The 124,176-nt window shown below is 37.3% G+C and overlaps 4 protein-coding genes and 1 long non-coding RNA gene across 16 annotated transcripts in view; 2 read left to right on the forward strand and 3 right to left on the reverse strand.

Moving 5' to 3' along the window:
• Positions 1-892: 892 nt before the first annotated feature.
• On the reverse strand, positions 893-7,898 carry LOC123516274 (reactive oxygen species modulator 1-like). The gene is made up of 3 exons (XM_045275532.1): positions 7,761-7,898; positions 2,823-2,983; positions 893-1,852 (listed from the first exon to the last, which is right to left on the reverse strand). The coding sequence occupies exons 2-3, from the start codon at positions 2,960-2,962 to the stop codon at positions 1,744-1,746; spliced, it is 249 nt and encodes an 82-aa protein (XP_045131467.1). The 5' UTR covers positions 2,963-2,983; positions 7,761-7,898; the 3' UTR covers positions 893-1,743.
• A 12,277-nt stretch (positions 7,899-20,175) lies between these two features.
• Positions 20,176-43,002, forward strand: LOC123516275. 10 transcript variants are annotated; one of them, XR_006678145.1, is made up of 17 exons: positions 20,176-20,297; positions 28,983-29,171; positions 29,883-30,026; positions 30,309-30,351; positions 31,900-32,089; positions 32,351-32,518; positions 32,762-32,844; positions 33,103-33,145; positions 33,454-33,529; positions 33,900-33,977; positions 34,350-34,427; positions 37,589-37,641; positions 38,825-38,877; positions 40,143-40,195; positions 41,827-41,951; positions 42,270-42,317; positions 42,989-43,002. It is a non-coding gene; the product is annotated as an uncharacterized LOC123516275 (long non-coding RNA). The 10 variants fall into 10 exon arrangements; XR_006678141.1 differs by lacking the exon at positions 33,454-33,529; XR_006678139.1 differs by lacking the exon at positions 32,762-32,844.
• Positions 43,003-58,208: 15,206 nt separating this feature from the next.
• Positions 58,209-108,052, reverse strand: LOC123516276. Of its 2 annotated transcripts, XM_045275534.1 has the most exons (6): positions 107,859-108,052; positions 94,439-94,497; positions 87,644-87,827; positions 85,002-87,117; positions 69,933-69,967; positions 58,209-63,138 (listed from the first exon to the last, which is right to left on the reverse strand). In XM_045275534.1, the coding sequence occupies exons 3-6, from the start codon at positions 87,786-87,788 to the stop codon at positions 58,355-58,357; spliced, it is 7,080 nt and encodes a 2,359-aa protein (XP_045131469.1). In that variant the 5' UTR covers positions 87,789-87,827; positions 94,439-94,497; positions 107,859-108,052; the 3' UTR covers positions 58,209-58,354. The 2 variants fall into 2 exon arrangements, with proteins under 2 accessions (XP_045131469.1, XP_045131468.1); XM_045275533.1 differs by lacking the exon at positions 94,439-94,497.
• A 2,650-nt stretch (positions 108,053-110,702) lies between these two features.
• LOC123516278 (splicing factor YJU2-like) lies at positions 110,703-112,813 on the forward strand. Its single transcript, XM_045275535.1, has one exon. It carries the CDS (start codon positions 110,868-110,870, stop codon positions 111,870-111,872), a length of 1,005 nt encoding a protein of 334 aa, XP_045131470.1. The 5' UTR covers positions 110,703-110,867; the 3' UTR covers positions 111,873-112,813.
• Positions 112,814-122,815: 10,002 nt separating this feature from the next.
• Positions 122,816-124,176, reverse strand: part of LOC123516279 (tyrosine-protein phosphatase non-receptor type 2-like) — a 206,291-nt gene continuing 204,930 nt past the window's right edge. For both annotated transcript variants that reach the window (XM_045275538.1, XM_045275537.1), the window contains one exon: positions 122,816-124,071. In XM_045275538.1, coding sequence (XP_045131473.1) covers positions 124,020-124,071 — 52 coding nt within the window. In that variant the 3' untranslated portion in view covers positions 122,816-124,019. The remainder of the gene's footprint in view (positions 124,072-124,176) is intronic.

Here is a 124,176-nt window from a genome sequence, read left to right on the forward strand (position 1 = left end):
TAGCCATTTTTTGTAGTCTCTCCAACTACCTTATGTGTTTCTTTTTATGAGGGGTCCACACTACTTACATTACAAGGGCACTGGCCAAGGGCAAACAAACTGCTAAAAGGAGGGTCCAGTTCCAATCTGGGTCTTATTATAATACTTATCAATTTCTTCATAATTTCTTTGTCCATGTAGTGAAATGCTAATCCAATATTCCTCAACAAATTATATGTTTCTCTAAAAATTCTACCAATATGGCTTACCGGTTGATTGTTTTCTTCTATCGTCACTCCTAAGTCTTTTTCCTGTGTGTGTGTGTGTGTGTGTGTGTGTCTATGTGTGTGTGTGTGTGTGTGTGTGTGTGTGTGTGTGTGTGTGTGTGTGTGTGTGTGATCCACTGTTTGATATACTGCAGTCTCTGACGAGACAGCCAGACGTTACCCTACGGAACGAGCTCAGAGCTCATTATTTCCGATCTTCGGATAGGCCTGAGACCAGGCACACACCACACACCAGGACAACAAGGTCACAACTTCTCGATTTACATCCCGTACCTACTCACTGCTAGGTGAACAGGGGCTACACGTGAAAGGAGACACACCCAAATATCTCCACCCGGCCGGGGAATCAAACCCCGGTCCTCTGGCTTGTGAAGCCAGCGCTCTAACCACTGAGCTACTGGGCGTGTGTGTGTATGTGTGTAAATAATACACTGCTACTTGAAATAAACATCCTGTGTCTGTGTGTGTGTGTGTGTGTGTGTGTGTGTGTGTGTGTGTGTGTGTGTGTGTGTGTGTGTGTGTGTGTGTGTGTGTGTGTGTGTGTGTGTGTGTGTGTGTGTGTGTGTGTGTGTGTGTGTGTGTGTGTGTGTAAATAATACACTGCTACTTGAAATAAACATCACATACACATATATATACATTTTAATCAATTCAAAAATTACATCTTATACCGCTTAGCTCCTAGTTAGAGCTAATTGTGAATTATGAACATAAAATGTAAACCCTGAAAGATGATCAATGCACTGTTAACATGCACTGTAAACTGTAAATACACAAAGTCAATTCATTACATTAATGTAATTTTGGAAAAGTATAAAGAAAGTCATTCTTAAGATAATGTACAAGTTTCATCCATCAAATATTAAAAATCTCATATAACAATATTTTCAGAGGAGTCACTGTAACATCTTTCATTTTCACTTCTCTCCATTTACCCTATCAATAAGCTCTTTTTCCATGAAAAACAAATACTGCTGAAGAAAACAATCAATCTAAATTATACACTGCCTTAGATGAATGTCAATACAGCAATTCACACATGACATTTCAGGCCATGACTTCCAATACCCTATCATAATACTACACCCTGCAATGAAAAAAAAGTTTAGTTGGTGTCCTGATTTGATAAATGTAAACATCAGTTCAAGAAGATTGTACTTCCATTTATGAAGACTGCATTTTCTGTATTGAAAGGCATAAATTCTATATTCTGAAATCTTAACATAGTACATATCTTGCCCATTAAGTTTTTCGATTATCATCACATAACACTACCAATGTCATCCCGTAATAAACTATCTACTTCATTGCACCAATTTTATTAGTAACTCCTCTAAATCACTATAAATAAACTCAGTTTACCTAATATACATGCTGAGTCATAACCTGTATACTCCAATCAGCCTTCAGCAGTATTCCACAGTCATCACAAATTAGAAAAGAAACACAAATCTAAAGTCAGTCACGTTTTGTGCCCTCAGCATCTGATGCCAGCACCAATGGACATGAAGGTGCCAAACGTGCCACCAGACTGAAGCATTACCTTGCCCACATTGTTCAAGAGTTCACGGCCACGCAGCCCATACCTGTGAATGGATGGTGTTGTTTGGAGAAGCTGATATATAGTAGAGAAATTACAAATTCTTTGCAGTATAATGGAATGAATGGTGATCACTCATTCTAGCAAGTACTTTGGAGAAGAAAGCATGGAGGAAAAAAAAAAAAAGTAAATAAAAAAAATAATAAATAAATAAATAAAATAAATAAATAAATAAATAAACACAATTTTGCACTACACTAGTAATCATAAAGAAACCTTAAGTTTCGGTGTGAAAAGTAGAACAGGCATCTCAAAATTAGCTTGTTTTCTCTGAGAGAAAACATCATAATTTTTCTGGGAACCAGTAGTTCTAATGAGCAGTAGTGACAGCTAACATTTACAAACTGTGTGATAGAAATACTATTTGTAAACCTGTAAATTTTCTTGTATGAGTTAGAAAATAATAAGTTAAAAAGTAATTTACGTGCTTTAAATACCTAATAAAACATCAATATAGAAGTCTGTAGGATTTTTATGTAAGAACAATGAAAATATATAAAATATTGCCAGATTATAGAATATACATAAAGGAACTTCTATCTCTTCTTGAGAAAAGTGATATGGATACTAACAATCAGCTGAAGTAATCGAAATGACAGCTGATATGCTCAATTGACTGAAACCAATTTTCTACCACCATCTAATAACATTTCTCTCAGTCAACTATAGTATATGCACAATCCTCTGAACTATGAATTGTTAATAATTTAACTTGTCACAATTTTTTTTTTTGCAGCTTTAGGTATATAATGTGAACAAAAACAATATAAAATTATTACATTACTTCATATGTGCAAAGTATGACATGACAATCATCTCCATAGTTATGCACAATATAGTCAAAAAGGGGACAGAAGAAAGAGAGAAAAAGAAAACAAATTCTCAAATAGAATAATCAAGTCCTGTAAAGTAACATTTTGGGATTATATAAATTTTATTTCTGAGAGTATACATACCTAAGAGCAGTGAACCCACCAAAGAGTGCTCCAGTTGCCATACCCACCGAGAAGCCCATCATAAAACCAAGCTTGACCCTGTCCCAGCAGCTTGGTCCTTGACCTTGCTGATAGATGCTTCCTGCTGGCATTGCTGGCATGGTGATGATCAGTGGTTACTCCTGCCAAGAACAAAAATAATAAATATCCAAAGTTTGAATATCTACTAAGGATCCTTCATAATTCAAACTATGTAATTTACAGCAATCTTTATATTACTCTTCTGATTATTCCCTTAACCCATTCATATCCATGATTATATCAATATCTATAAGTGTATACATAACTCAACTCCTAATTTCTGTATATTTAGGTTTATCAGCAGTACATGTACTAAAATTTCACACTCTGCATAGCATATTTCCATAAGGAATTATATTAATAGGAGTGATTCTGTTCTATGAGTTTATGCATAAACATTTATCCATAAGGAATTATATTAATAGGAGTGATTCTGTTCTATGAGTTTATGCATAAACATTTATGGAGTTCATTTAGTGCAGGTACCACTATATTTGAGAACCTATTCCTTTTATATCTCTTTCTTAAAACTAATCTTTTAAAGTTTGAAATTGGTTTTTATTCTTTAATGAATACTGTTACTAAGAAAAATGCTTATATCATCCTTGATATATCCCCAATATCACTTAAAGACTATCAGATCCCACTCCAAAAACCCTGATATCCCACAGATTCCCCATGATCATAAGGAATGAGAGGTAGGCATAATATCAAAAGAGTTCTAACTTGAAAACTATGCATCTTTGATAGGAATGTAGAACAACAACAATTAATTCATGACATGTCTCACCTGGGGAGAGAGAGAGAGAGAGAGAGAGAGAGAGAGAGAGAGAGAGAGAGAGAGAGAGAGAGAGAGAGAGAGAGAGAGAGAGAGAGAAAAAAATCATTGGTTGGGTGAAATGGTCAAATTGCACTTTCACCTACCCATGGAATCTGTGATGTGGTTTATGCTTTTCTGGTGAAAAATGTAGTGAAAGGATTGATGGCATATGTCATTTCCATCCCAAATTAACAATTTTCGAGTTGTGACTCTTTTTGAACTCCAATTTATGCCTACTTCTTTTTCACAATGATCTTGGACGACCTGTGGAAAATCTGGGTTTTTTGGGTGGGAGAGCATTAAGGTGGTAGAGAAAAAAATAGCTTTCTTCATACAGTAAGCCCAATTGTTTTGAAACTTTAATATTTTGTTTGAGGGGATAAAAATAGGTTATTCTGTCAATTTCATCAAGTTTTGGTGAATGTTTGTGGAGAAAAAACAGTGCGTTGTTTTTGTTTGTTTTAATTTCACCGACTTTATGACTCAGTTCAATACTGTGACAAAACACCATAGAAACTTTGTACATATACGCACCTATTCAGGGCGCAATTTTTCTTTTTTTTTTTTTTTTTTTTTTTGTCTGAAAAAAAAAAAATCAAACATATCTGAAAAAAATAATTGTCTATGGGTCTGTATATCGTTTTCAATTAACATTATCAAAAATCTGGGCCCACAAAATATTGCATTTGAGTTGTTCTTTAAAATGATACCAAACAAAAGGGGATCAAAGACTACATCGATTTAGAGAAACCTACTTTTGAGATATCTGCTACTAAAGATGCTACTAAAGAATTTTTTTTCAATTTGGTCATTGTTTTCATATTTGTATTAATCTCATTGACATGATATTTTTACACATGATTGTGTATACTATGGTGACTGCCTGGAGCATGATAGGATGATAATGCATCAGATTCCCACTTCTCTAGAAAATATTGTTCACTCGTAAGTCAGGGCGTCACGAGGCGCCACCAGCAGTGTCACGTCAATCTGCTACATTACGAGTGGTGTAGACATCTTCTGAGTTGTGCTTGGTGTGTTGAGGTGACTGAGAGACATTGTGAAGATATTGTCACTAGTCTGGGTTCAAATTCTAACCTCCATGTCAAAATAATCTCTTGGAATAGTGTAGTCAACATTTACTTTAGATTGTATAATGATAATAGGCTGGTTATAATGGTAAACTAATCTTGAAACAAATGCTTAGACATCTGACAGGATGTGTGAGGCAGCCAGTGTGACTCAGGCGATGATGCAAGAGTGTGGGGCATTTAAAAATGGCTTCCTGGGAGAAATGACATTTGATCTGTGCAAATGAACATCACAGAACGATAATTTAGGGTGTTATGGAACGAATTAACGAATAATCACAAAAAGGGTATTTTTTCACTGGTAAAAAGCCTATGCTCCCCATAAAGCAAGCAATGTGCATTGCAAAAGAAGTCAGAAATTAATAAAATCACATAAAAACTCTGAAAATACTTTGATGGCCGCGACGAGCATTGCTTTGTTTATGTTGAGCAGCATTGCCAACACTACACTTCTGGCTGTATCTGTTACACCACAGCCCCCAAGCAATACTAAACAAACCGAAACTTAAAACCTTCTAGCCTGTGGATCTGCATCCCCCTCAGACACCCCTAAGGGTTATTAACTAAGCCCAACATAATAATCTAGCCTATTACACTGGGTTTGGTGCATTGTCCTAATGAAATTGTCCCACAGATCTCCTCATTTCTCAGCTACCTATTTGCAACTCTCACTCAGCTGACATGGTGTGGGAATGAAAATATGATAGCCAAAACTAATCTAACCATAACTTTAATCTAATCTAACCTAACCACACTATTGATCAGAGGGGTTCTGAGGAAGATGTATCAGCAGTGCATATCACCTCAACTAGGTTAGCAAGGCTAGAAGGTTTTAAGGTTAGGTTTGTTTAGTCTTAATTTCCCTTGGGGGGCTGTAGTGTAACAGATACAGCCGGAAGTGTAGCATTGGCAACGCTGCTCAACATAGAGAAAGTAAAGCTCACTGCCGCGGCCATCAAAGTATTTTCAGATTCTATTTTTTTTCTTATATTGTTGATTTCCGATCTCTTTTCCAATACACATGACTCAATTCAATGTTTCCCACAGGTCCCCCAAGATCATTGGGGATGAGAAGTAGGCATACGTTGGAGTTAAAAATAGTCGTAACTCGAAAAAAAAAGAGATATATATGGTATATCATTTTGTTTTTTACGCAGGGGTTCCTTGAGACGTCATGTATTTTAAGGGTTACGCAAGGGTAAAAAGGTTGAGAAATGCTGCCTTATTCATTACCATAGTTCTCTCTCTCTCTCTCTCTCTCTCCTTATTCGTTATCATGCTGTCTCTCTCTCCTTATTCATTTTCATATCTATCTCTCTCTCTCCTTATTCGTTTTCATCTCTCTCTCTCTCTCCTTATTCGTTACCATGCTCTCTCTCTCAGACCAATAGCGTGGCTTCATATATATTTGACATCAAATCAGCTGGGTGGAGGAGCTGTGAAGTGGGAGCCGGGAATCAAGGCGAGCGCGGGACGGTTTCTCAGGGACAGTGCTAATATACCAACAATTATTGCACTACATTTCGGTATTATTGCAGTTTCAGCCAATACACCACACGTAACTATACACATTCTCATGGTCTACATCACACTTCTACGAGCATTTCTAACCCCATTTTACCCTATTGGAAATTAGTAATAACTTCAGCACAAGCCTTCAAATGTGCGGTGTTCGGCGAATTTTCTCTAAGTCCAGCAAGCTGCGGCGAGCCACGGAGCTCCATCACACTCGGAAATGAGCAGTACACTGACTTGCATTTGTTTCTACCTAGGGTTTGTGGGTAACTGCTAAATAGGATTCTTATTGTGTCTATAGTTCTTTTGTCCAATGACGTGCCACCACCTCTTAACACCACGAGATGCGCCAATGGGAATTTGCTATATGTATTTGTAGGTGGGGCACAGCTGGGTAGACAGGTGCACAGAGACATCTGTGTGCACAGTTCAGCCATGGCCACCAGTGACACTAGTTGTAAAGGTTGCAAATTTTATTACTGGGAAATCATCGCTCCTGCGATGCAAGTCAGTGTACAATCGAGAAGAGGACCAGCCAAGACCTTCATCCTTTCGTTAAGGTATTGTGAGGAGGGGTATTGGTAAAGGTAGGGCATATTGTGTGAAGCTATAAGAGAACCGGTGTGGGGGGAGGGAAGCTGCCCCAAAGCAAGGATACGGTAGGTTAGGTTTATGTTAGGGTTAGGTTAGTGTTGCAGGGGGTCCAGGGGGGAGCAGTCCCCCTGTCTAGGTTAGGTTACGTTAGGGTTAAGTTAGTGTTGTAGGGGGCGGTCCGGGGGGCACAGCCCCCCGGCTAGGTTAGGTTAGATTACGTTACGTTAGGTTTTTGTCCTTAGATTTTTGGGATCGCCATATCTCGCCTCTTTTGGCTCCCCCCCCCAAAACTCCCGATTCCCCACTGTCCTCCAAGCTTGTTGGAGGGGAGGATGGGGGAGGGGAGAGGTTATTATGTTAGGTTAAGATAATTTCAGTGAAAAGTACTCATGAATTTTGTGATTTTCCCCTTTTTTTATCTTTAAAAAAGGTATTTTTTCCTTAGATTTTTTTCGGACACCCAAATTGCCTCATTTTTGCTTTCCCCAACCAAAAACCCCGCTTTCCCAGGAGGTCCCCAAGCTTGTTTGACTTCGGGAAAAAGAAATTTAAGATAGAGTGTATTGGCTCAAACTACAAATTTACCTACATTTCTCACAAGAAAACATAAGCCACACAGATTCTATGGTTAGGTGAAACTGCAAACTATCCGTTGTTTCTAACAAAATCATGGCAACTAATATTCGAGGTCACACTCCAAACTTGTGCCTGACGACAGTCGGATGACGACGATGTCCGTACTTTGCACAAGGCAAGATCCGCACATTCCTAAGCACGAACCCTCTTCACCAATCAATGTGCTAACACTCCATTGGAAACAGCCGACAAGCTGCTACGAAAGAATGACCTATAACAAACCTGTTGGAGAGAGAGGAGCAAAACAATGCGACGCGTTGCACAAGACCACAGCCGACGATATAAAGTTGTAAACACCAACACGGCGATACGCTTTGCAACGGCGCTGTGCTCCTGCTGGGTCGTGGAACACATGTTGGTCTAAAGGAAAAAAAAAAAAAGAAAAAAGAAAAAAAAAGGAAAAAAAGAATACTTGACTTTAACATTGTCTTTTTTTTTTATATTTTTTTATAGAAGGTAGTAACAAATTTAAAAATAAGTGTAATGACATTTGACAATTTGTGAATATTCAACTTGCATATATATACATATATATATATATATATATATATATATATATATATATATATATATATATATATATATATATATATATATATATATATATATATATATATATATATATATATATATATATATATATATATATATATATATATATATATATATATGGTATTACTGCAAAGTTTCACCACGATCAGCTACGTGTTCTTTACCCACCTCAAGAGATAGAGCTCCTGATTACGAGTAATTTGAACCCCATATATACTAGGTGCAACCTTCTTGATTGGCGACACAGATTTTTTTTTAAATTCAAGCGCGTTTTGGTGTTTAGCCGTGACTAACCTCCCGCATCAAACCCTGCCGCACACTGATGCTGTCATGCGCTCGCGGCGGGCCGGCCGGTCTGTCCTCTTCTTCTGCTACTGCTGCTGCTCGGTCCTCTTCTTCCTCTGCTGCTGCTGCTGCTGCACCTGTGTGGGAGAGACAAGTAATGGATTAGTGCATCGATAAATACTGCATAGTTACACAGATACACAGAACATAGATACACAGTACATACATACACACACAGATGCACTTACCTGCTGTTCCTGCTGCTGCTGCTGTTGCCGGTCGGTCCTCTACTGTTGCTGCTGCTGCTGCCGGTCGGTCCTCTACTGCTGCTGCTGCTGCTGCCGGTCGGTCCTCTACTGCTGCTGCTGCTGCTGCTGGTCGGTCCTCTACTGCTGCTGCTGCTGCCGGTCGGTCCTCTTCTTCCTCGGCTGCTGCTGCTGCTGCTACTGCTGCTGCACCTGTGTGAGAGAGACAAGTAATTAGTGCATCGATACATACTACATAGTTACACAGATACACAGAACATAGATACATAGAACACAGAACATACATACATAGAACACAGAACATAGATACATAGAACACAGAATATACATACACAGATACACAGAACACAGAACATAGATACATAGAACACAGAACATAGATACATAGAACACAGAACATACATACAAAGATACACAGATGTCATGCAACTTACCTGGTGTTCCTGCTGTCGGTGCTGCTGCTGCTGCTGCTGTACCTGTGTGGGAGAGACTGCTGTTGTGCTGGTGCCTGGTTGGTCCTCTTCTTTCTTCTGTGGGAGAGACAAGCTGCTGCTGCTGCTACTGCTGCTGCATCTGTGTGGGAGAGACAAGTAATGGATTAGTGCATCGGTACATACTGCATAGTTACACAGATACATAGAACACAGATACATAGAACACAGAACATACATACACACACAGATGCCATGCACTTACCTGCTGTTCCTGCTGCTGCTGCTGCTGCTGGTGCCGGTCGGTCCTCTTCTTCCTCTGTTGCTGCTGCTGCTGCACATGTGTGGGAGAGACAAGTAATGGACATAGATACATAGTACATAGTTACATAGCACACAGATACAGTACATAGATACATAGATGTCATTATTGCTTGCTCCTTCTTCCTCTGCTGCTGCTGGTGGTGGTGGGGCGGTGCTCCTCCTCTTCTTCTTTTTCCTCTGCTGCTGCTGGTGGCGCGGTGTTCCTCTACCTCTTCTTCCTCTCCTGCTCCTCCTGACCCTGACAACTACAAGGGCCACCTTACTGACTAACTAACCTAACCTATCCTATCCTATCCTATCCTATGCTTGAGTCAGTCAGTTTGGTGACGCTTGAAGTTGTAGTGCTCTGCTCCTCTTGCTGCTGGTGCCGGTCGGTCCTCTTCTTCCGCTGCTGTTGCTGTTGGATCCTCTTCTTCTCCCTCCTCCATCTTCTGGTCACTACGTAGACTGCCAGATACTGTCTCTCTCTTATTACCTATCGTAACCTAACCTATCTAGCCTATTGTTAACTTAAATACTTGAGAGAGTCAGTAATAAGGCAGTCGTTGTAGTTCCCAGCCTGGGGAGGAAGGGGGAAGGGGAGGGGAGGGCAGATTAGCTCTCCCCTGTGCATTCCATCATGATGATCATTCAGATTTTTTTTGCAAGTTCCGAGCGGGTTTCGAACCCACGCTTCTCTCACGGCAATTCCAAATGTCATCATTTGGCATAGAGCGTTTTATACCACCAAAACTCAGAAAAGCAGGGAAAACAAAACGATTGTAAATGTTGTATATTTATGTTTTACATTGTTACGCATTGTTAAAGCTACAAAATTGATGAAGATAAACTAGAAATAGAACATTTGAATAAAGTAACAAAAACGTCTTGTTTTATTGGTTTTTACCTTTTTACGCACGGAAATTAAGAAATGCAGGCAGGGATAATATGTGAAAAAAATGGGTTATTTTGATGTTTTCAAGCGTTTAATGATCTAAAATTCAGAAACACAAGCAAAACAAGTATTTACATAATATTTGTTAAAACGTCTCATTTTTTGTGTTTTAAGGTGTTTTCTGAAAAAAAAAAAATAAAGAACTATAGTGATTGAAAATTTTGTATATTCGTCATTTTATCTCGTTATGTTTTAAAACGATAAAATTAATGACGATAAGCCAATACAGAAAACTAAATAAATGTAACAAAAATGTGTTAGTTTATTAGTTTTCAGCTTTAAAAAAAAAATAAATAAATGCACAAACCGTATAAACAAAATATTTGTTGAAGGAAATGATAAACGCAAAACATGGGCTATTTTTTTTTTTTTTTTTTTTTTTAGCTTTTTATGAACGAAAACTGAAATGCAGGCAAAATAAGTATATCAACTATATTTGTTAAAAGGTCTTATTTATGTGTTTTGAAGTTTTTTTTTTCTAGAAATATCTATATCGATCAAAATTTTTGTATATTCAAATCATTTTGCGTTGTTATGATAAAATTGATGAAAATAAGCCAATATAGAGAAACAAAATAAAGGTAACAAAAACGTGTTATTTTAGTTGTTTTCAGGTTTTCATACACCAAAACACAGAAATACACGCAAAACACGTAAGCGTACTATTTGTTTAAGGAACTGAAATATGTAAAAAGATGGGTTATTTTGATGGTTTACTGTATTTTAGACACCAGGACTCAGAAAAAAAAAACCAGGCAAAACAAGTATATACAAAATATTTGTTAAAATATCTTTTTCATGCTTTTTAACGTGTTTTATGAAAAAAAACATTTGATTAAAAACTGTTATTATAACAAAAAATTGTTATCATAATGGTTTTTCATCATTTTTATTTTTTTTGGGCACCAAATCTAAGAAATGCAGGCAAAAGTAGTATAAAGATTATGCTTGTTAAAGGAAATGATATCTGCAAAAAAATGGTTATTTTGTTGTTTACTAGCATTTATGAACAAAAAAAATCAGAAATATAGGCAAAATAAAGACATAAGCAATATTTGTTAAAATGTCTTATTTATGTGTTTTTAATTAAGGTGTTTTCTGAAAAAGAAAAAAAATACTTCTATTGAATATTTTGTATATTCAAATCATATTATATTTTTATGCTTCTTAACGATAGAATAAAAGAATATAAAGCATTAAAGAAAAACAAATTAAAAGCAACAAAAACGTGTTATTTTAGTAGTTTTTAGTTAGTTTGTTTGTTTGTTTTTTCATCAAAACATAGAAATGCAGGCCAAAACTCGTATATAAACACAATTTTTTTTAGGAACTGAAATATGTGAAAAAATTTGTTATTTTTTGGTGTTTTCCAGTATTTTATGCACCAGAGCTCAAAAATGAAGGGAAAACAAGTATATACACAATATTTACTAAAACGTCTTATTTATATGTTTTTAAGGTGTTTAAAAAAAAAAAAGTTTTGTATATTGAAGTCATTTTATAATGTACTTCAAAACGATAATATTGATGAAAATAAGTCAATACGTATATAGAAAAGAAATAAAAGTAAGAAAAAGGTTTTATTTTAGTAGTTATCAGGATTTTATGCACCCCGACACAAAAATGTAGGGAAAACGCGTATATGCACACAATTTGTTTAAGGAACTGAAATATATATATATATATATATATATATATATATATATATATATATATATATATATATATATATATATATATATAAAGATGTGCTATTTTGGTGTTTTAGAGCATTTTAGACACCAAAATTCAGAACAGCATTAGAATTATTATATACACAGTTTTTGTTAAAACACCTTTTTCATGTGTCTTTAAGGTGAAAAATACTAGCTCGATTGAAAATTTTGCATTTTGATTGTACTTTACATTGCTATGCTTTAAAAAGTATAAAATTGGTGAAAATAAACGAAAATAGACAAAACAAAATAAAAGTAACAAAAGTGTCTTGTTTTAGTGGTTTTCAGCTTTTCACGCACCAAAACTAAGAAATGCAGGCAAAACGCGTATATACAGAATATTTTTTAAAGGAAGTGTTTGTGAAAAAAAAATGTGTTACTTTGTTTTCAAGCATTTTTTAACTAAAACTAAAAAATGCAGGGAAAAACAAGTATAAACACTCTTTTTAAACGTCTTTTTTATGTGTTTTGAAGGTGTTTTATGAAAATAAAGAAACTATATTGATTGAAAATTTTGTATATTTAATTAATTTTATAATGTTATGCTTCAAAACGGAAAAGTTGATGAAAATAAGCCAATATAGAGAAACGAAAGAAAAGTAAGAAAAATGTGTTATTTTAGAAGTTTGCAGCATTTGTTGCATCAAAACAAAGAAATGCACTCAAAACGTGTATGCACACATTATTTGTTTAAGGAACTGAAATATTAAAGAAAGGGTTATTTTGCTGGTTTACAGCATTTTAGGCACCGAACTCAGAAAAGGGGGCAACACAAGTATGTACACAATATTTGTTAAAACATCCTATAGTCTAACAATTTTATGAAGATCGTTTAGGCGTTGGCTTTTTCGGGGATTTCCCTGCCTGCGGCGTTGTCACACTTGTACCAATACGCATCTCAAGTCAGGTACTTGATACTTATTAACTGAATGGTGTTGTAGTACATATACATTGTGATGCTCCAAAGAGGCAAGTTAGAGTAATTTGTGTTTATTCTTTAATATATTTTGCATTTATATTTGCAAACACAACAAAACTCGACAACGTTTCCTCCGAGCGTTGTCACATCCCTCTGGGTGACCGAGTGAGGTCACAGGTCAAAGTGACCGTGTTAATCCATGGGTCACTTCCTCTCCCTCTACCACCCAGGATGAGAGAGAGAGAGAGAGAGAGAGAGAGAGAGAGAGAGAGAGAGAGAGAGAGAGAGGCAGCTTGACTGACTGACAGGCAGATTCTTTTCTCAAATTTTAGTAATTTACTAATTTTTCTATCTCTGATAGAAATATATTTGCATGAAATGTAAATTCTGTGTGAGAGAGAGAGAGAGAGAGAGAGAGAGAGAGAGAGAGAGAGAGAGAGAGAGAGAGAGAGAGAGTAGTGTGTGAGAAGGAAGGTTCTCATTGACATAAGCTCTAATCCCTTAATTTACCCAGCACAAGGTTTGGCAGCGCCGCAGGCCGGGAAATCCCCGAAAATGCCAACGCCTAAACGATCTTCATAAAATGGTCAGACTATATATATATATATATATATATATATATATATATATATATATATATATATATATATATATATATATATATATATATATATTTTTTTTTTTTTTTTTTTTTTACATTTAAAGGGTAACAATGTAAAACAACATTAATATACAAAATTTTCAATCGAGAGAATTTTCTTTCCGTAAAATACTTTAATACACACACACACACACACACACACACACACACACACATATATATATATATATATATATATATATATATATATATATATATATATATATATATATATATATATATATATATATATACATACTTCAAAACGAAAAAGTCGATGAAAATAAGCCAATATATAGATACGAAATAGAAGTAAGAAAAACGTTATTCTAGTGGTTTTTAGCTTTTCGTTTACCAAAAGTCAGAAATGCAGACAAACCCCTTATATACACAATATTTGTATAAAATTTTGTATATGGAAGTAATTTACATTGATATGCTTGAAAACGATAAAACTGATGATAAATAAGCCAATATAGAAAAACGAAATAAAATTAACAGAAACGTGTTGTTTTAGTGGTTTTCAGCTTTGTATGCACCAAAACTTAGAAATGCAAGCAAACCAAGAATAATATGCAAAATATTAGTTTATAGAAGCGAAATATGCAAAAAATCAGGTATTTCCTTTGGTGTTTTATGCAAGGAAATTCAGAAAGCAGGCAAAACTAGTGTATACGTAATTTTTTTTTCTTTTTTTACGTGTTTTAAGATGTTTTATGAAAAAAAGGACTATATGGGTTGATTTTTTTTTATATTGAATTCATTTAACATTGTTATGCTTTAAAACGATAAAATTGATGAAAATAAGGAATTAAAGATAAACGATATAAAAGTAAATAGAAACGTGTTATTTAGTGGTTTTCAGCAATTTATGCATTAAAGCTCAGAAATGCAGGCAAATGCTTATATGCACACTATTTCTTTGTTTGTATGTAAGTAAGAAATGGTGAAGAAATGCAGGGAAAACAAGTATATACACATTGTTTGCTAGAAAGTCTTATTGATGTCTTTTCAAGGTGTTTTATGAAAAATAAAATCTCTATTTTTTATTTCTTATATTACAGTCATTTTACATTGTTATGTTTAAACTGATAAAATTGAATGAAATGAGGCAAGATTGTTAAGCGAAATAAAAGTAAAAAAAAATATGTGTTACTATAGTGGTTTTCCGTATATTTATTGACAAAAACTGAGATACGTAGCAAAAACGCATAAGTACAAAATATTCGTTTAAGGAATTGAAATATGCAAAAAAAAAAAAAAAAAAAAAGGGTTATTTTCGTTGTTTCCAGTCCTTTATGCACCCAAATTATGAAATGCAGGGAAAAGAATTATATACACAATATTTGTTAAAATTTCATATATGTTTTTAAGGTGCTTAATGGAAAAACATACACACAATATTTGTTGAAACGTCTTTTTATGTGCTTATAAGGTGTTTTATGAAAAAAAAACTATCTCGATAGAAAATTTTGTATATCAAAGTCATTTACATTGTTGTGTTTGAAAACGATAAAATTTATTAAAACAAGCCAATATACGGAAACAAAATAAAATTACCAAAACGTGTCATTTTAGTGATAAAATAATTGCGTCGTTTTTGGTGTTTTAAAGCAATTTATGCATAATAATCTATTCTTTTACATATTTCACTTTCATAAACAAATAGTGTGCACATAAGCATTTACCTACACCACTGAGCTTTGATTCTTAAAAACAGAAAACCACTAAAATAACATGTTTTGTTATATATCGTTTCTCTAAATTAACTTATTTTCATCAAATCTAAAGTTTTCATTCATAACAATGAACATGACTTCAATATAAAAAGATCTTATCGAAAGAATTTAGTTATAAATCATCATATAAACATAAAAGAGAGAGAGAGAGAGAGAGAGAGAGAGAGAGAGAGAGAGAGAGAGAGAGAGAGAGAGGGAGAGAGAGAAAAGACGTTTCAACATATTGTGTATTTTTTTTTTTTTCATTAAACACCTTAAAAACAAACGAAAAGACATTTTAACACATAATATGCATGTACTTGTTAAGCCTGCATTTAAGAAGAAACCGGTACAAGATGCAAAGCAAGGAGCTTTGAAGCTAGCTGAAGAAAGACATCAGCGAAACGGCAGCTGACAAGAACGGCTAAAACTGCTTCGCCATGAGAAACAATTAATAACATCTTATTATGCAAAACATCAATTTCTCATGGACCTTAAAATAAAACATGAAATCGCATGGCATGAAAAAGAAATGTCCTCTTTATTTCTAACTACTTCTTATCAATATATATATATATATATATATATATATATATATATATATATATATATATATATATATATATATATATATATATATATATATATATATATATACAGTGGTACTTCGACATATGATTACCCTAACATACATTTTTTTTTTTTTTTTATATACGATGAAAATTTTTATATAATTTACACCTTGAAATACTACGATATTTTAAAGATACGATTAGCCATCAGCACGTGGCGCAGTGATCGCTCAGGTACCCGCTTCCACCTGAACATTCAGCCCGCATTGTGTATCACTATTCATCCTTTGTGCATGTATGTGTCAGTGTGTATTTTTTATTTAGTTTAGTGAACTCATGGGTTCCAAAAGTAAAAGTTTGGCAAGAAACACACAAAATAACCTGTATTTACATACTGATTTCACTTAGAAATTCAATAAACGAGTGAGTACAAATGGTTTTCTGCCCACAATCAACTCTTTCTCTTTGCAATGCAAAAAATCAGATGTCTCTAGATGTCATGGTTACCAAAATATCACAGGTTGAATGAGGTAGTATCATCAGTCTTGCGATCAGGTTCAGCCAATGTCCACCTAATATTCAGGTCCACCTACGCACATTTTGGGGTGGAGCTATGAGCCCCTCAGGATGCTGGTTGGTGGAGCCGAGTCACTCCGCATGACGTAGAGGGAGGCCCTTCCTAGCTCCTTACCCTTACTCCCTCGAGTTTTCTTTGGTCCAATGCGTTCTCTAAATGGCTTTTAGGAGCTACTAATATATCGTATGTGTAGGCCTTAAAAGTACTGTGAATAATTTATACTTATCACAAAATAAACTGGTACCTATAAAATGAGGTCCTCTCATATATCTACATCCCTTAGGTAGAATAAACGAACAGGATCAATTATGTGTTGGTTGGTAGCCATTATAGGTACAGGTGAAACCCTTGAAAAAAAATCAATTTTTCATACTCCTTGAAATGTTACGTTCCATATTCCCGGAGATTGGTGTGGCTTCCATGTCTTGTCTTTACTAATCAGATATGCGCGCACACACACACACACACACAAAACTGGGGTCAGGGAATATGTTCCGAAATATAGACCTAAAGAAGAAGGAAAGAAAGATTGGTTTAATGCAAGATGTGCTAGGGCAAAGGAGAAACGAGATGGAGCATGGAAAAGGTGGAGAAGAAACAGAAATCCAGAAAATAAGGAAAACTTCAAAACAGCAAGAAATGAATATGCTAAGGTGAGAAAGGAAGAAGAAAAGAACTATGAAAAGGACATTGTCGAAAAATGTAAGGAACAACCAAAATTGTTCTACAGATTCATAAATGGAAAAAATAAGACAAAAAGAAACAATAGAAAGGTTAAAAGGAGAAAACGGAATGGTGGAAGACCCAAAAGTATGGCAGAACTGTTAAATAGTAAATTTCATGAGGTCTTTACTAAGGAATCCAAATTTGAAAGACCACAGGGTAATAGAGACTGTCTATATGAAAGAGATTAAAGTAACCAAGCTTGAAATAAAAAGTTGATGACGGAATTGGATGAGGAAAAGGCAATGGGACCGGATGAAGTCTCAGGCAGAATACTGAAAGAATGTAGGGAAGAACTAGCAAGTCCAATATACAACATCATAAAATGCTCAATAGAAAATGGAACAGTGCCAGTGGAGTGGAAAAGAGCTGAGGTGGTTCCCATATATAAGAGCGGAAGGAAGGAAGAACCTTTAAATTACAGGCCGGTATCACTAACTAGTGTAATATGCAAGATGTGTGAAAAAGTAATAAAGAAGCAATGGATCGAGTTTCTTGAAGACAACAAAATATTATCAAATAGCCAATTTGGTTTTAGAAAAGGTCGGTCATGTGTGACAAATTTATTGAGTTTCTACTCTAGAATAGTTGATAAAGTACAAGAGAGAGAGGATGGGTTGACTGTATTTATTTAGATCTAAAAAGGCTTTTGATAAAGTGCCACATGAAAGATTACTATGGAAGTTAGAGGAGAAGGGTGGCTTAAAAGGAAGCACATTGAGATGGATGAAGAATTACTTAAGGGGAGAGAAATAAGGACGATAGTTAAAGATATGAAGTCCAAGTGGAGAACAGTAGACAGCGGAGTGCCACAGGGGTCAGTATTGGCACCAATACTTTTCTCGTATATATAAATGACATGCCAGAGGAGTGAACAGCTACATAAATCTGTTTGCGGACGATGCGAAACTGTGCAGAGTCATTAAACAAAAGAGGATTGTGAAATACTACAGGAAGACTTAAACAAGATCTGGAAATGGAGCAAAAATGGGAGATGGAATTCAATGTGGACAAAAGCCATGTCATGGAAATGGGAAAAAGTGAAAGACGACCAGTGGGAATCTATAAGATGGGAGATGGAGTAGAACTAGAAAAAGTAAAAAGGAAAAGGACTTGGGAGTGACAATGGAAGAAAATAATCAACCGGTTAGCCATATTGATAGAATTTTCAGAGAGACGTATAATTTGCTAAGGAATATTGGAGTAGCATTTCACTATATGGACAAGGAAATGATGAAGAAATTGATAAGTACTAAAATAAGACCTAGATTGGAATATGCAGGAGTTGTGTGGACTCCCATAAAAGAAACACATAAGAAAATTAGAGACTACAAAAATGGCTACAAGAATGGTTCCAGAATTTAAAGGGATGGCATATGAGGAGAGACTAAAGGCAATGGATCTACCAACCTTGGAGCAGAGAAGAGAGAGGGATCTGATACAAGTTTATAAATTGATTAACGGAATGGATGAAGTGGATAATGAGAAACTGATCCTGAGAGAAGAATATGACTTTAGAAGCACAAGATCGCATAGTAAGAAACTAAGGAAGGGACGATGTCTGAGAGATGTTAAAAAATTCAGTTTCCCGCAAAGATGTGTTGAGACTTGGAACAGTTTGAGTGAGGAAGTGGTATCAGCAAAGAGTGTACATAGTTTTAAAGAAAAATTGGGTAAGTGTAGATATGGAGACGGGACCACACGAGCATAAAGCCCAGGCCCTGTAAAACTACAACTAGGTAAATACAACTACGTAAATACACACACACACACACACACACACACACGGCCCGGTAGCTCAGTGGTTAGAGCGCTGGCTTCACAAGCCAGAGGACCGGGGTTCGATTCCCCGGCCGGTTGGAGATATTTGGGTGTGTCTCCTTTCACGTGTAGCTGTTCACCTAGCAGTGAGCAGGTACGGGATGTAAATCGAGGAGTTGTGACCTTGTTGTCCCGGTGTGTGGTGTGTGCCTGGTCTCAGACCTATCCCAAGATCGGAAATAATGAGCTCTGAGCTCGTTCCGTAGGGTAACGTCTGGCTGCCTCGTCAGAGATTGCAGCAGATCAAACAGTGAATTACACACACACTCTCTCTCTCTCTCTCAATGACATTTTTTTTATCCCCTCACAGTCATTTTAATCTTTTTCATTGTTTTTCCCTTGACCTCTTTCTCATAACGTTATTGATTATGATGAAAATATATCTGCATTGTTTCCAACATTATTTAGTGCTATTTTAAGTGCGTTGATTAATTGATTTAATGGTAGTAATTAATGGTTCCAAACATCCGAGACCAAAATTAATGTTGGCACTTAAGGTCTGCTGCTGCATACAGGCATATTGTTATTTGTAATTCTTTAAAATTTTTGATATTCTTATTTTATTGGCAATTCCTTGTGATTTCCTTAAATTTACTATTTCCTTAAACGCATCCTTGTCAAAACCAAAATTTCCTGATATCAGGACAATTTCCTTGAATGTGGAAACACTGAATGTAAGTAGCCATCCTCCAACTACTGCCGTTACCACAACTGAAGGTGTGGGAGGCATAACCCCGCAGCTCAGGCAGCCATGTCTCTTCCTCCTGCAAGGCAATTAATTATGTCAGGCTTATGGAGGACATGGGAATGTAAGTCAGTGAAGCGGGCAAGTAGACCATTGACATTCCATGTTAAGGTGAGGAAAGTAAAGAAATAGAGGAAACGAAGAAATGAAAAATATATCAAGATTTATAAATCATCATTAAACTTAGAAAATACTCTGCAAACCAATTATATGACCAGGAATATTATAAGGATAAACCATTTTATATTAAAGATCACTCGTCGCTCTTATTTAATTTCTAGCTGTAATTAAGCCAAATAGTTCATTACCAGCTATTTAAAAATGCTCAGTAGTACACCATACACCAAATACAGTAAGAAAATATAGGAAAAACCTGCTAAACTCTATGAAAATAAATAGATAAAATACGAACTTGGCAAGGAAATCAAAACCTTGGAGCGTCCTGGTCTTTCGCTCGTCGATCATGAGGGGCGCAGGTTGTGTTGTCTTTGCTCCATTACTTCACCTTGCTTCTTCATACATATATCCTACCTGAAGGTTAGTACACGGCCATAGTGAAGGATTGAAGTGTGTTAGGCGAGCTGCAAGTGTGGTGGTTAGATTAATTGATTTGAAAGGTGGATGTAGGTGTGTTGTAAGAGGCCAGAGGGCGAGCCACGTGCAGGCTTGAACCCAGATGGCCACTCGTTCCTCATTTGCTTGTGTTCTGTTTGTTATTATGAACTTGTGGTTTGTGGCATTACAGACGGAAGATAACGGCTGATTATTTATTCTCCCCATAGAGACTAATGACTTCATGGTAATTATTTACATGCACTGTCCTAATATAGTGGTCGGCAAACCGGCACTGTCCCCGAGAAACCGTCCCGCGCGCTCGCCTCAATTCCCAGCTCCCACTTCGCAGCTCTTCCACCCAGATGATTTGGCGTCACATATATGAGGCCACGCTATTGGTCAGAGAAATACGAAAACGAGGCGAGCGCGCTGGACGGTTTCTCGGGGACAGTGCATTCTAGCCTTACAAGTGAACCAATTCCGTCAGGTACAGAGTAATTGCCTTGTTTTATGGTAATTTGAGCACTATCAGGGTAACAATTTCAGTAATATTGTTTCATTACTATACATATGGTCATTTATACATCCACATAAATTATCTAACGAACTAATAAAATGAAAATAGACGGTAATGTTAAGGGTGAATTTGGAGTAAAGTTTGCAGCTCAGCCTGGCAGCACTGGTGTGAGCCCGCTTTATCCTAAACTTTAACCTAACCACGCCATTGGTCTGAAGCGTTCAGATGAAGGTCCATCAGCAGTGCATGTCACCTCAGCTAAGTCAAGTTAAGTAAAGTTAGGTTAGTTTGGGTTACTTTCATTCTTACATGTTAGCAGATTGAAAAAGCTGCAAAAGGGGAGCCGGGAAATCAGGCGAACTGGAGGGACCGTTATATTGGGACAGTGCCTCTTTACAAAAGTCATAATAGACCTGTGCTAGTTTGACTCTAGTTTGGAATCCTGGATATTGGCAGACTTAGACTCCATGAGTGTTCAGCATTGATGGATCAAACAAACATATAGCCTCATTGATTATCTTTTAAAGTGATTGATCTTTAAATTTATACCCTGTACAAGATTGAGTGGCACTGTCCTAATATAGACATCCCCACCAGCTATCCTTGTTTCACAGCTCCCCTTTTGCAGCTCTTTCACTGAGCTGACGGGATGTGGAAAACCTAATTTGATCTAACTGTGCTGTTGGTCAGAGGGCTTTTGAGGAAGACACATTGCCTCAACTATAGTCCTGCTCCTCCAACAATGTGGATTGGGTGTGGCTTGTTGGGGAATTCCCGCTGTACAGTGGTGAAGCATGTCTCATAGCCAGTGATGCAGCAGAGTTCTAATATTAGTAAAACTTTAGCAAATATGGTCAGCAAATATACATACGCATTTAGCCTTAGTATTACAACGTATGAGAGAGCAGTAAACTTATTATTGATAATATATTCATAAGCCTGGCAAGAAACGTGGCATACATATTTTACAGTGTTGCAAAAAAATATATATATACTTATAAAGAGGTTTCCTTGCGGTTTGGGATCGGTAAATAGTTCCATAGTTATGATTAGATTATATCGTGAAGGAAAGTACTTTAAAATAAGCTGACATAAGTAAGAAAAAAACCACATTCAAATCTTCACGGCAGCAACACCAATCACGCCCGCCATCCATACAGGTGATGGGAGGTCAGCTGCGGTGTCCTTGACCAGGAAGGAAGAGGGAGGGGTAAGAGAGGGGGGTAGCCAACGAGGGATTAAAGGTATGGCAGCGCTGTCCTCCCGCTATTTCCCATGGGGGCCGCACCCAATCCACATTCTTAGACGAGCAGGACTATAGGTATGGTTAAAGTTAGGATGAGGATAGTTTAAGTCAGGGTTTTTCAAACTTTTTCATCATGATCCAGTTTGATTGTCATATCTTTTCTGAACTTGATATCAGTTTATAGTATATATATATATATATATATATATATATATATATATATATATATATATATATATATATTATAATGAGCTCTGAGCTCGTTCCGTAGGGTAATGTCTGGCTGTCTCGTCAGAGACTGCAGCAGATCAAACAGTGAAACACACACACGACATATTTATAAGATTAGATTAACGTAATCTAACTTTTTAGTGCTGTGTTGTTTCAGTGTGCCATAATTGGGTGTGTCTTATCAGCCCACTCATCTAATGAGCTATCAAATACAGTAGATGTGCCTGATGTCATCAAGTTGAGTTAACCTGTGAATTTGAATAAACCCCATTATTTAACCATCTTAAAATCAAGTCATGTTAAGTTGAAATCATGTCATTCAAACATGCTAATCAAGAGTTGACTGGAGATGTGAAGTACAGTGAGTACTACCACAACATGCAGTCATGTCATGTGCTGCTGACAAGGACTAATAGTAAACATTAATCAAAATTTGTAAATGTGTTTTTTTCTGTAAGATGATTCTCTCTCTCTCTCTCTCTCTCTCTCTCTCTCTCTCTCTCTCTCTCTCTCTCTCTCTCTCTCTCTCTCTCTCTCTCTCTCTCTCTCTCTCTCTCTCTCATTTACCCTTCCATTCATCTAGATACAGATAGACAATATAGCACTCCTAGCCTCACCTCCTCCCCCTTCCCCCTGTTAACGCCCCTGCCCACCCATTAAGGTGTGCAGGGGAACTTTCAACAGGGTAGAGCAAAGGTTGCCCAGCAAAACCCATGCATGACCCTATGTTATGTTGTGGACCTAACTGGGCCATACTCCTTGTGTATGAATGTATGTATTTCTACCTAGTTGTATATTACAGGGTTTCAGCAGGGATCTGGGTGACTTATCTCCATATCTAGTTTCATCTCATTTTTCCTTGAATTTGTGCACACTTTCTGGTGTTACAATCATCATTCAAGCTGTTGCAGATATGCACCGACCTTTTTTTTAATGTTTCTCAAAGATTGACTTTCTGATCATTGTCCTCGTGTCTGTCTACTTCCGTCTTCAATAGTGATTCAGGTCTTTCCTGCCTATATTCACCTAATAGGTTAACCAGTATCTTCACTCCTTCATTCCCTACACTTTTACAGTGTCTGTATTTCCACCTGCCTATGACTTACTCTTTCAACTTGTGTCAAGACACCCGTTCTGGACCCTCCTTTTAGATTTTTTGTTTTCTTTCTCCTACTTTCCTCTAAATCTGGCAACCAGCGGGATTTTTTTTTCCAACACACATCCATACTTTCCTTTCCAACTTTCCTTTAAAAAAACTATGCACACTCCTCGCTGACACCACCTCCTCACTCAAAGTATTCCACACCTCCACACATCTCTGTGGGAAACTATATTTCTTCACATCTTTTAAGCATATTCCCTTGGCTATCTTTTTACTATGCAATCTCGTAGTTCTATTTAAATTTTCCTCTCAACATCATTTGCTCATTATCCACTTCATCCAAACCACTCAGCAGTTTATAAACCTGTATTAAATCTCCTCTTTCTCTTCTTTATTCTAAGGTAAGCAAATTAATTTCTTTTAAGGTGGTAATTTGATGACTCGATATCAATATCGGTTTTTTGGCTCTCCCATTGCTATTTTTTCACCGAATTCAATAATATTTATACACAAGGTGTACGTTTATGGTGTACGTCTTCAGTGTTAATTTGGTACACAAATGTGGCGTAGTTTTTTTGCAATAAATATTTTTTCGGCGATAAGAAAATAATTCAAAATACCATTATAAAGTCAAAACTAATAACAGTGTGGCAATTTCCTCTTAACCACATATAATATACATAACAACAAATAAATGTTAGCATCGGCATACACATAACCTATGTTATAACAATTTCATTACACGCCAAATTGTTACCTTTTTTTCATCAAAATTTGAGTTTATAAGCCTGTTGTAAATTTATTTGAGTGAGTTCATGCATTATCATGCTAGCATTTGTTAAGATGAGGTTGTTGATCATTTTGCTGCAAAAACTTTTGAAATTGACCAATTACTGAAAAAGTTATTCAACAGTATATGCTGAAAAACTGAAAGTCGAGAAAAGCGCATTTTTCTGTGAACATCTTCAAAACCCCCACATAACTCGCTTCCTCACTCGGGGCAACGGTTTCCTAGCAGGTGGGCTTTAAGATAGGAGGTACCCTAAAAGTATCCTTTAGCCCATAAATTCCGTGAAAAGCCCACATGGTATAAAAAAAAAAAAAAATAACTCACTCCAATATGTACCAAACTCAGATATGTACTTACATAATCCCTTGACAACTGCTTGGAGGCTGGTAGTGGCTGTTTAGATAGTTTCAGGCCATGTTACATCATGGCCTTACGTCAACATTGTCACAATTTGGGAACCCAACACGTGTAAAATACGATCAACAGGTAGGCTGCACGCACGTGCACTCCCTAAGGCTGTATCGATTGGTACTGAGGGAGTAGCGTCTTCCTCACCCTCACTGTCTGATACTAAACTATCGTACATCACGCAAAAATAAATAAAACAGCTAAAAAAAAATAATAAATAAATACAAGCAAAACAAAGACTAGAAGAAAAAGGAGCGTATGCACGCTTGGGTATTGAAAGGGCCGGCCCTTTAAACCCGCCATTACCAGGTAAGCAGTGCGTTATGTGCCTGGCAACTTTGGCCATGGCTTCCCTCTCCAGAGACGAACCCAAGTACCAAGTTCCCAATTTTTCAATTTTTTTGACCAAATTAACGAATTTCCACCTTAAGCTCTCCTCATAGGTCATTTCTGCCAATTCTGGAACCATTTTTGTTGCCATTCTCTGCAATCTCTCCAACTTCCTTATATGCTTCTTTTTATAAGGGGACCAAACCACCCCAGCATATTCCAATCTTGGTCTAATTACAGTATTAATTAATTTCTTCATCATATCTTTATCCATATAATGAAAGGCTAATCCAATATTTCTAATCAAATTATATATTTCTCCAAACATCTTGTCAATATGAGCCCCAAACTGCCCATTGTCTTGTATTATCACTCCCAAATCCTTTTCCTTTTCCACCTTTTTCAACACTACTTCACCCATCTTATATAACCCTCTTGGCCGTCTTCCACTCTTCCCCATCTCCATCACATGACTTTTGCTCAGATTAAATTCCATCTCCCACCTCTTGCTCCACTCCCAAATCCTATCCAGATCTGCCTGTAAAATTTCACAATCTTCACTCTTCACACACCTACACAACTTCGCATCATCCACAAACAAATTAATATAACTGTTTACTCCCTCTGGCATATCATTAATATAGACAAGGAAAAGTATTGGTGCCAGCACTGAACCTTGTGGGACTCCACTCTCCACCACCAACCAGTCCGACTTTGCATCCCTTATTACCGTTCTCATCTCCCTCCATCTCAAGTAGTTTTCCATCCACTTTAACACTTTTCCCTTCAGTCCTCCATAAATCTCTAATTTCCATAGCAGTCTCATGTGAGGTACCTTGTCAAAAGCTTTTTTCAAATCCAAATATACACAGTCCATCCCTCTCTCTCTCTCTCTCTCTCTTTTGTCAACCACTCTTGAATAAAAGCTCAGTAGATTTGTTACACATGACCTCCCTTTCCTAAAGCCAAATTGATGATCCGATAATAACTTATGATCCTCCAGGAACCGTATCCAATATTTCTTTATCACCCTCTCACAAATCTTACCGACCACACTTGTTAAAGACACAGGTCTATAGTTAAGAGGCTCTTCCTTACTGCCTCCCTTATAAATGGGCACCACTTCAGCTCTTTTCCACTCTACTGGTACTTCCCCGTTTCTAATGAGCACCTTATAATATCATATAATGGATCAATCAATTCTTCTCTACATTCCTTCAATAATTTTCCTGAAACTTCATCTGGTCCCATCGCTTTATCATCTTTAAGTTCCTCCAACATTTTATATAACTCCTTTTAGGTATCTTAATGTCATCCATGTGCACATTTCCTTGTACATTCTGAGGCTTTACAAACATTGTTTCTTTAGTAAATACTTGTTGAAACCTATTATTTAGCAATTCTGCAATATTCTTAGGGTCATCTACTATCCCTTGCTCTCCTTTTAATCTTTCAATGGACTCTCTCTTTTAAGTTTACCATTTATGAACCTGTAAAACAATTTTGGATGTTCCTTACTCTTGTCTACAATATCTTTTCAAATTTTCTTTCTTCCTCCTCCTTACCCTCACATACTCATTTCTCGCCACTCTATAATTCTCCTTATTTAGTATATTCCTGCTCTTTTCCATCTTTTCCAAGCCACATCTCTTTTCTTTAGCCTTAACACAAGTTGCATTAAACCAATCCTTTCTTCCTTCCTCTCTCGGTTTATACTTTGGTACAAATTTCATAACTCCTTCTTTATATATATATATATATATATATATATATATATATTATTTTTTTGCACTTCTCTGATTTGTAACATCTCCCAATCTAATGTTCTAAAATTTTTCAAATTTTCTGTGTCCATCTTTCTATAATTCAATCTGCCACTCCTGTATGTCTCATCTCTCCTTCGCTGTGTTATTGCCATCTGCATTTCCATAACTCTTCCCCAATGGACATTTATATTGTATATCCCCACATAGGTACACTTCTCGTGTTAACACCAAATCCAGTCTAGCCGGTTCATCATCTCTATATCTAGTATTTTCTTTCACCCTCTGTTCCATCATATTTTCCATCATTAGATTAAGGAATCTCTCTCCCCATGCTTCCTCTCCAACACCACTTACTAGATTTTCCCAATCCACTTCTTTACAATTAAAATCTCCTACTAGTATCACCTTTCTTTTTCTTCTGTGTGTGTGTGTGTGTTTGTGTGTGTACACATGCACGCAGGCAGTATATGGTAAAGGTTCAGTAAGCACAGCTAATGCTGTGTTTAGGTTAGGTTAGATTAGATTATGTGAATCTCTATGTAATTTCTCTCTCTCTCTCTCTCTCTCTCTCTCTCTCTCTCTCTCTCTCTCTCTCTCTCTCTCTCTCTCTCTCTCTCTCTCTCTCTCTCTCTCTCTCTCTCTCTCTCTCTCTCTCTCTCTCTCTCTCTCTCTCTCTCTCTCTCTCTCTCTCTCAGGTTCACTCAAGCCTTGCCTCTCTCTCCATGTGTAAAGGCAGGTCAGGTCAGGTAGAAGTGGCAGCAAAGTTGCACTCCTACACTCATGCTACATTGATGATGGTTGAAACTTTTATATCTCCTTTAAGGTAAACTTTTGCTGTCATGTTAGACATCAAAAGTTTTTGATAGTCAGGCACAAAGCTGATTTCAAAACTGCCCTCCTATGGTTTCTATCCTTTTCTCTGCAACTTTATCTCAAGTTTCCTTTCCGACCCTTCTATTGCTGCCATGGCAAACAACCTCTGTTCTCCAAAATTTATTAACAGTGGTGTTCATCAGGGTTTTGTCCTGTCACCTGCTCTTTCTATTATTCATTTATGATCTTAAACTTGTTGCCTTATTCACTCCGCTGATGATACCACCCTACATCTTTCCATGTCCTTTCTGAGACGACCTCTAAGATTTCCGATTGGGGCAGAGAAAACTTAGTTTCCAATGCCTCAAAAATTCAAATCCTCCATCAATCAATTTGACACTATCTTCCAGACAACTATCCTTTCTTCTTCAATGGCACTCTACTGTCTCCGTCATCCACACTGAATATCCTCGGTCTGTCCTTTATTCATAATCTTAACTGGAAACTTCACATCTGATCTCTTGCTAAAACAGTTTCTATGAAGTTATGCATTCTGTGGCGTCTCTGCCAGTTTTTCTCACCCCTCCAACTGCTCACTCTGTACAAGGGCCTTATTCATCCATGTGGAGTACTCTTTGCATGTTTGGAGGGATTTATTAGACGGTGGAATTAAAACCTTTTCGTCTCAACTTCCCTCCTGTGATTGACTATCAACCTCTTTCTAACTACTGATATGTTCCATCTCTACTATCTTGTTGCTATATTCATGCTAACTGCATGCCTCCCTCCTGTGACCTCACTGCACAAGGCTTTCTTCCTCTCATCCTTATTTTGTCCAATTTTAATGCAAGAATTGACCAGTATTCTCAATCATTCATACCTTTCTCTAGTAAATTCTGACTCAGTGCATCCTTCCATACATCCATCTTCCTACGACTTGGTTTCTTTTAAGAAGGAAGTTTCAAGACATTTGTCCCTGAATTTTGGCTGATTCTATTTGAATCTTTAAGGGAACTAGCAATCCAAATAGGTCTTTATTTATTTATTTTTTATTATTTTTTTCTCATTTTCATTAATAGAAAAACAAAGATATCTCTGATGGGGTAGAAGAAATTTGCGAATGATATAATTTTTTAAAATTCAAGTAGGTGGAGCAGGGCTAGACAGGCCTTTTCTCAGAGATGTGGCAATGATGGGGTGTGTGTGTGCGCGCGTGTGTAGCTCACGGTCTCACCTAACTGGCCACTTTTGAGTGTCCTGACTACTTGGGTTTCAAGAGTGTTTTTTCAGTGTTAGTGACTTTACTAACAGGAGAAACATCTGTGACAGCTGCAACCTTTATTTAAAGGGCTTTACTTGAAGTGTGGCAGGTTTTTTTAAGTGTTTCCATGGTTCTAGTGACAACTCTTAGTATTTCCATATTCCTAACTTTTATGGTTGTCATGTTCTCTATCTATTGCACAGCTGGCAACACTCAGCACTGGCCAACAGGAGTCATAATGCACCTACTGGCAACTTGACCTGGATAGGGCAATGGCCACAGGTGAAGGTGGGCAACCCAGGGCACTGACCTGGCTTGGTGCCTGACAGGGCAGGCTGGCAGGAGGCAAGACGGTGTGCAGGAAGGAAAGAACAGATTGGAACAATAAACAGGTGAATGGTTTTTTTTTTTTTTTTTTTTTTTTTTTTTTTCAATTTTAAGTTTATTACTTTTTTTTTTTTATTATTATTATTTATTTATATTTGCAGTTCCCCAAACAAACATTTTGAGTGTTTTGCAATGCTTTGTTTTGGGGAAGGTAATTTTAATGTTTGAGTGAGTTTTTGGAATGTAAATGTTGCTTTGGTTGTGTTTTGAGTGTTTTTTGTGCATTTGGAGTCACTTTAAAAAGATTGCAGCATTTTCAGAGTTCCAAACTTTTGATGTTTTGGTGAGGTAAAAAATGTAAATGTTTGTGTTTTGAGGATGATTTATTAGTTTTGGGGATTATTTTTATTATTTTATTTTATTTTATTTTATTTTATTTTATTTTATTATTTTTTTTTCAAGTACCATCAAGGTGTTTTAGTGAAAAACTTTAGAAAACACTTGAAACATTATTATTTATATTTACTCTCAACACTTGGGAAATCTTGAAAAACACTCCCCTTGAAACCTGTTTGTATTCCTGAAACACACTAACATTAACACACCAAAAAGAAAGGAACAAAAGACTTCACCCAAAGGTCTGCCAGTGATGAAATTATCCCGAAACTGATGTGAACTGACAGACGTTACGGATCACTGAGGTAAAGTTGGGCTTGTACGTGTGTGTGATGTTTTTTGTGTGTTTGTGTGAAGTAATGTGTTGTGTTGCGTTGCAGGGACAGACAAATGAAGGAAAGAGGAAGGGAGAAGGAATGCAAGCCAGGTGTAAGGAAGAGAATGAGAAATGAAGAAAAAGAAGAAGAAACTAAGATAAGAAACCAAAACACTTAACATTTTGACTCAGGAAGCCTGAAGAAGAGGTGAGCTCAGTTTTGTATTGTGTTAATTTGTTTGTGTGCATGTATGATTAAATCATTGAATCATTATTCTGTATGTATTTCATCTGACTTCTAGTTCGTGTGTGTGTGTGTGTGTGTGTGTGTGTGTGTGTGTGTGTGTGTGTGTGTGTGTTAAAAATGATGACTTTTACCTACATTATTTGAGGTTCATGATACTAAAGATATACTGATACAACACACACACTAACACACAGTGACCTATCCGACCTTTGACCTTGCCCTGACCACTCTGTCTCTCCCCAGCTTGCCTGCTGGACAGTAACTGGACGCCAGCAGAAGGAAGAAGGTAAGAAACAAAAACACATTTAGAACTTTTCCTCCACCACCACTACTGTTATTAGGGGCTTGACATGATGACCTTTGCTTCGGATGAGTCGCTGAAGGTTGGCGTCACTAACCATTGCTGTGGACAACTGTTTTGCTGATAAAGGCCTTTGCAATATTGATATTTACTCATCTATTTGTTTTATTTATTGTGGGATTTGGTTTAGTATGAGAAAGTTTTACTAGTTTTCTCTTTCTCTACATTCTTTCCCTATTTCTTTTATTATCAATCTTTCTCCTCACTCCATTTCATTTTTTCATTCTTTTTTATCCCCCCTCTCTCTCTCTCTCTCTCTCTCTCTCTCTCTCTCTCTCTCTCTCTCTCTCTCTCTCTCTCTCTCTCTCTCTCTCTCTCTCTCTCTCTCTCTCTCTCTCTCTCTCTCTCTCTCTCTCTCTCTCTCTCTCTCTCTCTCTCTCTCTCTCTCTCTCTCTCTCTCTCTCTCTCTCTCTCTCTCTCTCTCTCTCTCTCTCTCTCTCTCTCTCTCTCTCTCTCTCTCTCTCTCTCTCTCTCTCTCTCTCTCTCTCTCTCTCTCTCTCTCTCTCTCTCTCTCTCTCTCTCTCTCTCTCTCTCTCTCTCTCTCTCTCTCTCTCTCTCTCTCTCTCTCTCTCTCTCTCTCTCTCTCTCTCTCTCTCTCTCTCTCTCTCTCTCTCTCTCTCTCTCTCTCTCTCTCTCTCTCTCTCTCTCTCTCTCTCTCTCTCTCTCTCTCTCTCTCTCTCTCTCTCTCTCTCTCTCTCTCTCTCTCTCTCTCTCTCTCTCTCTCTCTCTCTCTCTCTCTCTCTCTCTCTCTCTCTCTCTCTCTCTCTCTCTCTCTCTCTCTCTCTCTCTCTCTCTCTCTCTCTCTCTCTCTCTCTCTCTCTCTCTCTCTCTCTCTCTCTCTCTCTCTCTCTCATTGCTCAATGTGTGTGAAGGGAGATCAGGAGTGACTGGTGAGTCAAGTCAGGTAGAATTCCTTTTCCATTGCCCAGTGTATGTGGAAGCAGGTCAGGAGTGACTGGCAAGGCAGGTCAGGTAGAAGTGACAGTAAATTCACACTCCAGCACTCATATGCCACGTTGAGGGTGGGCAGAACCTAAAAAAGATAAGAGAATAAAAAAAAAAATTCATCTGAGACAGCAAAATTGTGAATGATTTTGGAACTGCACCAATTTTTTTATAGAGATGGAAAGAAGGAAAGACAGACAGGATAAGTAGATGAAGTGGGACTAGACAGGCCTTTCCTCAGATGTGGCAATGATGAGGAATGTGTTTGAAGCTTATGGCCACACCTACGTGCCCACTTTTGAGTGACCTGATTGCATATGTTTCAAGGGTGTTTTTCCAGTTTTAGTGAGAGAAACTTTGCTTTACTAACAGGAGAAACGTCCATGAAAGTTGCTACCTATATCTAAAGGGCTTTAGTTGAAGTGTGGCAGGTTTTTTAAGTGTTTCCATGGTTCTAGTGACATAACTCCTAGTATTTCCATGTTCCTAACTTTTATGGTTGTCACGTTCTCTTTATCTCTTGCACAGCTGGCAACACTCAACAAACACTGGCCAACATGAGTCATAATGCACTAACTGGCAACTTGACCTGGATAGGTCGATGGGCACAGGTGAAGCTGGGCAACCCGGGGCACTGACCTGGCTCGGTGCCTGACAAAGGCTGGCAGGGGGTGAGACGGTGTGAAGGAAGGAAAGAACAGATGGACACAATAAACTGGTAAATGTCTTTCTTACTGCCATTTTGAATTATCTTCAAGGTATTTTAGTGAAAAACTAGAAGACCCTTGAGACATTATTATTTACTCCAAAAACAAAAATGCCCTAGGAGCACTATTTTACTTTACTCAAAGATTTGCAAATGATGAAATAATCCCGAAACTGATGTGAACTGACAGACGTTACGGATCACTGAGGTAATGTTGGGTTTGTATGCATGTGTGTCTGTGTTTGTGTGTGTAATGTGTGTGTTGCATTGCAGGGACGGACAAATGAAGGAAAAAGGGGGAGAGAAGGAAGGCAAGCCAGGTGGAAGGAAGAGAATGAGAAATGAAGAAAAAGACAAGAGGAAGAGAGAAGAAAGAAGAAATTAAGATAAGGCACCAAAACACTTTTAACATTTTGACTAAGGAAGCCTCAAGAGGAAGAGGTGAGCTTAGTTTTGTATTGTGTTAATTTGTTTGTGTGGATATAAGATTAAATCATTGAATCATTATTCTGTATGTATTTCATCTGACTTCTAGTGTGTGTGTGTGTGTGTGTGTGTGTGTGTGTGTGTGTGTGTGTGTGTGTGTGTGTGTGTGTGTGATTCACCACAGTTGTCTGCTGGTCACCCAGCCAGTCTCTCCCATTATGGAGCGAGCTCAGAGCTCATAGACCAATCTTTGGGTAGGATTGAGACCACAACACACTCCACACACTGGGACAGCGAGGCCACAACCCCTCGAGTTACATCCCGTACCTACTTGCTGCTAGGTGAACAGGGGCTACACATTAAGAGGCTTGCCCATTTGCCTCGCCGCTTCCTGGGACTCGAAACTGAGCCCTCTTAATTGTGACATCATGCTGACCACTACACTACACGATGTACTGTGTGTGTGCATTTTAAAATGATGTGACTTTTACCTACATTATTTGAGGTTCATGATAACTAAAGATATACTGATACAACACACAAACACAGTGACCTACCTGACCTTTGACCTTGCCCTGACCACTCTTGTCTCTCCCCAGCTTGCCTGCTGGACACCAACAGGACGCCAGCAGAAGGAAGAAGGTAAGAAACAAAAACACATTTATAACTTTTCCTCCACTACCACTACTGTTATTAGGGGCCTGACATGATGACCTTTTTCGGATGAGTCGCTTGAAGGTTGGCGTCACTAACCATTGCTGTGGACAATTTTCTAGCTGATAAAGGCCTTTGCAATATTTTAAGTATTTATTCATTTATCAAATATTACATCTGTTTATTTATTTTTGTGGTGTTTGAAAAGTATAATATTCTCTCTCTCTCTCTCTCTCTCTCTCTCTCTCTCTCTCTCTCTCTCTCTCTCTCTCTCTCTCTCTCTCTCTCTCTCTCAGGTTTGCTGGAGCCTTGCCAAGAGAACCAGCGATGGAAGGAAGAGATCATTTAAAGTTATCTCACATTTGAACATTAGTAAGTTCTCTTTTATTTGTTTATTTTATTTTTGTTTTATTTATCTTATTGTTTTTGTCTTGTCTTTTTGAATGCTACTGTTATTAGGGGCCTGACATGATGACCTTTTTCGGATGAGTCGCTTGAAGGTTGGCGTCACTAACCATTGCTGTGGACAATTTTCTAGCTGATAAAGGCCTTTGCAATATTTTAAGTATTTATTCATTTATCAAATATTACATCTGTTTATTTATTTTTGTGGTGTTTGAAAAGTATAATATTCTCTCTCTCTCTCTCTCTCTCTCTCTCTCTCTCTCTCTCTCTCTCTCTCTCTCTCTCTCTCTCTCTCTCTCTCTCTCTCTCTCTCTCTCTCTCTCTCTCTCTCTCTCAGGTTTGCTGGAGCCTTGCCAAGAGAACCAGCGATGGAAGGAAGAGAGATCATTTAAAGTTATCTCACATTTGAACATTAGTAAGTTCTCTTTTTATTTGTTTATTTTTATTTTTGTTTTATTTATCTTATTGTTTTTGTCTTGTCTTTTTGAATGCTACTGTTATTAGGGGCCTGACATGATGACCTTTTTCGGATGAGTCGCTTGAAGGTTGGCGTCACTAACCATTGCTGTGGACAATTTTCTAGCTGATAAAGGCCTTTGCAATATTTTAAGTATTTATTCATTTATCAAATATTACATCTGTTTATTTATTTTTGTGGTGTTTGAAAAGTATAATATCCCCCCTCTCTCTCTCTCTCTCTCTCTCTCTCTCTCTCTCTCTCTCTCTCTCTCTCTCTCTCTCTCTCTCTCTCTCTCTCTCTCTCTCTCTCTCTCTCTCTCTCTCTCAGGTTTGCTGGAGCCTTGCCAAGAGAACCAGCGATGGAAGGAAGAGAGATCATTTAAAGTTATCTCACATTTGAACATTAGTAAGTTCTCTTTTTATTTGTTTATTTTTATTTTTGTTTTATTTATCTTATTGTTTTTGTCTTGTCTTTGTTCTTTTTAATTTTGTTTTTTATGCTTTATCTTATTCTCCTCTTGTTCTTTTATTTCATTGTATATTTATTCATTTTTTTCCTTCCTTTCTCTCGCCTCTTTTTGAATTTCCTTCCTTCCTTCCTATGATTTAAGATTTAAAAAGATACGTGATAGTCAAACGTCCACATCTTTGGTTGTAAACAAAGGCTTCGTGGCCTCTCCCTCTTCCCTATGCCAGTTGTGCTGCCGCGGTTATCAGAATAACGTTCTTTTGCTTTCTGTCTGTAATTATTCATTTATAAATTTGCATTAACACCAAAGGTTTGTAGTGGTAAAAATATCTGGTAATGAAACCGCCACACATTTGGTCATATACAAAGCTCTGTCCTCTCCGTTTTTGCAGCCATCACTGTCCCATTCTGATACCGTATTACTGATGATCCTATATACTGGATGCTGGTGCTCATCCTTAGTCCTACTGCAGTCTCAAGAAAAGCAACATTCTTCTGCATTCTTTTGATAGTTTTTCATTTAGAAACTTACGATGGCACCAATGTCTTACTAATGGTGGAATTAAGGAATCTGGTGAGAGCAAGTGTTAGTGAGCCACAGCCCTCCACTAGTGGATTCACAAGAATCACACCAGAAGAAAAGTTAGCGATATTTTCATGGATAGTGACTGGTCCTTTGGTGACTTCCCTTCTCCCTTTTTCTTCCAAGTTATCCATCGCCAGCCTTCATTTGTGGTATGTGCAAATCAAAATTATGAAAAAAAGATACATGAAAATTTTTATAAACTTGGTTTTGTTAAGATTAAAACAAATTACCTGATTTGTAGGTACCAATAATCAAACTTTTTGATTTAGACCTAATTAAGTTTGAGTATTGAGTCTCCACTGTATTAGCAAAATGCTGAAGAATCTGAGTAGATACATAAATTTGTTTGCCGATGATTTGAAGCTCTAGAGAGTAATAAGGAACTACAAGGATTGTATGGAATTGTAGAGATATTGACAAGCCCTGGAAATGGAGCCAAAAGTAGAAATCAGAATTTAATGCCAAAAAATGTCATGTGATGGAGATGGGTAAAAAGTAATAGAAGGCCTATGTGGGAGTACAAAATGGGAGAAGTGGTTAGAATGAAAAAAAAAGGAAGTGAAGGATCTAGAAGTGATTATACGAGGCACCCTGCCCCCAGGAAGGCACAAATGGGTTTTATTTGCTTCAACATGTAAAACACTAAATATCAAGGTGGCATTTAACTCCAAGGACAAGAGTGATGAAAAAGATCTTAACAATTATAACAAGACCTGGACTTGAATATGCAGCAGTGGTTTGGTCACCACACATGCGAAAGGACTTCAGGAAACTAGAAAAAGTCCAAAGGATAACCAAAAACAAGGTGCCATAAATGAAGGACCTTCCTGTGAAGATATACCTAAGGAAATGGAACTACTAACCTAGACGGGAGGGAAGAGATCTAATAAAGGTGTACAAGATAGTATGGGAAAGATAGACAAGAACTGGTATCACTGATTGAAGATAGAGATAGAAAGACAAAAGGACACTTAAAGGATCAGTAAGTGTCAATGTCTGAGAAATATTTAAGTTATTTTCCATATAGGACGGTGGACATTAGAAACAGTTTGAATGATGAGAATGTAGCAGCAGAAATTGTGAATAAATTTAAGGAAATTTTTGGATAAATTTAGATATGGATAGGTCACAATGGGCCCCACTCAAACTGTAATATATAACTAGGTAAATACACACACACACACACACAGTACATCAAATAGGCTTGGTGTGTGTAATTTTTTGTCGTGTAAAAAAATGTGCGAGATTGAATTGTGCTTACAGTAATGTGTGTGTGTTTGCACGCGCACATTAATGACAAGCACATGAATTGCTGTGCATACATTGTGTGGGAGAGAGAGAGTGAAAGAGATTCAATATCAGGTAGAAAATTGCTTTAATAACTCTCTCTCTCTCTCTCTCTCTCTCTCTCTCTCTCTCTCTCTCTCTCTCTCTCTCTCTCTCTCTCTCTCTCTCTCTCTCTCTCTCTCTCTCTCTCTCTCTCTCTCTCTCTCTCATACTTAAATGGCTAAGAGGTGAATGAAAGGAAAGGCTTATGCAGGTAAAGTTAGGCATTGTAGTATTTGATGAAGCTTGAATGATAGGCTTGTACAGGTGAGGTAAGGTGTTGATTAGTGGTGTACAGGTGTGGTGATGACACAGATGACGAGACAAAGTACAGGTGAGGGTGTGGTGGTCGGGGGGTGCAGTGCTGCGTTCTGTGGTAGCACCTCTCACCCCACACCTGGAGCCAGTATGCTGCTGATGAGGCATTTGTCTGAACACCTCAACACTTAAGGCTTTGCTTTATTCATTTATTGTTTAGGAGATGTATTCCTTCTTGTTGTTTTTATTATTTATCATCATCCCTCTCTTTTATTTATTGTAGAATCTAATCTCGGTTATAATTGGGGCCAAAAATACCAATTGGGATTTGAAATTTCAAGGTGTGGAGTTAACTTTTTAATGATATTAGTTAGGCCAGGGGTGGACAAACTTTTGTAGTGCTAGGGCCACATTAAGAAAATCAATCTCAGGGCTGCACATTGTGTTAACCCAAAATCATTAATATTTAGAATACAAAATTAAAGGCTTCTAAAGTAAAAGCCATTCTCACACACTTGCGGAAAGAAAACTAAATGCTCACTATACTATTTGGCGTTCTTTATTAACTTGCTCCTTCAAATTTAGCAACATTTATTGGGCTGCATAAATTCCTTTTGTGGGCTGTAGTTTGCTCACACCTAGACTAAGCCCAAAAGGAACAGGTGACTTTCAGGCTAATCCTTCAGTTGAACTAATATATCTGACAACATAGTAGGCAGGGGCTTCTTCACCTTAGTGACTCCACCTACACAACATACCTTGATCCAGTACAAAGACATTCAATAGCCAGACCAAGAGAGAGAAATGCCTTCCATGTCAGAGAGAGAAATTGTTGTAATAGTTTTGACTGATGTGTGTGTGTGTGTTTGATTAATGCCATGGTATCTTAACCAGTCAAACATTAATTTCCATGTCTCATCTTTGACAGGTACAAATTGGAAGGAGGGGAGGAATCATGTTAACCTGTCAATCACTCCTCAGGTAAGCTGGGAAATTAACCCATTATTTTTATTATTCACATTATTATTAATGTTACTGTTGATAGTTTCTTCCTTTTGTAGTGTAATTAGTCTTTTCTATTGAGTTCAATCAATTCTGTTCATTTATAAAGATTAATAGGCTCTCTCTCTCTCTCTCGCTCTCGCATACTTAAATGGCTAAGAGGTGAATGAAAGGAAAGGCTTATGCAGGTAAAGTTAGGCATTGTAGTATTTGATGAAGCTTGAATGATAGGCTTGTACAGGTGAGGTAAGGTGTTGATTAGTGGTGTACAGGTGTGGTGATGACACAGATGACGAGACAAAGTACAGGTGAGGGTGTGGTGGTCGGGGGGTGCAGTGCTGCGTTCTGTGGTAGCACCTCTCACCCCACACCTGGAGCCAGTATGCTGCTGATGAGGCATTTGTCTGAACACCTCAACACTCAAGGCTTTGCTTTATTCATTTATTGTTAAGGAGATGTATTCCTTCTTGTTGTTTTTATTATTTATCATCATCATCCCTCTCTTTTATTTATTGTAGAATCTAATCTCGGTTATAATTGGGGCCAAAAATACCAATTGGGATTTGAAATTTCAAGGTGTGGAGTTAACTTTTTAATGATATTAGTTAGGCCAGGGGTGGACAAACTTTGTAGTGCTAGGGCCACATTAAGAAAATCAATCTCAGGGCTGCACATTGTGTTAACCCAAAATCATTAATATTTAGAATACAAAATTAAAGGCTTCTAAAGTAAAAGCCATTCTCACACACTTGTGGAAAGAAAACTAAATGCTCACTATACTATTTGGCGTTCTTTATTAACTTGCTCCTTCAAATTTAGCAACATTTATTGGGCTGCATAAATTCCTTTTGTGGGCTGTAGTTTGCTCACACCTAGACTAAGCCCAAAAGGAACAGGTGACTTTCAGGCTAATCCTTCAGTTGAACTAATATATCTGACAACATAGTAGGCAGGGGCTTCTTCACCTTAGTGACTCCACCTACACAACATACCTTGATCCAGTACAAAGACATTCAATAGCCAGACCAAGAGAGAAATGCCTTCCATGTCAGAGAGAGAAATTGTTGTAATAGTTTTGACTGATGTGTGTGTGTGTGTGTTTGATTAATGCCATGGTATCTTAACCAGTCAAACATTAATTTCCATGTCTCATCTTTGACAGGTACAAATTGGAAGGAGGGGAGGAATCATGTTAACCTGTCAATCACTCCTCAGGTAAGCTGGGAAATTAACCCATTATTTTATTATTCACATTATTATTAATGTTACTGTTGATAGTTTCTTCCTTTTGTAGTGTAATTAGTCTTTTCTATTGAGTTCAATCAATTCTGTTCATTTATAAAGATTAATAGGCTCTCTCTCTCTCTCTCTCTCTCTCTCTCTCTCTCTCTCTCTCTCTCTCTCTCTCTCTCTCTCTCTCTCTCTCTCTCTCTCTCTCTCTCTCTCTCTCTCTCTCTCTTGCATACTTAAATGGCTAAGAGGTGAATGAAAGGAAAGGCTTATGCAGGTAAAGTTAGGCATTGTAGTATTTGATGAAGCTTGAATGATAGGCTTGTACAGGTGAGGTAAGGTGTTGATTAGTGGTGTACAGGTGTGGTGATGACACATGACGAGACAAAGTACAGGTGAGGGTGTGGTGGTCGGGGGGTGCAGTGCTGCGTTCTGTGGTAGCACCTCTCACCCCACACCTGGAGCCAGTATGCTGCTGATGAGGCATTTGTCTGAACACCTCAACACTCAAGGCTTTGCTTTATTCATTTATTGTTAAGATGTATTCCTTCTTGTTGTTTTTATTATTTATCATCATCATCCCTCTCTTTTATTTATTGTAGAATCTAATCTCGGTTATAATTGGGGCCAAAAATACCAATTGGGATTTGAAATTTCAAGGTGTGGAGTTAACTTTTTTAATGATATTAGTTAGGCCAGGGGGTGGACAAACTTTGTAGTGCTAGGGCCACATTAAGAAAATCAATCTCAGGGCTGCACATTGTGTTAACCCAAAATCATTAATATTTAGAATACAAAATTAAAGGCTTCTAAAGTAAAAGCCATTCTCACACACTTGCGGAAAGAAAACTAAATGCTCACTATACTATTTGGCGTTCTTTATTAACTTGCTCCTTCAAATTTAGCAACATTTATTGGGCTGCATAAATTCCTTTTGTGGGCTGTAGTTTGCTCACACCTAGACTAAGCCCAAAAGGAACAGGTGACTTTCAGGCTAATCCTTCAGTTGAACTAATATATCTAACAACATAGTAGGCAGGGGCTTCTTCACCTTAGTGACTCCACCTACACAACATACCTTGATCCAGTACAAAGACATTCAATAGCCAGACCAAGAGAAAGAAATGCCTTCCATGTCAGAGAGAGAAATTGTTGTAATAGTTTTGACTGATGTGTGTGTGTGTGTGTTTGATTAATGCCATGGTATCTTAACCAGTCAAACATTAATTTCCATGTCTCATCTTTGACAGGTACAAATTGGAAGGAGGGGAGGAATCATGTTAACCTGTCAATCACTCCTCAGGTAAGCTGGGAAATTAACCCATTATTTTTATTATTCACATTATTATTAATGTTACTGTTGATAGTTTCTTCCTTTTGTAGTGTAATTAGTCTTTTCTATTGAGTTCAATCAATTCTGTTCATTTATAAAGATTAATAGGCTCTCTCTCTCTCTCTCTCTCTCTCTCTCTCTCTCTCTCTCTCTCTCTCTCTCTCTCTCTCTCTCTCTCTCTCTCTCTCTCTCTCTCTCTCTCTCTCTCTCTCTCTCTCTCTCTCTCTCTCTCTCTCTCTCTCTCTCTCTCTCTCTCTCTCTCTCTCTCTCTCCATAGGCATACTTGAAGAGTATGCTGTTAAGCTTATACACAAACCACTTGACAAATGGCATAGCTTTAAATCGGTATGTGGTGGGATTCGAACCTACGCATAGACGTCTGCCCGATCCCATGTTCACCACCTTATCGACTATGTCACTGCATTGTAGTATTTGATGAAGCTTGAATGAAAGGCTTGTACAGGTGAGGTAAGGTGTTGACTAGTGGTGTACAGGTGTGGTGATGACACAGATGACGAGACAAAGTACAGGTGAGGGTGTGGTGGTCGGGGGGTGCAGTGCTGCGTTCTGTGGTGGCACCTCTCCCCCCACACCTGGAGCCAGTATGCTGCTGATGAGGCATTTGTCTGAACACCTCGACACTCAAGGCTTTGCTTTATTCATTTATTGTTTAGGAGATGTATTCCTTCTTGTTATTATTTATCATCATCCCTCTCTTTCAATTATTGTAGAATCTAATCTCAATTATAATTGGGACCAAAAATACCAATTGGGATTTGAAATTTCAAGGTTTGGAGTGAACTTTTTAATGGGAAGATTGTGATCGTGACCAAAGCCTTGTCAACCACCTACATCAGTTCAGTTAACTCTAGCAAACACAATGTTTCACACTGTACTTTAGAGTTTGTAGTAAAACTTCAAGTGTTATGAAACTTTATTGTAGTTTTGTGATGTATTTTTTCAGTTTTTTGCCATTATAATAATCACCTTTGTCATTTCTGGGTTTTTTCCACAACACTTTGTAGTTGTAGTTGGCTCCCAATCTCACTCTTGCCCATCCTGGCCCTTCCATTGTTTACGGGAAACATGGTGAGTGGCATCCAGGCAGCCAAGTGACTCATCTTGACCCTGGGATTGAACTGCTGACAGGTGGCCAACACATAGGGTGCATTCCAAGGGATGTTACCCACCCATCCTGTGTCCCCTTCCTTCCCTGGGGAAGTTATCGGGACAGTTGATTAAAGATGCTTTAGATAAAAAAAAAGTTTCAATGAGGCAAGGGGAGGAGAGGGACCATAGAGCACTGGGAGAGATTTGTTTATCAACATTATCGCGCACGCACACCTTCGCCACAGTCTGCAGGACATTCACATATCACCTGTGAGCATCACAAGTGGCTCATTGTGTGCACTGGATAACACACTGTAACCTGCAAACATCCAAGGCACATTTTGGAGTGCAAGCTGCCTCCTGCTGGGAGAGCAGTTGACAAGCTCAAGAGATGTGTAAGTAGGCAATATGAAAGAAAGAAAGAGAGGGAATGAGTTTGTGTGTGTGTACAGGCTAAACTACACTACTTTACAATCTCATTTTCTCAACAGGTCCAGCAACGCCCCCAGTTCACCAGTTGAGCGGCCCCACCTGTCACCAGTCTGAACACTATCTCTCTGGTGACACCAACTCAATCTTTCAAGCAACATGAAGATATCACTGTTAAGTGCTTCATGTGAGTACTGGTGGACAACCAGCAACCACCAACACCAACAAAAAACCACTACCAACAACAACAACAACAACAACCATCCAACTACTACTACTACTACTATAATAATAATAATAATAATAATAATAATACTTGGCCATGATGACCTTTTCGGATGAGTCGCTGAAGGTTGGCGTCACTAACCATTGCTGTGGACAACTGTTTTGCTGATAAAGGCCTTTGTAATGTTGACATTTATTCTCTATTTGTTTTATTTATTTTTGTGGGGTTTGATTTATTATGGAAAGATTAATTCTCTCTCTCTCTCTCTCTCTCTCTCAGGTTCACTCAAGCCTTGCCTAGTGAAAGAAGGAAGACATTTGAACATTGGTAAGTTGTCTTTATTCGTTTATTATTGTTTTTATTATTACCTATATCTTATTTTTAGTTTTCTGTATTTTTGCATTTTTATTATTTTTAGTTTTCCTTTTTATTTGCGTAACATTCTCTTTTCTTTCTATTTAATCTTCTTCGTCTTCTTCCTTATTAACTAACTTTTCTGCCTTCATTCTTTTTTATGCATCTTTGACACAAACATACACAGCACGTTAAACAGACATGGTGTGCGTAATTTTTTTGTCACTGTGTTAGAAAGACGTGCGAGATTGAATTATGCTTACAGCAACGTATGTGTGTGTGCACATTGGCACGCACATGAATTGTTGTGTGTGTACAGAGAGAGAATTATTGCTATGGCTATTGTTGGTTTCTTTTATAATGTATTAGTCTTTTCTATTGGTTAATAAAGATTCTCTCTCTCTCTCTCTCTCTCTCTCTCTCTCTCTCTCTCTCTCTCTCTCTCTCTCTCTCTCTCTCTCTCTCTCTCTCTCTCTGTTTTAACATCAATATAGAGACAACATAGCTCTCCTAGCCTCCATAGATAAGTCCCTTTATTTCTGACATCTTTGTAGTGGTCCTTTGAATTTTCTCTAGTTTCCTATTGTGTGTGTGTTGGAGAGGAAGAGAAAAAATTCATTGATTAGAATTTACTTGCATTTCAGAAGAATGATGGAGAAAGAAGGGAAGAGAAAGGAAAGAAGAACATAAGAAGCAAGGAAGAGAAAGGAGAGAAAAATAAATAGGAATTGTATACTCTCTCTCTCTCTCTCTCTCTCTCTCTCTCTCTCTCTCTCTCTCTCTCTCTCTCTCTCTCTCTCTCTATATATATATATATATATATATATATATATATATATATATATATATGAACAAATTGTACACCTCCTATGAATAGTCATCCATTCTTTTTATTGTCTTAAGTAATAAACGAATCTTAATTATCTTTTGTGTAATATATGAATATAATACTAGGATATTATATATAGTTATAATAATGTCATCATTACAGTAATAGATATTGTTGCCCCAGCCAGATTGTTTAATATTTTTAAGGATATTTTTTTCATGCCTAAAAAGCTATGCTTTATATATATATATATATATATATATATATATATATATATATATATATATATATATATATATATATATATATATATAGCTTTAGCTATATATGTACCTACAGTATATATTTTTACATGAAAGCAAATACATATTTGTATGTTTATATAGCTAATTGCTAATACAGAGAACACTTTTATGGAGGGATTTGTTCATTAAAGGTTTATTATAAGAAAGATTAAATTAAATAAAATAATAGCGGGATTTAAAGTGTTTCTTTATTGTTGTGGTGTGTGTGGAATAGACAGGCAGACAGGTATGGTAGTGTTAACTAAAGAACTAGAAAAATAGAAAAGATAGAAAAGAATACAGAAAGGACTAGACAAATAGGAAAATTTAAGAGTACTAGATAGATGAAGGAATGATGTGAAAAATAAGATATGTGAAACAGACAGACAGTATGTTGAAAGAAGAGATAAAGAAAAAATATTAGATAAGAGAAAAGAATGAAGGAAATTCGATAAATGTTAAAAGGATCAATATAAATAGAGAAGATAAAATTAATGAATTGACAAGGATAATAAACTATGATGAATATTAGAAGAAAAAAAAATGAGGAAAAGAAGAGAAACATGCATTAAATAAAATAAGTGACAAAGATAATTGGGGGCATAAAAAAGGACTTGATAAATATAAAAAGTAAAAATAGAAAAATACATAGAAAGCTGAGATAAAAAGAACGAGAAGAAAAAAATAAAATGACAAGATGAAGCACACACACAGAACATAGGACAGGAATTATGTTAGACTGGATAAGAGATTACTTGAAAGACAGATGAGAACTGTGATCAGAGATATATAATCATCTTCGAATAACATAAGTGGAGTGCCACAAGAATTAGTGTTAGCCCCCATTATGTTCTAGGTATATGTAAATGGCATACAGAATGGGGTGACCAGTTATTTTAATTTGTTTGCTGATGATGCAAAATTGCTAAGAGTAATAAAACCTGAGAGGACTGTCTGCTGCTGCAGGAAGATATAAACAAAATTTATGAGTGGAATAAGAATTGGAAGTTAGAATTCAATGCTAAGAAATGTTATGTAATGGAATTAGGAAAGTACGAGGACTGGTATGGAACTATATAATGGGAGAGGAAAAAAGATCTGGGAGTAGTTATACAAGAAAATCTGAACACCCAAAAAAACGTGATATTTGGATCATCATATAAAATTTTTACTAATTTTAGAGTGGCATTTTAATACTTGAACAAAGATGTAATGAAAAAAAATTATTACGAGCATGATACATCCAAAGTTGGAAATTTTTTCATTTATTTTTTAAATTTTTTATTACGGCCTATAGTGCCTGTAGGTATACTTGAAGAATATGGGAAGTGCTGTCCAGCTTCCATCCATTAGTGGTGCAGGCAATTTTATTTATATTGGTACCCATGTTAGGCCCCATATCACCACTCAAGTGCATCTTTGGTGTAACCACCTAGAACCTGGGTATCATGGTGACATGTAACTTTAAATCACTTGACAAATGACAAAGTTTCAAAGTGGTACATGGTGGGATTTGAACCTATGCATGGACGTCTACCCGCTCCCACACTCACCAACTTATCCACTACGCCACTGCCTCCCTATATGGAGCAGTGGTGTGGTCACCAAGTATGAAAAAAGTAAAGAAGATCAGAACAGATCCAGAAGATATATCTACGAAGATGGTGATAGAACTAAAGGACCTAACATATGAAGAAAGGCTGAAGGAAATGGGACTGCCAACCTTACAAAATAGAGATGAATGAGGAGACCTAATAACAATCTATAAAATAATAAATGGCATTGAAAAGATAGACAAGGAAGACCTGGTGCTGGTGACAGAAGAAACTGGAAGGACAAGAGGACATGCAAAGATTAGGATAATGTACTGTATGAAGGATATTAGAAAATACAGTTTTCCACATAGACCAGTGGAAAAATGGAATGCATTAAATGATGAAGTTGTTACAACACATAATGTGCATAACTTTAAAGAAAAATTGGATAAATGGAGACAGGACACTATGAGCCAGCTCTGCTCGAACCCTGTACAATACAACAACTAGGTAAATACACACACACACACACACAGTTGAAGCACAAGATCACATAGTAAGAAGCTGAGGAAGGGAAGATGTGTAAGAGATATTAAAAAGTATAGTTTCCCGCAAAGATGTGTTGAGATGTGGAACAGTTTGAATGAAGAAGTAGTGTCTGCAACGAGTGTGCATAGTTTTAAAGTAAGATCGGATAAGTGTAGTTATGGAGACGGCCACTTGAGCATAAAGCCCAGGCCCTGTAAAACTACAACTAGGTAAATACACAAACACACACACACACAGACAGGGCAAAAGGTGGTCTAGGTGATGACAAATTGAAAGAACTAAGAAATGAATGGAAACAGGAGCAAGAAGAAAAAGTAAAATTTTCAGAAGTGGTAAGGAGACAAATTCAGAACACAAAAGTCGCTGTAATAGAAGTTATCAAGGAAAAAGAAAATATGGTGTGGGATGCAGTGGACAAGAAAAAAAGCTTCGTGATTTATGGAATGAGGGAAAAGAAAACCCAAATAAATTCACAAGAGAACGTGAAGAAAGGGAAATGCCCAAAACTATTATCAAAAGAGTACAAGACGGCACAGAAGAATTTGACCAGGAGGTGGAGGAAGTGATTAGGCTGGGAAGATACAGTGAAGGGGTTAAGAGACCAATGAAGGTGAAAATGAGATCTCAAGTGGCTGTAGAGGAAATTATGGCAAGAAAAGGGAAGCTGGCCGATGATGTCGATCACAAGGAAATATGGATAAAAAGAGATATGAGCTTAGATGAAAGGGAAAAGGAGAAAGCGGTAAGAAGGGAAGCTATGGAAAAAATTGAGTAATGGACAGATAGAGAAGAAGAATTTTTACTGGAGGGTTCTGGATATGAGACTTAAAGATGTGGTACCTAAGCATATTGGAAGTTCGGGATTATTTGAAAGAGAAAAAGCCGTATGTAATGTGCATCGTTGAAACAAAACTGAAAAAAGACATCCATGTCAACTTTACGGAGGAGGGATATAATACCTAGAGGAGGGACAGAAAGGATAAAGGGGGAGGAGTGCTAATAATGGTTCATGATGATATATGTGTGGAGGATGTGCAATATGGTGAGGACAAGGTGGAAGTAATGGGAGTAACAATTAGAACAGAAGACTTGAAGAAAAGAAAAAAATTATAGTTACATATGTTCCACCAAAGACTAATACATGGTGATCAGAAGAGCATAAAGATATGCAAAGAGAGATGATAAAGTGCCTAGATAACATGATAAGAAGAGATAGAAGAATACTCTTAGTTGGAGACATCAACTGTAAAAAAATAAACTGGAGAGAGATGGAAGTAATGGATAATGCAGGACAGTGGAGTGAGAAAGTGTTACAGTTGACTATGGTTAATACAATGGATCAGTGGGTAGAGGAATCAACAAGGTACAGGGGAGAAGAAGAACCATCGTTGCTTGACCTAGTTTTCACAAAGAAACCAGAGTCAACTCCAGTCACACAATACCTTAGTCCAATGGGGAAAAGTGATCATGTGACATTAGAGATGTAAATGTAGGAGGAAGATAAGTTACAGAGAGGACTATAAAGGAGAGATTAAATTATGCAAGAGCGGATTGTGAAAAATTAAGGAGTTGTTTTGCTGATATTGAGTGGAGTAATATTATGTGCAGGAAGACTGTACAAGAGAAATATATATTCTTACAAAAATACTATGAAGGAGTAAAAAAGTTTGTTCCTGTGTATAGAGTTCCGAAAAAAATACATGCTTGGTACAATGCTAGATGTATACAAGCAAAAAAGGCAAAGGATAAAACGTGGAAGAAACTTTTAAATCAGGGAAATTACTATAATAGTCGGCAGTACAAAGATACTAGAAATGAATATGTTAGAGAAAGGAGAGAGGAAGAAAGAAAGTTTGAGAAAGATGTAGTGGATAAAAGTAAGGATGAACCCAAACTTTTCTACAAGTTTATAAATGGCAAAACAAAGAATAAGGAAACTGAAAAAATAATTAAAGAAGGGACGACATACCAAACACAGAAGGAAATGTGTGAAATCATGAATGAGAGGTTCAAAAAGGTATTCACTGCAGGAAGATGATTTCACAGAACCTAACAGGACATTGAATTGCCAAGGATTACAGGAGATTGCAGTGCACAAACAAGGTATTGGAAGATTACTGGATAAGTTTGAAGTCAGAAAAGCAATGGGACCAGATGGTGTATCAGGCTGGGTGGTAAAAGAATGTAAAGAGCAATATTGGATCCAATTTGGGAAATAATTAAAAGTTCAATAAATGAAGGGAAAGTTCCACTAGAGTGGAAGAGAGCCAACGTAATACCAATATTTAAAGGAGGAAAGGCAACTGAACCACAAAACTACAGACCAGTGTCACTTACAAGTGTCATAGGGAAGTTGTGTGAAATAATTATCAAAGAAAAATGGATTAAATTTCTAGAAGAGGAGCAAGTCATATCGAACAGACAATTTGGGTTCAGGACAGGGCGATCATGTGTATCAAACTTGTTAAGCTTCTACTCGAGTTATTGCAGGACTTGAAAACAGAGATGGATGGGTAGACACAGTATACCTGGACATTAAAAAGGCTTTTGATAAAGTCCTGCACAGAAGACTTCTTTGGAAACTAGAGTATATAGGAGGACTGTGTGGAACCTTGCTCGAATGGACAAGAGATTATTTGAAGGATAGGGAAATGAGAACTGTGATTAGAGATACATATTCATCTTGGGGTAAAGTAACTAGCGGAGTGCCACGAGGATCAGTGTTAGCCCCCATTATGTTTCAAATTTATGTAAATGACATTCACATTGGGATAAACAGTTATATGAATGTATTCGCTGATGATGCAAAGTTGCTAAGTTATCAAAACCAGAGAGGACTGTCTGCTGTTGCAGGAAGATTTAAACAAGATCTATGAATGGAGCAAGAAGTGGAAATTGGAGTTTAATTCCAAGAAATGCCACATAATGGAACTAGGAAAGAGTAAGAGAACACCAGCATGAAACTATTTGATGGGAGAGGAGCAAATAATGAAGACTAAAGAGGAAAAAGATCTTGGAGTGATCATACAAGAAAATCTGAGCCCTGATAAACACATGAACAAGATATCTGGACTGTCATATAAGATGTTGACCAATATAAGAGTGGCATTTCATTACATGAATAAAGATATGATGAAAAAAATCATCACAAGCATGATATGCCCAAGGCTGGAATATGCAGCAGTGGTATGGTCTCCGAGCTCTAAAAAGGATATAAGAAAACTGGAAAGGATACAGAAGATTGCTACTAAGATGGTGCCGGAATTAAAGGACCTCACATATGAAGAACGAATGAAAGAAATGGGACTGCCAACCTTACAAGATAGATGAGAATGGGGGGACCTAATAACAATGTATAAGATAATAAATGATATTGAAAAAATAGACAAAGAAGACCTGGTGCTGTTGATGGAAGAAGATGGAAGGACAAGAGGACATGAAAAGCAGATCAGGATAAGGCAGTGTGTGAAGGATGTTGGAAAATACAGTTATCCACACAGAATGGTGGAAAAATGGAATGCATTGGATAATGGAATTGTTACAGCACATAGTGTGCATAACTAAGGAAAAACTAGATAAATGGAGATATGGAGACAGGACACTATGAGCCCCTCTTGAACCCTGTACAATACAACTAGGTAAATACACACACACACACACACACACACACACACACACACACACACACACACACACTGCTACGGGAAGATTTAAACAAGATCTATGAATGGAGCAAGAAGTGGAAATTGGAGTTTAATGCCAAGAAATGTAACAATGGAACTAGGAAAGAGTAAGAGAAGACCAGTATGGAACTATCTGATGGGAGAGGAGCAAATAACAAAGACTAAAGAGGAAAAAGATCTTGGAGTGATGATCATACAAGAAAATCTGAGCCCTGATAAACACATAAACAAGATATTTGGACTGTCATATAGGATATTGACTAATATAAGAATGGCATTTCATTACATGAATAAAGATATGATGAAAAAAATCATCACAAGCATGATACGCCCAAGGCTGGAATATGTAGCAGTGGTGTGGTCTTCCAGCTCTAAAAAGGATATAAGAAAACTAGAAAGGATACAGAAGATTGCTACAAAGATGGTGCCAGAATTAAAGGACCTCACATATGAAGAATGACTGAAGGAAATGGGACTGCCAACCTTACAAGATAGAAGAGAACGCGGGGACCTAATAACAATGTACGTATAAGATAGTAAATGATATTGAAAAGATAGACAAAGAAGACCTGGTGATGTTGGTGAAAGAAGATGGAAGGACAAGAGGACATGAAAAGATCAGGATGAGGCAATGTGTGAAGGATATTGGAAAATACAGTTTACCACACAGAACAGTGGAAAAATGGAATGCATTGGATAATGAAATTGTTGCAGCACATAGTGTGCATAACTTTAAGGAAAAACTAGATAAATGGAGATATGGAGACAGGACACTATGACCCCTGCTCGAACCCTGTACAATACAACTAGGCAGGTAAATACATCTAACCTAATTATGGCTCTCTCTCTCTCAAAGAAAGAGAAAAAAGAAAATAATGCAAGTATAAAAAGCAAACATTACACTCTCTCTCTCTCACACACACACACACACACACACACACACACACACACACACACATAGCCAAATGCACCCAACATAACTTAACTGGCTATCTATCTCGCTCTCAGCTTATATTCGGTGTTCTCCAGCTCCTGTCATGAGTAATTCTCACTTACTAAATACTTGGGCTGAGACGGGCGAGTGGGCATTTGAGAGATTGTCTGCGTCTCCTTGTAGCTTCCTGGGCCTGTGCTTGCTCTTGTAGTTCACTGGACCACTAGTGAAGTGTGCTCTCTGGTGACATAGATTTTAACTACCTGAGACTATAGTTGTCCGTGATTACCTCAAAATGGTTACCTAGAAGGTAGGAGCGGAAATAAAAAATGCCACAGATCACCTCCAGACATTCCTTCTTTGTGGTACTGTAGTTCTTCTCTGAGGAGCTGAGAGTCCAGCTGGCACAGGCTATAATTCTCCCCTTCCTGTCTTGTTTCTGGGCAAGGACTGCACAACCCCAGGGGGCATATACGATGACATTTTCCAAGTAAGTGAAGTAGGTTTTCCATGTTAGGCCAGCCAGAACAGCATCCATCATACGAGAGAATGATGCAGGGCCGTTACATATGCCAAATGGTAGCACCTCACATTCCCAAAGCTGGCCATCACCTGTGCAGAAGGCCGTTTTCTTCTCCTTTTCCAGAATGGAAATTTTCCATTATCCACTCTGCAAATTTAACGTCGAGAACCAGCGGGAACCATGAAGAGCCTCCAGTATGTCATCGATATGCGGAAGGGGCTGGGCATCTTTCACGATGACAGTGCAGAGGCAATGATAGTCTACACAAAATCTCAGAGAGCCATCTTTCTTCTTGGCCAGCACTACTGTTTACCATTGCCAGTTGTAACACTTCTTCCTCCAAATGTTTCTTCCTAATTTACATGTTTAGAGCCCCCCACAAGTAGCAATCTTCTGTTCTTCCATAACATAATGTCCAGGTAGTTTAGCACTCCATTTTGCATTTCTCTGTGTACATCAAGCCTCCATGTATTACTCTTCGGTGGCACATATACAACTATGATGCTCCTTTTTTCTCTCCCACTGGTCCTAATAGTTATGCTTAAAACCTCTGCCAGTCCATCTCTGTACCATGCCTCCTCCACGTATATATCCTCTCAAGCCATTATCAATACTCCTCCTCCTGCTTTTCCCTTTCTGTCTCTCCTCCAAACATTATATCCCTGCTATTTAAAGTTCACTAGGATGTCTTCACTTAACTCTGTTTCTGTAATACATACTATGTCCGGTCCTTTTTCCAATATATAATCTCTTAATTGCAATCTTCCTGATGTAAATCCACCTATGACTCTTAATGCTTTCTTTCTCCTTTCCTGGCCAAACTCTTTCAACTTTGTCTATCAACTTCTACCTTTCCTTCTTGCTGGAAGTTTGCCTACATTCAGCCTGTTCCAAAAAAGGGTGACTGTTCTAATCTCCCACACTACTGTTCCATAGGTTTAATCTCTTGCTTGTCTGAAGTTTTTTAATTTAACCTGAATACTGTCATTTCACAAGGTGATTCTTCTGTCTTTCCTTACTGAGTCTTGGTCATCCTCTTTTAGAGATTTTGGTGAAACGTTTGCTGTCACAATAGACATATCAAAAACTTTTGATAGAGTCTGGTATAAAGCTTTGATCTCAAAACTGCCCTCCTACGGCTTCTATCCTTCTCTCTGCAACTTTGTCTCAAGTTTCCTTTCCGACTGTTCTATTGCAGCCATGGTAGATGGTCACTGCTCTTCTCCTAAATCTATTAACAGTGGTGTTCCTCAGGGTTCTATCCTGTCACCCACTCCCTTTATATTATTCATTAATGATCTTAACCAAACTTCTTGCCCTATCCACTCCTATGCTAATGATAACACCCTACATCTTTCCACATCTTTTCAGAGGTGACCAACCCTTCAGGAAGTCAAGAAATCACTCAGGGACACCATTTCTGATCTAAGATTTCTGAGTGGGGCACAGAAAACTTAGTAATTTTCAATGCCTTAAAAACTCAATTCCTCCATCTATCAACTCAACACAACCTTCCAGACAACTATCTCCTCTTCTTCAATGACACTCAACTGTCTCCCTCTTCCACACTGAGTATCCTTGGTCTGTCCTTTACTTATAATCTTAACTGGAAACTTCACATCTCATCTCTTGCTAAAACAGCTTCTATGAAGTTAGGCATTCTGAAGTGTCTCCACCAGTTTTTCTCACCCCTCCAACTGCTAATTCTGTACAAGGGTCTTATCCGTCCTTGTATGGAGTACTCTGGAGTACTCATAGTTTTATTAGATAAGGTGGAACCAAAAGCTTTTCGTCTCATGAACTCTCTTTCTCTGATTGACTGTCTTCAGCCTATTTCTCTCTGCTGAAATGTTGCATCTCTTTCTATATTTTATTGCTATTTTCATGCTAACTGCTCTACTGATCTTGCTAACTGCATTTCTCCCCTCCTCTTGCAGCTTCGCTGCACAAGGCTTTCTTCTTCCTCTCATCCGTATTCTATCCAACCCTCTAATACAAGAGGTAACTGGTATTCTCAATCATTCATACCTTTCACTGGTAAACTCTGGAACTCTCTACCTGTTTCTATATTTCCTTCTTCCTACAACTTAATTTCTTCTAAGAGGGAGGCTTTTGGCCAATTCTTTCAAATCTTTTAGGGAACCTACAGTTCCAGTGGGCTTTTTTTTGTTGCCTTTGGCAGATTTCCATCTTGTGAAAAAAAAAAAAAAAAAAAAAAAAGAAGAATACAGGGAAATATCTTAACTGGATGATGGAGTACTTAGCAGAAGGGAAATGAGGACAATGATAAGAGACACCTCATTCAGTTGGAGCATAGTTACTAGTGGGGTACCACAGGGTTCAGTGCTGGCACCAATTATGTTCCAAGTATATATCCACGATATACAAGAGGGTCTGACTAGCTACATAAATTTGTTTGCAGACAGTGCAAGAATTTAATACCAGGAAATGTCATGTAATGGAAATGGGTAAAAGTAATAGAAGACCTAAGTGGGAATATAAAATTGGAGAAGAGATTATAATGAAAAGACCTGGGAGTGATTATAGAAGACACCTCGAGTCCAGACAGACACATAAATCAATCATTTACTTCAACATATGAGATATTAACTTATATCTGGGTGGCATTCAATTAATGATAATAGTAAGGTGAAAGAGATCATAATCACAATGGTAGGACCTAGATTGGAATATGCAGCAGTGGTATGGTCACCATACAGGCAGAAGGACATCAGGAAACTAGAAAGAATTCAAAGGACTGCTATAAAGATGGTGCCAGAAATAAAGGATCTTCCCTATGAAGAGACTTAAGAAAATGGAACTAACAACTTTGACGGATGGACAGGAAAGAGATCTATTAAATGATGTATAAGTTAGTACACCATATGGAAAAAATAAATAGACAAGACCTGGAATCACTCACAGAAAATGGAGATAAACGAACGAGAAGACAGTCTGAGAAGATCATGAAAAGTCAGTGTTTGAGGGACATTAAAAAGTTTAGTTTTCCACATAGGACAGTGGACATCTGGAACGGATTAAGTGAAGAGATTGCAGCTGCTGAAAATGTGCACAAGTTTAGGGAAAAGTTGGATAAATTTAGATATGGAGACAAGTCACTATGAGCCCCACTCGAACCCTGTAATATACAACTAGATAGTATATACAAATTGGTAAATGGTAAAGCTTGAGTAACAACTAGAGCATATTTGTCAGACAAAGGTGTGAGAATAACAAAACAATTAAAATAATCAACACAAACTAGAACATAAAATCCTTAGTGATTGAAAGGTAACTATAAAAGGTCCAATGCAATTGTGTTAAAAGTACCAGTAGGAGTTGGATATCCAAACTTAGGAGGCGTATAAGTTTGTACACAGGAAATACATTGCACGTGATTTGTTGTATCAAGGCTCATTGTAAGCTAGTAGTAACCCTTACATGCCATGGTTAAAGATTTGACACACCCTGGATAACTAAACTAGGGAGCGTTATGAATCAGCTGTAGCACTGAAAGAACCAAGGAAGTGGGGATGACTGCATACTACCCCACCTGACAATCACAGAAAGATATAGGTAGGATCTATTTTAAAAGGGGGTACTGTAAGCTAAGGTGACAACAGGTACACTCATACTCACATACTAGAATAATACACAGCAAACTAAGTGACGAACATGAGGCACTGCCTTAACTGCCTGATGACAACTTAGTCTGGGTGACTGCACCACAGTGACTTGCCCCTGCTAGGCTCTCACTGCACTATTGGTGTTTTTATTTTTCATGTTCTTAGAACTTATATAATGAACTCTATGCAAAGGAAAAATAAATCAATTGTTAAAATTTTCTCTGGTGGCTTGAAAGCAGCATCAAGCATCTGGCAACTCACTATTAAGACCATCCATTAGATTAGAACCACTGGTCAACAATCACCTATTTTGAAAGGGATCATCTCATTCTGCTCCAGTAATATAAATAAATATCCATTGGTATGGATCACATTATGGATGGAGGAACAGAACTAACTGAAGGCCACATTGGAGTATTGTAGCTTTAAACAAAACAGAATGCAGTGAAGGAAACAGCAAGGATGATGGGGGTTATGCAATGTATATATATATAGATGTGGGTAAGAAAATTATGGGGAGGGGATGCTAACACAAGAAGGGGACAGAATGAGGACACAAGGCATTTGGGTGCATACTATTATGAAATATCAAAAGGATGCCCATGCTCAAATAATAGCATGAGGATTGTGAGAACAAAACACACTCACACACATCTGCTAGAATGATCCACTACTTCTTACACAACACTCCTTACATTCACACATGCTATTCTCTCAAAAAATCCCTCACTGCTCATATGCATCCAAAGCTTTGCTACATTTGACAAGAAATAATTAGAATGTGGATGACAATAAGTGTTATGAAGCACCGAGTTTGTCCCCCAAATTGTCCTATAATCATGGCAGAATTGTGTGCTATGGACAAGGAGTTATTCAATCTATATTCAAGACTGAATCATGATTCAAAGATTGTGTGTAAGTCCTTTAGTTCATCATGGCATGGGAAATTCATTATTTGCAAAAAAAATAAATAAATAAAATTAATTAATTAATAAATAAAAATAATAATTTAGAGATTTTCTGTGATTTCTTGGAAATATGTAATATCACCACTGTCATATGCAACAAAATATTCCTGCCCAATATGACTTTATGATTGCATGTTGGATTCATAAGAGGACTGGCTACCCAATTCCCCACTACAAGTATCTCGTCCATGGCTGAGAGCAGTGAGGTAGTGAGGGATAAATCTACATGGGGCAAAACCTATAAAATGCTGCCCCTGAAAGTAATAAAAATGTGAGATTGTTTATTATATCTATATATATATATATATATATATATATATATATATATATATATATATATATATATATATATATATATATACACAGTAAGGTCTCGGTTTACGTCAGAGTTACGTTCCTGAAACATGACGTAAGTCGATTTTGTACGTAACTCGAGTTTCCGTACATTTCAAAGCATATTATGGAGTTTTCAACCAATCATTGTTTATGGTCATTCAGGTAAGTTAAAGGTTATATTGTTATATTATTTACAAGTATGTAGGAATATGAAACACAAGCTTGTTTTTGTTGTTGATTAGGGCCACGAACGCGAAGGACTGCAGGTTGCAGAGAGGGTGGACGCCTGAGGCCGCCAGAAGGGTGGGCAGGTCGAATGTTGTGACGCCCAGGGTGGACAGCTGGGAGCGTAGTGCAGTGCGGTGGGAGTAGAAGCGTGGGCAGCGGGGCAGGAAATGCAATAGGAAAGGGCAATAGGGATCAGCAGACAGGCGCAGACGGTGCAAGTCAGCTGCGAGTGTCGTGTGGCCCAGGCGAAGGCTCGGAGTTGTTATTGTTGTGATGGGTGTGCGAGCCCTCAAGGTCGTCAACCTCCCGTTGTCATGGTAACGGGCTTCCCATTTTCTTCTTTCCTCCCTCACACACAGCTGCTGCCTCCCTTCTCATGTCTTTTAATTATGTCCTCTTTTTCTTGTAGCGTAATGGTTTTCCTTTTCTTAGCATCACTGCTGTCACTAAGAAGTTTTCTCTTTGGTGCCATTGAGCAAGATACTAAGAACTTGAGTCAGTAAACGCAGAAGTAGGATAACACTCTTGCCAGGGGCGACGGTGTGGTGGAACTGAGGCAGGGTGTTATTGTATTCAAGCGTGAGGTGGGCAGTGTGGCGGGCAACCACCAACAATAACAATAAATCCCGCACTTTACGATTTATAAATTTTCAATTTTTTTAATCTTAAATTGCCTTATAGTGGACTGATGTAACTACGAGTTTGACGTAACTCGAGACCGACGTAACCCGGGACTTTACTGTATATATATATATATATATATATATATATATATATATATATATATATATATATATATATATATATATATATATATATATATATATATATCATACATGAACTTAAAATCAACATTTTGTGTAACTTCAATTTTTTCAAAGTCAAAAATAATGGTCTGAACATCAACATTCTCGCTTGTGCCACCCCGAGAGAAATATGCCACCGGGGCATTCTCCCCACTTGCTCCTTACCACTATGCCAGTAACTGAGAGGCACAGGCAGAGGAGGAGCACCCTGAGCACTGCAGAACTGCAGGTAGCTTTCTGTGACAAAGGGAATAATTCAAAGCTGCAGACACTCATGGAACTTACTGATCTGTCTCCTTCATGTCTTGGGAAAGACGCCAGAAAGAAGGGGAAGCAAATACATCCCTAGTTTCTCTAAAGTAATATAATGCTTTTTTATTTTTCTATCTGAACTGTTTTCATTCACCTGTGGTCTTGTAATTAACAATATCTTACACATCCATCAGTGCTAGTGTTAACAAGTTTATGGGTATCATATATTTATGTTTCCTAATATTATTTGTGTTAGAGGACAAAGAGTCGGAAGATCTGCCCCCAAAAAAACTAAATAAATAAAGTAAAATAAAATAAAAAAGTCCAAGTTAACTTATAAGTTGAGAGGTGATATGGATGTCTTGTCAAACCCACAGGGGCTGCTGTGGTGCAGTGGAGCCAGGCGTGCTGTGGGGTCTGAGGGGTCTCCAAGCGCATGGGTTCAAATCCTGTCCACGGTCCGAGTGTAGGTTGGGCTTCCTCACTTGGGGTAACGGTTTCCTAGCAGGTGTGCTTTGAGATAGGAGGTACCCTAAACAGTATCCCCTTTAGCCCATAAATTCCTGTGAAAAGCCCACATGGTATAAATAAAAAGATCATTCAAGCCTCAACAGAAAGCCACTCTGAATTCCAAATCAACTTGGTGAAACTCACAAAGGGAAATTGTATCACTTAAAAGAAGAAGAATCTGTCAGTTTCTGCAAGTACCAGCTTCTGGAAATTTTCCATATCATATTCTTAACCAAAATTTTTGACATAACAAGATAAGTGGTCTTGTTTCATATTTTTTTTATAAATACATTGATCCTAACTTGTAACAAAATTACATTAAGTTGAAGGGGATGATATTACATTCATATCACATTGACTCATTGTTTTGATAAAGGCCAATCAAAGTAAGCCAATATACAATGAAGCCACAACTAAAATAGAAAAATACGGAAGATGCCTTACTGAAACCCCCTCTTAGCAGACAATTTTACACCTGTCATCCCCTGTTCATATTAAAACCTGGAAGTTTAAGTGAGTTACCATTATTCTTTTGCACAAGGACAATTTTAATTCGCAGGTACTACCATCTCCTTAGGTTAATTCTACTCTAGTAATTGCCATGCTGGTAATGACAAAAGTCTGGGCAAATGTTTACTACTTTTAAGGACTCACATAATGTTATTTAAGTTTATATATTTCCATAACATTCATGTCAATTAACTCCCAGAATGCTTGAAGGAAAATTTGTGACTGAGGCAAAGTTCGATATTGTAATATCATTTTACCTCAAGAAACATTTCCCATAATTCAAAACTCCAATGAATTTTGTATGATATTTATTAATAAAGTATAATCATCACATACCTAGTCACAAACATAAGTATAAAATATGTAAATAAATAAACATCACAGCATATTTTCCAGTTGATATATTCAATTTTAATTTCAACATATATGAAATAATATTATCTGTCTTCTGAAACATCTATCTGACAGATATGGAGGCTTCCCCTAGTATAGACTACTATGACTTTTGGAATTTCATTTTTATCATTAAATTCAAAAGATTCTTTAATCTTTTCTGTTAATAGAGTCTTAATTCTATTGATACATCTCTTCCTTCTCCTCTTTCTCTTTGGCTTTATTGCTTGCACTTCTGCAACCTTTTTAGAAGGAATGAAGATTGGAGGAGGAATTGGATTGCCATCAGGCAGGGTTAAATATCCGGAACTAGTTTCCTTCTCTTCTTTATATTCAATGTTTTTTTTTCTCATTTCTGATATAGCATTTTTTAATGCTGATGAAGGTCTCATGTAAAATTGACCATTTGAACCCAATTTGATCATCTTAAGCATACTGGAACTCTCCTGATTATTATCATAATTTGGATAAGATTCCAAGTTCTTTTCCTTTTCTTTCTGCAGTGCATTCCTTTTAACTTGTATGGAGTCATGTGCAATTGGTGTAGAAGCCACCATCGTTACAATGTTATCTACTGGACAGGGTATATGACTGTCCTGTGCTATAGTGGATGAAGAATCTCTATAATTTGTGGCTAAAGCTGGTGGAACTATAACTTGTGAATTTGCAGATACAGGAGTTTGATAATCTATTAGAGATACTGGTTTCTGAACATCAGAACTGATCATTTGATCGGTAGTTGTGCCACTAAGTGCAAGTGAGAAAGGAGCCACAGGCAAAGATTGATTTACTTTGTTTTCTTTAGTTTGAGATGGTAACAACAGAAATGACTGAGAAACAGTAGCACCAGTAACATTTTGGTTCCCAGGATAAACATGAGAACTCATGGGAGGTAAAGGAGATAACTTTGTTCTGTTAGATCGATCACAATTATGAGAGGAAACTGATGGGGATGATTTTAATGCAATTATCTTGTTGGATGGTTGTGAGGATTTCAACACAAACATGTTGCTAGAAGTTTGAGAGGATTTCAACACAATTGTTTTTCCTATTGATTGTGAGGATTTTAATATAACTGTTTTGCCAAATGGCTGTGAGGATTTCAATACAACAGTTTTACCAGATGGTGGTAGAGATAGTTGTGACCTTTTCAACAGACTTGTTTTGTTAAGACCCTGATTTAACTCAATAGCATCTGGAAAGCTAGGAGATTCCTTATAATCAACAGATGAACATTTAGATTTAAGAAGTGGCTCAATTTCTTCACATGAAGCACTAGATTGGCTTACATTTCTTGAAACATCAGCAGTACTTGGAATACATGATGGTACAATATTTCTTTTATCATCTAAATCATCACCATTATCCATTAGTGATGTACAATCTGAGGCACTATGTAGAATTTCCTCATTTAACATATTTTGTTGTAATTTCTCCATACAAGTATTTTCCTGTTTTTCAGGCTCTAAATTAGCATTAGATTTTAAGAGAGAAAAGTGCTCTGAATCTTCCTCTTCCTTAACTGATTTTGCTATTGATGAATTACTTTCAGTTGGAGAAAGAAACAAACCTAAAAACTCATTATCAACAGAATCAAACTGAAAAAAGCTAAGACTGTCGTCTCCTGTCTCTACCCTCAAACATGAATGACTATCGTACTGAGGACTTGCCTTCATAGAACCAAACTTAACATCATCATCAAATACTGTCTGGTCATAAACTTTATGGGTAGTGTTCTCTTTGGCATTACTACAAACTGAATAATCATTTTCAGTACAGTCTTTGGCAATACATGATTTGAGAATATCATACACAGCTGCATCCTTAGACTTGTCATTATTTCTACACAGTTTCCTGGATGATGCATAAGTTTTGCCTATCTGTTGAGCATTTTCCTTGTCAGCAGGAAGATAAGGATTATCATCAAACTCATGGTGCAATGAACTACAACAGTACTTATCATGAGGAACTGAATTATCAAGAATTCCACACATATATAAATTATGTTGTGAATTAGAGTAAGGTAATGACTGGTTTTCATTTTGAGGTATATATTCATTACCTCTTACTGCAATGGTTGTATTAAGTGATTTAAATCTCTTTTGGCCTTCATGGCCTTCATAATCATCATCAGTCTTCCTCTTTAATCCATGATTAAATTCCTTTGTAAATGACAATTCTGGCTTCTCAATTTCATCAAAATTAAATGCAGACATAATATCTTCATTTATACTACACTGATCAACAGGAACATCAACCAAATATTTTTCACTAACATCATTATTTCTTATAGTGAAAGATTCATCTCCTTCCCGAGGATTACAGGAATGTTCCAGAATGCTTTTGGGGATAGTTATATGGATTTCATTATCTGTATCAAGGGCCCTATCACTGTCATCATCTAAATCAAAAGACCCTAAATCTGACAGAGAGTACTGCTGGCATTCAATTTGATCCTTACAAGCCATAGTGTTTTCTGTTTTCTTCTCCCTGTTTCCTAAATTACAATAACAGGTTCTACAATTCTTAATACCAGCTGAGCAATAACATGATGAAGTTTGCACCAAAGTGAGTGGTTTAGAAGGCAAAGTGAGTGGTTTAGAAGGGGAAAGCAATATTTCTTTGGACCTTAATATGGATGACTTTGATTTAATTTTCAATATATCTAATCTTGATTCCTTACCTAATATGTCCTGAGGAGAACAATCTGATAAGGCACCAGATTTTTTACTGTTTGTATTACAACTTACTTGTTCTACATCAGAAAAATTTTCTAGATCTGTTCCATTACCTGAACTAGAGGTAGCAGCACACTCAAGAGCAAAATCTTGCTTTTGGTCATTTAGTTTCTTGGAAGTGTCAATTTCTAATTCTGAAACACATTTGATTGATTTGCTTGTCAGTTCAAGTTTCTTGCCTCTAACATTTAAATCACCAGAGGATCCTGTCACTGAAGTTTCATGTAGCAAGCTTTCTGAGGGCAATTTAAGTATTGATAAAGATGGTTCTAATCCATCAAAAGGAACATTTACATTTGGTAAAGTTAATATGTGTGTTATTTGGGGATTATTTGGAATAATTGTTTCTTTTCCAAGATTTTGTTTTCTTATAACAGATAAGACTTCAGGTGAGGGAACGTTACTTGGAACTGAGGTAATAGGAACTAGAGCCATGTTGGTTGGCAAAGGCACACGAGATACTTGTGTACAAGCTGCTGATGTCACACTGCCAGCTAAATGTTGATCACAAGTCTGAAAGAATGACTTACTTTTACTGCTTGATTCTGACCAATCCCTATAAATAAAATCAGACTCAACTACCTCAGGAACGTCTATATGGACAGTAGAATTACTGGCAGTTTCTCCAAAAAAAAGAGGACTTCTGAAATGTTCAAAAAAGGTTTCACTTGGATTTTCATCAATAGGGCACTGAAGAAAATTTTCATCAACCTCCATGTCCTCAACTAAAGACTGAAAATACTTGCTTGACGAAAATTCTGATTTTGACTGAATATTATTTCTTACCATTATTTCCTTAAATCTTAATTCATTACCAGTCAGTGATGAATCATCACTATCTCCAATCCAACTGCGAATAGATCCAAATTTTTGGTTGTTAAAAAAGTAATGAGAGGTGGCTTGTGGGGAAATGTTGTGGTACATATCACTACTACATCTATCAATATCATTCAGCTGATTACAACTCATTATTTCTGATGTACATGAATTTTGTTTTTCTATCATATTTTTTTCCTTTTCATACACCTTTTCAAACCAAGGATTTGTATACTTACAAGTTTCTTCAGTATTCAAATCACTGGTATAACCATCAATATAATGCTTATCAGGAAGTTCAAAAGTGGATTTTTTATCAAAACTGAATGGTAGATCTGGAGACCCTTGAATGACACAGTTTTCCATATTCAATTTAGAATTTTCTGTTGTCAAAAAATCATGATTTGTTTCATTTTGAGTTTTGTCATAAGATTCCTTCACAATCATAGAAGTTTCTTGACTGCCTGATACAATTTGTTTGTTATTGTCTTCCTCAAGACTCTCCGATATGCTCGAACCTAATTGCTTTACATTGAAAGGTGTTTCTTGGCTATGAGTAATTATTTGTTTATCATCATCCTCTGAAGATGTGTGCATACTTTCATGTGTGTTGGAAATTAGTTGCTGTTTTAATAATCCTACTTCCTCACCAATGAAACTATTTGAATCTATTTCCACAGCAAGTGAAGTTTCCTCATTTGGTTCTGAGGAAGTGCTTTTTTGCACAGAGAGGTTTTCAGAGTTAGAATCTACTTTCTGGAGTGATTGACAACCTTCCAGAATCATGTTTGTAGGATGTGACTTATCAATAATATCACATTGGGAAGAATTTTCCCCTTTAACTTCTTTGTAAATCATATTTGTAGCAACATTTTCTTGTTTAATTTCATGTGAGTCTACAAACTCCTTTTGTCTTGAGTCTTCAGCAGCAGAAAAATTTTGAGTAATCTGTTCATGATTTATACTTAAGTTTTCACTATCATCTTCAACTTTAATTCTTTCACTTTCATAACTTACCTTATTATCTTTCTCTAACATTTCACTATTTATATTAGATGACAAAGCTAATGTAGGTTCTGAGGTAGATAAATTGGATACTTTAGATTCAGTTTGCTCCTTTCCAAACAAACTAAATAAATCCTGAAGCTGCATGTCACACTTAGCTGCTTGATCAGAATGATGACTTGCTTCTTGCTTATCTTGCACTATAACTTCTATTGCTATCTCCTCCAAGTACAGGTCGGTGACTGACCATGGGTCTCTGTTCATCTGACCTGAAATATAGTTAGTTTAATGACACAGAAGAAACAAAGTAATGCGTAAGTAAGATACATAATACAAATACTCGTACATAGAATAATACATATAATACAATACATAATATAACATAAAAACTATCCATAATATCATTTATAAAAAAAAAAACTTCTCATACAAAATACAGGTTTCCACTGCTGATTCATTGTTACACAATATTTCACGATATATCATTGTTCTTTACTACCCTCTGTCCACTAAACAATCGTTACCACATTTGAGAGATTACTATTTCTCCCACACCAGCACCTAGCCCTCCAAAAAAAAAAAAAAAAAAGCCAGCATTGGGCAAGGTTCAGCTGTAAGAGTGGTTCATGGCTAAGTCTTTGGCAACACCTGTCCTTGACCCTTGAATGGCTGCAATTGCTTATATAATTCAAGACTCTCACTTCCTGTGATGCTGTGACTGCTAATGTAATCATGAATCTTTGTGATGTATCTTTTGGAATTTTCACAGCAAGATTCACCTCAGCTATGTTCTTGTGATTACTGGAAACATATTCTTGCTATCATGCAGCTCTGACAATGCCCTCAGCTGAGTTTTTGCTAAAAGTAGATGTCTGGCAACTCTTCATGACCAGCCCAAAAGAAACCAATGGAAAATGTGGTGGGGGAGAAAATTGGGGTTGTAAAAGCAGACACTACAAATTCTGGATGTTCACATCAAGCTGAGAATTGGCAGAAAAAATGACTAGTCCAATTTAGGGTACTTATTCCATACACACATTATATATATATATATATATATATATATATATATATATATATATATATATATATATATATATATATATATATATACACACACACACACACACACACACACACACACACACACACACACACACACACACACACACACAGTGGAGACTCAATACTCGAACGTCTAAATACTCCAACTTTTCAATACTTGAACGCAAAAGTTCGATTTAATACTCAAAAAAATACCTGATAGTCGAACATCCACCCCCGTGGTTGTAAACAAAGGCTCCTTGGTGTCCCTTTTCCCCCTCCGCCATTTGTGACTTGTGCTGCCGTGGTCATCAGAATAACATTCTCCTGCATTCTATCTGTAGTTTTTAATTTATAAACTTAATTAACACCAAAGGCTCATTAGTGATGAAAATATCAGGTACTCAAACGGCAGCAAATTCGGTCATTCACAAAGTTCATCTCCCTTCTCGCAGCTGCCACTGTACCGTTTTGATGCCATATTACTGGTAATACCGGTATTATCGTATTAGCGGTATACAGGTATTACTGTAAAACCAGTATACCGGATGGTGGTGTGCATCACTAGTTCTACCGCAGTCTTGAGATATACAACAATCTTCTGCGTTCTGTCGGTAATGTTTAATTTTTTTTTTTTTTTTTTTTTTTTATTTATACCATGTGGGCTTTTCACGGGAAACTTTTGATGACACCAAAGAGACTTATTAGTGAGAGTGAGCTACAGCTCTCCATTAGTGGATTTACAGGAATCACACCAGGAGGAAAGTTACAAAAGATGTTTTCATGGATGGTGACTCATCCTCTGGTGACCTCCCTCCTCCTCCTCACCCTTCTCCCTTCCTCTTCTAAGTTATCCATCACCAGCCTTCACTTACGGTGTGTACAAAACAAAATTGTAAAAAATTACATTTAATTTTTTATAAACTTGAGGTTTTGATAAGATTGAAATGAATTACCTGATTTTTACGTATCAATAGTCGAACTTTTTAATACTCGAACAGCCATTTGGAACTAATTAAGTTCAACTATTGAGTCTCCACTGTATATATATATATATATATATATATATATATATATATATATATATATATATATATATATATATATATATATATATATACACAAGTAATGATGTAAGAAAATTACACACACACACACTGCATAGGCATCGTGCCGGCCGGACATATCTGAGCAGGTCTACAGGGAAAAGCTACAACAGAGCTGGAGACTGGCCTAGACATATGTACAGAGGGGGAGGGGGTCATAAGTTCTCCTGTCTCCATATTAAATAAGTTTTGAATAGTATATACGGAAAGAAGGACGAGAGAGAGATGGAACAGAGTAATGCTGCCAGACATGTGACAGAATCAAAACATGCGCCATCGTGTGAAAACCAATGGTACATTGAAACACCTGTTAGACTAAGGAAACTAACTGAGGATATTATGGAGAAGGATTTTTCTGGATTCAGGAACGAAAGAGGTAGTATGAGGAGGTTGATCAACTTAGAAAGGGAAATAAGGTATATGAAGGAAGTGATGTCGAGTCTAATGGACAAACACGACCAACTGACAACGGAAAACACAGAGCTGAAGTTGAGATTGGTAGAATGTGAGAAGGTCAGTGCAATCAATCAGGGATTAAAAAAAGAGATACAAGAAATAAAGAAATAAAATGACGTACTAAAAGCCTTACAAAATAAAGTGCAGGATGGGATTGTGGACAGGGTAGAAGGTGGATTGGGTGAAAACAAGCTGAAGGAACTATGAAATAAATGGAAGCAGGAACAGGAAAAGGAAAAAGTAAAATTTTTGGAGGTTGTAAAGAGACAAATTCAGGAAAACATGAATGTCGCTGTAATTCAAGTAATTAAAGAGAAAGAAGATCTGGTGCGGGATACAGTGGATAAGAGAAAAAACTGTGATTTTTGGGATGAAGGAAAAGAAAAATCCAAATAAATTCACAAGAGAATGTGGAGAGAGAATTGGCCAAAACTGTTATAAAAACAAGAACAAGACAGCACACAAGAACTTGACCAGGAGGTGGAGCAAGTGATGAGGCTGGGAAGATACAGTGAAAGGGTTAGAAGACCAATGAAAGTGAAGTGAAAATGAAATCCCAAGTGGCAGTAGATGAAATCATGGCTAGGAAAGGGAAGCTGGTTGATGATTCTGAACACAAGGATATATGGAGAGAGAAAAGATATGAAGAGAGAGAGAGAGAGAGAGAGAGAGAGAGAGAGCTAAGAGAGAGAGAGAGAAAAAAAAAAAAAAAAAAAGAAAAAGGACAGAGATAAAGAAAAAGAATTTTTACTGGAGGGTTCTGGATGAGACTAGAGAAGTGGTACCTAAGGAAGAAAAAGGAGGTCATGGAGGAGGCAAGAAATTAAAACTGACTTATACTAATATAGATGGGTTGTTATCAAGCATGTTGGAGGTTAGTGATTATTTGAAAGAGAAAAAGCCAGATGTAATGTGCATTGTTGAAACAAAACTAAGGGAGCAGATCCATGTTAGAGAGGAGAGATATAATAATTGGAGAAGAAACAAAAAGGATAAACGGGGAGGAGTGCTAATATTGGTTCATGATAATATGTGTGGAGGATGTGCAATATGGTGAGGACAAAGTGGAAGTAATGGGAGTAACAATCAAAACAGAGGAACTGAAGAAGAGAAAAATCATAGTTACATATGTGCCACCTAAGACTGATATGCAAAAAGAGGTGATAAAAGTGCCCAGATAATAAGATAAGAAGAGATAGAAGAATACTTTTAGCTGGAGACTTTAACTACTTTAACTGCAAAAAAGTAAACTGGAGAGAGATGGAAGTAATGGATAATGCTGGGCAGTGGAGCAAGGAAGTGTTACAGTTTACTATGGTTAATGCAATGGACCAGTGGGTGGGGGAGTCAACAAGGTACAGGGGGGAAGAACCATCGTTGCTTGACCTAGTTTTCACAAATAAACCAGAGCCCCCTCCAATCATACAATACCTTATTCCAATGGGGAGAAGTGATCATGTGACATTAGAGATGCAGATCCAGGAGGAAGATGGGAGAAGTTACAGAGATGACTACAAAGGAGAGAGATTAAATTTTGCAAGAGCAGATTTTGAAAAATTAAAGATGAGATAAAGATAAAGTACAGAAAGACAGTACAAGGGAAATATGACACATTCTTACAGAAATATAATGAAGGAGTAAAAAAATTTGCACCTGTTTATAGAGTTAAGGAAAAAATACATGCTTGGTATAATGCTAGATGCATACAAACTGAAAAGGCAAAAGATAAAGAATGGAAGAAACTCATAAAACAGAGAAATGACTATAACAGACGGCAGTACAAAGATGCCAGAAATGAATATATTAGAGTAAGGAGAGAAGAATAAAAACTTTGAGAAAAATGTGGTGAATAAAAGCAAAGACGAACCCAAACCTTTCTAAAAGTTTATAAATGGCAAAACAAAGAACAAAGAAACAATTGAAAAAATAATTAAAGAAGGGAAGACATACCAGAGAGAGAGGGAAATGTGTGAAATAATGAATGAGAGCTTCAAAACGGTGTTCACTGCAGAAGAAGATTTCACAGAACCTAATATGACATGGGATTGCCAGGGACTACAGGAGATCGCAGTGCACAAAGAGGATATTGGAAGATTATTGGATAAGTTGGATATCAAAAGCAATGGGGCCAGATGGTGTATCAGAATGGGTGTTAAAAGAATGTAAAGAGCAATTACTGGATCCAATTTGGGAAATAATTACAAGTTCAATAAATGAAGGGAAAGTTCCACTAGAATGGAAGAGAGCCAACGTAATACCGATATTTAAAGGAGGAAAGGCAACTGAACCACAAAACTACAGATCAGTGTCATTTACTAGTGTCATAGGGAAGTTATGTGAAATAATTATCAAAGAAAAATGGGTTCAATTTCTAGAAGAGGAGCAAGTCATATCGAACAGACAATTTGGGTTCAGGACAGGGTAGTCATGTGTATCAAACTTATTAAGCTTCTACTCGAGTTATTGCAGGACTGGAAGACAGAGATGGATGGGTAAACAAAGTATACCAGGACATTGATAAAGTTCCTCATGGAAGACTACTTTGGAAACTAGAGAACACAGGAGGACTGTGAGCAACTTTGCTAGAATGGACAAGAGATTATTTGAAGGATAGGCAAATGAGAACTGTTACCAGAGATACATACTCATCTTAAGGTAAAGTAACTAGTGGAGTACCAGTAGGGTCAGTGTTAGCCCCCATTATGTTTTAGATTTATGCAAACAACATTCACATTGGGGTAAACAGTTATATCAATTTATTTGCTGATGAGGCAAAGCTACTAAGAATTATCAAAACCTGTTGATCTATGAATGGAGAAGGAAATGGAAATTGGAGTTTAATGCCAAGAAATGTCACATAATGGAATTAGGAAAAAGTAAAAGAAGACCGGCATGGAACTATTTGATGGGAGAGAAACAAATAATGAAGACTAAAGAGGAAAAAGATCTGGGAGTGATCATACAGGAAAATCTGAGCCCCAAAAAACACATAAGCAAGATATTAGGATTATCATATAAAATGTTGACTAATACGAGTATAAGAGTGGTATTCAATACATGGAGAAAGATATGATGACAAAAATCATCACAAACATGATATGTCCAAGGCTGGAATAAGCAGCAGTAGTGTGGTGTCCGAGCTCTAAAAAGGATATAAGAAAATTGGAAAGGATACAGAAGATTGCTACAAACATGGTACCGGAATTAAAGGACCTAACATATGAAGAATGACTGAAGGAAATGGGACTGCCAATCTTACAAGAAAGAAGACAACGTGGGGACCTAATAACAATGTACAAGATAGTTAATGGTATTGAAAAGATACGCAAAGAAGACCTAGTGCTGTTGACAGAAGAAGATCAAAGGACAAGAGGACATGAGAAGATCAGGATGAGGCAGTGTGTGAAGGATTTTGGAAAATACAGTTTTCCACACAGAATGGTGGAAAAGTGGAATGCATTGGATAATGAGGTTGTATGAGGTTGTTACAGCACATAATATGCATAACTTTAAAGAAAAATTAGATAAATAGAGACATGGAGACAGGACACTATGACCCCCACTTGAACCCAGTACAATACAACTAGGTAAATACACATTTTATTTGCTCCATGACAGGATGGGCTCATCTCTCTACGGATAACAAATGTTTACTGATGGCGTCACGTGTCAGCACACCCAGCCACACCATAATAATAATCATCAGTTGCCAATTAGGCTAACAGAAACCATGACATTGATAAATGCTGCTTATTTTAAGCTAGGACTTGATTTTTAATTCCTTTAAATCATTACATTTAAAGCCAGTTATGTGTGGGATAACTGTTTGATTAATAAATCAAAGGTGGCTGTATTTTGAAACTAGTGGCAGTGGCAGCCATACTACAGCTCCCAAGGGCCCAATGAGGGGCCAGCAGTAAACTTGTCACAATAAGTACCGTAGTCATCAAGAAAAGAAAGTAATGCAAGTTCCTGCCATTTCAGAGTTCAGAAACACATGGAACTGTGCAGAACAGGGATGGTGAATTCTGCCATCATACTAAAGTACTTAAGTGAGGAACTGATTGCTGTGCAAACCCTTCATGTTGTGGCTCATCAGTGATGCACCCTCCACCATTTAGGGTGTTATCTTACACAGCAGTAATAGCTCAAAACGTAAACTTTTAGCACAAAATTTGGAGCTTGTCTTGTAATCCGACAAATGGAGTATGTACATACAGTGATCCCTCATGACAATGGACACTTTGGGAATGAGGGGTTGTCCATTACTGTGAATTGCCCATTACTGAGAGTAATTCATTTGCAAAACTCTTAAACACCCCTTTCCCTTTTTCAGTAGTTTATTCCCTTTTAAATCCAAAAACTGTTAAACTGGGATCTGTTAAATCAAGAGGCAAGTGTATAAATAATGTATGTATTACGCAAATTCCAAGTAACAACAAAATTTAATTACTCACCCACCAGAAGTTTCCTTGGGCTGAGGTTAGTCACTCTAAGTTAAGAGAGAGAAAAAATGAATTAGTTAAAAAAAATAATAAAAGTGATTGTGCACTCCATCAACCATTAAACTACCACTTGTCATGCTTTGACCATCTATAAATTGTTTTAAAGTGTGATTTGACTTTTCCTTCATTTTTACATTCTAATCTTACATTAAAATATGACAGAAATGATACCATGAGTCAACAACAATATGGTCCTTTTTATTTTTTAAGAAACCATTGTTGTAGTACAAGCCAAGAAAGAAGAATCATGAAGGTTTCAATCAAGTCTTATCATGAAGATATCATACTTTCATGAATCAACTACAGGATAAAAGAAAAAAAATTCTAAAGTTTCATCTTGAAGGTATCATACCTTAACGAACCAACTATAAGATATAAGTTGAAAAATATTTCAAGTTATGGTACTAGTAGCCTGATAAATCTAACTCTCAGGAACTAGACACATGTCAGACTGTCTTCATGCAAAACTGAAATGATGCACAAGTGTATAAAAAAAATAAATAATAAATAAATAAATAAAATAAAATAAATAAAAAAAATTACTTATACACTTTGAAATTAGTTTTTGGTGTAAATATGCCAGTTTTTTGAGGAGTCAAAGATGAACACGAGTTTCACAAAAGTGAACTGACAAAACTGATGCTTCCTATAATCAGATGATTATTAGGTAATTTGACAATTTCAGGACATGATTCAGCCTGTCTGCATGTATTTACCTAGTTGTATTGTACATGGTTCAAGCAGGGCTCATGGTGTATTGTCTCCATGTCTCCATCTTTAAAGTTATGCCCATTATGTGCTCTAACAACTTCATCACTCAATGCATTCCACTTTTCCACCATTCTATGTGGAAAACTGTATTTTCCAGTATACTTCACACACTGCTTCACCATACTCTTCTTTACATGTTCTCTTGTCCTTCTAGCTTCCTGTCACCAACACCAGGTCTTCCTTGTCTATCTTTTCAATGCCATTTACTATTTTATAGATTGTTATTAGGTTTCCTCGTTCTCTTCTATCTTGTAAGGTTGGCAGTCACATTTTCTGCAGCCTTTACTCATATGATAGGTCCTTTAGTTCTGGCACCATCTTTGTAGCAATCTTCTGGATCCGGTCTAATCTTCTTATATCTTTTTAGAGCTCAGTGACCACACCATTGCTGCATATTCCAGCTTAGCTATCATGCTCATAATAATTTCTTTCATTATATATTTGTCCATGAATTGAAATGCCACTCTACTATTAGTTAACATTTTATATGCTAATCCAACTATCTCACTTATGTGTTTTTAGGGGTTCAGATTTTCCTGTATAATCACTCCCAGATCTATTTCCTCTTTAGTCTTAATTATTTGTTCCTCTCCCATCAGATAGTTCCATACCAGTCTTTTCTTACTTTCTCCATTCCATTACGTGACATTTCACGTGACATTGAACTCTAATTTCCATTTCTTACTCCATTCATAGATTTTGTTTCTATCTTCCTGCAGCAGCAAACAGTCCTCTTAGGTTTTGATTAGTCTTAGCAATTTTGTATCATCAGTAAACAAATTAATATAACAGTTTACCCCATTTTGTATGTCATTTACATACAACAGGAACATAATCAAAGGTGAATGCTGACTACAATATTCTCTTTACTTTCTTGATATCTAATTGAATATCACGAGAAAAATATCATTGTAAAGCTCATAAAAACACAGTGTAGGTAATGTGTAGTGTGCAGAATGCTGATGGTAAAAATTATGAGCTATAAGGTTGTGAATAATTTTTCTTGTTTTATATTTAAAGTAAAGGCATTATTTTACTCTTACACTAACAGCAACAAGGCTTTTGTTACCCTTCTCATCTTATAGAGCTTTTCACTCTAAGTAATTTGAACCCAAGTATACTTGTTGCAAACTGCTTGTAACCTTGATAAAAATGTTTAAAAATCTAACACTTTTTGGGGAGAGTGAGTGACACCCACCTGTGTGATGGGCCAATGGGCACTGAGGAACTAAAAAACACCGTTAGGTGTGTTCATTCGTGTGTGCGTATTGTAACATTATTTGGGCACACATGAAATTAGTGGCGATGATTGGCTCTTTTGTTTGGGCATACAGCCATTAACTAATAAAAATAACAGAATAAATCTAGCCAATCAGAGCAGTTTGTGGAGAGAAGTAACTCTATTTCAATTCACTTTATAGAAGATGTCTTCCCGTTTGCTTTGGTTAGATCAGTTTAATGGGGGAGTTTTCAGAATTAATCCACCAAATGTCACTGCTGCTACATGTCCCTTGCTGACATGAGCTAAATTATTGTTGTATAAATTCCAGGCACACAGATGCATAGAACATTGATTATTATGATGCTGCTGACATTCTATATCTACTTTTCAATATCCTGTATGGATACTTTTGGAAGAAGTTAGTCAAAAGAAATACTTCTTTTGTAATTATTTTGTAATGCTATCAATACCTTAAATAAGGCATAAAACAAGTCTAAAACCTATCAATTTGGACAATAAAAAAGGTAAGATCTTTGACTGTACTACACAGGATGACCCAGCTTACTCAATAACATATTGGTATAATTACATACTTTCGTGAGAATTTTTAGCATCACTACTTTCATCAAGATCAAGAAGCACCAACAAAATCAAGCAAAGACTAAGCATATCACTGGACAGCTGTAGAGTGAGGAGAGAAAAATATGTGAAGGTTTTCTTCTCCTCATTGCATAGTGGCATGGACATTACAGCAGGAATTAAATATTTGTCCCACAGTGTGTTTGTCAAGTTAAACAGGTGGCCAGCCTAAGTTTGGTTAGACAGCAACACTCTTGCCAGGATACTTGAGTTGCCTATTCTTAATTAGAATTGGTGTCTCCATATACAGTGGTACCTCGACATACAATTTTAATTTGTTCTGTGACATTCGTTGTATATATATATATATAAAAAAAAAAAACTATATCAAATCAATCTTTCCCATACAAATTAATGGAAATAGAATGAATTTGTTCTTGTGACATGAATTTACCCCCTGTAAAAAAAAAAATCAACATGCTTTAAATACCAACCAAATATAGATTTCCTATAAGATAAATACAATGTTTATTGTATGTATGATATAAATTAACTATATTGCCCAAAATAACAATTTAACTCGCAAAACTCGGGACACATCGATGGACGTTCATCACACAAGACTCAGGACACATTGATAAACATTTAGGCTTTTTATGGCTATATTTTGGCTATTTTCTTCCCGTTTTCTTTGATTGTTTGCTGGCAACATTCATCAGGAGTAAACATATGCTCTACGTCACTGTGTCACCAATGATGATTTCACTGTCTCTGATTCCGCCACCTCTCCCGTGCGCCTTACTTCTATACCTCTGGTCTCTCGCCATGTTACGAGAAGACAACTTTTGAATGAGAGTGGTATCATAACAGGAGAGAGAGAGAGAGAGAGAGAGAGAGAGAGAGAGAGAGAGAGAGAGAGAGAGAGAGAGAGAGAGAGAGAGAGAGAGAGAGAGAGAGAGAGAGAGAGAGAGAGAGAGAGATACAAGGGGCCCGTTTTCTCTCGCTCTAGCCAAGGCCGCTGAACCCGATCGGATGCAAGGCCACATAAACCAATGATACTACCTCATTCAACCTGTAATATTTTGGTAACAATGACATCTAGAGACTTCTGGTTTTTTGCATTGCAAAGAGGAAGAGTTGCTTGTGGGCATAAAACTATTTGTACTCACTCGTTTATTGAATTTCTAAGTGTAATCAGTATGTGAATACAGGCTATTTTGTGTGTTTCTCACCAAACTTTTACTTTTGGGACAAAACTCAAGAAAAAATACACACTGCTGAGGAGCACAGACACATAAATGCACAAAGGATGAACAGCGATGCACAACGCTGGCTGAATGTTCAGGTGGACGCGGGTAGTCGAGCGATCGCTGCGCCACCTACCGATGGCTATTCGTGTCTTAAAAATATCGTCGTATTTCAAGGCGTAAATTATATGAAATTTTTTGTCATTTATCAAAAAAAATTGTATGTTGGGGCGATCGTATCTCAAGGTATTACTGCACAGGTGACTCTTGATTTACAAATGTTTGATTTACATGTTTTTTGTTATAACACAACCGGAAAAATAATATAATTAATTTAATTTTAGCGATCAGTTTGCTTATACACGATTTGGCCCAACCGCATTTTCAAACTGAGCTCCAGACGCAATTTCAAACCGCGCCAGAGAGTTCCGCAGCTGGCCAATAGGTGGGAGCTCCGCTCTCTCATGCCTCATTTGCAGTCTGCCAGCACTGAGTACAGACGGAATCTCTTCCATCTGCCTATAATTCACCAAGATGACCACAAAACATCCTTCATCTTCTTCTGCATGTGGAGTTATTTTTGATAAGTGAATTTTTGATAAAGTGGTAAAGCTCAGAGGAAGATGGTGATTGACTGTGGTGTGAGTGGTGAAGGCAGTTACGCAGTGAGTGTTGTATTTACGTATTCTTTGTTTTGTATTCTCTTATTATTTTTTGCTTTCTCTTATTATTTCTTGCTTTTCCTTTCTCTTTAAATACACTTCTAGTATTTAGAATGGTAAATAATAAAAACATGTTAATTTAGCCAAATAAATAGAGTATTTTGTATGAATTTTTTTGGACCACATCCTGCATCCTTCCTATTATCTATTGTTTCTTAGGAGAATTACAGTCAACCCTCAGCTATCGCGACTTCAGCTATCGCGTTTTATTGCTATCGTGCACCCATGAAAAGCTGCTAAAATTTCATTATTGCGACCTCAGATGCCTGCTATCGCGTGCCCCGCCATGACGTCATGGAATATCTGAGCACTCATTGACCTCTGTTTATAGAATGACACTGCAGGTATGTAATATATTAACTCTGTGAGAGCGAATGGGACACGTACCATCCTGCCACCTGGTGACAACCACTAGTTCTGAAAACTCCCCATTGTGTTAGATAAAAGTTAATTTTGTTCTAAGGAAGATGTATCAGTGGTGTGTGTCACCTCAACCAGGTTACATTAGCTAGGTTAGGTTAGTTAGTGTAGATTCATTAAAAACAGGTCAAAATATACCAGAAAAAACAAGTCAGTTTTACCGCAAAATTGTATTTCCGTAGGAGATGGGGGGAAGGGTAAAAATACAGATTTGCGATGGAAATGAAGTGCATGTTCATTCATAACAGGTTGAAATCTACCAGAAAAAATTATTTCATCCAGAAGTGAGATGTCGGTGTAACTGTAAAAATTTACTGAAGTCAAAGTCCATTAATCTGATGAGCAAGGGACCAGAAGTATGTCAATTTTTTTTTTTTTTCATCACATGGGTTTTACATGGGAATTTCCAGGCTAAAGGAGACATCCTGTCTGAAAGCCCACCTGTTAGGGAACTGTCACCCTGAGTAAGGAAGCCATACCTACACTTGGCCAGCGGCCAAGATTCGAACCTGTGTGTTTGGAGATTCCTCGGCCCCCAAAGCACATATGGTTCCACTGTACCATTATCAGGATGTACCTACGAAAATGCATCCAAGCCTCCAAGCTCCTCAAAGGAGGAGATCGTAGACACCTACCAAAACAATTATTTACTGTGAATGAGGTCCAATAGCATTAGTTTTGATCTGGACCGGTTCTGGGTCTGGATCAGTTCAGGTGGTGCTGTGACCTTACCATCAAAGCTAGTTGTGATCTCATTGAATGTTTTTCTTTGTCTCACAACTCAAAGGGACAGTCACAGCCTGCCCTCTGAAGACAACTCTCCCACTTCACACATAACTACAAGCACTTCCTTCACACACACACACAAACACACTTCACTTAAAATTCAAAAAGATGGTGACTCCAAATCCAGCCTTGGAGTTCCTTTCTGGTGAAAGGACCATAAATGTTCCCAGGTAGTACTACTCTCTTGGTATCAACCATAAATGTCTTGACATGCCCCTCAACTTTTATTTCATTAAATCATTCATGGTCAACCACGTTGATGATATTACTCCCTCTAGTCAACCATGTCACATGACATTTTACTAATTTTTCTTCTCCACATAAATGAAATGCCTCAAGCAATTTATGATTATGTTTATAGAAGTGTCAGGCACCTTTTCTCAAGTAACGATGCTATGTGTGGCAGTTTTACTGGTTCAGAGCATGCTTACACAGTATAGACATCGACTTGGTGCTCTCACTGATGATGAGCAAATTCTGCTTCATTTTAATGAAGAGGAGGGTGACTCCTTTGATTTAGGGAGGCAGTGGAGTAATGTGTAAGGTGGTGAGCGTGGGAATGAGCAGACGTCATGTGTAGCTTCGAATCCCACCACATACCTTCTTGAAACTTTGTCATTTATTGAGTGGTTGAAAGTCACTTACATGTCACCATGATACCCAGGTTCTAGGTGGTGTAATTGCCTTACACCAAAGATGTGCTTGGGTGGTGATATGGGCCTTAAAATGGGTACCAGCATAAATAGAATTGCCTGCGCTGCTAATGGGTGTCTTCAAGTACACCTATAGGTGCTAAGGGCTATTAAAAAAAAATAATAATAAAAAAATAAAAATAAATAAATAAAATAAATAAATAAGATGATAGTGATAGATATGAAGATTATGTTTTCAAGAAAAACAAGAAAGCAAGTCAGCAAATGGATCTGAAGATGATTATCCACCACACAAAGCAGCAGCTGACTGTTCCTCAAACATATGTTCTGGACTACCTACTCAAAAATCTTGTCCACCTCTAGATGGTTACATCCACCACACGGTGGTACAATGAAGATGGCAAGGCATTGGAGTTCATCAAGTGAAGGTAAAAGCAATGCATCTCATTCAAGAGTGACTCCCCCCACCCGTGGCCTCAATTCAGGCAGAAAGAAGCCTTCCCACCGATCCCATAGGTCTCATGGTGGTCAACTCAGCCTTGCTGCATGACCTTATGTTCTTGTTACACATGGCCATACAGCTGGTGGTCATGTTGGTGGTGGTGCAGCTAGAAGGGTTCATGGAGCTAGTGGTGCTGTGGCAAATCCACAAAAATGGCAGTGGCTTCATGGAGAAGAGTTTCAGCCACAAAAATTAGATTTTGATGACTCCAGATCAGGAATAAAGGTGAATCAATTTGCACATGACAATCATCATTTGGATTACTTCAATTCCTTCTGTGATAACCCCATCCTGACACTCATTGTGAGGGAATCAAATCGTTACTTCTACTTTACACAAGTTGGTAGAGAGTTGCATGCCAAATTACGCGAACACCAATGAGAGATAAAGGAAATGAAAATTTTTCCTGCCATAAATTTTTTTATTTTTTATTTTATTATTTTTTAATGCTATGGCCTATAGGTATACTTGAAGAGTATACCTGGGAAGCGCTGTTCAGCTTCCACTCATTAGTGGTGCAGGCAATTTTATTTATATTGGTACCCATATTAGGGCCCATATTGCCAAACGTTTCCATTTGTGTCTCACAACTTAAGGGGGCAGCCACAGTCTGTCCCCTAAAAATAATTCTTCCTCTTCACATAAAACTACATGCACTTACCACACATACACCCTTCACTTAAAATTCAAAATTCAAAATGGCAATTCCAAATCCAGCCTTGGAGTTCCCTACTGGGGAGGGGAATAGAAATGTACCCAGGTCGGACTGCTCTCCCGGTGGTGACCCAAAATGTCTTGACACCTCCCTCGACTTTTTCTTCATTAACTTCTGCAATACACGCAGCCTTAGATCTAGTTTTCAATCTGTAGAACACCACCTCTCCTCTAATAAACCTCATCTTCTTTTCCTCACCAAAACACAGCTGTCTGAGGCAACTGACAGTATCCCCTTGTCTGTTCCCTCCTACTTCCTCTATCCTCATTTTCACTCCAAAGCTAGATGTTGCATCTACATGCACTACGACTTAATTTGCTCTCGTGCCCATGCTCTCGAATCTTCTGAGTTTTCCACCATCTGGCTTTGACTCAATAGTCACTCTCTAACTAAATTTAGCTCCCTTACGTCCTCTGACTATAGTAAATTCTGTGATTATTTAACTTCCAAAGTGGAGCACATTCTGTCTCTCTACACTTTTGTGGAGATCTCCATCCTTGGAGATTTCAAAGTACACCACCAGCTTTGGCTTTCCTCTCCCTTCACTGACCATCCTGGTGAACTAACCTTCAACTCTGCTGTCCTGCATCACCTAGAACAACTGGTGCAACACCCTACTCACGCAGACTTAATTTTGACCACTTTTTTTTTTTTCCACTCCACCTTAAAAAAAAGGGACTATTAGAAAATTCAGATTAGTTGGTTGTTTGTATCAAGAAACTTTTATTGTATTTTTGAAAAACAAAATAAGTGAAATTACTTTCTAACCCCATCCACACTGCAAGACTGTTGTTTTATGGTACGTGTACTATGCAATTTGGCCACAATATGTGCATACTATACTAATACATTCATGTGTATCACAAAATCCTGAGTGCATATTTTTGCCTCTTCCAGGCCCCACATGCTGGCAACATCACTAGGGGAGGGAGGGAGGGGGGAGAGAGAGAGAGAGAGAGAGAGAGAGAGAGAGAGAGAGAGAGAGAGAGAGAGAGAGAGAGAGAGAGAGAGAGAGAGAGAGAGAGAGAGAGAGAGAGAGAGAGAGAGAGAAATGAAGTGCTACTTTCAACCATTCAAGCATCACTAGACAACTTCCCATTGGCCATTCAGTATCAAAGTTTTGCTTTTCACACAGAAACTGCCGCCAATCATTATTGTTTTGTTTGTGAATATGAATATTATTCCCACAGTCCACCCAAGAACATCATTTATCTGCCTTGGAGAGCCTGATATCTTGCTTCTTACAAGAAACAACAGCAATGACGAGGACTGTCATAACTATGAGACTATCAGATGGTGAGGACACAGTACTGGATGTCTCTCCAGATGAGTATGTTTCAGATTATGATCCTGAAAAAAAGATAGGAGACAGTGAAACTGACAGTAGTGTAGAAAAGCACTGAGCAAATGACGAGGTGTGAGACACATGCAAGTATGGAGAAAGGCAATACAGTATGGGAAAGAAATTCTTTGTTTACATCGACAGATGTCAGCAGTAAGGAAGAGGTTAGGTTACTTTTTCATATGATCATCACAAAGATAATTTCCTTGTGAGTTTAGTGATATATAATAATTAACTGATTTAGGAATTTCAAGGAAAAGAAAACCACCTTTTAAATCAAATTTTTGCAGAGAAACTAAAATTTTGTTTTAAAAATTTACTGGTGTGTGAGTTAATTGACTACAGTATACAAAATGAAAAAATCACGACAGAATGTTCTGGATCAGTGGGATCAGTATCCTCTCACTTTAACCCTTATACCCCATCATAACAAGAGGGACTGGTTTCAAGATACGAACGTAGATAAAAAAAATAATAAAATAAAAAAAAATAAAATAAAAGGGGATCAAATGTTACAAAATTTTGAGTAAAAAATGGGTAGCAAATGTTACAAAATTTTGAGTCCTTGTGTTCAATCAAATTACTTTAAAAACCACTGGGACAATTATACATCACTAGAAAGCTTAGGAGTTGCTCTTTACTGTGATATAATCATTACTGAACAAACATAACATATATGCACACACACACAAAAAAAATCAATGGTAAAAAAAGAATTTAGAGCAAGCTAAATTTAGAAAGGTATTCTTTTATTTCCTTGTTAAAAAAGAAGAAGTTAAATTTCCTTTGACATATTGCATTCATTATGGAAAATTAATCAGGGAAGTAAGCAAACTGTAATATAATGAAAATTCAACTTCTCACAGTCAGAAACAACAAGCATCAGCACATCCTCCTCAGCTGACTCCATCAAGCCAGCACCACACACTCTTATCTAAACCAATAATGAGATAAAAATAACAATTCCAATATTGTCATGTATCATAATGTTTCTGAACTACTTACTTATCCATGGAAATATCTTATATCTCACCAAGAAATTGACAAAAAATGATAAAATACAGCACACTAACATTAGTGTCCTGACCATCCTGTGTTTGAAAAGTGCCACAATCGTGCCTGACAGGGTCTAACGTAAAAGCCACAATTGTGCCTCATGTTGTATAACAGTTAAGCTAAACAAAATTAATAAATTGAAATTTGAATCCTTTCACTTTATGACATTTAAGTTTCTGTTGGTTCACTCCATTTCCTTTCTTATATTCATTTTTTTTTTCTATAGTACTATCTTTTGTTTTTAATATAATTATTTTAGCTTGCCATCTTTGCTGCTTTGAACATTTTACCACAGCACCATATGATCATAATGTTGCAGTGCCACAAAATCAAATCAACCTATCCGTTAACAAAACTATTAAAAAAAAAAAAAAAAAAAAACATTCAACTAAAAAAAAAATTTAATTCAAATATTAGAAAATTTTATATATTTGATCTTTAATAATATATAATTATTTGGGAAACTTTTTCTATATTGCCAACTGTTCCAGAAGGTATCCTAAAGCAGTGTCAGTGATCTGGAAGTAAAACTAGACAACAAAAACAGAATACACTTGACCCTTGTTTTATCTGGACCTCATTTATCCAGATTTTGGTTAATCCAGACAGTGTCCAGTTAATAATTTAATGATTTGTGTCCAGACAGCTAACAAATGAGTAACGCACACCTTGCAGCCGATAGATGACTGTGCTTCTATGGCAGGTGATTGTAAACAAGTCCGGGCGACGCAAGAGAACACTGTGCATTATCCGGTATCAGTGAGCAAGTTTGTTCATTTATCTCAGCTTGGCAAAATTCGCTTTCGGCGGTAGGGTGACCACAAAGTGCACGCTTAGTGATTTGAATTCAAACTTGGCGATCCCCTGGCGGCTGCACGGCAAACCATGCGGCTCCCCAGTGACGTCAGACCTCTCTCTAAACCTATCAGAACGCAGTGTGAGAGTTCCCTTCGGCCATTTTGTTTGTACTACCCTCTGTTCTGCTAGTGTGGGAACGAATTCTGGCGATTTACTGCCAACAAGGCCTCTACCAGAACAACAGGTGATACCGGTGGGGTGGGGGTAAGGACAATGGTGGTGGTGGTGGCGGCATGGACGAAAGTGGGCGAGGAAAACGGATGGAAATAACGGGAGTTACAGCCTTTATATCATGTCTTATTAGCTTTATTTATTGTTTATTGGTTTGTTTTGTACATGTTTTATAATATGTGAAGGCAAAAGATTTTATTTCAGCTCAGAAGATGGTATTTTAGGGGTTAAAAGAGGGACTTTGGCAATGACCAAAGATTAATTGAGGCATTTTTTAGGAAATTTATATGGTATAAAGAACTCGTGCTTGGCGAAATTCACATTTGGTGGTAGTTTCACCAGACTAATTAATTTGTCAAGTGCAGGAGCTTACTGTACCTCGGAACCCTTAATCATGTCTCCCCAGGGTGTTAGGTGAGAATGAGTGGCCCTAGTTGTGACTTAAAACATGGAACTAATAAGAAAATTAGAGAAAGAAGCTAGTGTTATCAGGGTTTGTGAGGAGTATGGTGTGGCCAAGTAAACTGTGTCAGACATTAGTAAATCAAAAGATAGCTTGTAGAATATTCTGTCAAATACTGTGAGGATGCATCATCAAGTAAAAGTAGTAATGGTGCACCCAGGAAAAATGTAAGGAATGGAAAAGATGCTGCACTAGATACCACCATTATAAAGTGGTAAGTGCAGCATAGAAATTAATATAGGAAATTTCAGGGGGAACAATGGGTGGCTGTGGTGATTCCACAATCGAAACAGCTTTAAATGTGAATGTGCAGGGTGAAGCTGGCAGTGCGGGTACACACAACATCGCATGGCATGGCTGCATGTTGTGGTAGTATATTAGTACTTCATGTCTATGATTTTTTTTTTCTTTTTTTGCTCAAGTATTACTGTATATTATTGCCTATAAGTCAAGCTTTTAAGGTCTTTTCTATGGTCAAAACTAGGGATCAACTTATGAGGTAGATATAAAATAGTAACCTTCATGCTTGCACCAGTAACATCATGATACTGGAACTTGGCATAAGGGCTGTGTTTACATGTTATTCTATTAAAACACCGTAAAAACCGGAAACTGCTACTCATGAAGACTGCACATACTGACACTTTGTATTAAGTAGGAAGAAGATCTTACCTACACAATAATGTGGTTAATTAGTATAAAATATATCATTGATACAAAAGATAAAAACATAATTGTTTTGCAGTGAAATGATCATAGTTGACTGCTCAGTGCTGCCACCCAGTGACGAGCATTCCATTTGAACAGTCGTTTAGGTGTGAAATTCTAAATATCATTTCATGTTTCTAAATATTTCAGATTATTTTAGGCATATGTTTTTATCTTTTGTATCAATAAAATATTGAGTAGTAATAAACTATGGTATTTGTGTAGGTACGTTGTTGTTTCTACTTCTACAGAGTATCAGCCCCCTGCACAACATGGCGGCTGTCTCCCTGAACCAGGAGTCCTTTCTGGCCTCCCTGAGTCCCTTGCCAATGAAATATTCACATCACCCTTGAACATATTCCTTTTGGGAGTATGTGCAGTCTCAATGAGTAGCTGTTACTTTTGTTTCTTTTGTTCCAACGTTTGAAGCAGGACTGTGGGTGGTTGGACACTTACCATTAGAGTTTTAAAACTAAATATTTGTCTGATATAGTGGTGAAACAAGTGAGTAGAGAGAGAGAGAGAGAGAGAGAGAGAGAGAGAGAGAGAGAGAGAGAGAGAGAGAGAGAGAGAGAGAGAGAGAGAGAGAGAGTAAAAACTGACAGCTTGTTTGTATTGGAATGCTTGAAGTTGGTGATTATTTGAACTGTTTCATTTATTTTTATTGTAGATAAAATTTAATTTACAATCCAGTACTTAGTGACTCAGGGCAACATAGGGCAAGGCAAAGTAATAGTTTAGGGGAGATCAACTTATCTGCAAGGTAAACCTATAATACATTTTGGGGTCAAATTATAAAGGTTGACTTATGTGTCAATTTGACTTATAAGCTACAATATCCGGTACTGTTAGGTTAGTTTTAGTGTTAGGTTAGCTTAGATTAAGTTTATTTAGGTTTGGTTAGTCAGGGAAACCAAAATAAACCAAATTTCACATTTTCTACAAAAGGCTAAGGTGACAAAAATCACATTTGATGAAACAAAGGAACCATTTGCATTATCCAGACTATTTCATTATCCAGACTGGTGCCTGCATCATTTAGTCTGGAAAAATTAAGGTTGAGTGTAATAAGAAATTTGCAGTACCTAAATACATTTCATAAATGCTCTTTACCTTTACATTTTGAAAGACCAAAAGCGAGATGGCATCAATTTAAATTTATAACGTACAGAATCATGGCTATATTGCTATCACCACAGCCACAGCTACACCATTTTTGGTTCTGGGTGGTCAACATTCTAAATATTATGTAAATCAAGTAGTAATTTACTACCAAATACTCAACATCAAAGCTGTAATCAATATTTTCAAAAGCATGGCAAAATGTCTCCTCTCAGCATTATTAAGGCCATGTGAAAGATCATCCTCATGTAAGCAAAAAAATTAAAGTCCCTGAAGAATAATTTGGTAACTAAGATCTTCAGACAAGATCCTTTCCTACTAACTACATGTAAACTGTAAAGTGCATGCAAGAAAGACTGAACCTCTACTTTCAGTTCCTTTTATTATATTGTATCAAGCTTTCAATTCCCTTTGCCTTACTGTAACATTATCATTATAAAGTTATTGTTAAATTGAAAGCAAAAAGACAATTCTGAAAACTAATCAATGGATGTGAAATGTATGTGTTTATTTCTATTCTATAAGTGGTTCATAAACTTAGGCACTTACACAATAGACAGTAAACCAATGTCACTCAATTTGATATACAAAAGAATTGTTGTCACAATTTCTGAGTTCTTATCTCAGTTAATGAATGTTGCCTTAACACAAGAAAATAATGAATAAATAAACAAAATAAAATAAAATATACAAAAAATTATATATAAATACATAAATAAATAATGACCAAATGAATATCAAAACAAGATAATTCAATAAGGCTTTAGGCACAACACACACATGGGTGACAGTAACATTCATGACCTTTGAGAAAAAAAAAAATAATAATAATGAATAATAATAAATTTTAAAAAATATGGAAAAATAAAACTAAAATATACTATTATACTTGATATGTTTAATGAGTTGAATTTGTTAAGTTGCCAAGAAATATGTCTACTAATCAATTTAATCATCAACTAATCTTTTTATACAAAGGAAAAAGCCTACAATTCATTGTATGACAAAATATGACAAATCTATATCAACTTGCTGATTTTGATTTTGAAGGAAGGCGTCTGTTCCTTTTATACAGTAGCTACATAATGTAATTTGTTGTTGTTAATCTGTCATATCATGAAGAATTTGTCACCCATACTGATTCTTCATTTCATTCCAAACATCAACATTATAATGCAAAAAGTTTTCAAGAAATATATATGCTAATGTCAATTAAGTAAGAAAAGACCATCCCATGAACAGTTCATTATAATGGAAACATCTTTGTGCATTTCTATATATGCATGAGTGACATTTCATGGAGCTCTAATATTTCAAAAAAGGAAAAAATTACAATTGAAACTTCACTCTACTACATCTCCCTCAAGCACCATAAAAGCACAACATCTGTACATGTGGCTCTTGCCTTTATCACAGCCATCTCCTTGGAGGAAATTTTAGCAATACACATGAGATATGAAAAAATAAACAGTCAAATCACATGTGGTGGACAAGGAAATTATGATTTTACTAAAAAGAATCTTAAGCCATCTCAATTCTTCTTTTCATATTATCTAACCTATGTCTGAGTGTGACAGTAAGATTTCTGTGTAATTTTCTGTGCAATGCAAAAAATTGATTGGAAGGCACCATGCAAATCTAAGATATTCAAATGAATAGTACTATTAGCATTTATATCACTCACCTTCTACAAAGACTGCTAGTTCTTCCCTCTGGAATCTGCCATCCTGGATTTTGGGCTGTTAAGTTCTTTTTATCACTTTCATGAAGTTCCTCTGCATCATTCTTTGCATAAAGGTTCTTCCCAGATGAGGTGGATGGCTGGTTTCTCAAGGATGATATCTTATGTTTTGATAAGCGAGGAAGAACTTTATAAGCCATTGCTGATCTCTTTGGTTTTTCACGGTTTTGTGACTTTTTCAAGTTCCCTCTTTTCAAGGGCAAATTTTGTTTTGATCCTTTATTGTAACTGTGTCCAGGGATCTTGCATTTCCTTCTTTTTACATCCCTTTTTATACCACTGATTCTGTTTCTTATCCTTGATTCACTAGAATTAGGAACTGTGCCATCATTATCAGAAGGAACACATCTCACACTGCGATCACATGAATTTCTAAACTTATTATTTTTGTTTCTTTCTCCTTTTCCTCTTTTGTTCTTATCTTCTTCAGAGCCGAGGAGCGTCTCATTGGAAGTGTCTAAACTATTTGCACTATTAGCATTATCTTCGGATACATTTTTTGCTTCAGAATATGTCAAATGACTAGATCCTTCACTTTCACTCACTAAACAGTCAGCAGACTGAGATATGAGAGAAACATCATATGATTCTGAAATACTGACAGTATGACTCTCATCTGCTAATACATGATTATCTGTTTTTGAAAATAAATCACTGTGTTCATGATCCTCTAAAATTCTAACACCATGATTCACATCTAACATATGATCATGATTTTCCATGGGTGCACTTTCATGATCATCAGAAATGCTGATACTGTGATTCTCATTTCCTAAAGTACAATTATCATTTTCTGAAAAAACACTTACATATTCATGATTCTCACTTGATTCTATAGGAATCTGCAATCCTCCATCACGCTGCTCAGTACCAAAATTAATTCTCTCCCTTTCATCTTGTTCTGTGACACAGATTTCCTCACTGCTGGTATTTTGGGTAATGGAGGACACACTCAATGATTCTTGAGGCCTGTTTCTGAAATTGTTTTCTGTAGTTACCATGGCTGGTAGCACAGTCAGTGTATGCATGTCAGACATTTCTGGCCAGTCCAAACTGTTATGGATAAGTTTTTCAAAATTGATCTGTTGTGATTGCTTGATAGATATACACTTGGTAGTATCATCTACATTTTTCAATGATGAATTCATCAGTGTTTTCGAAGATAACTTCCCATTTCCTTCACCAGCAGCCAACTCTAAATTACATGAAGATTTACCATCCTCTTCATTGTAACCACTGTCCTCACTTGCTGCTGAAGCAGTTGGAGACATGAAACGTGTGGGAAAAGTTGACAAGTTTTCTTTCACAAATGGTACAGAAACACACAAATTCTCACACTTTACAATCAATTCTGAAGTTTCATTTTTTTCACTTGATAAACTATGAGAACGAGAACTCAAGGAACCAAGAGAAGAATTTTGCTCATCATTATTGAAGGATGCAGATTCTTCATGTAATATGTCTACAAGAGAAAAGGCTGATCTGTGGCTTGGTATACAAGGTGTGTGCAATTTTTTTGTAAATGACTCAGCATTCACAACTTCACCAGGGAACTGATAACAACCATCTGAGGAAACAGCACTTGATACTTCATCTGATGCTTGCTGGCAATCATCTGAAATAATACTTGATTTTTTTGTACTATCTGATGGAAACTCAAAATCTCTCATCCATCCCTCTAATTCTGTTGTGACAAAATCCAGGCTAGTTTCCACAGATGATGATTCAGTGTGTGGTACAGTATTTGGTAGCTGTATTGGAGGTTCCAGATCAAGATTTCCCAACAATTCAAAGAATCCATCATATCTAGAGTAATATGAATGATCACTGTGTTTTTCTGAAGCTATTTTAGTATGACTGACTGAATCTGATGATTTTGAGGGAACGTTTACGTGATTCTTGAAGTTCAATGGAGAATAAGACGATTTCAGTAGCAATTCTACTTCTTCATCAGTAATGGATTTTTGTGACTGAGCAGGACTTGATATCGAGCTTCTTGCTTCTGAGTATATGCCACTGCTGCTACCTCCACTGCCATCACTCAACAAGCTTGGTGGATCTAAAACACAAAGAAACCAATCTTTTCAGTGGAAGCATAACATTTCACAAGTAAGAAGTAAATGGTTGAGTGAAGACTTGAATGTAAGTTAAAGTCTAAGCAATACTCATTTTAGGCTATTTTCTTATAAATAAGAGAAAACACTTGCTATAAGACACAAAAATAAGGCTTACTTTTAAAGGAAATGCAAATTCATGTCCTAGAATTTTCCACAGGAGACTAATGGGTATTGTACATCAGGTTTGTATTCTGATACTTTTACAAAAAGGTTCTTGAATGAATGTAAGAATGCCAAGGTAATTAGCTTGTTTTCATGCCAGCAGCTCAATAAATGGTGCAACTTAGTAAGTAAAGAGAGAGTTTGGGCAGTCTCCCAATTGAGGTCCCCATCACAGAGCCTAATTGCACCAAATGATGCAGTTTTATTGTGTGGGTGTATGTCATAATGAATATTGAGTCTGCCACATCCCTTAACCTTAAATCCTAGAATTAATACTAAATATCTAATATTTAATTAAAAGTTTACCAAGCGCTGAAAATGGCTCCTGTGCATACTGCAGAAGCTCTTTCTTGATGATACAATCAGAAGGAGAGGCACAGAGTATTGACTTGCACTTCTTGTTGTCACAGAGAATGACAGCTTGATCCCACGAAAAATGGATAGGTCTCATCTTTCCATTTGTGCAGTACTTGCATGCCTGACCTATGCTCTGAAACATACAATACAATAACATAAGATTATGTATGATAAGTGCACAATATTTTCCAAAATGACCAAACTCCAAGAATTAAGCCAACAGGATTTGATGTGCATTATAACCATATTTAAAGGGATAAGTCCAAGTGTAATACATTCAAAGATAGAAGCCACATCATGGTTTTCCAATTATCAAATGCAACTCACAAAACACGAAAACCTGAGAACACATTAACATACTAGCAGCAGGCAAACCGGAATTCTTTTTAGGCCACTGCTTAGATAAGGTACAAAGCTTCATATCTACAACTAATGAGAAAATTACTAAATTGGGAAAATGACCATTGGGAGATTTGTTTCTTACTGCAATAAAGGATCACTTGATTTGTGAACTTCTCCAGTTTATAACCATGATTTAGATACTCCTAGTGATGTGTATCATATAGCAAATTCAGTAAATATATTGAAACTAATGTATGCTTCAGATATTACTAAAAAAAATGAAAGGTTTAAATAGACACTGAATCTATAAGAGAATGTCAGACTTGCACAGATATGACACAATGACACATGAAGTGTGGTGAGTATCAAAAGCCTGTTTGATAGTGCTACCAACCAAGCAAACACCATAAGGTTAGAATTTTAGCATATCCTTTAATCAATATTCATCAAATAGCTTTTAGTCTTTGAGTTCCTGAGTGGTCATGTCAGATGCCACATCATAATATAACATATAAAGAAACAAGAAATGTACTTGATATTTGACCAGCCATAACCCAGCCATAAACATGGGCAGTGGGTCAAGAAGCAGTAAGCACAATGAAAAGACAATTAAAAACAATTTACAGAAGGTAAACTGCTAGGTATCAGGTTTAAATCTAGATGACCCAGACCAATGTCCAAGACCAAAACAAACCTAAATGACTTCTTAATGACTTTGGGGAGTAGTTTATGACTTTGGGTAGTATAGTACACACGTGTTGTTCCCCACGTGGAGTGAAACATAAATGGTTAATAAAAGTGACCAATAAGCAACCTGGCTATCCTAGTGAGACCAATAAGGAACTTGCTATCTTAGTAGGTAAAACATGACCCTCTGAAACGCCAATAGGATGATATCTTGTTTCCGGATGTGTACTATGTTTAAGAATTATTTTATTGTATTTTGTATGTGCCTTTGCCCTTATGTTGTTCAAACGTGGGCTTCCATGCTGAGTGGTCTCTGAATGGTTAATGATAAACTGGACGTGTTATTGTAGGTCAAGTCTGACCCCCCCCCATCCCCTTCCTGTGCTCTCTGAAGGAAGGTTAGAGAGATATGAGAGAGACAAGACAGAAGACAGAGATGAGAGAGGAAGCTGAGAGGACAACCGTGGCTTTGAGTGGGCCGCCCTTGGGCAGCATGAATGTCTTATACTTCCTATAAACAATAAGTGGAGCTATAGTTGCAATGCAGTCTATCGAGGTAAAATTAGGATGGAGGAGGAATCATGATAGGAAGTTGAGGTATTATTTTAGTATGTGTTTTTGTGTATGTACTTGGTTCATAATGACGTCATTATATACAGTGGTACTTCGACATATGATGGCCCTAACATACATTTTTTTTTATATATGACGAAAAACTTTATATAATTTACGCCTTGAAATACAATGATATTTTTAAGATACGATTAGCCAATGCTAGGTGGAGCAGCGATCACTCGGCTACCCACGTTGTGTATCGTTGTTCATCCTTTGTGCATGTACAGGCAACCTCCACTTAACGAAGGGGTTACGTTCCTAAAAAAACCTTCATTAAGCAAACCGATTATAACAAGTTTAACCCGACTTGAACTTCCATTGAGAGTAAACAAAGCGAGAGTGCATCATAGTACAGTGAAAGGTTTAATGAAAGTAAAAATTATGAAGTTAAACATTTAAGCAGTTTAATTTAAGTCATTATAATGTACACTAATGTATGTATGTATGTAACTTCATAATGTTTATGATCTTAAATTTATGAAGGGAGGGAGAGTGAAACGGGAAAGACACTAACCTGCAACCTGTGGAATACCTCATTGTACCGCATACAAAACTTATGTACCACATTTCCACAAGGCTTTCCATTTTATCCATTGTAGAGTCACGAGTTCAGGTGGTTCTTTTAGCTTACAAGGAAGATACGGTCTCACCAGCCTTCTTAATAGAGTCTGCTGACTTCAAAATAGTAGAGACAATAGATAGAGTCAAGATGGTGGCGAGCAATGCTATTTGTTTTCTCGCCTCTCTCATGTCTGTGAATTATTAATATCCAGCTTCACTTCGAGAGTAAGAGACTTCCTGGTCTTCTTAGCAACACTAGGCGACATTGCAGGGCATTTTGGTGGTAAGTTGAGCAAGGGAAGACAAGCTGCTGCTGACGCAGTTATTGTTTTGAACTAGGGGAGTGAGTGGTGATACGGTGGTGCTTTCAAACTTGGAAAAAATTACCTGGATAAAACTTCGTTAAAGCGAGTTTGGTGTTCATCAAACAAGCAGATGGTAGTAAAATGAAACCTTCGTTGCTGCGAAATTTCGTTGTGTGAACTTTCGTTAAGCGGGGGTTGCCTGTATGTGTCTGTGTTCCTCGGCAGTGTGTAATTTTTATTAAGTTTTGTGAACTCAAGACTCATAAGTCCCAAAAGTAAAAGTTTGGCGAGAAACACACAAAATAGCCTGTATTCACATACTGATTACACTTAGAAATTCAATAAACGAGTGAGTACAAATGATTTTCTGCCCACAAGAAACTCTTCCTCTTTGCAATGCAAAAAACCAGAAGTCTCTAGATGTCATGGTTACCAAAATATCACAGGTTGAATGAGGTAATATCATTGGTTTACGTGGCCTTGCGTCCGATCGGGTTCAGTGGCCTTGGCTAGAGCGAGAGAAAACAGGCCCCTTGTATCCTCTCCCTCTCTCTTTCTCCTGCTGTCGCCTGTTCTCATTCAAATGTTGTCTCCCCGTAACAAGGTGAGAGACCTGAGGTATAGAAGTAAAGCTCGCGGGAGAGGTGGCGGAATCAAACACAGTGAAAAATCACTCGCTACTACCCTCCATCGTTGGTGACACAGTGACGTAGAGCATATGTTTACTCCTGCCCACAAGCAACTCTTCCTCTTTGCAATACAAAAAACCAGAAGTCTCTAGATGTCATGGTTACCAAAATATTACAGGTTGAATGCGGTAGTATCATCGGTTTACGTGGCCTTGCGTCCGATCGGGTTCAGCGGCCTTGGCTAGAGCGAGAGAAAATGGGCCTCTTGTATCATCTTCCCCCCGTCTCTCTCTCCTGTTCTGATACCACTTTCATTCAAAAGTTGTCTCCCCATAACGTGGCAAGAGACCCAAGGTATAAAAGTAAGGCGCGTGGGAGAGACACAATGAAATCACTGTCGATCGCTCCTACTATTTATCGTTGGTGACATGGTGACATGGAGCATATGTTTACTCCTGATGAGTGTTGCCAGCTCACAAGCAAAGAAAACGGTGAAAATAACCAAAATATACCCGTAAAAAGCCTAAACGTCTATTGACGTGCCCCATGCCTTGCGTGATGAATGTCTATCGATGTGTCCCGAGTTTTGCGGGTTAAGTTGTTATTTTGAGCAATATAGTTTTTTTATATCATGCATACAATAAACATTGTATTTATCTTATATTAAATCTATATTTGGTTGGTATTTAAAGTATGTTATTTATTTATTTTTTTTGGGGGGGTGTTAATTCATATCACAAGAACAAATTAATTGTATTTCCATTAATTTCTATGGGAAAAATTGATTTGATATACAATTTTTTTTATATACAACGATTGTCACAGAACGAATTAAAATCGTATGTCGAAGTACCACTGTATTTGTATTTTCATTTATGAGTAAAGGATCTTGTATACAGCTACATACTAGTATGCGTGTGCATGTGTGGCTCTGACAAATAAGTTACATAACATATTTACTGTGTATATTTGTGTATGAAGTTAATGTAGTTCTTATCTATGGGTATAAAAAAAAAAAAAAAAAAAAGAGATTTGTTGAGTGAAGTTGCTTGCGTGGATATATCAAGATTGTCATTATATTCGGTGGTGTGTTACATTGTCATTTTCATGAACGGAGCAAGGTAACTATATATGTATGGTAATATAATTAGTGGTGTGTTACGTTGGTTGCTTGTCTTCATATACCAAGTAAAGGTAATTCTTATATATGGGTAACTGGTTAAAAGGGGAAATGTTGTAATTACTACATATGAGATTTACTGATGAATAAAGCAGTGTTCAGATATTGTAATAACGTTATGAAGATATAGTGGATGACATTGAGGTAGAATCTGTTCTGATATGAGAATATATACAAGATTAAAGTAATTCTTATGGATGTTTGTAAGGGAAATTGTGATGATTTGCAGTGGAGAAGGCAACAGAAGGAGTTGTGATTGTCATTTGTCAGCGCCGTAACGAACATCTTATGTATAGATATTATTTTTGTTAATTAAAGGTAGAAAAAAACTTTGACTATTTATAACCAGCAGCTGGAGAATTTGTGCAATGTCGTGCAACAGCTCGGATCACGACAGTCACACGGATGAATACGTACACAACACAATAAACAAGCAAAAGAAAAAGGCATGCTCGATACCACAGTAGTAACTTGTTTTGTTGGTCTATGATTTACAAAACTTGTGATAAAGTGAAGAGTGGTGACTGCTTGCCTGTGTGGGTCACCAGAGTGATACTTATGGTGATTTGTGGTTCCTGGCTGATTGGACCTGCAGCCTGCCCAAGTGAAACAATAGTTATGCATTTCTGTTTGAATGTTGTTGGGCAGGTGAGGATAATAACACTGCCACACTGAGAGAGAGAGAGAGAGAGAGAGAGAGAGAGAGAGAGAGAGAGAGAGAGAGAGAGAGAGAGAGAGAGAGAGAGAGAGAGAGAGAGAGAGAGAGAGAGAATGGGGGCAGATAACAGACATATGTAAACAAAAGCTCCCCAATCACTTGATTTTTGTCTTCCTTTACCAGTTTATTGAGGCCTTCAATTTCATTTCTTTCTTCTTTTGACTGAGCATAATTTAGTATGAAGTGGACCAGGTTTTCTTCTAGATGACATAATGAGCAAATTGTGTATCAGCACAGCAGCAAAAGCAATATAAACAACACACAGCTGCCTGGCACCTCATATCTCTCTCTCTCTCTCTCTCTCTCTCTCTCCAAAACATAAAAAGTAATATTCATGAGATCTCTTTCTGTCTTCTAAAAGCTAATAAAAAAACAGATAGCTATCCCATTAGCAATCCTGTTCAACCAGTCCACTGAAAAAGGCATCTTCCCTCACTATCTTGTAAAGAAATTTTTACTAAATTTTCTTAAAAGTAAATCTATAATCAACAGAAAACAATTTTGTTTTTGTCAAGGCTTAAGTACCTTCAAAGCTTTTGATTCAGTAAAACATGACATCTTATTGCAAAAACTAAAGCATTATGGTATACTGCATTTGATGGCTCATGAGACACACCTTTTTCTCCAAAACATGTCTCAGAAAATGACCCTGCGTCCTATGAGGCCAAGGTTCCGTACTGAGACAGTGGTTGATGGCAACAAAGGCTCAAAAATCAAACCCTAGACATCTTTGTAAATGTAAAAAAAAGTGATGATAGATATTACACCACAAAACAACTCTTTCTTTCAAGGTAACAATATATAATAGGTCATACTTATTGGTAATTCACATAGAATGACACCAGTCAGGAAGAATTTGTCTAAGTGACCATGTACCATGCACTGTATGACCAGCCCAGTTCAGCAGTTGGTGTGTAGCCTACTAGTAAAGATCAAATTTTTTAAATGCAAAATATTGATATTTAATAATGATCTAAAATTCTAAATGCATGTGTCTTCAAATATCAGGTGATATTCTTCACTTGATATTCAGAGCTTAAATCTGTTCATTTATCAATTTTTTTTTTTCTTTTTTTTTCAATACTTGCCAAAAGTGGGTGCATCTCATGAGCCATCAAATACAGTAAGTGGCATCATACATGGCTGGTTTAGAGAATACCTAACCTATACAACCCAAAGTACAAAATAAAAAAAAAATTTATCTACACCACGACATATTGAGTACGGTGCGCCTCAGGGTAGTGTCCTCAGTCTAATTCTATTCCTTATTTATATTAATGATCTCCCAAATTTATTTTCTGATAAAAAAACAATACTTTTTGCTGATGACTCTACTCTATTCACTACTGGCACAGATCCTACATCCTTAATAGAAATTGCTAACTAACCATGACTTAGAAAAATTTTACAAATGGTGTTTAAGTAATAGACGAACGATCAATTGAAACAAAACTTACTATAGGCTTTTCACCAACAAAACAATTAAAACTCTTCCAACTCTGTTATACAAAGACAATGTCATCAACACAACCAAACAACACAAATTACTCGGTGTGATCTTTGATGACAATTTGTCCTTTAAACCACATACTGCTGAATTATGTCTTAAATTGTCTAGAATTGTCTCTCTTCTATATCAAGTTAAAGACCTCATGCCTAATAATATACTTAAAATTCTCTACAATACCCTTGTTTTGCCACACTTACAATATTGTACACCAGTGTGGTGCAATATATATCCCACTCATCTACTTCTCCTAGTCCATCTACAAAAGAAAATAATTAGGATCATAAGTAATTCTGGTTACTTTAATCACACACACCCTTTAATTTTAAAAACATGAGCATTATAAAACTATTTGACATAAACAAATTATATATTGCTGTATTTATATATGAATTAATAACAAGGGATAATACTACTGACATACTTCCTCAACATAACTTCTTATGAGCCCAGGCATCTTATGAGCCATCAAATATGGTAGGTGGTTTACAGGAAAAAGTACTGGATTGGATAACAGACTTCTTAAGACAGACAAATGATAACAGTGATAAAAATATGAAGCATCTAAGTGGTGTAGAGTTATAAGTGGAGTTCCACAAGGAACAGTCCAGGCTCCAGTAATGTTCACAGTATATATTAATGATATGGCTTATTTGCAAATGATGCAAAGTTACTGAAACAAGTGGAAAATTACATGGATTGTGAAATGCTACAGAAAGGCTTGAATAAGATACATGAGTGGAGCAAGAAATGGGAAATGGAATTTAATGCAAAAAAGTAAAAAGTGATGGAACTAGGGAAAAGTAAAATAAAACAGACAAGATCTTATGTTATGGGAGGAGTAGAAATTCGGAAAACAAAAGAAGAAAGACATGGGTATTACAAAAAATTTTAATTTATCACCGGAAAAACACATAAACAATATAGCTGGGGAAACATACGAGTTATTAAAAAAAAAAAAAAAAAAAAAAAAAAATGGGTCTTTACCTACATAAATGAAGAGATGATGAAACAACTAATAGAATACATGATTTGACTTAAACTAGAATATGCTGTATTTGTATGGTCACCACATAAAAAGTAAGAAATAAGGAAGATGGAAAGGATTCAAAGAGCTGCAACCAAACTGGTTCCAAGTTTGAAAGACCTAGCTATGAGGATAGATTAACATGTTCCCTGTGATTGCCAGCGCAGCGAGCTCTCCCACACTGTGACACAAAAAAAACTGTCGTCACATCAGTGCTGGTCAAGCCAGCAAAGCGAGAGGAGCAGATTGTTGTCTGGGAGAACACCCAAATGAACTAGCAACCTCAAATTGTTTGTCCACCAGTGGGTTGCATTGCATACCATGAAAAATCTATGATATTTATGACCCACCAGTGGACATACAGGTTACCCTCATTATTCAATGCCTCATTATTCAATATCTTGATTTTATGATCATTAGGAATTATACCCACTTGCTCATTATCCGTTGTTCTTGCTCATTTATCCGATCTTCAACCGAGTACTAGAATGTAAACAAAGGCACCGCACTAACGTAGCACCACCCACACTGCACCGGCCATCCATCGAAATGATTCCCGCTTGGCTTTCAGCTGTGCTCGCTCTCCCAGACTTCCAGACTGTCTCTACACAGTGTTGCAATTTGGGTAAATTCACATCTATTGTTGGTTACTGCAAGTGAGTTATATCCTCAAAGCAGCCTGCAACATCAAGTGGTGGTGAAGTTAAAGCCAAAAGGCCAATAAAAAGCTTATCCTTTTGGAGAGAGAGAGAGAGAGAGAGAGAGAGAGAGAGAGAGAGAGAGAGAGAGAGAGAGAGAGAGAGAGAGAGAGAGAGAGAGGAAATTGTGAAGCATCATGAGAGGGGTGAAGGTGTTAACCAAATCACCAGAACCATGCAACTGCCCCAGTCCAGTCTCCATCATTAAACAAGCCACTGATATGAAAAAAGCAGGTGAGACAGCTTCCACATCAATGGCCATGACACAAACAAGGAAGAGGTTGTAATAATGGAAGAAATGGAGCAACTGTTAAGGCTCTGGATAGATGGCAAGACCCGCTGCTGCATGTCTCTTTCTACCTCCATTGTGACAACGAAACCCCTCTCCATTTATGCAGATTTACAGGAGAAGAGCTTTGAGGTGGGGAGGGGGTAGTTTTCAATGCCAGTAAGGGCTTTTTTGACCGATTTAAAAGTCAAGCAGTCCTACACAACATTAGAATGAGTGGTGAGGCAACAAGTTCTGACGAACCTGCAGCTGTATCATTCAAGCGAACACTCAGCAACACAGTGAGGAGTGTGGCTACAGTGCCAAACAAGTCATCAACTCCTATGAAACAGGTCTATGCTGGAAGATGTCTTCAAGAACTTTTATTGCAAAGGTGGAGAAAGCAGCTCAGGATTTAGCGTATTAAAGGACCACTTAACTCTGATGCTAAGCGGTAATGCAACTGGAGATCTGAAGCTGAAATCTCTCCTTATTTACCACACACAAAAGCCAAGGGCAATTAAAGGTTACGAGAAAAAATATTGGGATGCTCTTTTTGGGGAGGCTAGAACGAATTAATGGCATTTCAACGCATGTTAATGGGAAATTTTTTTTTGAGATATGAGCTTTTTGAGATACAAGCTCCGTCACGGAATTAATTAAACTAATATCTTGAGGTAGCACTGTACAGTGGTACCTCAACATACGATTTTAATTCGTTCCGTGACGATCGTTGTATAACAAAAAAATCGTACATCAAATCAATCTTTTCCATAGAAATTAATGGAAATACAATTAATTCGTTCTTGTGATATGAATTTACCATCCCCCAAAAAAAAAAAAAAAAAAAAAAAAAAAAAAAACATGCTTTGAATACCAACCAAATATAGATTTACTATAAGATAAATACAATGTTTATTGTATGCATGATATAAATTAGCTATATTGCTCAAAATAACAACTTAACCCGCAAAACTCGGGACACATCGATAGACATTCATCACACAAGGCACTTTGATAGACATCTAGGCTTTTTATGGCTATATTTTGGCTATTTTCTTTCCATTTTCTTTGCTTGTGAGCTGGCAACACTCATCAGGAGTAAACATATGCTCTACGTCACTGTGTCACCAACGATAAATGGTAGGAGCGATCGACAGTGATTTCATTGTGTCTGATTCCACCACCTCTCCCTCTCCCGCGTGCCTTCTATACCTTGGGTCTCTCGCCATGTTATGGGGAGACAACTTTTGAATGAGAGTGGTATCAGAACAGGAGAGAGAGAGAGAGAGAGAGAGAGAGAGAGAGAGAGAGAGAGAGAGAGAGAGAGAGAGAGAGAGAGAGAGAGGATACAAGGGGCCTGTTTTCTCTCGCTCTAGCCACGGCCACTGAACCCGATCGGACACAAGGCCACGTAAACCGATGATACTACCTCATTCAACCTGTGATATTTTGGTAACCATGACATCTAGAGACTTCTGGTTTTTTGCATTGCAAAGAGGAAGAGTTGCTTGAGGGCAGAAAACCATTTGTACTCCCTCGTTTATTGAATTTCTAAGTGTAATCAGTATGTGAATACAGGCTATTTTGTGTGTTTCTCACCAAACTTTTACTTTTGGGACCTATGAGTCTTGAGTTCACAAAACTTAATAAAAAATACACACTGTCGAAGAGCACAGATGCATACAGTAAAACCTCGCTTGACGAACGTCTCTAAGGACGAACAATTCGCAAAACGACCAAAAAATTTGTCACTATATCGACCCAGGGGACAAACGATATTTCGGGGGACGAACGCAGTTAAACAGCTCGCCGGCAGGCGGCAACCGCTCACCCACGCTGATGCTGTCCTTCACTCTCAGTTGCAGTTGAGCGCTCGCTACGAACTGATGTGCGGCAGTTTGTTCGTCATTGCTAACTGTTCACAGTGCTTTTTTTTCCTGTTTTCCTCAAACCAATAACCTCCTTCCTCCCCATCCTCCTCTCCTTTATTCCATCATGCCATCAACGTCCAGTCTCTCAGGTAAATAACCTTTTTTTTTTTATTCATTTTATTATCATTTTGATAGCATTTAGGTAAGTAAAACAATTTAGGCTTTTTATAATTATTTCGTTCATGTCATGCATACATTAAAGGTCTATTTTGAATGGGTTTTATGGACAAAAGTATGATTTTTTTTTTTGGTCTGGAACGGATTAATGGTATTTCAATATTCTTATGGGAAAAATTTAATCAGGGGACGAACAAATCAGGTGACGAACAGGATTTAGGAACGAATTAAGGTCGTGAGCTGAGATTTTACTGTACATGCACAAAGGATGAACAACGATACACAACGCAGGCTGAATGTTCGGGTGGACGTGGGTAGCCGAGCGATCGCTGCACCACCTACTGATGGCTAATCGTAACTTAAAAATATCGTCGTATTTCAAGGCGTAAATTATATAAAATTTTTCGTCATATATAAAAAAATTGTATGTTAGGGCGACCGTATGTTGAACTACCACTGTATTTGGAGAATGTGTCTATTGTACTGTTCTCTAGAATACAATGAGGAGGCCTGTTTCAGTCCTTTTTGGAAAATATGAGTGCTTGTATGCATCTGTGTTATTTTATTTATTTTTTTATGCAAGACGGGAGACTGGCCAAGGGGAACAAAAATTGAAAAAAAAAGGACCACTGGATTGCAAGTTTCCTTAGAGTTATTAAGAATTATCCAAAAAGTAAAGGACACATGTCTTGATACCTCCCTCTTTAAAGAAGTCAAGTCATATGAAGATGGAAATACAGATGCAGACAGGTAGTTCCAGTGTTTACCAGAAGAATGTAAGAATAATTGTGTATTAGAGTTGGACAGAATAGGGATGAGAGGAAAAAGAAAGCATTGTGCAGTGAGGCTCCAGGAGGAGGGGAGGCATGCAGTTAGCAAGATCAGTAGAGCATACAGCAAGAAAATAGCGATAAAAGATAGCAAGAGATGCAACATTCTGGCAGTGAGAAAGAGGCTGAAGACAAGTCAGTCAGTGGAGGGAAGTTGATAAGACTAAAAGCTTTTGATTCTATCCTATCTAACAAAACTGTGTGAGTGGAACCCCTCTAAACTTCCTCACTCGGGGCAACGGTTTCCTAGCGGGTGGGCTTTGAAATAGGAGGTACCCTTAATAAGTATCCTCTTTAGCCCATAAATTCCCGTGAAAAGCCCACATGGTATAAAAAAAAAAAAAAAAAAAAAAAAAAAAATGTGGAGTACTCCATACAAGGACGGATAAGACCCTTGTACAGAGTTAGCAGTTGGAGGGGTGAGTAAAACTGGTGGAGATGCCTCAGAATGCCTAATTTCATAGAAGCTGTTTTAGCAAGAGATGAGATGTGAAGTTTCCAGTTTAGATTATTAGTAAAGGATAGATTGAGGATATTCAGTGTAGAAGATGGGGACAGCTGAGTGTCACTGAAGAAGAGAGGATAGTTGTCTGGAAGGTTGTGTCGAGTTGATAGATGGAGAAATTCAGTTTTTGAGGCATTGAACATACTAAGCTTTCTCTCCCCAAATCAGAAATCTTGGAAAGATCAGAAGTCAGGTGTTCTGTGGCATCCCTGTGTGATCTGTTGACTTCCTAAAGGGTTGGATGTCTCTGAGAAGACATGGAAAAGTGTAGGGTGGTATCATTAGCATAGGAGTGGATAGGGCAAGAAGTTTGGTTAAGATCATTATCAATGAATAATAGAAAAAAAGTGGGTGACAAGACAGAACCCTGAGGGACACCACTGTTAATAGATTTAGGAGAAGAACAGTGGCTGTCTTATACGGCTGTAGTAGAACAGTCATAAAGGAAACTTGAGATAAAGTAGCAGAGCGAAGCATAGAAACCATAGGAGGGCAGTTTGGAAATCAAAGCTTTATGCCAGACTCTATCACAAGCTTTTGATATCTAAAGCGACAGCAAAAGTTTCACCAAAATCTCTAAAAGAAGACCACCAAGACTCAGTAAGGAAAGCCAGATCAGCAGTAGAGTGACCTTGATGGAAGCCATACTGGCTTTTTTATTCCTTTTTTTTTTTTTTTTGTGTGTGTGTGTGTGTGTGTGTGTATTTACCTAATTGTATTTACCTAATTGTAACATACGGGAAAAGAGCTATGCTCGTGTTGTCCCGTCTCCATATCTATTAATGTCCAGCTTTTTCTTAAAATCATGAATATTCCTTGCGTTGACCACTTCCACGTCTAAACTATTCCATGCTTCCACCCTTCTATGAGGGAAGCTATATTTTTCACATCTCTCCTATAAGTGGCCATTTTAGTTTTTCCCATGCCCTCTCGACATTCTTCCATTCCACATACACAGATCTTCCCTATCCATTTTTCCATGCCAATCATCACTCTGTATATTGCTATCAGGTCTCCCCTTTCTCTTCTGTTTTCCAGGGTTGGAAGTTGCATTCTTTTCAGTCTGTCTTCATAAGTCAAATCTCTTAAGTCAGGCACCATTTTGTTGCAGCCCTCTGTACTTTCTCTAGTTTCCTTATGTGTTTCTTTAAGTTCGAGCCCACTGTATTGTTGCATATTCAAGCCTCGGTCTTATCATTGCAGTAATTATTTTCTTCATCATTTCTTCATCTAGATATACGAACGCCACTCTTATGTTCCTCAATAAGTTCAATACTTCTCCAATTATTTTGTTTATATGTCTCTCTGGCGATAGGTCATTGGTAATTGTCACCCCAAGGTCTTTTTCTTCATGACTGGTTTTATGTCTTCATTTCCTATCTTGTACATACTCCTGATTCTTCTTTCACTCTTGCCAAACTCTATTTTCTTGCATTTTGTCGTGTTGAACTCCATTTGCCATGTACAGCTCCATTTCCATATTCTGTCCAAGTCTTCCTGGAGTAGTTCGCAATCTTTGTCACATCTCACTTTTCGTAACAATTTTGCATCGCCTGCAAATAGGCTCACATAACTGGACACCCCATCCACCATGTCATTTATGTAGACTGCGAACATTACTGGTGCCAACACTGATCCCTGTGGAACTCCACTCTCCACCAATCCCCATTCTGATGGTCTGTCCTTAATTATTGTTCTCATTTCTCTTCCTACCAAAAGTCTTCCATCCATTTTAGTAAACTGCCATGCACTCCTCCTACCATTTCAAGTTTCCAGATCAGTCTCTGGTGTGGTACCTTATCAAAGGCCTTTTTAAATCCAGATATATTCCATCAGCCCAACCATCTCTTTCCTGTATTACATCTATCACCCTCGAATAGTAACATATCAGGTTTGTCGTGCATGAACGCCCTTTCCTAAAACCAAATTGACACTCACAAAGTATGTCATTTTCTCCAAGAAGTCTGTCCATCTATTCTTCACCACCCTCTCACACATCTTAGCTACCACACTTGTAAGTGACACTGGTCTATAGTTCAATGGGTCTCTCTTGTTACCTGATTTATAGATTGGGACAATGTTAGCTCTTTTCCAGTCTTGGGGCACTACGCCTTCCCTTAATGAGGCATCAATTACTTCACAAACTTTTTCTGCCAATTGCTCCTGCATTCTCTTAAAATCCATCCTGATACCCCATCAGGTCCCACAGCTTTTCTCACTTCTAAACTCCCCATCATGTTCTTGATCTCCTCCACAGTTACTTGAAACTCCTTCATAATCCCTTTCTGTTCCATTACCAGTGGTTTGTCAAAAGCAGTCTCCTTTGTGAATACCTTCCGAAAGCATCCATTCATAGCCTCTGCCATTTCCTGGGATCTTCACTGTATACTCCATTTACTTCTAAACTTTCAATACTTTTCTATTTTTGATGTTGTTGTTCACATGTCTGTAAAAAGCCTTGGTTGGTCTTTACATTTATCAATTATATCCTTTTCTTGTTTCTTTCTTTCTTCTCTTCTAATCAACACATATTCATTTCTTGCTCTTTTGTAACTTTCCCACTGCTTAATCCGTCTTTTCCTTCTCCACCTCTTCCATGCATCCTCTTTTCTTGTTCTAGCCTTTTCACATCTATCGTTAAACCAGTCCTGCTTTCCAACTTCTCTATGTTGTCTTATTGGTACAAATTTTTTCTCACCTTCTTTGTATATTTTTATAAATTCCTTCCACTTTTCATTTGCTCCCTTAGCACTCTTGAATTTCATCCAATTTGTCTCTTGAAAGAATTTCTTTAGGTTTCCAAAATCTGTCTTGGCATAATTCCATCTTCCCACTTTATATTCTTCATTTCTTCTAGATTTCTCTTCGTCTATCACCTTGTGATAGACGTGTGTGTGTGTGTGTGTGTGTGTGTAGGAGAAAGAGCCAGCCAAGGGCTGGTGTAGTGGATAAGGTGGTGAGCGTGGGATCGGGCAGACGTCCACACGTAGGTTCAAATCCCACCACGTACAGCCTTAAACACTTTGCCATTTGTCAAGTGGTTTAAAGTTACCTACATGTCACCATGATACCCACGTTCTAGGTGGTTACACCCAAGATGAGTTTCGGGGGTGATATGGGCCCTAATATGGGTACCACTATAAATAAAATTCCGTGCCACTAATGGGAGGAAACTGAACAGTGCTTCTTACACACTCTTCAAGTGAGCCTACAGGCGCTATAGGCCTTAATGTAAAAAACACTTGGGTGCTGGTTCTCTAGAAGAAAGAATGTGTTGGCCAAAATTAGAAAGCAAATGCCTTGATACATTCCTTTTAAAGAAAACAAGTCGTAGGAAGTCAGAAATACAGTAGTAGGCAGGGAGTTCCAGAGTTTATCAGTGAAAGGTATAAATGATTGACAGCACTGGTTAACTCTTGCATTAGAGATTTGGACAGTATAGGGAAGAAGAAAGCATGCAGTTAGCAAGATCAGTAGAACAATTAGCATGAAAATAGTGATAAAAGATAGAGATGCAACATTTTGGCAATGGGAAAGAGGCTGAAGACAGTCAGTCAGAGGAGGAGAGTTGATGAGACGAAAAGCTGCTTTTGATTCCACCCTATTTAATAAAACTGTGAGTGGAACCCCCAAACATGCAAAGAGTACTCCATACAGGGATGGATAAGGCACTTGTAGACAGTTAGCAGTTGGAGGGGCGAGAAAAACTGACAGACACGCCTCAGAACACCTAACTTCACAGAAACTATTTAAGCAAGAAATGAGATGTGAAGTTTCCAGTTAAGATTATGAATAAAGGACACACCAAGAATATTCAATGTGGAAGAGGGAGACAGTTGAGTGTCACTGAAGAAGAGGGGATAGTTGACTATAAGGTTGTGTTAAGAACATAAGAACATAAGAAAAGAGGGAAGCTGCAAGAGGCCGCCAGGCCTATACAAGGCAGTCCCAGTGTGCTTAATCTATCTAATTCCATCTATCTTCCCCATCCATGAATTTATCTAACCTTCTTTTAAAACTCCCTATTGACTCAGCCCTGACTACATGCCCACTGAGACCGTTCCACTCATCAACCACTCTGTTTGAAAACCAGTTTCTTCCCATTTCTTTCCTAAACCTGAATTTTTCAAGTTTAATCCCGTTATTTCTGGTTCTGTCCCCACTACTGATCCTAAGAACTACATTCATGTCCCCTCTGTTAAAACCCTTATACCACTTAAATACTGCTATCAGGTCTCCTCTTAACCTACGTCTCTCTAAGGAATGCAGATTAAGTTTTTTCAGTCTCTCTTCATAGGGAATATCCCTCATTCCCTGTATCTTTTTAGTCATCCTCCTTTGCACTGACTCCAACAGTGCTATATCCTTCCTAAAATGTGTGGACCAGAATTGTACCGCATAGTCAAGATGTGGCCTGACCAGCGCCAAGTATAATTTTAGTATTACTTCAGGACTCCTGCTTTTAACACTTCTAAAAATGAACCCTAATACTCTATTTACCTTATTTCTGGCCTCGATACATTGCTTCCTTGTACCGAGATCAGAGCTAACTATGATTCCTAGATCTTTCTCGTACTTGGAATTTCCTAGTGCCACGTTATCTATCGTGTACCTATTGCTTGAATTATCTCTACCTACGCTCAGTACCCTACATTTGTTAATATTGAACTGCATTAGGCATCTATCAGTCCATTCTTTCATCCTATCCAAGTCAGCCTGCAAAGCCTTGGCATCTGAATCAGACCTAATTACTCTACCTATCTTTGTGTTGTCCGCAAATTTACTGATATCATTATTAATTCCACTATCCAAGTCGTTGATATATATTAGAAATAATAATGGCTCTAAAACTGAGCCCTGTGGCACCCCACTAACACTTCCCCCCACTCAGAATTAGATCCATTAATTACTCTTTGTGTTGACTTCATAGATGGAGGAATTGAGTTTTTGAGGCATTGAAAACTACTAGATTTTCTCTGCCCCAGTCAGAAATCTTAGAAAGATCAGAAGTCAGGCTTTCTGTGGCGTCCCTGCATGATCTGTTGACTTCCTGAACGGTTTGTCGTCTCTGAAAGGATGTGGAAAGATGTGGTATCATCAACGTAGGAGTGGATAGGACAAGAAGTTTGGTTAAGGAGGTCATTAATGAATAATAAAGAGTGGGTGACAGGACAGAACTCTGAGGAACACCACTATTAATAGATTTAGGAGAACAGTGGGCGTCTACCACAGCAGCAACAGTACGGTCGGAAAAGAAACTTGAGATAAAGTAGCAGAGAAGGATAGAAACCATAGGAGGACAGTTTGGAAATCAAAGCTTTATGCCACACTATCAAAAACTTTTAATATGTCTAACGTGACAGCAAAAGTTTCACCAAAATCTCTTAAAGAGGATGACCAAGACTCAGTAAGGAAAGCCAGATCACCAGTAGAGCGACCTTGACAGAAGCCATACTGGCGATCAGATAGAAGATTGTCAAGTGACAGATGTTTAAGAATCTTCCTATTCAGGATAGATTAAAAACCTTTAGACAAGTAAGAGATTAAAGCTATAGGAAGGTAGTTTCAGGGGTTAGAACGGTCACTCTTTTTAGGAACAGGCTGAATGTAGGGAAACTTCCAGCAAGAAGGAAAGGTAGAAGTCAATAGACAAAGTTGAAAGAGTTTTGCCAAGCAAGGTACAAGCACGGAACCACAGTTTTTGAGAACAATAGGAGGGACCCCATCAGGACCATAAGCCTTCCGAGGGTTTAGGCCAGCGAGGGCATGAAAAACATTATGAAGAATTTAATTGTAGACATGAAATATTCAGAGGGAGGAGAGGGAGGGACATGCCCAGAAGCATCCAAGATGGAGTTGTTAGCTAAGATTTGAGAGAAGAGTTCAACTTTAAGAACAGAAGAGATAGCAGTGGTGCCATCAGAATGAAATAAAAGAGAGAAAGATGAAGAAGTAAAGTTATTGGAGATGTTTATGGCTAGATGCCAGAATTCTCGAGGGGAGTTTGAGTTTGAAAGATTTTGATATTTTCTATTTATGAAGGAATGTTTGGCAAGTTGAAGAACAGACTTTGCATAATTCCAAGCAGAGATATAAAGTGTATGAGATTCAGGAGATGGAGGGCTCAAGTACCTTTTGTGGGCAACCTCTCTATCATGTATAGCACAAGAACAGGCTGTGTTATCCATTTCCTTTCTATCTGCTGTTTTATATTGTAATTTCCTATTTCCTTACTCATAATCATATTTTCATTCCCATTTCCTCCCATTCCACTATTCATTATCCATTTTCCTTTTGTCTCTTGTGTTATTCCTATCTATCCTGTTTTATTTCCATTTCCTCCATTTATCATCCATTTTTTTTTCTATCTCCTGTTTTAATCCCCACTTCCTCCATTTATTATCTCTCTCTCTCTCTCTCTCTCTCTCTCTCTCTCTCTCTCTCTCTCTCTCCTTCTTGACCAATAGTGTGGCTTCACATATGTGGAGGAGCTGCTAAGGGGGGAGCCGGGAATCAAAGAGAGCGGGCGGGACGTTAAGAGGACTGTCCGGTGGCCATAGTATCGAAAAATCTGAAAAATATCAAAAATCCCCAAAACACCACCAAAGCATCCCAAACATATGGCAACATAGTGAAGGAGTATTTTGGGGAAATATGTTAAAATACGTGGGGTATTTAAACTTTAAAGGGCCCCTGCCACGCCCACCGCAGCCCGGGGCTTCCCCCCTCCCCACTCTCTGTACCATAAATGATGATAATAAGCACGGAAAGAGCCATGAAAAGTGGTTTCTTTGGTAAGGAAAGGTGGGCACTAGCAACTTAGTACTATGGCGTACTCAGGAACATACCCTCTCCCCTTCTATCTCAGTGTCCATGTGACTGCGATGGGAGGAGGATTTATTAAGTATCTCGCCCGTTATTTCACACCTTGCAAGCCACAATCCAGCCTATTTTACCTGCCTTTTTTGCCTTACAATGTTTAAACAAACGGTGCATGTGGAAATTACAAGTTGAACCAACCATGCATGGATGAGAGACACCCTTGCCTTCGAGCGACTAATAACGACAATCATTGTAGGGGCGGCCAGGTGCCATATGAGTCTTACAGAATATTTAAAAAATGCCTAAAAAATATATATGATGCACTTGGTGGTGTATGAGCACGAAATATCCAACCCAAATAAATGTACAGGGTCATAGAGGACAACAATGACATCTCTGGGGGTTTTTTGCCTTTTCTCAGTTTCCACTTTTTATCATTCAAATTGTATCTTCTCCCACATTTCTCAACAGATTTTCAATTTTGAGGTATCATTTTGAAGCTCAATGAAGCTGCTACATTTCTGTCTTTTAGAATTTGGAATTTTTTTTTTTTTAAGTGCTGCAATGTTGGAATTTTAAGTACCGCAATGTAATTTTATATATAAAAAAAAATTGAAATAAAAAAATTCATAATGGCCACCAAAATAAAAAAAATCAAAATTCTATGAGAGGAAAAGTTTTGTTATACTACATACTTCATATCTGTACTGGCAAAATTAAAATCTGTCCTCTGGTGACAAAGTTTATAGAAAAAAAAAAAGTTTTTTCAAAAAACTGATTTTTTTTATTTTTCATGCAGTTATTTATGGGTCGATTCGCTTGTAACTACTAAACTAACATCATGTAACAGCCATCTATCAGCGAAAAAAAAAATTACTTACGTAGTTACCTCTTTATTTTCAATTTTTCAAAAACCTCACCGGATGGTCCCCTTAAGAGAGTGCCAAGGTAAGGATACCAGGTAAGAATATTAGAATAGTGCCAACCCTGAAGATGTCTATATCTATGTACGACGTATTAAATGAAACACTAATAAAATAGGTTAGATTAGTAACTATCCTGAGGACAGGAGAGGGATGGAGGTGCAGTACACCAGCTAGGGAAGAGGGGGATTATGGTGAAAATCTGAAAAAAAGTAAATACTAGGCTTAGTCCTGAATAACCTTAGATAGGACATGCGCCACCTTCTGATAGGATTTCGCCTGAGTGCCAAACAGGTGATGCTTTATCATACTAATGACATATATAGTAACAGTATTGCAGGAAATAAATATTTGACGTTTGACACCAAAAATACTTGTTAGCATACGTGTAATAAGTGTTGGACAACGCTGAGCCAAAACCATGAACACGATACGGTATATTTGACCTAAAAGAGTAACCATTTCACTACAATCAATTAACTTATTAACACTTTACCATTTTGAGGCTGGTATAACAGGACGGCTCATTTCTGGGAACTTAGTGGTAGTGGTGTTAGGGCCGCGAATATCTAGAGATCCTTAAGAGGTGCAGGAGTGATTAGAGGAACAAACGTTTTGCAGCGGCTCAGCATCACAATGTGTTGACCATGCGCCGCCTCCTCCTCCTGCTGCTGCTGTCGCTTCCCTAATCCCGATCCCTGCACCGCGCTTGGCTTTGGCGCTGCTGGGTATTTACTACAGTTTTTTTTTTTTTTTTTTCAGGGGATGACATGAAAGAAGGAAAATAAAGTACACACACACACACACACACAATTTCGACTTTCATTTCTCACCCACACTGGCCAGCCCAATAAATATATACATTGATATATGTATATAACATATAGATAGTTACCTGGAAGAGGCCCCAGAGAATTTTTTTTCATTATTTTTCTACTTATAAATTTATGAAACAATAACTATTTTTTTCCATAACATACACACACACACACCCACACACACATCATAAAATGCTCAATAGAAAATGGAACAGTACCAGTAGAATGGAAAAGAGCTGAGGTGGTTCCCATAATATAAGAGCGGAAGGAAGGAAGAACCTTTAAATTACAGACCGGTATCACTAACTAGTGTAATATGCAAGATGTGTGAAAGAATAATAAAGAAACAATGGATCGAGCTCCTTGAAGACAACAAATTAATATCAAATAGCCAATTTGGTTTTAGAAAAAGACGGTCTTGTGTAACTAATTTATTGAGTTGCTATTCTAAAATAGTTGATAGAGTACAGAGAGAGAGAGGATGGGTTGACTGTATTTATTTGGATTTAAAAAGGCGTTTGACAAAGTGCCATATGCAAGATTACTATGGAAGTTAGAGGAGAAGGGTGGCTTAAAAGGAAGCACATTGAGATGGATAGAAAATTATTTGAGGGGGAGAGAAATAAGGACGGTAGTTAAAGATATGAAGTCCAAGTGGAGAGCAGTAGAAAGCGGAGTGCCACAGGGGTCAGTATTGGCACCAATACTTTTCCTCATTTATATTAACGACATGCCAGAAGGAGTGAACAGCTACATAAATCTGTTTGCAGATGATACGAAACTGTGCAGAGTTATAAAGCAAAAGGAGGATTGTGAAATACTGCAAGAAGACCTAAATAAGATCTGGGAATGGAGTAAGAAGTGGAAATGGAATTCAATGTGAACAAAAGCCATGTCATGGAAATGGGAAAGAGTGAAAGACGACCTGTGGGAATCTATAAGATGGGAGATGGAGTAGAACTGGAGAAAGTTAAAAAGGAAAAGGACTTAGGAGTGACGATGGAAGAAAACAATCAACCAGTAAGCCATATTGATAGAATTTTTAGAGAAACATATAATTTGCTAAGGAATATTGGAGTAGCATTTCACTACATGGACAAAGAAATGATGAAGAAATTGATAAGTACTATAATAAGACCCAGATTGGAATATGCAGGAGTAGTGTGGACCCCTCATAAAAAGAAACACATAAGGAAATTGGAGAGGCTACAAAAAATGGCTACAAGAATGGTTCCAGAATTTGAAGGGATGACATATGAGGAGAGACTAAAGGCTATGGATCTACCAACCCTGAAACAAAGAAGGGAGAGAAGAGACCTGATACAAGTTTATAAATTGATCAACGGAATGGACCAAGTGGATAATGAGAAACTGATTCTGAGAGAAGAATATGACATTCGAAGCACAAGATCGCATAGTAAAAAGCTGAGAAAAGGAGGATGTCTGAGAGATATTAAAAAATATAGTTTCCCGCAGAGATGTCTTGAAACGTGGAACAGTTTAAATGAAGAAGTAGTGTCTGCAACGAGTGTGCATACTTTTAAAGTAAGATTGGATAAGTGTAGATATGGAGACAGGGCCACACGAGCATAAAGCCCAGGCCCTGTAAAACTACAACTAGGTTACTACAACTAGGTAAATACACACACACACACACACACACACACACAGAAATGGAAATGGGTAAAAGTAATAGAAGACTATACGTGGGGATACAAAATGGGAGAAGAGATTATAATGAAAAGGAGTGAAAAGAAAAGTCTAGGAGTGACAATATAAGAAACCCTGACTCCAGGAAGACACATAAATGGGTAATCTGTTTCAACGTACAAGAATTACCAAATATCAGGATGGCGTTCAATTAAAATTACAAGGATGATGAAAAAGATCATAACCACTATGATAAGACCTAGACTAGATCAAATAAGCAGCATGCAGTGGTGTAGTCACCATACATGCAGGCTGAAGGACATCAGCTAGAAAACTAGGAGGAATTTAAAGAATATCCACAGGACTGCAGCTACGAAGGTGCCAGAAATAAAGATCTTCCCTTTGAAGAAAGACTGAAGAAAATGGAACTACCGTCTACCAACGTTGAAGGACAGACGGGCAAGAGCTCCAATAACCATATATAAGATAGTAAACCATATTGGAAAGATAAATAGACAATTAAGACTTAATAATCGGTATCACTGCTAGATAATGGAGACAGACGAGCAAGAGGATACTCCAAGATCATAAAAAATCGTGTTTGAGGAACATTAAAAAGTTTAGTTTCCACGTAGGACGGTGGGCATCTGTGGAACGGATCAAATAAAGAGATTGTAGCAGCAAAAAGTGTCCACAAATTTAAGGAAAAGTTGGATAAATGTAGATATGGAGACAGGTCACAGGTATAAATAAATAAATAAATAAATAAATAAATAATATATATATATATATATATATATATATATATATATATATATATATATATATATATATATATATATCAATGAACGAACGAAGTCAAAGGGCGAAGATCGGAAGAAAGGTGTGTTGTCTCCTCACAGACGCACATACAGTTGTTGGTGATTCTGCTGTTTCATCAGTTTTACAAATTATCGCCTCGCTGTGTCTTTCCTAAGCCAGATATCGGATAGGACACAAGGAAAGTAGACTTTCTTCTATCTTCCTGGGCATACACAATGTCTGAACGTAAAGTATTAAACAAGTATTACCCTCCGGACTTCGATCCTTCTAAAATACCCAGGGCTAGATGCCCAAGGAATCGACAGTTCACTGTAAGACTCATGGTGCCTTGTAACATCAAGTGCTACACCTGTGGGGAATACATTGCTAAGGGGAAAAAATTTAATGCACGTAAGGAAGATGTTGAAAACATGACCTACCTTGGAGTGAGGATCTATCGTTTCTACATAAAGTGTCCAGGATGTCTTGCTGAGATATCCTTCAGGACTGATCCAGAGAGTACAGACTACATCATTGAGGCAGGTGCTCACCGTAACTTCCAGGCCCTGAAACTTGCAGAGGAGCAGGCAGCGAGGGAAGAGCGCGAGGCTAAGGAAGAAATTGAATCCAACCCAATGTTGTTATTGGAGAACAGAACCCGTCAGTCTCAGTATGAAATGGAGGTTTTAGAGTCTTTAGAGGACCTGCGAGAAATGAATGATCGTCATGCTGGAATTGATCCTGGCAAGATTGCTGAAAGGTTTGAGACAGAACGGAAAATTTCACAGGATCAACTTGATGAACTTGAGAGATTGGCTGCACTGAAAGCTCTTGGATATGAAATGGTTGAAGGTGAGATGGTAAAGAGAGTTGCTCCTGAACAACTTGATGAAAGCCCTGTCAAGAAGAAATCAAAGACAGATCAGGAAATAAGGCCAGATAGCCGTGGAATGAGTAGTGACCAGAAAAGTGCATCAAATATGAAATCTCGTCTAGCGGGCATCATAAAAGCAAAACCACGATTACCGAACTCAGAATTGAAAGATGCAAAATCTGAATCAAAATCAGACTTAAAAGTCGTGAAGCCTCAAGAATCAGATAAGATTGACATGCAACCTGGTACAGCAAGCAGTGTGCACAGTGTAGTAGAAGACAAGACGTCACAGGCAGCAGTGCCAGTTTCAAATGGATTGTCATTCATAGGTGCATATTCAGACTCAGAATCAGATGATAGTTCATAACTCACATTGCATTGCATGTTCTGCATACAAAGCTGCATAATGTGAACATGTGCAAGTCCATTAAAGATTTCATACACTGTGTTAAACTTGTGAAAAGTAAAGACTACCACTGTACTTTAATTAAATGTGAAGTGTTTATTTATGATTGAAGCAAAGTTCTTGGATGAAATTAATAATAAGCACCAATTCCCAAGTTGAAAACTGTCTCTAATTATGATTTTATTAGCAAGTAGCAACAATGTAATGTAGAAAGAAATGTTGATAATGGATTTGCAACAGATGTTGCTTTATTTTTCTTCAGATTCACTGAGAATTTAGCACCAACAAAAGAATGCCAAATAATATGAAATTTTTTTATAGAAGCTAATATGTGAAGATGTGCTTGTAAAAGTAAGTGTGTGAGTAAATATCAGCTGTTCAGCATGTATAATATGATAAAACAATATACGTGAAGAACTTACAGAATATTTCTATAATTTACATTGTAATTACACTAATTATTGAAATTTTAGATTTACTTGTATTGTGTATGTTCTTATAGACTTCAAATATTCTCATAATGTGTAAACTCATACTTCAAATGGAGTTCTGTGTAATTAGCTTGAAAGAAATGTTTTTGGTACAGAAATGATGACTAACCTTTATGTAAATCAAGTTGGTATAAGAATTAATATTGAAAAATTTTCATTGGTTGTATTCATCCTTATTTTATATCTCATTAGCATATCACTTTACCTACATAGAGTGATGTATACATGCTACTAGTATGATTCATTTATGACTTTGAGAGTTATTGTTGGATTGTTCTCTGGCTTGAATATTATGGTTTGACCATTTAATTTTGTTAAATTTATTATTTCTTTTTATTTCAACATCTCACTAGTTTACTTGATACCATTACTAAACTGTACTTTGTCAATATTATATGAAAGAAGAATTAACTTTAACTTTTTATTTACATCACACATAGTAATAATAATCATATAAAATGTGCTTATTTATTATTATTATTATTATTATTATTATTATTATTATTATTTTCATTATTATTATTAATATGAAAGGATGGATGTAAGGTTGAATGGAGAACAGCTGGAGGTGATGGATTGTCTCAGTTATTGATATCAACAATTGCAGCAGCAGACAGAAGAGTTGAGACAGACAAAAAGGCAATGTGAAGGAAGCAAGAAAAGTACTTGGTGAAGTGAAAAAAAATCTTTAAACACAGGAGAGAGAGAGAGAGAGAAATGGTGAGTGTAATGTAAACAAGGTGGTTTGAGGATTGCGTGTGTAATAACTTAGAGGGACACAATAAGGAATTAGAAACTAGGAAGAACTGGTATTTTGTAAAGCTGGCTCACTGGGTAGATCAGTGTGTACAAAGATGGTATGGGAATGTGGAGATAATGGAGAACAGAAAAAAAATTATGAGGTTGGATGTGCACAGTGAAAGGCTAAGAAGGACCAACTCAGGGATGTATAAACTGTGTGAAGAGAGTATTGAATATAAGATGAATAAGTGCATTGTGCCTGAAAGTGACATTGGTGAGTTTCATTACCCACTTCTGGAGGGGGCCATTGGTTTATGGACCCATTTAGGGTACAGGGCACTACATAGGAAGTATCTTGTATCTGCTGTGATCAATGGATTGGAGTAGATGTGAGATACAGAATTGTTGATGCCTGCTGTAGAAGCATGTAGCCAGCTAGGTTATGTTTAAGCTTCTATGGTATGATATGATGATCCACAAAAGTATCTCTCTCCATCACCAGTAGTAGTACTACTACTACTACTACTACTACTACTACTACTACTACTACTACTACTACTCTTTAATTATTCACCGATTTACCTTTTTTTTTCTTTTAATCTTTCTAATTGTTTAATTTGGCTAATATCCACAGCAATGGAAAGTAATTTAGGCAAGACATTTAATTTAGAAAATGATTTACAGAGGATGAGATGGCCCATAGTTCATCCCTTTTATTAAGATGCAGAAATTATAGTAGTGATCTTCCAATCTGGCTAGAGAGTTGGATCATATTGTCTCCTGCTATGGACAATTATGTCTTTCCCAATCAAGTTCATATCTATTTACTCAAATACTGATTCCATCACAATGTATGAATGGAATTTATTGTATACTTTTTTTTCTTTCCTCTGTACACATAAATGAATACAAATCTTCGTCTTTCCATCTCACTTCCTCCAAATATCACCTTCTATTTGTCAATAAACTTCATGTAATTTTCATTATATGATTTCCAGAATGGAGTATAATGTAACCCTTACTAAAATTTCCATACTTAAAGATTTCAATGTAAAGCTTTGGAGATCTTTCATTGAATAACATGAGGAATAACTTTGTTATTCTACTTCACCTACAGTAATTTGTGTATTACTAACCACTTCAGAAGTATACATGGCACTATTGACCTTTTTTTTTATGTGAGAGAAGAAATCTGGCCAAGGGCAACATGAAAAATTAAATAAAAAAAGCCTACTTAGTTGTCAGTTGTCTTGTAGGTCCAAGGGAGTTAGTCAAAAGAAAGAGATAAATATGAATATTGTGAAACCTCCCTCTTAAATGAAGTCAAGTCATAGCAAATTGGAAATACAGAATCAGGCAGGGAGTTCCAGAGTTTACCAGAGAAAGGTATGAATGATTGTGAGTACTGGTTAACTCTCTCATTAGAGAGTGGAACAGAATAGGAAGAAGAAAGCCTTGTGCAGTGAAGCTGCAGGAGGAAGGGAGGCATACAGTTAACAAGATCAGAAGAGCAGTTAGCATGAAAATAGCGATAGAAGATAGCAAGAGATGCAACATTACGGCTGTGAGAAAGAGATTGAAGACCAGGTGTGGGCAAACTATGGCCTGTGGGCCTCATGCGGCCCTCTAAAGGAATTCATGTGGCCCGACAAATGTTAGTAAATTTGAAAGAAAGTTAATAAACAACGCCAGATAATATCATGAGCATTTAATTTTCTTCCCACAGGTGTGCATGTGCATGGAGAGTGGCTTTTTTTTAAAACCTTTTATTTTGTATTTTAAATATTAATAATTTGGGTTTGATATAGTATGCAGCCCAATAAGAGTGTAATTTTTTTTTCTTTTTTAATGTAGCCGCTCTGAAAAGTTTGCCAAGTTTGTTGTAATTTTTTTCCTCTTGTATGAACTCTTCCTTTTTCCATAGATACCACTTCTTTAGTCTCATATCTAGAACCCTCCAGTAGAAAATCTTTTTCTTGATCTCTATCCTTTTCTCGTTTTTTTTTCCTTAGCGTCATTTCTTAGCACTTTCTCTTTTTTCCTCTCCTCTAGGTTCATATCCCTTTTTATCCAAATATCTTTATGTTCATTCTCACTTTCATTGGTCTCCTACCCCTCTCACTAAATCTTCCCAACCTAATCACTTCCTCCACCTCCTGGTCCAGCTCCTGTGTGCTGTCCTGGACCTGTTTGATAATAGTTTTGGCCAATTCTCTCTCATGAACTTATTTGAATTTTTTTTCCTTCATCTCAAAAAATCACAAAACATTTCCTGTTATCCACTGTATCATGCACCACTCTTCTTTCTCCTTAATTACTTGTATCACAGCATCTTTTGTTTTTTCCTGAATTTGCCTCTTTACTATCTCCGAAAATAAAAATTTTTACTCTTCTTGTTCTTGTTTCCATGCATTTCATAATTCCTTCAGCTTGTTTTCACCCAATCCACCTTCTGCCCTGTCCTCAATCCCAACCCTTACTTTTCCTGTAAGCTCCTTAAGGAGTTTTCATAGTCTTGACATGTATCCTTTAGTACATCATTTTATTTCTTTACCTCCTGTAACTTCTCCTTTAATTCGTGATTGATTACATTGACCTTCTCACATTCAACTAATCTCAATCTCAGCTCTGTGTTTTCCGTTGTCAGTTCTACTTGTTCATTAAACTCAACGTTACTTCCTTCAAGTACCTTAACTCTCTTTCTACATTGATCAACCTCCTCATATTAATTCTTTTGTCACTAAATCCTGAAAATTCCTTATCCATATCATCCTCAGTCAATCTCCTGAGTCCTACAAGTGTTTCAATAAATATTGGATTTTCACTCGGTGGTATTTGTTTTTATTGTGTCACACGTCTGGCTGCACGATTCAGTTCTGTTTCTATCTCCATTTTTTCCGTCTGTATGATCCAAAAACTTAATTATTATGGAGACAGGAGAACCCTATGGCCCCCCCTACCCCCTTGTACATACGTCTAGGTCAGGCTCCAACTTCTGTTGTAGCTTCTTCCTTGGAAGCCGTTCAGCACGTCCTCTCTGTGTGGTGTTGGCAGTGTGTGTGTGTGTATTTACCTAGTTGTAGTTTTACAGGGCCTGGGCATTACGCTCTTGTGGCCCCGTCTCCATATCTACATTTATCCAACTTTTCTTTAAAGCTATGCACACTCCTTGCTGATACTAATTCTTTACTCAGACTATTCCATGCCGCTATACTTCTGTGTGGAAAGTGTAATTTTTTCACGTCCTTGAAGTATCTTGTATGTGTGTGTATTTACTTACTGTCCGTTCATCTAAAGAACCCAGGCCGAAACTGCTAGTTCGGTTGGCAGCCCTGTCCACCCCCGCCGCCACTAAACCTTCCCGACACTTAAATTTTCTTCAAGTACATTTATTTTTCTTCAAGCTATAAACTTGTATATCTATTGAGTTAAGTGAAGAAAAATAAATGTACTTGAAGAAAATTTAAGTGAAAAGGTTTAGTGGCTGGGCAGGGCTGCCATCCGAACTAGCAGTTTTGGCCTGGATTCTTTGGATGAACGGACTATAGTTGTATTTACCTAGTTGTAGCTTTACAGGGCCTGGGCTTTACAATTGTGTGGCCCCGTCTCCATATCTACACTTATCCAATTTTTCTTTTAAGCTATGCACACTCTTTGCTGACACCACTTCCTCACTCAGACTGTTCCAAGTCTCAACACATCTTTGCGGGAAACTATATTTTTTAACGTCTTTCAGACATCTTCCCTTCCTCAGTTTCTTACTATGCGATCTTGTGCTTTTAATGTCATATTCTACTCTCAGAATTAGTTTCTCATTATCCACTTGATCCATTTTCGTTAATCAATTTATAAACTTGTATCAGATCCCCTCTCTCCCTTCTCTGTTCCAGGGTTGGTAGATCCATAGCCTTTAGTCTCTCCTCATATGTCATCCCTTCAAATTCTGGAACCATTCTTGTAGCCAGTTTTTGTAGTCTCACCAATTTCCTTATGCGTTTCTTTTTATGGGGGATCCACACAACTCCTGCATATTCCAATCTGGGTCTTATTCTAGTACTTATCAATTTCTTCATCATTTCTTTATCCATGTAGTGAAATGCTAATCCAATATTCCTTAGCATATTATATGTCTCTCTGAAAATTCTATCAATATGGCTTACCGGTTGATTGTTTTCTTCCATCGTCACTCCCAAGTCCTTTTCCTTTTTTACTTTTTTTAGTTCTACTCCATCTCCCATCTTATAGATTCCCACTGGTCGTCTTTCACTCTTTCCTATTTCCATTTTTTTTTTTTTTTTTTTACGTAGGGAAGAGGGCCAGCCAAGGGCAAAAAAAAAAGAAAGTTAGAAAAAAGCCCACTTGAGTGCTGGCTCTCCAAAAAGTACAAAAAGTGCCAAAACCGTCTGCCAGAATTAGGGGAGCAAATGCCTCGATACCTCCCTCTTAAAAGAAGACAAGTTGTAGGAATTTGGAAATACAGACGCAGGGAGGGAGTTCCAGAGTTTACCAGTGAAAGGGATGAATGATTGAGCGTACTGGTTAACTCTTGCATTAGAGAGTTGGACAGAATAGGGATGAGAGGAAGAAGAAAGCCTTGTGCAGTGTGGCTGCAGGAGGAGGGGAGGCATGCAGTTAGCAAGATCAGTAGAACAGTTACCATGAAAATAGCGATAAAATATAGAAAGGGATGCAACATTTCGGCGGTGAGAAAGAGACTGAAGACAGTTAGTCAGAGGAGGGAGTTGATGAGACGAAGAGCTTTGATTCCACCCTATCAAGCAAAGCTGTGTGACTGGAACCCCCAAACATGCGAAGAGTACTCCATACAGGGACGGATAAGGCCCTTATACAGAGTAAGCAGTTGGAGGGCGAGAAAAACTGGCGGAGACGCCTCAGAACACCTAACTTCATAGAAGCTGTTTTAGCAAGAGATGAGATGTGAAGTTTCCAGTTAAGATTATGAGCAAAGGACAGACCGAGGATATTCATTGTGGAAGAGGGAGACAGTTGAGTGTCATTGAAGAAGAGGGGATAGTTGTCTGGAAGGTTGTGTCGAGTTGATAGATGGAGGAATTGAGTTTTTGAGGCATTGAAAACTACTAGATTTTCTCTGCCCCAATCGGAAATTTTAGAAAGATCGGAAGTCAGGCGTTCCGTGGCGTCCCGCGTGATCTGTTAATTTCCTGAAGGGTTGGACGTCTCTGAAAGAACGTGGAAAGATGTAGGGTGGTATCATCAGCGTAGGAGTGGATAGGGCAAGAAGTTTGGTTAAGAAGGTCATTAATGAATAATAGAAAGAGAGTGGGTGACAGGACAGAACCCTGAGGAACACCACTATTAATAGGTTTAGGAGAAGAACAGTAGCCGTCTACCACAGCAGCAATAGAGCGGTCGGAAAGGAAACATGAGATAAAGTTGCAGAGAGAAGGATAGAAGCCGTAAGAGGGCAGTTTTGAAATCAAAGCTTTATGCCAGACTCTATCAAAAGCTTTTGATATGTCTAACGCAACAGCAAAAGTTTCACCGAAATCTCTAAAAGAGGATGACCAAGACTCAGTAAGGAAAGCCAGAAGATCACCTTGACGGAAGCCATACTGGCGATCAGACAGAAGATTGTGAAGTGACAGATGTTTGAGAATCTTTCTATTCAGGATAGATTAAAAACTTTAGACAAGCAAGAGATTAAAGCTATAGGACGGTAGTTTGAGGGGTTAGAACGGTCACCCTTTTAGGAACAGGCTGAATGTAGGCGAACTTCCAGCAGGAAGGAAAGGTAGAAGTCGATAGACAAAGTTGGAAGAGTTTGGCCAGGCAAGGTGCAAGCACAGAAGCACAGTTTTTGAGAACAATAGGAGGGACCCCATCAGGTCCATAAGCCTTCCGAGGGTTTAGGCCAGCAAGGGCATGGAAAACATCATTACGAAGAATTTTGATTGTAGACATGAAATAGTCAGAGGGAGGAGGAGAGGGAGGACAAGCCCAGAATCGTCCAAGGTGGAGTTGTGAGCAAAGGTTTGAGAAAAGAGTTCAGCTTTAGAGACAGAAGAGATGGCAGTGGTGCCATCAGGATGAAATAAAGGAGGAAAGATGAAGAAGTGAAGTTATTTGAGATGTTTTTGGCTAGATGCCAGAAGTCACGAGGAGAGTTTGAGTTTGAAAGATTTTGACATTTCCTATTTATGAAAGAGTGTTTGGCAAGTTGAAGAACAGACTTGGCATGATTCCGGGCAGAGATATAAAGTGCATGAGATTCAGGAGATGGAAGGCTCAAGTACCTTTTGTGGGCAACCTCTCTATCATGTATAGCACGAGAACAGGCTGAGTTAAACCAAGGTTTAGAAGGTTTAGGTTGAGAAAAGAATGAGGAATGTACGCCTCCATGCCAGATACTAACACCTCTGTTATGCGTTCAGCACAAAGAGATGAGTCTCTGACACGGAAGCAATAATCATTCCAGGGAAAATCAGCATAATACCTCCTCAGGTCCCCCCAACTGGCAGAGGCAAAACGCCAGAGGCACCTTCGCTTTGGGGGATCCTGTGGAGGGATTGGAAAAATAGGACAAGATACAGAAATGAAATTGTGATCGGAGGAGCCCAACGGAGATGAAAGGGTGACAGCATAAGCAGAAGGGTTAGAGGTGAGGAAGAGATCAAGACATGGCTTTTGTCCACATTGAATTCCATCTCCCATTTTTTACTCCATTTCCAGATCTTGTTTAAGTCTTCCTGCAGTATTTCACAATCCTCTTTCTGCTTTATAATTCTGCACAGTTTCGCATCGTCTGCAAACAGATTTATGTAGCTGTTCACTCCCTCTGGTATGTGTGTGTGTGTGTGTGTATGTGTATGTGTGTATTTACCTAGCTATATTTACCTAGTTGTATTGTACATGGTTCGGGTGGGGCTCATGGTGTCCTGTCTTCATATCTCCATTTATCCAATTTTTCTTTAAAGCTATCCACATTATGTGCTGTAACAGCTTCATCATTCAATGCATTCCACTTTTCCACCATTCTATGTAGAAAACTGAATTTTTCATTATCATTCACACACTGCCTCATCCTAAACTTCTTTGCATGTCCTTTTGTCCTTCCAGCTTCTTCTGTCACCAGCACCAGGTCTTCCTTGTCTATCTTTTCAATGCCATTTACTATTTTATACACTGTCATTAGGTCTCCTTGTTATCTTTTATCTTGTAAGGTTGGCAGTCCCATTTCCTTCAGCCTTTCTTCATATTAACGTTAGGTCTTTAGTTCCGGCACCATCTTTGCCATCTTCTGGATCTGTTCTAATCTTCTAATATCTTTTTTCAAGCTTGATGACCACACCACTGCTGCATATTCCAGCTTTGAACTTATCATGCTTGTAATAATATTTTTCATCATATCCTTGTCCATGAATGAAAATGTCATTCTAATATTAGTCAATATTTTATATGTGTGTGTATTTACTTAGTTGTATTGTACAGGGTTTGAGTGGGGCTCATAGTGCCCTGTCTCCATGTCTTCATTTATCCAACTTTTCCTTAAAGTTATGCACATTATGTGGTGTAACAACTTCATAATTCAGTGCATTCCATTTCTCCACCGTTCTGTGTAGAAAACTGTATTTTCCAATATCCTTCACACACTGCCTCATCCTGATCTTCTTAACATGACGTCTTGTCCTTCTATCTTCTTCCACCACCAGCACCAGGTCTTCCTTGTCTGTCTTTTCAATGGCATTTAGAATCTTGTACATTGTTATTAGGTCCCCTCATTCTCTTCTATCTTGTAAGGTTGGTAGTCTCCATTTCCTTCACCTGTTCTTCATATGTCAGGTCCTTTAGTTCTGGCACCATCTTTGCAGCAATTTTCTGTATCTGTTCTAATCTTCTTATATCATTTTTAGAGTTTGGAGACTACACTACAGCTGCATATTCCAGCTTTGGACGTATCATGCTTGTGATGATTTTATTCATCATATCTTTGTAAATTAATTGAAATGGCACTCTTATATTAGTAAACATTTTATATGATAATCCAAATATCTTGCTTATGTGTTTTTTGGGGTTCAGATTTTCCTGTATAATCACTTCCAGATCTTTTTTCCTTTTTATAATCTTCATTATTTGTTCCTCTCCCATCAGGTAGTTCCATACTGGTCATCTTTTGCTCTTTTCTAGTTCCATTACAAGACATTTCTAGGCATATTAAAGACCCTGTAATATGAAGAAGATGATAAGTGTGGAAAGAGAGTTGAGGTACTTGAAGGAAGTAATGTCGAGTTTAATGGACAAGCAGGACAGATTGATAACAGAAAACACGGAGCTGAGATTGAGATTAGTCGAATGTGAGGTCAGTGTAATCAATTGGGGATTAAAGGAGGTGATACAGGAGATAGAGAAAAAAAATTATATACTAAAAGCTACATGTCACGACTATGAAGACTCCTTAAGGAACCTACAGTAAACAGTACAGGATGGAATTGAGTACAGAGTAAAAATTGAATTAGGTTGAAACAAGCTGAAGGAATTACAGAATGCATAGAAACAAGAACAAGGAGAGGAAAAAGCAAAATTTTCAGAGGTAGTAAAGAGACAAATTCAGGAAAAAACAAAAGATATGGTTATACAAGTAATTAAGGAGAAAGAAGATCTAGTGAGAGATACAGTGGATAAGAGGAAATGTTTCATGATTTCTGGGATGAAGGAAAAAAATCCAAACAAGTTTTTCTGAGAGCATGAAGAGAGAGAATTAGCTAAAACTATTATCAAACAGGTCCAGGACAGCCACAGGAGCTGGACCAGGAGGTGGAGGAAGTGATTAGGTTGGGAAGATTTAGTGAGACCAATGAAAGTGAGAATGAGATCCCAAGTGGTGGTGGTGGAAATTATGAAAAGGAAAGGGAAGCTGACCAATGGTACTGAACATAAAGATACTTGGATAAAAAGGGATATGAACCTAGAGGAGAGGGAAAAAGAGAAAGTGCTAAGAAATGATGCTAAGGAAAAAAACGAGAAAAGGACAGAGATCAAGAAAAATAATTTCTACTGGAGAGTTCTAGATATGAGACTAAAGAAGTGGTATCTATGGAAAAAGGAAGAGGTCATAGAAGAGGAAAAAAATTAAGTTTGACTTATAATAATATAGATGGCTTGTTATCTCGAAAACTCCGACAGGTCTTAAAATCGTCTTGTATCAATGCATATCTCCTTGTATTAAGTTCACTGAATACTAAGTTGTTCAATGATTTTCTTCAGGAAAGATTAATTAAAGAATATTTTTCATTATGATTTAATGAAATCAAGGATTGCCCCCCCAAAAAAGAGAAAATACATTATTTCTTGTAATGTGTTGATCAATGTATCTCTCTATGTGGAAGTCAGTAGGAAGATGTGAAACAAAAAAAGGATGAAAAAGTACAGATAATTGATTCTTTGTACTGGAAAATGGAAGAAATATGGATATTAAAGATTACAGGGAAAGAAGATTACAGGACTAGCCACCATAAAATAAAGATACTTGGAGCAAAGTTCGGTAGAACAAAACATTATTATGATAGCAAATTGATCAATGGTAGCCTTTGAGATTATTAGCTTTTATTTATTTGTCTGTTAAGTTTTCTTTATTTTTTCACTTGCATCACTATCAAGCAATAAATAAGGGATCCAGGAGATACAAAAACTGCACAGGGCTTCTAGGGTTTATTCTTCTGTCATACCATTGGGTAAAGCTGTATAAATCTACAATGCTCTGGTTTGACTCCTATTTTTTTTTCTGTTTTTCTGACTTGCCTCCTTTTTATAAGTAGACATTCCTACCTACTAGAGGCTATAAAATATTTGTTTTGCCCTTAACATATAAAATCATACAAAATGAATAATAACCACATTAAAAGAGACAGAAACAACATTATAAATAAGTTTCTGGAAATAATATAGGTCATCCATATCAGCATTACTTTGGGCAAAGGAAAATTCTATATGTGGAGTTACAATAGGAAGGAGTGCTAGAATCTTGTTATAATGAAGAAGATAAAGCTAATGATGTTTTTTGAAACACCTAAGGAAGAAAAATCATTAAAGCCCTTAAAAATGGTAATAACATTCTGTTGAGAATATCATAGCTTTACTTGTAGACTGGATGCTGCTTTGTCAGTCTTATGTTCAATTCTGAATTGAGGAATGATTAAAAACAGTTCTACTAATGTTATATTCAAAAGTTTCAAAAAAAAAAAAAAAAAAAAAAACAGAATGGTTATGATTTTCCAAGATGGATAATAACATGCCCATAGTAAGAGGAAAATGAGCCTCAATGAAACCCGTGCTTCCACCTTTTTTTTTTTTTTTTCTCTCTCTCTAGGAAAATACAGTATTTACACACAGTAAACTAAATCTAAGACCACAGATCAAATGTGTACACAACTGACTTTGCTTTTATGGGGGCATTGTTAATACTCATCAGAGATTTGACAAATTCATAAAGATACATTCCGAAGATAATTTTCTTCAGAGGAAGGTGATACAAATGTTGACTATTTCACTGTAGATCAGTTATCTCATTATAATTTTTAAAACTATACCTATACCATGACTTTACTGTGCTTCATATTATGCTAAATCCACTTCTTATTATGTAACGTTGTGCTATAGTTCACTGAATAATTCAAGGAAAGGCAGTACATAAGGCTTTAAACTGCTTTCTGATGAAGGAGTCATGATTCAAAATGTCATATTCAAGATTCAGATTTAAAAAAAGATCAGTCAGACTATCATTATCTGAAAGACCTAGCTAGCTTCTATATGTTGTTGATGTAGTTCATGAAATAACACACTTCATTATATTCTTCATGTATAAATGTCATCACTAAATTCAATAATCAATCTTTCAGTGTTACAAACGAACCCGTTTAGCAGGAGTCTCCTCTGCCCCACTTCTGCTGGACCTGCAACACAGAGTAATGTCATCAAGGCAAACTTCTTCCACACTTCCATCTTGCACAGATGTAACTAGTGTAAAGTCTGACAATGAGTGTAGCAAGTACTTCTTG

This window comes from Portunus trituberculatus, chromosome 40 (genome assembly GCF_017591435.1).
Source record: "Portunus trituberculatus isolate SZX2019 chromosome 40, ASM1759143v1, whole genome shotgun sequence".
Classification (NCBI taxonomy): domain Eukaryota; kingdom Metazoa; phylum Arthropoda; class Malacostraca; order Decapoda; family Portunidae; genus Portunus; species Portunus trituberculatus.

Coding starts and splice junctions, on each gene's coding strand:
- LOC123516274 (XM_045275532.1), bottom strand. CDS start 2,962: ATGCCAGCAATGCCAGCAGGAAGCATCTATCAGCAAGGTCAAGGACCA. Junction 1,853..2,822: donor GGTGGGTTCACTGCTCTTAG/GTATGTATACTC, acceptor ATCCATTCACAG/GTATGGGCTGCGTGGCCGTG.
- LOC123516276 (XM_045275533.1), bottom strand. Junction 87,118..87,643: donor GGAGCCATTTTCAGCGCTTG/GTAAACTTTTAA, acceptor TTTGTGTTTTAG/ATCCACCAAGCTTGTTGAGT. Junction 63,139..69,932: donor CCCAAGGAAACTTCTGGTGG/GTGAGTAATTAA, acceptor ACTATATTTCAG/GTCAGATGAACAGAGACCCA.
- LOC123516278 (XM_045275535.1), top strand. CDS start 110,868: ATGTCTGAACGTAAAGTATTAAACAAGTATTACCCTCCGGACTTCGAT.